Source organism: Atractosteus spatula, chromosome 5 (assembly GCF_055471065.1).
Source record: "Atractosteus spatula isolate fAtrSpa1 chromosome 5, fAtrSpa1.hap1, whole genome shotgun sequence".
NCBI lineage: Eukaryota > Metazoa > Chordata > Actinopteri > Semionotiformes > Lepisosteidae > Atractosteus > Atractosteus spatula.
In genome coordinates this window covers 15,538,667-15,660,759 of record NC_142710.1, presented here as the reverse complement: position 1 = coordinate 15,660,759, position 122,093 = coordinate 15,538,667, and the positions used below count along the sequence as shown (strand labels likewise).

The 122,093-nt window shown below is 43.0% G+C and overlaps 7 protein-coding genes across 13 annotated transcripts; 3 read left to right on the top strand and 4 right to left on the bottom strand.

Moving 5' to 3' along the window:
• The first annotated feature begins 490 nt into the window (after positions 1-490).
• Positions 491-18,428, top strand: chuk (component of inhibitor of nuclear factor kappa B kinase complex). 5 transcript variants are annotated; one of them, XM_088915297.1, is made up of 22 exons: positions 491-858; positions 1,943-2,053; positions 2,784-2,878; positions 4,287-4,404; positions 4,692-4,761; positions 5,305-5,393; positions 5,635-5,724; positions 5,929-6,053; positions 6,288-6,395; positions 6,742-6,877; positions 7,158-7,352; positions 7,470-7,572; positions 8,011-8,134; positions 8,914-9,065; positions 9,386-9,447; positions 11,730-11,839; positions 12,034-12,083; positions 12,335-12,437; positions 12,905-13,052; positions 13,527-13,663; positions 13,824-13,923; positions 16,204-18,428. In XM_088915297.1, the coding sequence occupies exons 2-22, from the start codon at positions 1,949-1,951 to the stop codon at positions 16,261-16,263; spliced, it is 2,280 nt and encodes a 759-aa protein (XP_088771423.1). In that variant the 5' UTR covers positions 491-858; positions 1,943-1,948; the 3' UTR covers positions 16,264-18,428. The 5 variants fall into 5 exon arrangements, with proteins under 5 accessions (XP_088771423.1, XP_088771424.1, XP_088771422.1 ...); XM_088915298.1 differs by having other exon boundaries at positions 495-858; positions 1,946-2,053; XM_088915296.1 differs by having other exon boundaries at positions 495-858; positions 1,946-2,053; positions 12,332-12,437.
• An 831-nt stretch (positions 18,429-19,259) lies between these two features.
• erlin1 (ER lipid raft associated 1) lies at positions 19,260-31,980 on the top strand. The gene is made up of 12 exons (XM_088915300.1): positions 19,260-19,392; positions 22,169-22,299; positions 23,316-23,397; positions 25,089-25,135; positions 25,599-25,660; positions 25,753-25,878; positions 26,141-26,214; positions 26,694-26,752; positions 27,255-27,346; positions 27,734-27,823; positions 28,327-28,406; positions 28,979-31,980. The coding sequence occupies exons 2-12, from the start codon at positions 22,187-22,189 to the stop codon at positions 29,219-29,221; spliced, it is 1,068 nt and encodes a 355-aa protein (XP_088771426.1). The 5' UTR covers positions 19,260-19,392; positions 22,169-22,186; the 3' UTR covers positions 29,222-31,980.
• A 13,960-nt stretch (positions 31,981-45,940) lies between these two features.
• Positions 45,941-55,876, bottom strand: spef1 (sperm flagellar and cilia associated 1). The gene is made up of 7 exons (XM_088916303.1): positions 55,643-55,876; positions 54,105-54,220; positions 53,229-53,390; positions 52,931-52,973; positions 48,093-48,180; positions 47,672-47,768; positions 45,941-46,682 (listed from the first exon to the last, which is right to left on the bottom strand). The coding sequence occupies exons 1-7, from the start codon at positions 55,749-55,751 to the stop codon at positions 46,569-46,571; spliced, it is 729 nt and encodes a 242-aa protein (XP_088772429.1). The 5' UTR covers positions 55,752-55,876; the 3' UTR covers positions 45,941-46,568.
• Positions 55,877-57,162: 1,286 nt separating this feature from the next.
• adam8a (ADAM metallopeptidase domain 8a) lies at positions 57,163-73,608 on the bottom strand. Its single transcript, XM_088917491.1, has 25 exons — positions 73,524-73,608; positions 72,185-72,294; positions 70,849-70,925; positions 70,470-70,548; positions 70,280-70,356; positions 68,171-68,354; positions 67,577-67,642; positions 67,367-67,438; positions 66,976-67,145; positions 66,287-66,368; positions 65,940-66,082; positions 65,432-65,609; positions 64,843-64,932; positions 63,613-63,808; positions 62,734-62,836; positions 61,964-62,144; positions 61,093-61,170; positions 60,906-60,990; positions 60,264-60,384; positions 59,919-60,096; positions 59,662-59,709; positions 59,417-59,473; positions 59,113-59,163; positions 58,563-58,640; positions 57,163-58,096 (listed from the first exon to the last, which is right to left on the bottom strand). Exons 1-25 carry the CDS (start codon positions 73,567-73,569, stop codon positions 58,046-58,048), a joined length of 2,601 nt encoding a protein of 866 aa, XP_088773617.1. The 5' UTR covers positions 73,570-73,608; the 3' UTR covers positions 57,163-58,045.
• A 484-nt stretch (positions 73,609-74,092) lies between these two features.
• Positions 74,093-86,391, bottom strand: tubgcp2 (tubulin gamma complex component 2). Of its 3 annotated transcripts, none has more exons than XM_088917264.1 (18): positions 86,330-86,391; positions 85,559-85,717; positions 84,282-84,410; positions 84,012-84,185; positions 83,437-83,593; positions 82,729-82,936; positions 81,486-81,685; positions 81,156-81,345; positions 80,591-80,736; positions 79,894-80,074; positions 79,038-79,218; positions 78,494-78,666; positions 78,165-78,293; positions 77,958-78,078; positions 77,324-77,467; positions 76,142-76,270; positions 75,603-75,766; positions 74,093-75,498 (listed from the first exon to the last, which is right to left on the bottom strand). In XM_088917264.1, the coding sequence occupies exons 2-18, from the start codon at positions 85,706-85,708 to the stop codon at positions 75,423-75,425; spliced, it is 2,652 nt and encodes an 883-aa protein (XP_088773390.1). In that variant the 5' UTR covers positions 85,709-85,717; positions 86,330-86,391; the 3' UTR covers positions 74,093-75,422. The 3 variants fall into 3 exon arrangements, with proteins under 3 accessions (XP_088773390.1, XP_088773391.1, XP_088773392.1); XM_088917265.1 differs by lacking the exon at positions 86,330-86,391 and adding an exon at positions 86,262-86,325; XM_088917266.1 differs by having other exon boundaries at positions 75,304-75,498; positions 75,634-75,766.
• Positions 86,392-86,875: 484 nt separating this feature from the next.
• On the top strand, positions 86,876-93,207 carry znf511 (zinc finger protein 511). Its single transcript, XM_088916998.1, has 6 exons — positions 86,876-87,119; positions 89,086-89,159; positions 89,866-90,067; positions 90,642-90,766; positions 91,767-91,964; positions 92,699-93,207. The coding sequence occupies exons 1-6, from the start codon at positions 86,910-86,912 to the stop codon at positions 92,766-92,768; spliced, it is 879 nt and encodes a 292-aa protein (XP_088773124.1). The 5' UTR covers positions 86,876-86,909; the 3' UTR covers positions 92,769-93,207.
• A 3,465-nt stretch (positions 93,208-96,672) lies between these two features.
• On the bottom strand, positions 96,673-98,425 carry msx3 (muscle segment homeobox 3). The gene is made up of 2 exons (XM_088916424.1): positions 98,017-98,425; positions 96,673-97,091 (listed from the first exon to the last, which is right to left on the bottom strand). Exons 1-2 carry the CDS (start codon positions 98,423-98,425, stop codon positions 96,673-96,675), a joined length of 828 nt encoding a protein of 275 aa, XP_088772550.1.
• Positions 98,426-122,093: the final 23,668 nt, after the last annotated feature.

The following is a 122,093-nucleotide window of genomic DNA, read 5'->3' as shown; positions in this document are numbered from 1 at the left end:
CTCTGTGGCTAAGGATCTGTCCCTGTGGCTGGAAGGTTGCTGGTTCATATCCTGCGGCCGGCAGAGGAATCCTATTCCGTTGGGCCCCTGAGCAAAGCCCTTAACCCCAACTGCTCCAGGGGTGCTGTACAATGGCTGACCCAGTGCTCTGACCCCAAGCTTCTCTCCCTGTCTGTGTGTTTATGTCTCATGGAGAGCAAGTTGGGGTATGTGAAAAGACGAACTCCTAATGCAAGAAATTGTATATGGCCAATAAAGTGATCTTAACTAAAAAAAAAAGTACGTCAGTGTTTATTATTGTGTAAGGTGCGCCCATTACGTTCAAAATTAAAAATTGCATGAAAACGCGTAACGGATGGCTAATATTCCCATTCGCTGTTTTGTTTTTGGTCGGATACAGAGCCCAAACCCTCACGCAGGTATCGGAACTAACAACCTCGAGACCAGCGCGCGGGCACCCGGAGGTACAGGAGGGCGTGCTGCTCCGAGGCGGCGGTGACGTCACTTCTGGGAAAGTCCAAAGCGCCGCATCTGAAGGGCGGAGGGGAGGTAGAGATTACTGCTGGAAAGCGGCGAGGAAAAGGGGGGCAAAGTTGCAGTAAAGGGGGGTGGGGGGGGTTTAAACCTGTTCAGCGCCTGTCGCGGTATCGAGAAAGCGGTTCCCCCGTGAGCATGGGGCAGACCGAGAGCGGCTGACGGACGGGAAGCGGGCTTGTTTACATGCAGCAGGCCGGCGGCCTCGGGTCTGGCATCCGGCTGCGAGGGGAGACATGAGCGGGCCGCTGTGACTGCGCGCTGTCAAGCTCTTGGCCCGGAGGCTGCTTGCCGACTAAGTCTCATTGTGTGAACATAACAGAGGTGAGTGAGGCGTGTGTGGAGTCAAATCCCCACCGCGGGGCTGTGGACATTGGGCCGGGCCGAGCCGAGCCGAGCCGAGCTGGCCCAGGCGGGTCTGTTTTGAAACTGGTGCTTTTAGTTCAGGACGGCGAGAGGATATGGTAAAGTTTATTTTTTAGCCCCTTTAAAACAAGCGAGACGCGGATATAAGGCTTCACGTATTTTAGTTGACGGTTCTTTTCCGTGTTTATGACACGGGAGAAACAAACACGCCACAACTCCCGAGTAGCCTCCGCTTCAGGCTACTGATTTCATTTCCCTCAGACAAGCGTCGTGTTGCCGGTCTGAAGTCTCGAGAGAGCCGTGCTGGGTTAAAGGTCATGTCGATTCCAGAGGGATTTTCAGTGGCAGGTCGGGGTAACATTTTTGTGAACCTGTGACCCGGCGCTTCGTGACGTCGGCGTCCCACGCTCCCGTGTTCCACTTTATCCACGAGCTGCGCTTCCAGAACGGCACGGGCCCCTTTTCGGGAGCTGGCCCTGGTCTGCAATGTTGACATGACACCCAGGAGAAGGCTACTGTCCCTGCTGCTGTTATCCAATGGCACGTCGCGTCAACCAGCTGTAAAATACCTACCCTTCAAACGTGCATTACGTGCAGAAGTGCAGTCAGAATAAGTGCGTTAATATTGTCAGAACAAAGTGCAGTAAGATTGGAACTATAAGTACAGTCTGCATACTTGAGCAGTGCAATCCAAGGTACAAAAATAACAGGGATAAATGACAAAGAGTCTGTACAAGCTTGTCCTGGTGCTGGCCACAAATGAGCAGCACCATTGTGAAAGTGATGCTATTTTGGGCCCGATTCATGAACACAAGGGCTTTTAATCCATTTCTTAGCATGATGTACAGCACAGACAGATGCTCAATGCTTGAGAAATGTCTGAAATTTAGCTCCGACAGAAAGTGGATGCTTTGAGATGTTCTGGATTGAGCATTGTATGGTTTTCTTTGTGTATTATTGTTGTTCAGTGTTCTCACAGTCTAGTGTATTGGACCTCACTCGCATTAAAAAAAAATCTTAAGAAAATCTTAACTTTTTACAGCAGAGAATGGAGAAACCGCCGTTCAGGCAGAATCAGGTGTGCGGATTGTGGGAGATGAAGGAGAGACTGGGAACGGGAGGTTTCGGCCATGTGTATTTGTACCAGCATCTGGTGAGTGCAGCAGGGATGATGGCTCTAGAAACGCAAACGCTTGGGGTAGAAAGGCCAGTGGCTGGAGAGCTCTTTGGCCTATGATCAAGGACCTGGTGATCGCCAAGGGCTCGCACGCGTCCCTCAAGCTTTGTAGCTTTGCCCTCACAATTCAAGACACTCATCCATATTCCCCACCTCCGGGACGCTGAATGTGGGCTTTTACAAAGGCATTCGCCCCAAAGCGACAGTGTAGCTGTGTGTCAATACAGAGGGACAATAAACAACTTCATTGCAAAAAAAAGAAGTTTTTAAATGCAGGCGCCAGTCCCAGGGGGTGATGGCGATTCCCTCTGTCGGCCTGCGGGCTGTATCCTCTGGGGTGCTGAGCTGTACTCGACCAGTGGAGATAAACTGTCCGTCTGCGTGGTTCTTGCTCTCCACTTGACTAGTGCCTCATAGCCCACCTCTGGGGAAAAACCGAGAAGCTTCTGGTAACCTAGAGCACCAGGTTTCTAATTTGCAGCTGGGTGATGGGTGCAGATCTGTTCCTGAAGCTTGGCGTGTGATCAGCACGCTGGCTCAGCGACTGATTGTCTTCATTATTAACAAAGTAGATATTTAGGGATATTTAGTCCTGTTCTGTCTTTTTTTTTTTGGTTTTACTTGACACAAATTATAACGTTTTCTTGTATTTCTTTTTTTTAATGTGACTTCGCTCGGTCTGCTGCTCTTTTTTCCTTTTCAAAAGGAGACAGCCGAGAAGATTGCTGTCAAGTCGTGCCGCTTGGAGCTGACTCAGAAGAACAAAGAAAGATGGTGCCGTGAAATACAAATCATGAAGAAGTACGTCTGAGATGAAAGCAGTAAATTATCTTATTTTGGATACGTTCAACCTGCAAATCCTTTCATCGTTAAATAAAAAGTAAAAAAGTACCTCTGTGGAAGACGGGAGAGCTCTTCATGGCTGTCCTTCGTTTTCAGCACTTCTTTTCCTCCCTGTGATTATCCTGTCTCAAGCGTGCCTTTCCCGTGACCTCCCTGAAGAATGTTTAGCTCTGATGTTATATATATCTCAGCTTCTTGCAAGAAAGGGGAACGTCCTGTTTAAGTTTGCATTAGGACGTAGATTAATAGTGTCAAACAGAACCTTTTATTTGCACGCACCATTAAAGGATGTGGTTTTGAGGGACAGTATTTAGCGTGCTTTTTTCAGCTTTGTTTCAATATTTGCAGCATCACACGTGTGATCTTTGTGCTGGTGAATGTGTTCATAATTTTGCGGCCTCACAGTTAAATAGCCAGCAGCCATATCACCCTGCAACTCACAACTGGTAGCCCACTAAAGCTAAGCAGGTGTGAGCCTGGTCAGTACCTGGATGGGAGACCTCCTGGGAAAAACTAAGGTTGCTGCTGGAAGAGGTGTTAGTGGGGCCAGCAGGGGGCGCTCACCTCACCCTGTGGTCCATGTGGGTCCTAATGCCCCAGTATAGTAACGGTATACTGTAAACAGGCGCCGTCCTTTCGGATGAGACGTAAAACCGAGGTCCTGACTCTCTGTGGTCATTAAAAATCCCAGGGCGTTTCTCGAAAAGAGTAGAGGTGTAACTTAAACTTAAACATTTCCCATTGCCCCTTACCAATCATGGCCTCCTAATAATCCCCATCTGCTCTCCTACCCACTGATAGCTGATGTGTGGTGAGCGTTCTGGCGCACTATGGTTGCCGTCGCATCATCCAGGTGGATGCTGCACATTGGTGGTGGTGGAGGGGAGTCCCTTTTACCTGTAAAGCACTTTGAGTGGAGTGTCCAGAAAATTCAGGGATTCAGGGATTCCATAGCTGGTGGCGGCACAGTTGGTTAGCGCTGCTGCCTCGCTGAGCTGGGGTCCCGGGTTCAATTTCCAGGTTGCTATCTGCGTGGAGTTTATATTAATGTTCTCCCTGTGTTCACATGGGTTTCCTCCCACAGTCCAAGGATATTTGGTTACTTGGCTTTTGGGGAAAAATGTCCCTGGTGTGATTGTGTCTGTGTCTGCCTGCGATGGATTTGCATCCCCTCAAGGGTGTACTCTGCCTTTCAATTGCCTGCCAATATAGGCTTCAGCTCCTCCGTGACCATTTATTGAATGAAGCGCTTGGAAAATGCAGGGATGAAATCCATAGCCGTGAAAGAGTTTTGTAGAGGCTGCCTGTGTAAGCTCTAGATCACAACTCCTCAATGATTTACAAGCTGGTTCTATTTTTTTTCCAGGCTAAATCATCCCAATGTAGTGACAGCACGGGAAGTGCCAGAGGAAATGACGAACATAGCCTTTAATGACCTCCCACTCTTAGCAATGGAATATTGCTCCAAGGGAGATCTTCGTAAGGTGAGACCCTTAAGAATTCCCTAATTCATTGTGTAGAAAATGCAGCACTGTAAAATATATCCCATGGGAAATGGTCCTTGTAGAAGCACTTTTCAGTTTAGTGTTTAAAAAATCGCTTCTTCAAATGTGTTATTTGCTAATGATATTATATCTGTATGATTGAGAAACGTAGTTCTACATGAATTACAGTGAAAAGGCATAAAGAGGTGATTAGATGCACATTTAAGGTGCAACATGCATGCTCTTCAATGAAGCACGTATAGTTAGTAATGTAACCTTTTTCCTAGATGTTGAACAAGCCAGAGAATTGCTGTGGATTGAAAGAGAGTGAAGTGCTCTCCTTGCTCAGTGACGTTGGTATGTTGTCTATAAATCTTAGTTTTACATATATGAAATACAAAGGATCCTGTATTTACTGCTGGGTCTTTCCCACTGAATCTTTGTCATGCGCTGTGTAACATGGTTTTCAAATGGGACACAAATGGGACACCTGACGGTGAATTATTTAGTTTTTATTGGCAGATGCGCTGGATTAATTAGTACAGCATTTCATACAAGATACTCGTGAAGTTTTCCCTGAGCTGGCGTTCTCATGTTTTTGATTTTGTGATCAGTGGGAATTGAAAGGACTAGTTTGTTTTCTTCTAATCCAAAGTCGGTTTAAGTTTGATTAGATAGTCACAGTTACTGTTAGAACATGTAGCAGACACAAGTGGGGGTGTTGAACAACTTGTTGATGCTTATGACACACGCATGTTGAACTCCTGATTATATATAAGATTGCAAAGACTTTTTCACAGCACTTGTATTGTATTGTGTATATATGTGTATTCTAGCAAAATAAATGTATATACTGTATTTAAAAATAATGGTGATCTTAAATTTTTAATTTTTTTAAAGGGTCCGGCATCCAGTATTTGCATGAAAATAAAATTATACACAGGGATCTTAAACCAGAGAACATAGTTCTTCAGGATGTTGATGGAAAGGTAAGACAGCAGTCTTCACGGTGGTTTATTATTCAGAATCTGTTGATCTTTGCTATCTGGTGATGTCTTCTTCACTTATTGAAAGAGCAAGGGCAGCCAAAGAGCTTTTTGTTGGGTGCTCTTTAGATTTACTGCTAGATCTAGGCTTTTACCCATCGGTTTCTCAAAAAAAGTATAACATGTGATGCTTATTCACTACTAATTTTTTGGTGTTTAAAACATTTTTTTTCTTTGTCTCTAGTTAGTCCACAAAATAATAGATCTGGGGTATGCTAAGGACCTGGATCAAGGGAGTCTTTGCACGTCGTTCGTGGGAACGCTGCAGTACCTGGTGAGTGTCATTAGGGGCGTTACCTTGCGACCTTGGAAGTGAAGAGTTTTACCCATTTTTGTGGGTCGCAAAAAGAGAAGGTTACCGTGATCTGAGATTTTTGTTGTGCGCTGCTATGATGTGCTTGGGAGACAAATATACTTATGGATTAGTGTACTGCACGTGACCGTACGAGACTGTGAAAAGTCTTTGCCCTTTTTCCAGGCCCCCGAGCTGTTTGAGAACAAGCCGTACACCGTGACAGTGGACTACTGGAGCTTCGGCACAATGATCTTTGAATGCAGCTGTGGTTTCCGTCCTTTTCTGCATAATCTCCAGCCCATCCAATGGTAAGTTTTTCAGTTAAAGGTGAGTCATGAATTAATATTTTGCTGAAAAGGTAAAGGGCTGGAGAGGGGTTGCGAGAGGCCAGTGTTAATTTATTTAGGGTTTGGTGAGGTTTCTTCTTAAGCAAATAGTGTAATATCATCTGTTCATTGGGGTGCACTCTCTTAGATGCAACAGGTACTCAGCGTGCCTTTGACTAATCTCTTCTTTTTTTCGCTTTTGAACACCTCTTTCAGGACCACAAAAGTGCGTAACAAAGGCCCAAAGGACATCATGGCTGTTGAAGAAATGAATGGGGAAGTCAAGTTCTCCACCCACTTGCCTTACCCTAATAACCTCAGCAGGTCAGTAATTTTACTTTGAGGTACAATATCTCTGTCACTGAGTTATATGAGACAGAGAATTGCATGACCTGGGGAAAAGGGACCAAAGCTGAAATCTCCAAAACTGTTTGCATGAGGTGAAACATGCTGCTTGTGTCTCCATACCCACTATGTCCGACACAGTGTGACTTTGTTACATAATTACAGTTGCGAGTTTGTAAATGTAATTATTTCTGGGGAAGTTAATATTGACTGTTGTGTGACCTATGTGACTTATTTTTTGCCAAAAACGTCTTGGTTTGGTTACACCACCTCCATCTCGCACATTATTGTAGTAACTCTTTCTGTGATGTGGTTTTCTGTGCAGGACAATGTTGGAGCCTCTTGAAAGTTTGTTACAGCTGTTGCTGCGATGGGACCCTGTGCAGAGAGGAGGGCCTGTACACCCTGACACAAATCAGCCTCAGTGCTTTGTTCTTCTGGATATGATTTTAAACATGAAGGTATTTTTCAGTAGTTTTTCTTTTCCTTTCCCTTTCCCATTCAAGTTAAAATCTCAGTTCTAAAACACAACCAAATGCTTTTTAAGCTTTAGCTCTTCCATTTTCAGAAATGCTTTTGATATTCTTTCTGAACTTTTTGCTTCCAGTCAATAACAATACTAAAAGAACCAAGAATCAAGTTCACATTGGCGTGTTAGTTACTTCTTATTAAAAATGTTGCTTCTTTTTAGAAAATAATAAAAAAACTCCTTTGGTTCTAAATGGCTGTCTTTGTGTCTAGGTTGTGCACATATTAAACATGACCTCTGCCAAAATCCACTCGTTTCAACTGAGCCCAGAAGAGGGACTCCACTGTCTTCAGCAGCGCATTGAATTGGAGACTAGCATTGAGCATCTGAACCAGGAGCTGCTGCTGGAAACTGGGGTCTCCCTGGACCCCAGGAAGCCTGCTGCCCAGTGTGTCCTGGATGGATTTGTAAGGAGACATTTTACAGCATTTTGTGATGACATTTTGTATGGTGCTCAAACTGCCTTATTTTGTAAAAGATGGTGTTTGTAATGCATTTTGTTCTCTTTTGTTTTCATGATCCAGAGAGGCTGGGACAGCTACATAGTTTACCTGTTTGACAAAAGCATGACTGTATATTCGGGACCTTTTGCGGCCAGAAAACTACCCGATAATGTCAATTTTATAGGTATGTTTTGGAAATGTTTTTAATGTAATAAGATTGACTTCTTGGAAGATTTCTACTGGGCCTCTTCTACTCCCAAGAGTACTGAGACTGTTTCCTACTTTTTAAGTTCTGTAACTTTTTTTCACCCCTTTTCATTGTTCTTTGGGATTGTGGTTTAAAGGGGATCTAACCAGGGGACTTTCACATTCAGTAGTGAAACAAGCATGAGGGTTCACAATTGGAAATTGTAATGATTTATCTAAACTAGAGAATAGGAAACATTTATACAGTTATGGGTTTCTAGAACTGGCTTCCTAACCAGGTGGTTGAGGAGCAAACTTTGGGCTCTTTTAAGAAACAGCTGGATCAAATTTTAGTTTTAGCTGCTAAGTGACCAGATGAGGTAAATGGCCTCCTTCATTTGCCACCTTTCTTATGATGTCCTTGTCCTGTTTTTAGTCCGGGAATCCAGAACACAGTTGCCCAACAGCTCACTGAGGAAAGTTTGGGGTGAAGCAGTGAGTTACATCTGTGGACTGAAGGAAGACTACAGCCGCCTTTTCCAGGGGCAGAGAGCAGCAATGTACGTGCTCCTACATCAGTTTGAAATTGTTTCTGAGGTGACAAAAGAAATCAGAGGAAAGAAAGAGTCATTTAATATGGTACTGATGAAAGACAGGTTTTGCTAGAGCTGAATGAGGGAGACGCAGTTCTGCAGATGCTTTGCTTGACATTGACGGTGGCGTGTTTAGCATTACATACAATTCCAGAATTCAGTTTTCAGTTCTTTAGTGGAGTTTGCATGTTCATCCCAAGTTTTTGGTTTCCTCCTTCCTCATAACTCATCGTTGCATGCAAGAAGTTTCATTTTTAAACTTTATTTGCAGGTTGGGCTTCATTTGTTATTCTTACTTGTCCCTTTCTAGAAAGGTAGGGGGTTTCATGGGTATTTCATATGTGTGGCATTTTGTTTCCAGTACATTGAGTACTGGCTTTTGGAACTACAGAGAAATGTTATATTTCAGCTCCTAGAACTGGCATCTTTGGCCTTTCTGATGTTTACTAATAAAAAAAAATTAACAGTACATGTGAGTGTATTGTAACATGTAAATACAAGTGAAAGTACTTTTAATACTGAGAACAGGAAGCACTTCTTTACCCAACAAGCTGCCCAGCCATATTGTTGAACCCAGTACACTGGCTTCTTTCAAGAAACAGCTGAATGAGATCCTGGATCAATAAGCTACAAACTACCAAACAGACCAGATGGGCCAAATGGCTTCCTCTTGTTTGTAACCCTTCTTACTTTCTTATGTGACGGAAAGCGCTGTGTCTAATTTTGTTTTTCTTTGATTCTTTTAGGCTGAGCCTTCTTCGGTACAATACCAACCTCACAAGATACAAAAACCTGATGTTTTCGGTCTCTCAGCAGTTAAAAGCTAAGCTAGATTTCTTCAAGACCAGTATCCAGTATGACTTGGAAAAATACAGCGATCAGATGCAATATGGCATATGTAAGTAGAATTTGCTTTCCGTGGGCTTATAGTACAACCTGTTTTAATAACACGTATTTAGATGAGTCACCATTCGGTGCAGAGGTAGTACTGTTAATGACTGTTGTTGTGCCGATTTGCATGGTAAAACACTAATTCTGAAATTGATGTTTATAACTCAATATAGTTCAACAAGTACAAAGTTAGTGTGAATATTAGGTTTTTTGATACCTCTAGGCTGTATCGTTTTCCTGTGACTGTCTTAAAGGAATGTTTTTCAAATGTGTTAACCCATATCGATATTACAGTCAGTGAGTAAGTTGTTTATTTTTCTCAAACAGCTTCTGAGAAGATGCTGAAAGCTTGGCAAGAGAATGAGGAGAAGGCAGCTAACTTTGGACAGGTATAATGAATGCGCCGTGTGGGACGGATCGCTTTTATTTTCGAGATGTTTGGAGGCAGCCTGCATTGACTGGTTTTGAAATGTAATGCTGTGTTTTCTCTGCTGTATGTGTCAACAGTCTTAAGGTGTCTGCCCTAGCCCCCTTTCCATGCCTGAGCAATTAATTATGTAAATTGTCTGCAATTAGTGAAATATGCAAGAACAATAGTCAAAAACCAACCTGGTTTGGAAAGGAGTGGGAAGTCTTCTATAGTCCCATGTGATACGGATGAGGACTAAAGACGGTGTTTGTGACTTCATTCAGTTAAGATGTTCTAGGAATGACTGCCTGTCTGAAAGACTGCCAGTGAAAGACGATTCCTTCTATTTTTAAGTTCATGCACATTTCCTTCAGGCCAGATAACCAGTTGCATCAGGAAGTAGGGAGTCTTATTTCTTGAATAAGTTAAGTTTGTGAATACTTCCACAAGTTTTTTTAAACATTTTGGATTTGTATTGCAAGAATACAATGAAGAAAGCATGGAGATTTATGAATCTTTTTCCAGTGAGTGGTTCTGTACTTGAGGACTTTATTGATCGAAGAGGTTAACATTTCGTGGTCCATTTTGGAAGAGATGTGCTGTTTGATCTTAAATTATGACTAAAACCGACTGCAACAGGCACATACTCCTTAATGGACAAAGATTAAAACTAAACAGTGACAATAATTCATTAAGGAAAATCTCCTTTAAAAACATACCCATGCCCTTTTGTTATTCATACGAATAATACACTGGTTTCCAAGTAACGTTTACAAAATAAATAAAGAAACAAGCCTGACTGCATGTTTGCATTAAATAGAGTACAGATGAACCTGTCCAAAAAAAGTAGCCATTGCTGTTTAGCCAGGACTGTCTGGCAGGTTACCTTCTGACATGGTAGGTATCAATATGGTACAGTTAACATCCGATGAAATGGGGCTTCTGCATAAACCTAAATGTCAACCTGACTAACATTTGGTTATAAGAACTCAGACTGCCTCCCTCTCGGAAACTGCTGCACAGATTGGCTTGAAACTTGTCAGGTTTCCCCACACCCAGACATGCTTCAGACTTGGCAGCTCACGAACTGCAGTGACACCTTTGACACCACCCACCTTGGGTTATCTTCTGCTCTGTGAAACATGCTCCAAAACGGCCATGCCTTGCTGAAGTAACTCCCTGGATAAACAACTGCAGTCTATGAGTAACATGTGAAAATGGGCTGTCTGAGTAGCAGCTAAAATTAATGTTAATGTCTGTCTCGATGCGATTTTGTTAAACATTGTACTGCCGCTGTGTTGGGAACTGTGTCACACATTGAAATAAATCAGGGCAGATTTTAACACCTGGAAACCTTTTTCTGCTTTTCATTTCATGTGGCACTAACACTTTTTATACCCATTTTACTATATGGTAAAAGTATCCTTTCGTACACCAAGATGGCTAACTGTTACTGATGCCATTTTGTTTCCATTCCTATATGTCTTCTAAATCACAGACTGCTTATGTGCAACTAGTCAATCAACTAGACTTGGTACTTATTTTTATGACTATGCAGCTGCAGTATTACAATATAGATGTTTTGGTGTAAACCAGGACAGCTGCCTGACAGACATTTCGTAAGATTATTCAAATGGCCTCAGTCTAGGAAAACGCACCACGGGTTGCACTGAAACTTTTGCACCTCAATTTCCCGACAACGCCTTTAATGCCCTGTCATCTCCATTGTGAAAATGAGTAGGCTGGGGTTTTATTGATTCTTCAGTGGATGCTGTTTTGTTCTTGGCTTATACAGTGTCAATACTCTTAACTCCAAAATGGGCTTTGTTCCTGGAGCTTGACTGAGACTGTGCTTTATCTTTTGTAGTTCCATGGCACGATTGTCTCATGTAGACTTGTGGTTCATTGTCTGCTGTCCAGCAGCTAGCCAGCCAGCTACTCACCTGGTCTCAGGAGAGTAGCCTTCAGGTTCTGCCTTATAAAAGTGACCAAACAAGGTGGATTTGTTTTATTTTATTTATATGGATATTATATTAGTATTCTTATTTTTGTGCTGTTAGAAACATTTTCTAGAAACATTTTATATGAAAGATACCTGTTTAAAAAAGAATTAAAAAAAACATATGTTTAAATAACCAGGAGTAGGATACATGACCTTAAAATGTTTTTTTGCAAGGTCATGGTTTACTGCCACCTTGAAATATGACAATTTTTAGAGTACAAATAAAAATAAGGCTGCATGTTCATGTGTATCTCTTGAAGGTTGCGGAAATCAGCCATTTAGATGAAGAAATAATGTCTCTGCACTCTGAGATTGTTGAGCTACAGAGGAGCCCATATGCAAGGCGTCAGGGAGATGTCATGGAGCAGCTGTGAGTATTTCTGCCTCAGATTGTCCAAGTTTCTAAAAACATAATTTTCAATGCCTTTTCTGCTCATTTATTGATTTATTTTTGTTGTTGATATAGTTCCTGTCGGAGGGAAATGTTTTTTTTAAATATAAATTTTTATTTAAATTCTAAATTAACATTGGTTCACTAAGAAGGTCTTGATTGTGTCTTTTCAGTGAAGAGAAAGCAATTGACCTCTACAAGCAGCTTAAGTTGAAATGTAAAGGTATGTTTTGATATTTTAAATGCCGAGAGGCTTTCTTAAATCAGTGCTCTGTTTCTGTACAGTTTGTACAGAACTGAATTTAACTATTTCACTTTATTCAATAAAATATGTTTAGATTTTTTTTTGGTACTTAGTATATGAAATTGGGTTTGGAAACAAGGTTTACAGTTCTTATGTTTAACGAAGCTAAAAAGGTCTTAAAAGGCCACGATTGGAAAAGACGTCAGGGTGTTTTATCTGGCTTGCAGCAGAATCCCAACATGGCTACAGTGACAGCTCCGAGATGGTCAAAGTCATTGTCCAAACGGTGCAGAACCAAGACCGAGTCCTGAGAGATCTGTATGCACACTTAAGGTAAAGAGACACCATTGTACCTAGACAGGGCTAAAATAAATCTGTGAATAGATTTGAAACTTCCACCACTGGACTGCTCTGTGTAGAATCAGTTACATATACATTAACTGAATAATAATTTTCAATTAGTGTTACCAGCAGCTGAAAACCATTATTGACTGTAGTAATGAGTCTGAAGCTACAGGTACAACTCTGCTCACACCTTATTAAATGTATTAAATTTAATTTAAATTAGTTTAACTTGCTTTTATTGCTGTAGAAAAAGCATACATTTCTGATTAAGGTGGTTGAGTTGTGTTAAGATACTGCTCTGTAGATTTTTAAACCCCAGATTTACACAAACAACTAAGTGGATGTTTTGATGTTAACATCTCAGAAAGATTGCCTGAAAATTGTCAAATGAGAAGAAGAAGCAGTTTTGTTCTCTCCTTGTTGAACACGTGCTTTGCAAATTTTCTCCTCTGCAGCAAGATCTTATCTAGCAAGCAGAAGATAATCGATTTGTTCCCAAAGATTGAGAAAGCCCTTGAGAACATCAAGGAAGCTGACAACATGGTGATGCAGATGCAGATGAAGAGACAGAGAGAATTCTGGCATTTGCTGAAGATTGCTTGTGTAAGTCACCTCTTTTAACCCTTCTTGAACTCCCACTAGGCAGGAGCAACTTCTGGTAAGGTCTGCAGTGTCTTGGAGGCTGATGTGCTTGTTTTAGCTGATGCTGATGAAAGGAGTAATAAAAATGATAAAAGTTCTGATTCCATTTTGTTTTGAAGGAGGCACCTTGTTCTTCTTGTCTAATTTTTATGTACAGTACTGAGTCGTAAAGATTCGAGTTGCATTTTAAGAATGAATAAAACATTTTGAATGTATTATTATTTAGTGTGAATAAATAATCTGTGATATTTTATTGATACCATATAATGTGTGCATGTAAACTAATAGGAGAAATTGTATCAAACATAGAGTAATTAAAAGGCAGAAAAACAGATGTGGGAGAAATGTTATGAATCTGTAAACTCATGGCTATTTGTCCACATTGTTTAAATATGTAAATGTTGCTCTTTGTCTTTATTGCTGGTATGTTCTCAGGCTCAGAATTCATCGCGAACCCTTATTAATCCAAGTCTGGAGGCGTCCAGCTCGCCACAGGTCTCAGCATGGACACAGCATGGGCAGCCCATCAGTTCGCCAAATCCACTCACATCCTTACATGGACCAAATGACAGGTGCAGAACTTGGAAAAGAGAGAGACATGCTGTAGATTTATAAGTTGAGGAAAGAAAATGCTTATTCCATTTTGTTCGCATATTTTGCAGCGAACCCCAGATCCTCTGTGCCTTGTGAATACACAGTCACAGATAATATCCTGTCTTCTGTCTCCAACAGTGACTCGGTGCTTCGCTTACTAGAAGAGAATCAGAAGTATCTCAGCCAGCTGACGAGCCTGATGCAGGAAACCACTGAGGAGCAAGTGAAAAGTATAATGGTGAGTCCAGGTGGCAGGTGGTAGTAGGACAAGAATTTCCAATACATTGACTTGGTCCACTAGTACGTTCACATGCAAGGAAAAGACAATGTCTGAGCACGTTCAGGCTGGGATTATTTTCAAAACATAAGGTACTATTATTTTCTGAACTTTGCTTTTACTTTCTTCTCATAATAAACTGGGAAGGTGACTAAGAATGAAATAAATTAAGTGTGAAATATGAGTTATGTGATCTTACAGGTTCTACTTCCTTGTTTTGGCAATGTTATCCTTAAAAGGTCCTGTAGCATAATCTTCCAACACCAACAGCAAAAAAAAAGTACAGCAATCCCTCTTTATACAAGCTTTATTTATTCCTCGAAAACGTCTTATAATGGAAGTGTTATAATCTGTGATTGGTTTCAGAACCCCAAAATGTTCACTCAGATGTCCAAATTTCACCCTAGTACCGCACAGGACAGTACCATACTATGAAAACTAATATTTTTGGTTAATTATTCATGTAACATGCTTAAGTCATTAACCAGTGCATAAATGATAGGTAGAAAAATAATAACACTAACATTATTTATGATATAGTACAGTAGTTACATCTTTACAGTTAGTAGCAGATGCATTAGCTGCTATTCAGTACTGTAATATATACTGTTACAATGGGGGGTTAGAAAACTGATGAAAATCTCTACCAAGGTTGGAAGACTTAGCCCCAGTCAGGTTTGATTTGGATGATCAAGAAGTAGGGGCTCTCGCCTGGCGCAAGCTTCAAGTCCCAACTCTTCCGGACTCCTCCCTCTTCTCCCTGCTCTCCTTGTTTCTTCCTTCTTCCCTCTCTGTGCTCTTATTGTGTTCTTATACTGTGTTTTTCTGCCCTGCTCCTTTGCAATCATTAAACCACAACTGGCCTAGGCATACTAAGATCAACTGTACTATTGTTTCTGCTCAAGGGAGCCCCCAGACCTCAGCAAACATCCTCTCTGCTTTGAAGTTAGAAGTGTTTACTCTTCCCAGTGTCATAAACTTTATCTAAAATTTAAGAGACACTTCTCAGTCACCCAAAGCTGTAACAATACTTAAAGCACATAAGCATTTATTATAACAGTTAAATGTAATTAAAAAATCCAAAAAAGTAAGTGAACAGAACAATCTTGGCAATGCTTTACTAGAGCCCAGTTCTTAAGAACGAACATCGGCTTGTTAACTGAAAAAAACAGGTAGGATTTACTACACCTTTTGTAACAAAAACCCATCTAGTGGTTGCTCGTATAGTGAGGGATTACTGTACTTAGTATTTCTTATGTTCCTGTTTTGTTTGTTGTATACATCAACTTTGTTTTTGTTTCAGCAGGAAGCTGTGAATGATTTTAGATGCACAAACAAGCTCTAGAACATGTCTTACAAATAGAGAGAGCTCAGCCTACTGTGCATCACATTCTTTCTCTACATTGGCTCTTTGCAGAGCTGCAGGGCAAAAGTCGTGCATATTGGCAGCATATGCATATACAGCAGCCATATCACCCTGCAACTCACAACTGGCAACCCACTGAAGCTAAGCGGGTGTGAGCCTGGTCAGTACCTGGATGGGAGACCTCCTGGGAAAAACTAAGGTTGCTGCTGGAAGAGGTGTTAGTGGGGCAAGCAGGGGGCCCTCACCCTGCAGTCCATGTGTGGGTCCTAATGCCCCAGTATAGTGACGGGGAAACTATACTGTAAAAAGGTGCCGTCCTTTGGATGAGATGTAAAACTGAGGTCCTGACTCTGTGTGGTCATTAAAAATCCCAGGGTGTTTCTCGAAAAGAGTAGGGGTGTACCCCCAGCGTCCTGGCCAAATTTCCCATTGGTCCTTACCAATCATGGCCTCCTAATAATCCTCCTCTATGAATTGGCTACATTACTCTGCTCTCCTCCCCACCGATAGCTGATGTGTAGTGAGCGTTCTGGCGCATTATGGCTGCCGTCGCATTATCCAGGTGGGGCTGCACATTGGTGGTGGTGGAGGGGAGTACCCATTACCTGTAAAGCGCTTTGAGTGGAGTGTCCAGAAAAGCGCTATATAAGTGTAAGCTATTATTATTATTATTATTATTATTACAAGAAAAACAGGGTATTCAAATGGGAACAGAAACAAGTGTACCTTTTTTGGTGGGTGAAGGCTATAATACAGTACTTTCAGTTGGCCTTTGGAGTGCCAGGGTTGTCTGTAACAATTCTTTAACCTTGATTTAAAACCTAAGGAGTGGAGATTTCTTGTTACTTAAATTATTTTTTTTTAAATTATTTTAGGATCAAGATTGGAGCTGGACAAAATATGAAGCCCTGTCCATGAAAAGGATGAAAATGTAAACTTTTGCAGCAGTGTGGCTTTCAGACAAATGTTCTGACTTCCTCATCTGTTAACACTAATGGTATTTGTTTTGAAATCTGTTTACCAGCACTTCCCCTTGTTATCAGAGCATAGTTTATTTCAGGCATGAGCTTCCAAGTCTCTCGGTTGTTTTGAAGCAAGATGATGTTCCTTTGTGGACGCTTGAAAGTGCATTCTGATGAGGTGCAGCAGAAAAGTGCAGTGCACAGTACATCTTCAGTAATGGGCTTCATCTCCCCAAGCGTTTGCCTGAAGTCTGCTTGCACAAAGAGGTGTCAGAGAAAATTCTTCTCCCAAGCTGAAGATGTGATCTGAAATCGTGTACTCTGTGCATTTTCATTTCTGAACTGAACCACTATGAAGGACGGCATAAATTTACTCTTCTCCTTGCTACCTTATGCATTTTCTCATGGTTCCTTTTTAGAAAATAGTAGGACACTTATCAAAATTTACAGAATGAACAGAATCTGATTTTTGTGGGCCGCTTCAATTGGTGTGGGGGGGAGGAATAATGCTGTAGTATCGTATTAAACAGTGAAATTTTTCATTATCTGAAAATGCACTTTAAAAGTTCACTGTGAACTTAAGTGGAGGATGTGTCTTTACCAGTGGAATAGTCACTTGAGTATTTTATTACCCCACATATAACTATAATTTCCTTACTGTCTGTAGTAGTTTTTTCAGATCTGTTTCTAGGCTTGTTTGTATCTCTGACTGCTTTTATAAGTCAAAAGTGGATTTAGGCTGTACATGACTTTCTCTTCAGGGAATGTTAAAGTAGACGTTTGTAGTCGCATATAATTGTGTGCACATAGAGCTTTTAAAATTGCAATTGAATATTTATTTATTGGTCTGATTTCTAAGCAGTAGTTTGCTTCATATAGTCCTTCTGTGGAATGACTGTCAGAACTGTCTTGAAACAGTCCTTCAGACAGAAGTAAAGGTTTTTCTTTACACCTGTATAGAACTGCACAGCTGACAAATCTTTATATTATCTTATTGCAGTGTTAGTGTTGAGGAATTCGTCTACTACGTAAACAGAATTTGACAGAAAACTGATTTTGTAAGGTTTTCAGTTTGAAACTGGGTAAGGGAAAATGTTAACATGCAGTATTTAGAAGATGAGCATTCATGAGAAGCCGGAGTTTAATGTGCCGTTCTGTAAAATTCAAGGGGAAAGAATTTGTAGATAATTATTTTTTCTTTTTTATTCATCCACTTTTAAAGGCCATTTTTTCTTATAAGACATCATCATTAGTTGTATTAATTTATTTGACATTTTTAAAAAGTGACTTAAATTCATTCCTGTTTACACTGCTGGGCATTTTACTGCAGCAATCTGAGTGAATTGCCTTTCTCAACGATACAGCTAGCAGACATGATAATAAATTGATAATACTGGTAGTTTTCATCAATTATCAAATTTCACTGTGGTATCTGAAACCTTACCTTAATCCTCACAGTTCAAAACAGTCTGCCTGTTAAATGCCCGGGGCATTTCAAGAGTGTTCCAGGTCCTGCCACTGGGAGAGCTCCACCATTGCAGGGTTATGTTACCTCTGACATGTGTCCTGTAATTGTGAGCTTACAGATCTCTCCTGTGCTTGCTGAAATGCCCGTGAACAGTGTTTTCTGTTTGTTCTGTTGTCAAACAGCAGTTGTGAAGCCTTACTATAACCATAAATGAAGCAGTGCCACCCAGAATTGAAAATGATTCAACTCCAGGAGAGCAGCTGTCAAGACCAAGTACATATTTTCACAGACTTCTAGTTTTGGAGTCATAAACTGCAAGATTTACAAAGCAAGTTCAGTTACTTTTAATATTTCTACATATCTGCTACTGAAAAGGACATGGATTTGGAGTTTGCTCTTTGAAAGGAAATTTGCAGTTTTAAAAATAGTTTCTTATTGTAATGCAATGGACGTTTTTTTATTAGTCCATAAGATGCATCTTTTAGATGAATTTATGCTGCTGCTTTGCTTTGAAGAGCTACACAGCTGATAATGTGTAACATTTAATTTTATACTGTTTGGGAATTGTTAAATGACGGAATTGTACAGATCTGAAAGTGTGTACACCAGTTTGATTGTAAATGTGTAAAAATGCATATTATTGTGATTCATTAAATATGTAATACCACAATTGCAACTGTAATGTGTTGATTTGGGTTTTAATGCCCAGAATTACTTTTTACTTTTATGACACAAATTTACTACTGCATGCTGTGATGTTGAACTGCATTTTTTTCGCTTCCGGTCAAGTGAAGTTTTATATCTACTAAAAGCCTTCCGCCAAATTCATATTTCAGTTGACAACAACCCCCAGTTCTACAGTTCCTTGGCACAGACACCTGCTGGTTTGTCGATACCCTTCCACGCACACATTCCCGGGGAACCTGCCTCCAGGCGAACACAAACGCGCAAGGCAGATGGGTTGCCTGCCCGTTCTTGCATCTTCACAAATGTCATTTCTGTTCTGCTGTGACATCTTTTCTGTAACCTTTAGTAAATCATTTTCCGGAAATCCGCACATTCAGGACAAGCCCCTCCTGCACATCTAGTTCGGTGAAATACGTCCCTGTGTGAACTTTTTTTTTAAATCCGTGCCAAGACAAATACCGCTCTGCGCTTATCTCGCTGCTCTTTGCGTTGTACCTTCACCTCTTCTCGATGAACTACTATCTTCCGATTTAAAGGCACGGTCTTCCAGAAACACTCCTGGGGGGAACGTTTTTTTTTCCCCCCAGGGCGCGAACCCGCAGATGTTTTGCCATCGTCCCGTTTCAAAAACGGGTGTTCGGTTCGGGGTGCGATTAGATCACGAAATGCAAACCGTCGAGCAATCAATCACCCGTACCATTTGACAGCTGTTGAGTCACCGAAAATCGGTAAGACCTGGCAAAGCACAATATCTGTCGGCAGACTTGTAAAGGCAGGCAGGCAGGCCTCTCACCTCCCCTTTAACGGGTGGTGCACTCTTCACCCGGAAGAGAAGCGGCGCTGGAGCTGCGAGTCGAGTCCATTGCTGCAGTGAGCCCTGCGGGGGGGATGGACAGGGAGGATTTCGCTCATAACCGACTTGTCAGAAGAGACTGTTTGAAGGCTTGGTGAGCAGAGTGCATTGGGATTTTTGTTTGTATGAATTTAACGTGTGCAATCCATTACTCATGGTAATCCGTCATGGAGTTTTTGTTTTTTCCTGTTTGCATCACGCCGTGCAACTGGCTGAATCCGCACTGGTTCGTGGGCTCGGGAGTTGGAGAGCTCGATTGCATCGAAAAACTTCGCTGAAATAACGTGTTGCGGGTTTAATCGAGGAACGGACACGGGCAGAGGGGCGGTGTTCGTGCTTGTGGCCGCTAGTCCCGAGTGGCGGTCTTGTTACTGCAGACAGTAGCAAGACCCTGGGACGATAAGCCACTGGGGGGAAAAGATTCGGTCATGTTGTAACTCGTTGTTTTTTCTCCGTTTCTGAATGTGTATATTTGTCTCCGTAAAACTGGAATTGTGCAGGAGATATCGATTTGAGTAGCCCTTCACGAAAACGAACATGTACTACACGGCAAGCAAAAAAATAATGTTGGACACGATTTCCAGTTTAACGTCATTCCCTCCGACTAAAGATCACGCTTTACACTGACAGTAAATCGTTAGAGTGCCTGAAGTTGCTTTTGAGCATTGCCTCAAACTGTAAACTGAAAGATAAATATACATCTGAAAGTGCCCTTATATTTATTAAAAAACAAGGAGCAGACAAGAACATTAGGAACACATCTAGGCTAAACCGAGTTATGTGTGCTCCTTGTGGATTTGAGGTGCAAGAGCACGGTGTTTGCTCACGGGAGACGAGGAAGGCAGGGTAATCCACTGGATGGGTTTAAGCAAGGTTGTTATACTTGGAAAGAGGAACCAAAACAAAGGTTTAGTTCAAGGACGGCAAATCTGAAGAGGCCCAGTTTGTGTTTGCTAAAAGAATGTGAGATATTTCCCGGACAGAATGGCGAGTTCCGTCTGTTTCTTGAAAGAAGCCATACTCCCACACCGGCCCTCTGTGTGAAAAAGCGCTTCTGTTCTCAGTTATATTGCACTTCCCCATAGTTTCTACTTGAATCCTGTGGTTCGCTTTTCACTGATAAGTTTTTAAAAAAAAAAAAAACAAGTTCTTATTTAAACACCATAATGAAATAGATACAGAAATAAACACTTCAAAGCCAGAGGAATTCACAATTGTAAAAACTAAAAATTATACTTATACTTATTATACATATTTCCATTGTCTTGCCTTTTGATTCTTTAAATTTCTAATAGAATTTAAATAAAAAAGGAATTCAACTTTAAAAGCATGAATAGGTTTTCACTGATAAATCTGGAGAAGTCCGCTGGGACGACTAGTCAGTGCCGCTGAGGATTTCGAATATTTGTTCTGAGTACCTTTGCAATATTCTCTTTTCACGTTTCATTTAGTGTTGAGTTCCAAAGGTGGTATTTGAGTCTGACTGAAAAGCTGAAGTTCAGCTACCCTATGCCTTTGATGTGCTTTACAGATCTGAAACCTGTCTTGTAAACCTGTATAGACACAGTAACATACTGCTCAACCAGGAGATTCGGTGGGTGTTTGTGATGCACTGTGTGTACTCACTGGGTTGTGCATTCTCGGTCATCATTTGCAGTACACGTGGATCTTGGTTTCGTGGGCTTGTCGGTTATCAGGGGGCGTGACTGCAGCTGAGCCCACAGTACAGGCTAGCCTGCTCTGGGGACACCTGCTTGTTGCTGTGGAATGTGTCACAGCTGTGGGCTGGGTGGAAGGGATCAGCTGCCGCACACTGGAACGGACCGGCCCGCCATGGAACATGATCTGCTCAGCACTGGTTTAAACCTCTTCGGGCCTGTAGCGGTCTGAAGCATTCCTGTAAACCTCTTTGAGTATGCGTCATTCCCAGCGAACTTGTCACCTTCCTGCACCTCAGTGTGAAACCTGTTTTTCCCTTGTTCTGAAATGAAATGTGTCGCAGTACTGTATATACATGTTCTACTTCTGAGCAGTTATTGTACCCAAAGCTTCCGCTATGACATCTTGGTTAAGGTAGGTGGTACCTTCTATGAGCTGTGTAAAAAGAAAGTCACTCTTATGGACTTATAGAGACCTGGCCCAAGTGTAGTATTACTGAATTCCTCTCTCATTTTATCAGTGTTTTAATTAAGCATGCTTAAACCGTCTAGCTTAAGCCTGGTTCATGCAGTCTTCATACATAAAAACTTGGCAAGAGTGTTTTTATCACTCTTTATCACACTGTCAGCTCTTCAGGGTACGTGTTGGTCCTCACCCTTCCCGGTATTTAAAGTGCAATCAGTTTTACTTCTTTAAATGTAGTACATTTAAGCTGGCTTCAGGACATGTATTATTCCATCCATAGAGTTCTGCTTTACTGTAATCTCCTGGCTTAAATGTGTTACTTAAGATGTGAAGACCAGCAGGAATTAATTTCTTACTCAAGCTGTAGGGATAAGGGGGAGTAGTTTGTTAGTTTCAGTTAAGGATATGAAGGAATTCTCTTTGGTGTCTTTGGGAACCCCTTTATGTCACAAAATTATTAAACCTGGAAACAGCCAGGTTTACCCTAACTTAACCCGATACATTAACCTCCCCTATTTCATTTAAAAAAAAATGCACATTTGAGTTGGTGCTTGCCAGCTGATGCTCTCTTTTTCACATTTCCCCACACGGCTTCTTCAGTGTTTCGCACAGGCAGCACTGCCTTCTACGTTTGTCACAGGCAACAGTCGTTTCACGAAGCGGTTCTCTCCCTCGAGAGAGAGAGAGAGAGGGAGACTTGGTAAAGGCTTTGCAGTGCAACGCGTCTGCTCTGTGTCCCTGTCCAGATCGTGGCGGGAGCGGGGATGGCGATGGCACATGTCGGGGCTGTAGTCGCTGCCGTGACGGGCGTGTTGGCTGTCCTGCTGCACTCCTCCATCCACAAGATCGAAGAGGGACACCTGGCTGTGTACTACAGGTACGTCCCGCGTCTCAGCCCGGCATTTCCGCCTCCCCAGTGACGGGAGCTGGAAGGAAAAGTGTGCTGCGCTGTATCGCATGTGTCCGACGGCGGTATGCAAAAAGGAATGAGAGAAGATAAACAGCACACATGCAAATGTTTTTAAGACAAAAAGACGGGTATAAGCGAGCGTTTGTGCGTGAAGCACGTCTCTTTTATAGGGAAGTGTAATCTGGTGTTAGAGTGTGAAGGAGATTCAGCGTTTGTTTCAACATCCTTTCCTTAAGCAGGCTGTTGGCCTCGCAGGGGCCTTGCTCTGAACAGCCTGGTTTGGTTGAGGTGCATTCAAGGTGTGTGCACTTTCCATTTAGTCTTCTAAAGCTTCAGTTGTATTTTCTTATGAAGAAATTGAACCTGTGAAGAAATTAGATGTCGGTCTTGTGACTCGTGTTTACAGTGTTCCTCGTTCACAGTGGAAACAGCCCTGTGGGTGTGTTCTGGGGTGGCTTTGCTGTTTGTGAGCTCCGCCGACATTTACCGATTTTCCTTAACCCATTTGGTCCCGCTTTCTGATTTCGCCCAAAAGCCCCGACTGTGAGGGGTGTCAGATTCAGATTAAGATCACTTTATTAGCCATATAAAATTTTTGCATTAGAAATTCGTCTTTTTGCATACCCCAGCTTGCTCTCCATGAGACGCAGACACAGACAGGGAGAGAAGCTTGGGGTCAGAGCACAGGATCAGCCATTGTACAGCGCCTCTGAAGCAGTTGGGGTTAAGGGCCTTGCCCAGGGGCCCAATGTAGTAGGATTCCTCTGCCGGCTGTGGGATTTGAACCGGCAACCTTCCAGCCACAGGCGCAGATCCTTAGCCACAGTGCCACCGCTCCACCCGCTAAGAAGCTCACGTGAAATAAAGGGCTTTGTGCGTTTTAAAATCACCTCTAACTTAAACCTCTGAGAGCAGAAACCGGAGGAGCTGTTGCTGCATTAAGGCTGGTGACTGAGACATTTTGCTTGCGGTCTCTTTTTCAGAGGGGGGGCCCTGCTGACGGTCCCCAACGGTCCTGGCTATCACATCATGCTGCCGTTCATCACGACGTTCCGGAGCGTGCAGGTCAGTTCCTCGCGGGCCTGTGACTCCCCTGCCGCTACAGCGCCCCCTCCGGCACAGTGGCTCACTGTAGGCCTGAGGGAGGGAGGGAGGAGGAATCTCAGGGAAACGTTTGTCTCGGCGAACGCGTGTGACGCACAGCGACAGCCGGCGACCGAATGCGTAGCGGCCTCGGAGTCGTTTGCCGGAGGATGAAGGGAAACGGCCGGGAGGGTCCTGCCGACAGTGACAGCTGTCCCCTGTGGACCCGCCGCTGCTGCCGATCTGAGTCACGCAGCCCAGCTGTGCTGTCGCTGTGGTCCTAGAGCCACTCCCACGGGCGCACAGAGGTCCCTCTTCGTAATGTTTTACCACATCGTTGTTTTTTAAAGTCACCCGTAAAGTAGCTTGTAAATTTAGTTTAACCGTCTTAAAGGCAGAGCTGCTGCCCTTAAGTCACACTATTAAAGGGGAAATGCAACTCTCTTTTTAAATGTCCGGGTTAGAAAGAATCAGCATTGATGAGTGGATTTCAAACCACAGTGAGAGTAAAATGTACACTAACTTATAAAACCTCCGATTTACATCACAAAGTAGCTGAAATTTCCAGGTATGCACAGCGCCATATTGATGTCATTGTCTGCGATTCAGAAAGAGGCCATCAAACCTCCAGTGAGGTAAAGCGGCCCTGTGAGATTAAACCTGTAAACAAGCAGGCTTGTGAATACGTCTCTTTTAATCCAATAGAAATATTGCTCTCGATTTGTAGAGGGTATTGCCGATAAATGGAACTTACTAGTTAACTCTGCATGCAAATCACGCTGGGCCATGTCTGTGGTGAAATGTCTGCTGCACAACCTGCACTTATTTGCTTGTACGTCACATTAGTCATTCCAGTGACTAGTGAGCAGGAAGGGCTGCTTCACATCGCAGTTCGAGCAAACCCTCGGTCCCACCTGTGGCGAGACCAGGGGTTTGAATCAAAATGTCCACTGTTCAGTACTTTCACAAAGTTCACTATTTTGTGCTTAATGCGAAATTAGTAAAAAATGTTGCAATGCCGTCAGTTAATTTATTGTGTTACAGAGATTTTAATAACCGGTCTGAGTAATTCGGGGTGCAGTTCGCCTTTAAGTAGTGTGGCTGAAGGCCGGGCTGAAAGGCAGCTCTTCTGCATCCAGATGTATATTCAGTTCTGATTTGTATAGTATGTCCACTTGAGGTTGTTTATTCTTTAAGCCCATTTTAGATCGGAAGCTGCCTTTCTTACTAAGTGGCCATGAGCCCTTTTGTTTTTTGTAAATGTGTTGAAACTGGTTTTCTGAGGAGGAGTTTGTTATGACTGAATATTTCTTAATTTGCATCCAGAATATTTTAGCCACTTCCTAGTGATCCTCCTCTTTCAGGGATCTTTGAGCAGAGAGGAAAACAACAGGAAATATGTGAGGAAAGATAATTGTTTCATTAAAAATGCAAAAATAGCAGCACGGCCAAAATTTGAACGGGTTTACCAAAACTTTGTACAAGCTCCATGGAAGTTTAGGAACTGTTTAGAAATTTTGTGCTCTACAGTAATGCATTTTGATGTTAAAAATAGCTTAGGTAACAATTGGAATTGTTCCAAAATATCAGTTCATCATTGTAGGAGGTTAGCTACTCCAGCCAAATGTTTGTTTAATGTAAAAGCTCATGTTAATGTTGGTTTTGTTTTGCAGACCACACTGCAGACTGATGAAATAAAAAATGTGCCTTGTGGGACAAGGTACAGTAGTATTACTTTCAAGTGTTGATATTTCAGATTTGAATTATAGAATATTTGTTTGGTAAATATATTTATTACTGAAAGAGTTCACTTTTGTAACGTTTTATTGCATCATTGTTTTTTTTAAAGTCGCCCAATAGCTTGTAAGACCAGATGAACCAACTTAAATTATTATAATTATTGTGTTATTGGTACCAAGTGCAATTTCGTTCACACCAATACTAAATGCTGCGTTCTCAGACCTCTCTCTCCCAATATCTGGACAGTGTGCTGCTGCCCTTTTAAACCTCTTTATCAAATATGATTTAGACCTATGGTGTGAATTTAAAGTTTTTTTTTAATGTTTTGTAGTGTCAAATGGGTGGTTGATTTTGCTTAATGTTTGAAGATCATTAAGGATTTCTTTATAGATCTAAGTAATGTAAAAAACGAATTCTGTTGGGGTTTTTTTTCATTTCAACAGTGGGGGAGTGATGATCTACTTTGACCGAATTGAAGTTGTCAACATGCTGGTTCCGTCTGCAGGTAAGCACCATTAAACCTGGCTCTGTGAAACACCTCGATCAGAGTGGCTTGTTTGCACTGCTCACCTTTCATCTGTGTTTTCTCTGTTGAAGCGGTTGACATTGTGAGGAACTACACTGCGGATTACGACAAAACACTGATTTTTAACAAGATCCATCATGAGCTGAATCAGTTTTGCAGCGTCCACACTCTCCAGGAAGTGTATATCGAATTATTTGGTAAGTATGAAGGTATACTGCAAATGTGTTGATTGGTTTTATGTCACAGTTTTTGACAGTAATCCTTCTCCTTGATTCTGTGCTCTGATACTGTGGGAGATGTCTTTCAGGCTGTTGATTAAGAGTCTGCTGTATTCCAGTTCTTTAACATGGCGAATCTGGATGAAGCCTTGAAGGAGCAGCTGTACTGTTTCTCTCTGGCAGTGTTGCATTGTCATTAACATTTTTCCATGTGCTGCCATATGTGCATTTTGTTTGATAGATATAATTGATGAAAACCTCAAGCTGTCCCTGCAGAAAGAACTTAATGTCATGGCTCCTGGTCTCACAATTCAGGTAAGGTCAGGATTCAGAGCCCGGTTCTGTAGCGTTAACAAAACATCTACTTTTCTCCGTAGCCACTGTGCAGATACAAAAGAAGGAACGGGACACAGTGTGAAACTGGTGAAAAGGATGCATTGAGCGTACTTTGAAACCACCAACACATGATAAGAGCATAACAAAGTTTACAAGATCTAATACATCTGAGGATCTCACCCTACCATTTCTTAAAAAAAGACAAAGAGTATTTGCTCCAACAAACATGGCTGGGCAGCTTGTTCCACAATCCCACAACCTTCTAGCTTGATAAGTACTCATTGGTCTCCGTTTTAAATACACTTCGCTATAATTTCCACTTGTGCCCTCTGAAACAGATGCAAGGCTGATACAAGACCTTTGTGCATTCAGTATTTGTGTGGGTACACTGAAGGTTCAAAAGTCAGTGAGTGAGAATCTGTTACAGGTTTTTCCTGCCATTTTTTTCCTGTATCCAGGCAGTTCGTGTTACGAAGCCCAAAATCCCAGAAGCCATCAGGAGAAATTTTGAACTAATGTAAGTAGTAAGTCTTTCTTCCATGAGTATGCAGTTTTTTTCCCCCACGTTAAGAATCGGCTCTTGTTGTGCAGACCGTTGTGTGTTTTTCATGGCTTGGCTCTTAGCTGTGAACCCTGAGGCTACACAGAGGGGCACCTTGCAGGCCCCTATTTCTGAAAACCAACACAGCTGAAGGCCACAGGGGGGGCGCTATGTCACTGAGAGCCAAGAGCCCTGGTTGATTAACCCCAATCCACAGTTGTCTAAGGGGCTCAGACAACTGTGCTCTGCTGCTTGGGGAGACTCAGTCACAGTCAGCTAGTGACGTGATCTAGGCTCCCGGGCCATAGGGTCCAGTCAGCGACTGGACACGTGCCTTTACCGACTGAGCGGCTCCGCGGGCTCTGTGACTATGCACTGTCGGTCTGAAGCGGGCGAGCTCTGGCTCACTCGCTCGTGACGTGGGAGCGAGTCGGCCATTTGCCATGTTCATCAGCTCCGATTCTCATTCCCTCCCCAGGGAGGCAGAGAAGACCAGGCTGCTCATCACTGCTCAGACGCAGAAGGTCGTGGAGAAGGAAGCAGAGACTGAAAGGAAAAAAGCCATAATAGGTAAAGAGAAAAACGGCTTTCATATTGTCCCTCTAAAGCGGGGGTGTCCACTGCAGCTGAGCTCTTCAACCAGCGGGTGGCTGGGTTGGAGCTCTAGCAAACCTTATTTCTAGTTTTCTGTTCAGAGGTTTGGCAGTATAAATAGAGTTAAAATGAATATAGTTTTTTTTTTTTTCCAATTTAAGTGAGCGCTCTGGAGGAACAGGTGTGTGGGTCACCAGTTCCATGATTTGGAGCCCTTGTTCAAAACAGCAGTCAGATTTAAACTGCTTTTAAATGCGTGTTGTAACAGTTTTACAACTTCTTTAACTTGGGTTATGTCCGTATTTTTTCCTGGTGCCCATATCCCTGTGGTCCTGACTGCTGTTTTGGTGCTCTTCTGTTCAGAGGCGCAGAAGGTGGCTCAAGTGGCTGAAATCCACTTCAAGCAGAAGGTGATGGAGAAGGAGACGGAGAAAAAGATCTCTGAAATCGAAGGTACCGCCTGGCTGCTTTGCCATACTCGGTTTTTCAGGGCTTTCGGCAAGGAGTGCTGCAGCGGTGCATGTTGTGGAATCCCGCATTTTGCAAGAGAGAAGAGAAAAGTTCATCAGTCAGTGGCAGTCAGTCTGATGAGAAGATGCCTTGTGTTGCCTGTATTAGTGTTTTTAGGAACCTCAGAAAGATTACAAATGAGGGGAAGATGCCAGCCATTCCAGCTTGTCTGGTAGTTAGTAGCTAATTGATCCGAGGGTCTTGGAAGAAGCCAGGGTTCCAGTTTGGACGACATGGCTGGGCAGCTTGTGCCACGCTCCCTATGCTGACAGGCACTTGCTCAGTTTCTTGGGGTATTGTGAATTCTTGGATCAGATCCCCCTCATAGCCTTTTCCCTTCAAGACTTGGAAAAGGGTTCAGTTCCTTTCACCCGTCACGTTTGCACTCTTTGTCAGTGGAACTCCCAGCGCTGGCGGGCGGTGTCATATTTTCTGTTGGGTTCCAGATGCAGCGTTCCTGGCCAGAGAGCGCACCAGAGCGGATGCCGAGTACTACACGGCTGCGAAGTTTGCTGAAGCCAACAGGGTAATCTTCTTTATGGCACGGGCTGAGTTGCAGCCTGTGGTTCTTTCACCTCCTTCGAGAGAGGAGAAGATGGACAGATACTCCCAACAGCTCCGGTCCTGGAGGACTGTAGTCCGTTCCGTTTTTTTACAGTAGCCTGCAAAGCTGCAAAGATTTTTCTAACATTTGTGTAGTGTGACAAAAAGGAATCCAGAATATAGGAAGTGAATAGAAGCTCCTGCAAGTCGGCTTCATTGCCACTGGGTTTTAAACTAGGGGTGATTTGAAGCAGAACACTCCATGCCACCACTATGGGGGGGAGTCAGAAAACCGTCTGGTGAGCTAGGGGGCAGTAAAGTATCGGTTTAAAGGTCTGTGAGCCGTGAAAAAGACAAGAAAACTAGAGTGGAAGTTAAGGTTTGGGGATACTACAGATGATGATAGAGCTCAAAATTCTGAAGTGAACCCTGCAGAGCTGTTAGATCTGAATTTCTTTTTGTGCGTGTGTGTGTCGGGGTAGTGACTGAACCTGGATATGTTGTACTGTGTTTGACTTTTCTCCTGACTTCTATCCACGTCTTCTCTCTGTGCAGATGAAGTTGACACCAGAATACCTGGAGCTTATGAAGTACCAGGCGATTGCGGCAAACAGTAAGATTTACTTTGGCCAAGACATCCCCAACATGTTTATGGAAAACAGTGGCTCTCAGGCCAGGACTCAGGATGAGGAGGAAGAGGGGACACCTGATCTGCTGGACTCTCTAGGAAAGACGAGGAAACACAAGAAAGCACCGCGCTCTTCAACAAAGGATTCTAAATCCGGTTCTCCAGAGTAATTGGCAAACACAAGTACTTCTTTTTTTATATCTTGTGGGGGAGATTACGATTGGCATGCTTTTTTAATATTTTTTTTTGTGTGAAAGTTAAATTGAGGTCTGACGGTCCTGCCGTTGACTGCTGTATTTTCGATTGAGGCTGAAGTGATGTCGGGATTCTTAAACATTTTGGTAAATGGACAATTTTTTTTTCTTGCAACTCTATGTGAAACCATAGTTACATTTTAAGACTATTCAATAATACTTGCAACCCTGCCTCAGATATTGCTTTAAAATAACAATGATGCCTAAAGGTGTCTGGAGCTGGTAAAAAGTAAAAATGATGCTGCACATCAGGAATGCATTTTTTAAAAACACGTGGATGACTGATGCAGAATACTGATACTAAATATGCATTTTATTTTGGCTTAGATCTTGGCAAAGATTTCTACTTTTTTAATTAAAAGTTTAAGGTTGTGAACTTTGCTAACATGTTTACAAAATCTTGAAAATGTCCTGTAAACTAAGCACTTGAGTTTTCTTACTGTGTCTTGCACATAACTGGAGTTAATGAACTACCAATTTGCTCACGTATGATCAAAGTGGAAGCTTTTGGAAGCCTGAAATATTTAAAAAGACGTTCCCTAAACATTTAAACAGGAAGTCGTTGTTGCAATTGATAAATGAATGAATAGTGACAATGTCTGCATAAGAATGCTTTAGATAGTTGCTGAAATTGGAACATGTCACTATACACAGTTGAGGTTTGTCATCTGGTCAACTAAAATACCTACAGTATCCAAATCTGCGGCTTTAAGGTCTAAATAATCATTATTGCACCATTTGGAATTATTTGCATTAAGATCTTACTGATGAGAAGCACTAATTTATTGCCTTTTTATTTATGTAAACTGGTTGATATCAAGGACGTTTGAAGTCCAGAATTGTTGCTGTTGATGCTGCAGAGGTCTGAATCTCATGTTCCACCTGGGGGCTGTATGGACTCAAGCTAGGATTGTCAAACACTAAATGCCAGGACCAGTCTTAAATTTGGTGCTTTTTGATTTTTTTAAATGAGGGTAACTATAGGTTAGGTTAGTTGTTTTGCGTATTGCTGTATAATAAATAGAAAATCACTGGTTTCTAACCTCTCTTTAATAGCCTCCCAAGTTTGGACAGAGCTCTCAACCAGAAAGACCCTGTCAGAAGGTCCACAAAACTCAAGTACTCATTGTTTTGTACTCTGGTTTTCCACAATGTGAAAATTCATTGAACAGAAAAGCTGGTTGTTCACATCTGCGCCAGAAATAATAAACCCTCTGGATGTGTTTAATTTCTAAAAACGTGATAACTAGCCTGCTCTCTAAGCTGAGAATTATTTTGAAGTCTTTCGGACTTGTTGAAATGTAAAATGTGGGCGAAGACGCATCATACCATGAGTTCTTCAATGAGCTGTCAGAAGTTATTGGGTCCCACAAAGTGAATAATGATGGTGTCTTACTGTTCTTTCCAGGGCTTTATATTAAAATGTGGGTTTTGTGAGCCTTTGGTTTGGACTGCTCTAGAGTGGAGTGTGCTGTGCTCTTCAGCAGTTTGTGAAATTTTCCGAATTTCAAAGGGTCAAGGAGGGGGAGACAGTCTGAACTGTTAACATTTTTCCTGCAGCCGCATTCTACCCACTGGAGGACGTACAGTGATCTTTTGCTACACTTGAGTGAAGCTGTTTTTCAAGTCTTTTTTTTTTTTAAACTGGAGACCAGTCCGGCGCTAGATCAAGCACGAGCCTGTATCATCGTGATGAGAGCCCTTCAGAAGTTCTGCTGCTTCAAAGGTTTGATCAGCAGAAATGCGGATGCCAGGGTGGTGCACAGTGAGCAGGGGTTAGGGCTGTGGGCTGATCTTTTCACTAATTATAAGCCATGCAAAATCGCCAGGCTTCGTGCTGTCAGTGCATCTTTTCTTTTCAGTTGGGATCTTTGCGCTGTGAAATGAGGAAGCGCATCACACTTTTAAAACCGTAAATCCAACCCGAAGGTTTCACGTGTGGAGACGAGCTGTCTTTCAAGATGTTTGTTTTGCTGAGACCTTTGTTGGGAGCGTTATGTTACGTGACGGGCTGCAGGTGGCGGGTCTGTGACTGGAGGGAATTTAAACTGTCGGAAACGGACGTTTAATGGGGTGTGCCGCTGTCTGTGGGCGGGTAGCCATTGTTCCAGCACGTGCTGATGGGTTTGACGTGTACAAACGCATGGAAAAGGGAGTTTCCAAATGTGTCCTTTTCGAGTCGGGGTCTTTCAGGTCCGATGTGCTACAGTAACGACTCTGGCAGGGGTCTTCGCTTCTCTGCCTCACAACACCAGTATCCACAGGAGAGTTTCAGGCGACTGAACCTTCTGCCCCAATCTTTTGAGTCAGAATGTCCTTCGCACACCCTTGAGAGCTGTATTTTCGGAATCTTGTAGCATTAATACCCAGACTATGGCAGGCTACAGAGTAAGAGCCGGAGGGGTGGGTGTGGGTGTGTAGTTTCCTGAATGTGACGCGCGTTGGTATCCACGGCGCTTGGCGCTTGGCGGAGCACGGACAAGACTCGCTGGCATGTGGTCGTACACTACGGGTCTGTGCCAGGAAGAAACTGCTCGTCACCGCTTGAGGACGCAGCTTGGCGAATGTGAACTTTTGTATAATTCATGCGATCTCCGTATTGTAATAAATTTATAAGCAAAATTTTCAAATGTTTTTGACAAGGGTTACAAAAAATAAAGCCTATTTTGATACCTTGAGAATGAAACGGGTGATTTATTTTTTTTTCCTCCCTTCCCTGCCTGTTTTCAGCATTATTCCAGCCCGGTCTAGTCCTAAAGTCACACAGTCCCAACGATAGTTAGCCTGGAGTGAGAATAAACCCCAGGTTTATTCTCTTAAAGACACCCTTAATACTCTCCCCTCCTGGCCCGACACCCTGTTCCCAGAGCTGCCAGAATACCAAACACTTTGTAGAATTACTTCAAGACCAGAGTGAAGGACGCTGCAGTTCTCGATGAGCTGCGATTAGGAAACAGGTGTTCTACACATTTGTCTTCATCTTCTACTATATGAAGCGCAAAAAGGTGTGAAAGTGTAGATAGTTTAAAATTGGGATATGATGGGTTAGCAGCGTTGCCTATAATTCCATGGAGAAAGGAGTGATATACTGTATTTTAATGCACTAAAACAGTCTATGAAATGTTCAAATTAAGGTTATCATTTAACTCGAATCTGTATTTTGGATTAATGAATGATATCTTGTTTCCATAAATTCCTGTACCGTATATGCTAATACATGAATGTTCCTGGTTGTTTGAGACTCGCAGTAACGTCCTGGCCCCAGTAGAGGGCAGTAAAATAATTCTCTAACGTCGCTTGCTGTGAAAGATTTACTGCAGGAAGTCTGCCTCTGGGGGCGCGACGGACACATTTTGCCGCATACAGTACCTCACACCAAGCTGCAGCGGTTGGTGATTGAGGATCTATGGCTAATTATAATGACCCATAAATAATTGCATAACCAAAGTCAATAGGGGTTTACTGTCAAGATTGTTCTATAAACTGAAATATACAGTATCTTAAAAAGCCAGAAGTACTATGGATTAAACAATTCCTCACAGTCTTCCAGCCTTGGTAGAGGGTGGGGTGTACAGTACGTGTTGCCAGCTTTCATGTAAGAGATCTGATCCCAGAGAGTTGCACAGTAAGCCCTTTTCAGTGAAGAACGGAGACAAGGGTGTGGTCACAACGGACTTTCAGAGCCCTACAGGATGCAACGATATGATCAAAAATCTGCAAGCTATTCAGGTGTTCTGCTGATTTTTTAATGTTGTCGTGCTATATTTCTTCCTTCCTACCTACCCTGGGTAAGGCAAGTCACAGTCTGCTACTGGGCTCAAACCCGCAATCAAAGGTCCACTCTGCGTTTTTTCTAAAGTGTCGGGTTGTGTGGCTTACACATGCGGAGCTCTATTTAAATTAGGTGGTCCATACAGATGACTCAAACTCTATTTCTATCTTAAAATGATGCAATATATAACTTATTTTGCAGTTATTTTGCAGACGTTTTCTTTGTACACTTATTTATTTTTCTGGTTGTTTTTATTCAGTTTTTCTCATTTTCTAAAGAAATTAAAACGGACAAAAAGAGCTGAACACGGGTTTCTGAGAACAAACGGTGATTCGTTTGCTGAAGCTGATGTACAGGGAGGGGCCAGCTCTGTTATGGCTCTTATGACCTGTGTTTATTCATTTACTTTGAGGCCCAGAATTGTGACTCTCTAACCCGCTGAGCTGTTTTCTTAATGCAGGAAACGGCAAAACCATTTGAACCCACGTTTCTAAAGCTACCAAGGCTGGGCGTTCAGCCCTTCATGAAGAAGTTGTAAGCTTTTCAGAGCGGCGATCTGTGTTCGACTCCCCCAGTCACACTGCCCATAGTCTGTGTGTGTTCCCATGAGACCGTCCTGTTTTTTCACATTGTTCTGTCCGTGAATTCAAATAGTCGTCTGTGCACAGGCTTTCAATAATGTCTCAAGTTGTTTCCACTGCCAACCACGTGTTCTTGTCGTATACTGATAGTACAAGTAGGGGGAAAAATATTCCTGTACTACATAAGACTGAAGCCCATGCTAAAATAGCATGTTACCCTGAACACGAATCTTGATCTTCCACAGATGGGTAGAAACCCCCGTTGAGAGGCCAGTAACAGCTTGCTCGAGGTGCCCAGTGTGAGTAAACACCCCGGCTTTCTGAAAGCGGGTGTTTGACTGCACTCGTGAACGGCGAAGCGCAGGAGGAAAGGCAGCCGAGTTCATCGGGGTGCACAAGCTTCAGGCCTGGCGTTTTCTCTTCATGGGCGGGGGGCCTCTGCGTGACGGATGGGTGCCCATGGTGGATCCCTCACGGCATGGCTTTCCTTTGTGTCGTGGACTGCCGAAACCCTCCAGAATCGCAGACACCTGGGCCGGCCTGGCTGTTTCTCTTATTGTCTGCACCGCGCAGGTCTGCCCCACCTGTGAGCCGGCCTGTCGTTTCCTTCCCAGTCAGCGGTCCTGCGCTGGGTCAGTGTGCCGCTTCCTGGCCCTGCCAGCGCCGCGCTGGGCGTGGGCACATCCTGCTGGCAGGAAGCTGCTGTGACCAAGGGCAACCGGGAGAAGAGGAGACCCCCGCCGTGCCCCTGGGGGACCCCCACAGTGCAGGACGTGGTGACCTGTCAAACAAGCGCTCACCGACAACCACTGGGAAATGAGTACGGTGTAAAAAAATATCCGGATATTTCAGAGGAATCCAGGCCACTTTTCCTGAGTTACCCGAGTATAGATTATTAATAATAAATGGCTCCCACACAAAGAAGGTTAGCTACCAGTATAACCATTTCCCCAGTTCTCAATATGCTTTTCCTCCCTGTCTGTAAGAACAAGAACCACACTCTCAGAGGAATGGTCAGTGGGCTGCTGTGTTTCTGTTTATCCCATCTTTAATTTGTCATAGGCCAGCTGGTCACAGGATACAAAGTTGCAGATTATTACAGTAAATAAAGCAATTCAGCTTTTTTTTTGCTGAATGTATTAAACACTGATATTTCCCTGCTGGAGGGACAACCCCAATTCTGTAATGCACCAGAAGGAAATCTGTCCGTCTGATTGTTTGATTTTGTCTGTTAATTGATGTTTTTAGTCTAGGGAAGAATTAGCCTAGAATTAGCCAGCTACTGATTCAAACAATTGATCACAGTCGATTCAAGGGGGGTCCTCTGATCTCTTCCCTCCTTCACTGTCGTTTCCTTCACCCTGAGCCTGCTGGGCGTCAGTATTGACGTCCGGGGCCTGTCTCACGTGAGAGAGAGATTCCCGCCCTGTGGGTCTGCAGGAAAGATCCGCACTGCAGCGTCTGAGACCCTTACAACTCGGTGAAAACGCTGAGGGTGGTTTCTTTAAAAACAAAACTCCCACACCTCCCTGGAGGGAGAGTGGGAGCTGGGGGCTATCTAGCAGGGGGCAGAAAAATGTCGCAGTATTGTAAACGGAAAGAAAGGGTGGAGATAAGCATGTTTACTGAGAAGACGAGATCACGGTCATTTTTCACCTCAGCAGGAGTAGTTGAAAGCAGTTGAACAGCAGGAGAAGTTGAAAGTCAAGTTGCTTCACTCTTCAGTGGGTCTCTCTGATATACAGGCCGGCCCTAGCTTTTTGGGGGCCCTAGGTAACACCCTGGAAAGGCTGAGCAGATGGGAAAGTTTTATAATAAAAAAACGTTCTATAAATCCATTTGCCTAGATTTTTTACCTCGGGTATGTTTTAAGCAACACGAGCTCTGAGAAGTTCCTCTCTGCTCCTGCTGCTGTCACCGGGAGAGTGACTGCTGTCTGAAGGGCTACAGGTTGGGTTTGCAATACCCCCATTTAATGATATCACCCTGCAACTCACAGCCTTCAGCCCACTGAAGCTCAGCAGGTGTGAGCTTGGTCAGTACCTGGATGGGAGACCTCCTGGGAAACACTAAGGTTGCTGCTGGAAGAGGTGTTAGTGGGGCCAGCAGGGGGTGCTCACCCTGCAGTCCATGTTGGTCCTAATGCCCCAGTATAGTGATGGGGACACTATACTGTAAACAGGCGCCGTCCTTCGGATGAGACGTTAAACCGAGGTCCTGACTCTCTGTGGTCATTAAAAATCCCAGGGTGTTTCTCGAAAAGAGTAGGGGTGTAACCCCAGCGTCCTGGCCAAATTTCCCATTGGCCCTTACCAATCATGGCCTCCTAATAATCCCCGTCTATGAATTGGCTTCATTACTCTGCTCTCCTCCCCACTGACAGCTGGTGTGTGGTGAGTGTACTGGCGCACTATGGCTGCCGTCGCATCATCCAGGTGGGGCTGCACACTGGTGGTGGTGGAGGGGAGTCCCCATTACCTGTAAAGCGCTTTGAGTGGAGTGTCCAGAAAAGCGCTATATAAGTGTAAGCAATTATTATTATTAAATACAGGAGAAATCGCAAGGAAAACAAAGCGCTTCAATGCCGATTACGTATAATCGACGAACAGTGTTTTGTACTGTATATTGCTTTCAAACTTTTATTTGGCCGGGCGGTGCCAATGTTTAGCCAGGCAACCCACACGGCATGTGCGCAATTGCAGGAAATGAAAGAATCGGTTTAGCTTCTAATAAAAACGCCTCAAGCGGTCTACACCTCTAGCTTGAAAACGTGACACGTCCACCGGTCGCTAGTTACGTGGATCTGACAGAATCAGAACCAAATGATGACATTATTCCCCAGGTTGTGCATTATTACAACGGTTTGACGTGGCGCACCTCTGTCTCGTGATCTCTTAGCCCGCTCTTCTTTTCTGCGCTTTAGAAACATTGCGATCGTAATAGGTCGGTTTTCTCTGACTGGGACTTCCAGTAGGAACATCCACAGCAGCAACAGAAAGAGCAGCTATGGGGAATTTATCTCACATTTGAATGTGCCGATTAACAATATATGGCGTTGCACATTGAGGGGGCCCCTGGCAGCTCTGCCGATATGTAATGAGCTTCGGGCTCTTTGGAGACAAATGCAAAGTTGCAATTTATTAATGCCTCGATTGCAATGCATTCCATTTTTAGTTCAGAAGAGTATTTGCATCACATGTTGGTAATCCTGTGAGGCGCTGAATACTCTCTGTGTAATTGCTTCTGACATGTGTGAGTTAGTATTCATCACTGACTGTGAAGTCACTGATTGGCATCTCTGGCAGAGCGCTCAGTCGAAGACAGTGATCTCCTTGCACGTCTTATCTGACACACTGCAGGTTGCCTCGTTATCACCACTCCATATCACTCCTCTGAACGTCAGGAGGCCTTAAGGTCCATCTTGCTGGCTAGGCTCTGATAAGGTCCTGGCTGGAGCCTGAGTCATTGTGAGAATCAAAGACGTCTAGCAGACCTCACTGAGCTTGGGTGACGCAATAATATTTTGTTCCTTTTGTTTAGCTGTTGAAAATAATCTATTCTGAGGGGTTTGGCTGTTTGAAAAACAGGATTTCTTATTGCACGGAATATAAAATGTTCCTATTGCTCAATCTATGAATGACACTGCATTATATATAAAAAAAAACAATCCCTGGCTGTCGTTTCTCGTTTCAGGCTGAGTAACAGCAGAAACTTCTCAGGTCCAGGAGGAGACATGACAGTCTGTGACTGGCTACTGATGGCACATTTCCCAGACCACCACTGGGAGATGAAGGACTTCTCGGTCACAACAGACAGCTTGACCGGACACAGCGTTTTCAGCCTGTGTGTGGGCCAAAGACAGGGAGAGGGGGAGTGACAGCTCTCAGCCAGGACGGTACATGTATGTCAACTGTTCCCTTGCATGTAATTACACCCAGAGGTGGGGAAAGTGATTCTTAAATCGTATAGCACTGTCAGTGTCATTAAGCCTTACATACGTAGAGGATAATATAGAAAAAGCCTCCTTCTTATGGCATAGGAAGAGCTCTGCATCAGGGAACATGTCTGATCTTGGTTTAGAACTGGTCACACAGTGGTGAGGGTTATAGGATACCAAACTTTGTCCCTGAATGTTTTTTTCTAAGGAAGGTGTTTAATCCAACACGTATCAGTTTTTCTGTGCAAATGATAAACTAATGTTGTTTAACACTCTTCAGGTGGTTGAATGCTGCATCACACAGGCCGGTTGGCCTAATGTTTCACTTGGGTGTGCTGTTGTGCACTTGTTTTTCATGAGGACTGAAGCTTGCTAAGATCAAGAACAGGAAAAAAATCTCCATCGAAAGTAACACAAGGTTTCAGATGTGCAGCCTTCTGTGGGCTGCACAGCATGTCTTTTCCTTTCAGCATTAAATGAATTATTGCTTTGCATTTTGCACACCGATGCAGTTCCCTACTCGACTGAAGCCCCGGAAATACTGCTTGATACACAAAACTAATCTTTCTACAGAAATGGTTTGAAATGACTCAATCTTTATTTTGTATAGCACTTTCATAACACTATGTCAAGGCACTTTGCAGTGAAGCAAACTTTAGAAATGCACAAATAACATAATGCAAGATATTAATTAGATTTGAAAGCTATTGTTTACAGTGAGTTTAAGAGGATTTGAAAGCACTGACTGACTGGGTCAAGGCACTAATCCATAGTCTTGGAGTAACAGCACGGAAACAGTCTCCCATGGTCTGGTTTTGAGAACTGAAATGTTCCCATTTTTCTAAACGAGTTTGAACTAAGTCCTGAATGTTATTCATCCAATTGGCTCAAAAAAAGATACACATGCAATTTCCTCAAATCTGGGCTGTTTCTGTGTGGAGTTAGGCCAAGTGTTTTGAGTAAGTGGGTGGAGCAGGCAGTGTCAACTCTATCATTCCTGGAATGCTGCGATATAGACAAGGTGTGAACATAGGAAAATGCTCATTAGTCATTCTAAGCAGGTGAAAATCAGGCAGCAGTAGCTGTTCCACCCTGTACTTTCCCCACTAACATAGGCCAAATCATGCTAATACAGGCTAATACAGCATATTCTTGGAACAGTAAGAAATGGTGGTTTCAGGAAATTTTCTGGCTGTAAAATTATTCACAGAAACTGAAAAATGGAATAAGCTCACAGACTGTTGGGGTGATTAACACTGATGTCACTAATTGATTAATTTCTTTTTGTCAGACCTTTGTCTTTGATCTGCCAATAGACAGTCTTTAGAGATTTGGCCCCCATTCTGTTTTGAACCCATGAGTTTTTACTCAGAGACTCAGTATTTATCTTGCATTACTTCCGGTGCTGAAAAAGCCAAAGATCCATGTTGGTTTTTTTTTATTGTTGACAGCAAAAGGAAAAGAGAAAAAAAAAGTTGTCGAGTTTAACATTTTGTGCCAAGTGTTTGACTAAAACTGGGAACATTTGTTGAAAACAGCTGTTCTTTTTCCTCTGTTTAGTCTGCTCCGCAGACACTAAGATATGGTTTTACTTCAGTCCATGAAGTCACCCAGCACAATGCTGAAATTTCAATGCAAAGGTTTTCGTTGGTTTTTAACCTGAGCTCTGTGCAGAGTGTTGTCCATGGACGTACAGCAGTCTAAGCATTCTGTACTGTGCAGTTCCATGCAGCTGTAGTCACACGTTTTTTCGAGTGGGATTAGAAGATACAGACAAACACCAATGATGCCATCGTGGGTGAAGGCTCTGGTGAAGTTTTGGCCATGTGGATGAGGAAGTTCACGTTTATTTGTCATTCCAGCCATATACAAGTACACAGTGGAACGAAATATCGTTCCTCCTGGTCCACGGTGCAAATACAGACAGGACGCTGACATAGACATTGTAGACAGGATACACATAGTGCAAAGTGCAGACAGTGCAAATTAGAAGGCAAATACATAATACAATCTACACAACACACTGGGGGGATTTAAACTTTAATTGAGCTCTCCCAGATGAAGCAGAGGGTCGCTGTGTTGGCGGCAGGGTTGGGGATGTGAGAAGGATGGCCATCAGGCAGTGGTGTTACCCGAGAGACGGTGATTGTCCTTCTGACAAACTCTCACTTAAACTCCAGTAATTGCACCCTGAGCACTTACCTTTGATCGGTGAACTTGTCTATTCAGGCGTGCGCGGACGGATCTGAAACCTCGCCTGTGAATCTTGCAGTCTATGTGCCGCACATTGAGACAGTGGCGTGGAACAAATATTCCATTGCTCGGATCCAGTGCACTGTGAGGGGTTACAAAACTGAGTGAGATGGCGAAGACCTTATAATAATAATAATAATAATAATAATAATAATAATAATAATAACAACATCACTTTATTAACCCTTTACAATTTCTTGCATTAGGAATTTGTCTTTCTGCATACCCCAGCTTGTTCTCCATGAGACACACAGACAGGGAGAGAAGCTTGGGGTCAGAGCACAGGGTCAGCCATTGTACAGCACCTCTGGAGCAGTTGTGGTTAAGGGCCTTGCTCAGGGGCCCAATGGAGTAGGATTCCTCTGCCAGCTGCGGGATTTAAACCAACAACCTTCCAGCCACAGGCGCAGATCCTTAGCCGCAGAGCCACCGCTCCGTCCCCACTCTGCCTTATATGTTGCTTTCCTTTTTTCCATTCAGCAATCCACAGAAAATGATTATTGAATTGCTCTCTTGTTTGATTGGAACCAAGAAATAAACCTTGAGCAACATGATTATGGGAGGAGAGCCATTTCCATGCTTCTGCCAGGTGAACTGGTTTCTTTGCATTTCTTCCCAGAGTGGTGGTTAATCAGCATGGAGTTTTCCAGCTGTTCGTCAGTTTAAAGTGTGAATCGCCCCACTTAGAGTCGTTCCACCCCCTCCATAGAAAAACAAAGCCCGTCTAATTGTTTGAATAATTGCTCTAGTGCTTGCAAGTAACACGTGGCTGAATGGCGGCTTCCCTGCCTGGTTAGGAAAGCACGTTCTCCTCTCTGAGGGAGGGAAAGGCGGCTCCTGGAGGACTTGGGGTCTCCGAAGTTCTCGTTGGCCTGCGGGGGTCCTGCCCCAGGGAGACAGCAGTAGAGCAGGGGGCCAGTCTCAAACCCCGGTCAAACACAGGCCTGCATGTCCCAGGAGGGCCTGTTATCGCAACCCCACAGTGCTCACTCAGCTTGGTGGGGATTTCCTTGCACGTAAATTACTTAGAAATATACAGCGTGCTTTAGCTACAATAGACTGGTTCTTTCTAAGCATCTGTTATTAGTAGTAATAATGAATGCATTGATTTGGTACTTTACATCCCTTTGGATCACAAAGCACTTTACATCTACAGTAGGGCTCCACTGCCATCCCCCCACTAAAGTGCTGCAACAATCTGGGTAGGCACAGCAGCCCCACTGCACAGCAGATCAGGGGGAGGAGAGACAAACGGAAAGGCGCTAGAGCAGGGAAAGGAGTTGTACAGTTGCACGAGGCGGCACTGTCTGTGTAATATGAGCGAAATGCAGAAATAACTCCATGGTTTGAAAGGTGAAGCCTGGGGAACTTTTGAAAGGGGCAACAGCTACTCCCACTGCCCTGTCCCTTTTGGTGTCTAATCTAGCAACTTTTAGCCCAGATATCTTCAAGAGCAAATGGCAGGCTGTCTAAACAAAGGGGCTCTCATCCAGACCAGATAAGTAACCCACTCTTGGTGCTGAGCTGTTACTTGCCTTTGCACTTTGAAATCTAATCATTCATTGACTTTCATAGCTCATAGCGCATACTTTGTGTGTGAATGGATGAGGTGATAGTGCCAGAGAGGCCTCCGCTGTGTATTACTCACAGTGGGGAACTGTAGATTTTAAGAGCTAGTTAGAGAACATAAAATGTGTTGTTTTTTTTAAGAAAAGGTTGGGAAATGATGCCCAAGTTTCCTCTTTCTGTTCACCAGCAAACGTGAAATGAAGAGCATGCGCTGTCACCCGATGACTTGGGGCTGTGTAATCCTAAAAACGTCATCTTAAATTGTTAAACGGCCACGATCAGGATGGTGTTTTAAATGAGAATAAAGCAGTGCGTAAGGAATACTTGTTTACAGGCCTTTGTGTAGTCATTGCCCTGATTCTCTCTGCTCTGTGAACATGGAGGTGTGACATTTAAATGTTGGGAGCTGAACTGGCTGTGTAAGTCTTGAGGGGTTTTGTTTCATTTCTTTTTTGTTACCACGCTGTCATTATTATTTATTGAGTGAGTCACGAAGAAATCAAGCTCCTGTAATCAAGCTTGGGCAGCACATACCTATTCGTCATCCGCATGAGGATCGAAAATATAGCCCTTTATTGGAAAACGAAAAGAATTTAAGAAGTACTGCGGGGAGCAGTTTACCCCAAAGTGCCAATTTAATGCAGACATTGCTGAAATTCTTTCCTTCTCCTCTGAGGTGCTGTCTTACTAAAGCACCACTGAGCGACCACAGTCACGCTGCACTTTTGCTCTGATTTCAGTTCATTTAGTTCTTCCTCATGATCTTGAATCTTTTAATCTACATTGTGTATCAGATTGTTAATTTTCCTATCTTAAGCTGTTAATGAAATCACTTTCTTGCTACTGCCTCTTTAGATTTCCTTTTTGAACCATTACTTATTTCAGACCCTTGCATTTATGTGTCCATGTTTCATCCCATAGAATTCACATATCATTCACCTGGGGGAGAGTGGGGGGCGATGTGATAATGGCTGTGAAATGCAGAGAACAGACAGTTCATATTTTTTTTTCCTTCTGTAATGAAATCTTGCTTCACAGGTCTCTGGGGGAGAAAGAACAGTTCTTAATTACAGGCATTGAGTGTCCACCTTCCTCATTATTCGTTCAGAAATGAATGAAAACAGATGAAATTCAGCTGGATAAACAAATTAGAAAACTCAGTAAACATGACTGAACTTAGTTAAGACTTTCAGATGTTTTTACATAATTCCTCATGGCTTGTAAGTTGTTAAACAATTTATTATAATTACATGCAATTGAAAGTAAGTAATTTTTAAATCTGGTTAATTAAGGTTGTGTTTTTTCAGTGTTGCAACTGAAATCCATGAACAGAGGGATAAATGGAAACGACCCTGACCCTTTGACCGCCTGACCTCGGATCTCTGACCCCCGTGCAGTCAGGCTGGCAGGAAGGGCACCGGTCCCCCAGCACTGATCCTTTCCAGACCAGAGCTCCAGAGGTTGTAGAATACGAAACGTTTTAACTCTTAACAGTCAGCTTCCCCTGCATTTCGGAGCATTTCCCGAAGTGCCAAATTCCCTGTTACCACCCCAGCAAGTAAAACAAACACCAGAGGAAACTCCTTTTCACAACCTGATTGCATAGCTACAGTACATTCATCAGAATGAGACCCTGACCATTTAAATATGTTCAAACTTTCTTCTTCACAAAAACTGCAGTTTATGCTGAGCAGACCAGTTGCACATGGTCCCTTCCATAGGGTACACAGGACTTGACGGATCCTGCCGTTGATCAAGCATTGTGGGTAAATATCCAGTGCTCGAAGCACTTAACATTAAATGCACAAGGAGTTTTATGGATCCAGTCACAGGCCTTTAAAAGTGAAAATGAATTTCATGCTTAAGCAGGGGGAATAGTGAGCTCATGTGAAACTGCTCTACTGCATGAGAGCCTGGGGCTTTTTCAGTCAGTATTATGCCCTGAATCAGGGTGAATCAGAGGGAGCAGCTATGCAGGAGTCCAGCACTCTGATAAAGACATTCCTCAGAGGTCTGTAGCGCTCAAGGAAGAGAGCTCTGAGGAGGCCGATGAGTCACAGACACTCTGCCTTGTGGTCAGCGGGAATGCAGTTCATGGAGCTGAGGTACAAAACTAAATTACAGCAACTGTTGAAAAAAATCCCCTCCCCCCCTCCTTGTTACACTCTGCGGTCTGAGAAGGGAATGGGTAAGATATTAAAAATGCACTGTTGGTAACTTTGAAAAACAGAACTCCATTCTTTGCAAGCAAAGGTCCTTTAAAAAAAAAATGAGACGCAAACATAAGAGATCCAACTGGAGCCCTTCAAAGTAAACACGGGTCTAACAAAGATGAGGCAAGGACAGACGTCCACACTTGTTTTCAATTTGAATGTCTGAACTGGTGTCTCAACAGAATACATGCGAGAAAGAAGAAGCAGAAAGGGATTGTTAAGCTCCAGGGGTATTTGAGGTCATATATTTCATACATCTCAAAGGATTTTCTAGACAATACTATTACAAAACACAGCCACAAGCTTCAAGCTGCATGAAGCACTAATAGCTCACGGAACTCTAGACATAAATAAAGATTACAGTATTTGAAAATATGTATGTGTATAAATCTGACAGATCCACTAGCTGTTTTTAATCACAATATAATCATAATACTGCATAAAATCAGATACTCTGTCCAACATTGCTTCTGACAGCTAAATTTGTTGTACTTTTCAAAAACCCCCATCAACCTTAAAGTACTGTAAGTAGGTAAGAAAGCTGGGGTTTGAGCTAGAGCAGTTTAGGGTTCCTCTAATAATGAAAGCTTGGATCATCGTGGAATTATCCAGCCGAGCATTAAACTTTCCTGAAACTGGCTTCTGCAACTATTGAGGAAGTGTAAAGTTAGTAGCACAAATGTGGGCTACCCAGTCTGGCAGAGGGAAAAAAAGGATCTCAAAACCTTTAACTCAACACAGTCCCCTGGGCGCAGCAGAACTCATGAAATAAGCTTAATAATAACAGGCTGGAGGGCTAGCTAGCCACAGCCCTGTCTGCTGAGAGGCGGCTGGAGCAGACAGTATAAATTAAGAGTGAATGAAGAACAAAAAATAAGTTGGCGCAAGATATTGGAATTCCTCCATTTGGAAGCTTGCACTAGACCAGTAGAAATGAATGGACTGGACTGTAGTGGTCAGGGTGATGAGACTGCAGGTGCTGACAGTAAAGTGTCCTCTGCGTGCAGAAAGGACTGTGGTCACAGGTTTCACCAGGACTTGAGGAACATGTTGGGTGCTGGTCAGCTCACAGGGCACCCAGGACCCGGAGGGAGAGTTTCTTTTAGCTAGTTGTCTTTCCTCAGTTACTGTACAACACAAAGAGCAAGAGAAGTCAGAATGTCATTCAGATGAGGAAGGCAGAAAGGAATCAAGTCCTGCTTCTGTGGCAGGGTAACGATACACTGTCCAGATTGTGGCCTTGACAAAATCAGGTGACACAACCTGTCTGGAAGTGGACCCCTCCAAGAATTCTAAGGGTATTTAAGACATCATATACAGCTCTTTCACAGTCAAAGTTTCCTTTATCTTCAGATATATAACCTGTTGCTATCTCAAGGGTTTTTGAAAAAGCCGGTTTGTTTTTCTTCTGTAATGGTGTCATGCCTCTGTGCTGCTGTTTGTTAAGACACCTTGTGATATCTGTGTTGCAATGGAGAGTGAAAACAACCATACTGAGCACAACTTCCTGTCCTAACAGCAGTGTGGCAACACCAATCCATCACTGCCGCCTCAGAAGCCATAAGGTAATACATCACATCAAAAACTGGACTTCATCATTAAGATATTTAAGATTCTTTCAAGTCAACCTCCAATTTCAGCCACGGTTCATTACATTTTATTATCCAATGCAAGATACTGATACTAAATAGATTTTAAAATCTTTAGGTTACTGTTCTGCACTAGTTCAAAAAGCATTTACAAAAATTTAGATTGCACAATGAGTTCACAGGTAAGGTTTTGGCCATTAGTCATATAAAATAAAAGGACTGACATAATTACTGAGATCTGGCAGCTATTATTTTTTCCTGGATCAGGTTGAAACAAGCCTCAAATTCTCTATACCCGTGTGATGCAGAATTGGTGAAAAGCAAATCTACTGTTTTAAAGTGTATTACAATTTTGAAACAAAATATTTTTGCTTTACTTCTTTTTTCATGATAATTCTTAATAACAAGGAATTCATAAAATACAGTGCCGATGAGAATGTCTAAAGAATGTGATGTGGACGCCACACTGTAAAAAGGCACTGTCCTTTGGATGAGATATAAAATCAAGGTCTTAACTCTTGATGGTAATTAAAAATCCCAGGGCGTTTCTCGAAAGGAGTAGGGATGTTAACCGTGGTGTTCTGGCCAAATTGATTCGCAGTATTTGAAATAAGGTATAACTCATTGATGTTGAAGAAGTCAAAGAACAAGGCATTTTCTGTGGAACTACATTCATACATTTAAGAAACTATATAGTCGTAAACAGACAAGCCTTGCAGGGTTCACCAATTTATTGCTGGGTTTTAGAAACCACCATACTGTGTTCATTCTCAGGGATTGGGTTTTACAGCTTTTCTTCTCCACACAGAGCTTAACCTGTCTCCAAATCAGTTGACACAATAATTAATAATACATTTATAGAATAGTTCAAATATATTTCATAGTGTTTTCTTGGACTAATTAAAAAACAGGCAATACAGACAATGGTGCTTCTAACTGATGTTTCACAATTTCTCAAAAATAACAAAAATAAATAGAAATCCATCAGTGACAATTAACTTCAGCAATGTGATACAACACAACACTCTATGTATTTAGTGTCTGGATTCTATTTATAACTTTTGTGACATGACATACTGTACCACATAAAAGAAGGACATTCATTTCCTACAGTTTGCTTTGCTTCTTCATCCCTCATCCGTTTCCGATCTCTGTTTTGTTCTTGTCTTCACCACTGAACAAACTGAATTAAAGTATTTTGACCTCCAGCTCTATTACCTAAGGAAATTGATATTTTGGGAAGGGTACAGGGGTCCTTGATTCTCAACTATCCTTCTACCTTGGATGTACGAAGAATCACAGATTTTTTTTGTCTTCCTCTGCTTCTCCTGCTAGTAAGGGAAGTAACTTCATTTCATGTGAGCTCTTGACTTGTATCTCTCCAGCTGCCTTGTTAAATCATCAATTCGCAGGTCTTTCAGGTGCACAAGGTGTTCCAGTCTGTTTACTTTCATCTGCAAGATCTGCAAAGAAAAACGAGCCATTACAACATCAGCCAGTCCCAAAATTCACTTAACGGCATATATTTCGAGTTGAGGGTTATTTGCCTGACGGTGTGTATGAAAGTAGAAAACTTCCACTAGCTTCCAAGTGCTGTGACAATAGCTCATCGTCTGCTCAGGCAGCTCCTTTGTCCTCTCTCTCTGCTGTGGGAACGGCACTGCCAACACATGTGTGGATTTTCATCCTCTCACTTCCTGCCGCAGCTGTGCGAAAGGAAAATCTCTTTCCTCAGGCCACTTTCACTGGGACACGTCACCGCCACCTGCAGATGAGCAGGCAGAGGTCCCTGGTGCTTGACAGCGACAAGTGAGCACTGCCTGGTTTACATCAGTGGGCAGCAGGCGGGCTTGATGCACACTTTCATTAAAGTGCATGTTGAGGACAGCACTCTTTTTGCTCTCACTTGTATCCGACATCCAAACTAATAATACTGAGTTACTAACAATACACTTGAATCAACTCTTGTTTATTTCATGGGGATGATTCAGCAAGAGGGATTGCTATGTTCTCAGTGTAATATCCTGGTGCACCTGCCTTCATAAAATGGTTTTGTGTTCTAACTCTTCTGCACACCCAGTGTCGATCTGGGCACAGTAAAATACCAAATGGGCATGCACGTTTTGTTTTTTTTTAAACCAGGGTGGGATGTCATCGTGTTCTCCTTCCCTCTTGATATTTGACGACATTAGATAATTGCAGTGCGTCAGCAGTGTCGTAATTATTTTGAAAATCGTACAATGATCACTGTGATGAATAACATGTTGCATACACCATCCTCTTGTAAAAAAAAAAAGTACAGGCTCTGTTTCTGCGCAGGATTTCAAAATCCCTTTTCCTGTGTGACACTTATTAAACAAGGATGTAACTTAAAGGATAAGTAGACATTGTAGTATATGTGTAATATAACAGCAAGACACTTTGGGTGCTTTTTCCAATCATTATCACCCACCTCCAAGGTCTCCTGCAGAGCAAGCAGGGCTTGTTCCTTCTCTTCCATCAGGAGCAGGAATGCAGGGTCCACATGAGAACTCGGTTTCTGTTTAGGCCTAGGAGAGATTTCAGTTGGACACAGCCTTTCAATCCATGGGTACTTACACGGTATATGCTAAAAATGGCTCCTTGTACTCAAAGAACACACCATCACAATGGTTTTGTAATTTGAATACCTCTTTGAAACGGTGCCATATCTGATCATCACACAAAACACCAAATAAATAATCATGTACAGCACTGGATTTGTTTTTATTCATATAAAGGACATTCTAATCTGTTGAAACAATATGATATCGACGTATGAATGTCACTTTCACTGTATGATCGTTTAACCTTTGGCGTGTTTTCTGGGCTCAGGCTTGACGTCTGAGTCTTACCTGTCTGTCTGGGAACATGTCCAGTCCAGTCTTCTCTGTTCTGAAGCTTCGTTTGTGTAAGAATATACTTTTGGCACCTGTACATATCCTATAGCCCAGACAGAAAGCAGAGTTAGTGTTCTGCAATTTTTTTATGAAGAGATAGTGTTACATGATGACATAGACAAGCTTCTGGTTAAAGAAACAGCTCTGGAGAGGACAAGGATATATCTTTCTCATGTGCACGGTAAAATTCCAGAAACTTCTTTTTTAATAGAACCAATAATTTGGTGTGAAAATATCGTTTTCTTACATGGCAATCAACATAAAAGCAATGATGGATGGAGTAGTGGAATCTGAGCTGAAATGCTTGCTGGGAGCTCTCTGTGAAAGCTGCAAGAGGACTCTTACTTGAATATCGGCCTCTGCCTTCTTGGGGAAAGACAGCCTTTTCCCTGGCAGCATAAGGGATTACAGGGTAGAACTTTATTTGACCTGACCTACATGTCAAGAGCGAAAATAAAACACACATGGAAACAGAAAAACTGCAGTGAAGTGGGCCCTGATTGCACAATACTTTAAAAACAACTTTATAACTAGTGGGGGGACACTGACGCTTTAAATTGGTGAATCTGCAACTGTTCCACCACGTTACAAAATATTTTTGACAAAATAAAAAGAAAGTCAAGGAAGCACAAAAATAAATGTTACGTTTAGAACGTCAGTTTCATCAGCGAGGTTGTTACAGATGCTGATAGGTAGATGTACAAATCATACTTGATTAAATGGGACTGATTTCAGATGTGTGCTAAATGCACTTAAAATACCTTAAAATTAAGATATCTTTCTGAGGGTTTCAGTCCCTGTGATTTTCTGAATCCTCTAAATCGCAAACCTACATATTTAAGCCCAGAGTGACTCATGAGAATTCCTCTGGAGAGCAAGACCTAAGTGATTAGGCTCTGTGTTGGTGAGCTAAACACAAGGGTCAAAAAGGCAAGAGGAAAAGGATGCTGAGCTGAAGTGACAGAGTCAGCAGAGGTTCTCTGGTGGTCACTGAAGGGAGGCTGTGTTATTGCCCAGGTCATTACTGACCTCAGTTTAAACCACCAAAATCCGCTGGCACAGAGGGTGCTACACGATTCAACATTTGCGTAAAGATTTTGAAGCAAAACTGCTTCTTTATCCGAATTTTTGCCTTACACAACCCAAGGTGGCAGAAAATATTGTGTGTGAGAGAGAAAGAGAGGAGAGGAGTGTGACGAGAGTCAGTGCAGGGGTCTGGGAAAAACTGGAGCCCTGTTTTCTGCAGAACTGACCAGCGTCGTTAATGCTTAGTGAAAATTTCACAGCAGTTTACGAGTGAGGCTTTACAGAGCATGCAGCTCTGGTGTGCTGGTACATTCTGGTGTACAGAGTGGCTTGAGATAAAAAGCTTCTTGCCAGATAACAGTAGATAAGGGTTTTCTGCGTGCAGAGCAGAGGAATGCTTCTGTTTCTTACTTCACAGCCCAGACCCAACCAATATGGATTTAGGCCCAGCAATGAGAGTGTCTAGTTCAGGACTATGTAAATGGTTAAGAACAGAGAAACAAGAATCTCCCGCACAGTGGAAATAAATCCTATAATATGTGTCAGACTGTGTGGTTACTAGAGTAGATTTTCTGTCTGAAATACTCTTTCCACTGGGTCTGTGATTTTACAAGCCCTTGGCTTCATTCACTCTGCAGTGGTCTTAAGCTTATCACAATATTAATATTATTGCTCTTTTCATTTGTTCCTTATCTGCATTACCGGGCACACAAACACACAGACACAGACATTCACATCAGAGCCAATGTTCCCAGAAGCCAGTTAAACTGCCAGTGGACAGAGGGAGGAAACTGGAGCACCTGGTAAAGACAAGATACAAACTCCACACAGATAGCACCCCAGAAATTAAACCCAGAGCCAAAACCACTACAAGGAAGCACTGCTACTCACTGCACCACCACACCACCCCATAACACTAACACGAATTTAAAACCACTTTAAAAGGCTCAATTAATCTGAAATGCTGTCATACTGGTGCTCCACACAGTCTTCAACTATGACGAATTTAATACTCTGAAATCTCCTCTAACATAAAACACATGTTCTCATTTGTTGAGAAATATGCTATTGCACAAGTCACTGCAGGCGGAAAAAAAAACCTTTGTCTGGTATCACAATAATCCGGTGTTCCTGGAAGAAAAAGGCTGGGATAGCCTTTTGGTCTCGGACACCTGGACGCCACTATCCATCATCATTACTCCAAGTTTTAAGTCTGACCAGAAATAAATATCTCAATGCAAAAGAAAGCCGCACACTCACAACAGACTCACACCTAGATTCTCTGCAATGTCTTTTTATATTAACCCCTTTAATGAGTGCATGAAAACTGCTCTTGTTCTTGTAGGTTTATAGTACACTGCTATCACACTTGAGTGAAAAAACTGGCCTGGTTATTACTACTACAACTAATAGATACTGTCCTGTTTCCAATTGGCCTTTGTTGAGCTAAATTTCTGAAAAGGTCAGTGACAGTTAAATTAGTCTCATCTAACATCTAATGGCTTCTTTGAACCTCAGCTTAGACACTTAAACAGCTCTTGTTAAGGCGGTTAATGACATGCTGATGACTTCTGCGCAAAGAGGTTTCTGACTCTGGTTCCCTTAATATTCTTACATATAAGACTTAAGTGCAGCTTTCAGTATTGTTAATCACTGCATCCATCTGGATCTTACAGAAAATTACCTAGGGATCACTGCTTCATGCATTAATGTTTTGACTCCTATTTGGCTACCAAAAGTCAATTTGTAGAACTGATATGGTCTCATTTATGCAGGGAGTCCCAGAAGACTCTGTTCTGGGATATTTATTTTATATTTACATGTTGCAAACATTACATTATTTGCAAATATTAGATTATTTGCCATCACGAACGTGGACTTCCCTGCTATGCTGATAATACTCAAGATTTACTTTCAGAATAAATCATATAGAATTGTCACTGCTTCTGCACTTTACAGGTCTCTGTCTTGTTTAACCTTATGGACACAACAGAACTTTCTTAAGATAAACTGTAACAAGACTGAGGTTATTTTCACAGGTGTCCAACTTCAGCTTGTTGCAAAGTTGGTGACTTCAGTGCTGTTATAGACTGGTGCTGAATTCAGACCCTTGATGGAAGTGGAAATCTTCGGTATTATTTTTGACCCTGTGTTGTCATTAGAAATATTTGTCAGGAACATCACAAGAACATCTTTATAAAATCTGTGTAAGATTGTTTATTTAAGATCCTTGCTCTGCCTGTCATATGCTGAAATATTATTATTTCATATATTAGTATTAGCACTGTCCAGCTCTTAACCTGCAATCTGAATTTTCAGGCCATCTTGCTCAACTCCCAATGAGCACAAGAGCCTCCTGTTTGCAGCACAACATCTGTGTAGCTCCCTGGGCCAGTTCATTGAAGAGACATTGCTACATCTCACTAACACACCTGGGTTTTCACATACTGTGTTTACACCGGAGGAAATTAAACTTTTTTCTTCTGAGGAAACTGTTCTCTTTGTACTCTATATGATCTGTAGCTAAAAATGAACTCAAAAATATTATACTGCAGAGCTATAAATTAAGCACAGATTCTCAACAATGCATTCAAGGGCATTTTGCCATTTTATTAGACTCACAGTACCATAATCATGTTTTCCATGGTCTAGCGTTGCGTGCAAACATCAGTAAATGTATTACTCATTAGGAGAGGGTGTGCCTATCTCACATTTTCTATTGAAAAATTATAATACAATAATTGGAGACAGCGGCTATATACCATCATGAAGCTTGTGAAGAAAATGGAAGTCAGAACATTCTTAATGTTGCCTGCTGTGACACTGGGAAGCCTCCTCTTTAACCTTTGCTAGCTGTTTGTACACCTTTTGCCAAGACATTACCCCAAGGATCAAAGGGGTTCTTGCCAGTTTAAAGACTAGAATGTATATTTAAAATATCTAAATAAACTTCCTTTGAACGTCAAAAAATAAAAAGAACCACTAACTGTTGAGCACAGGTTTTTTTTCCCCCAAATCATGCATTTTTTGACTGCAGTCCAGACCAGTATGACTTCACCCGGAACACAGTGTCAGTCAGCACTTAGAAAACTGCAGCGCACTATCAAGGGAACCGCGGAGGAACATGCCCAGATCACTGAGATCCCTGGACAGTCATACAGGAAGAAGGTGACCTGTGGTACACACAGTTATGATGAGAGCAGGAAACGAGATGCCTCTTGTACTGGTATCGCAGCACACATCACTGAGGTGAATGCTAGAAAAAGACATTATTACATGTAACAAATTCCATTCTACTAATGATTACCTAAAGGCAGAAGCAGGAAAGCCCTAACTATATTAATTAAATTATTTAACTGATGATGTGCTTTATTTTTCCTATTGTTTTTTTTTTTGTGGTGAGTAATTGGTACATGACTAGTAGGTTTTTCCACAATGTGGAATTATAGGCTATTGTGCCTCCAGGATGTAACGTGGACTAAAACCGCTTTGATGATACCACATCACACTTTCTGAAATAATTAATGCTTCCATCTGTCTGGTGTTACACTGAAAATATTATCATTCCATAATCCTAACAGGATAACTGTCCTTAAGGCAATTACAGCATTTTTTTCCTACATCTCATTATATGTGAGGACAGAAAATCTTCAAAAGCAAAATATTACAACTACCCTACAGGTATCATCTCACTTATAGCTTCTAATAATAAGTACAGAAATTAGCACGGAATGTTTATCGATTACAAGTTGAAAAATATATTTTACCTGTTTGTGATTGCTCATTGCTGATGCTGTAGTATTCCAAGTCCTAATAATTTTAGCAAAGGAGATCCATAATTAAAACATTTTTAATTGTATGCATTTTCCACATTTACACTAAGACACTATGAGCCTGATGGCAGAAAGCAGGGGGGTGATATAATAACATTCAGGAGAATGGTAAGAAGGGGAATTTTCCTTCAGGACACCATGATAGCTAATTCCCACCTCATAAGCAAGATACTGAGTTCTACACTGAAATAAAATGAAAGTAATAAAACAGCATGTCTGGTGTCAGACTGACCTGTGGCAGCGTCCTTGATTTCTCGTTCATAGACTTTCCTAAGCGTTTCTCATTAATCTTGTTTCTCAGTGTGCAGAGGACAGGCTCAATAACTCCTGCTGTACTCAAAACTATTTTTTTGACTGTTTCTTCTGGCACGTGGAAGTTTAACTTGGAGAACACCTTCCTGAAAATACAACAGCGAAGACAATCAATACCTTTTAAACAGTAGTGCCTCAGTAGGGCAGGCTACACTATACAAGCTATAAAAACAAATGGAGAGAGATAGTTGATCTCTTAACCCCAAACCTTTATTTTACTACTCATATTAACCCAGCTCATAAAAGTTACAGGAAGGCTTAGACTACAATATTCCTGAAAAAAACTCATTAATTCAAAAAGTTAAGAGTTCTTATACTGGGTAACATAGGTAACTAGAGCTGTCTGACTTTGTGTTTTCAACAGTTATCAGGATGTGTTTTAATACCAAGGCCAAGTTTCTTAGTTTTCAAATTAGTTTACAAAAGAGGGAAAGGTAATCCTTTGTTTGTATTTTTGAACATTTTAAGAAATTTTAAAATTAGATTATCATGTTTTATAATACACTACTGAACAAACTTAGTGGAGTAGAAGGGTAAACAAAACTGACCAATACATATATATGAACTGGCAGCTCCTAAAGCCAGACTAGACAGAGTTGTAATATAAGCATGCTTTTCTAATCTCACATTACACTGTGCTTAGACCACCATGCTTGTGGATGAGAGTGTCTGGTCTAATGCTGGATTCCCAGCTCTCCCTCAGGATTTTCCACAAACAATAGCAGCCAGGGGGGAAATTTGAGAATTGGCTGTGAGGTGTTTTTATTTATGTTCAATCAGAAGCAAATAAATACACTCGCCTGTTCAGGGTCCCCCAGTTGCTGAGTTTCTGCTGGGTAGAGTTTGCTGAAACGTAGTTATGTAGTTCCACAAGTCTAGGGAAAAAATGCTTCACAACCTCTGCGGCCATCACTAGGAAGATAGAGAAACGTAAAATGTTAATAATATATATTATATATATATTATGCCTAATACTAAAATGCTTGTCCATGGTCCCTTATGTAAAAAAATCTTGGAGTTCACTTCTGTTCACTTTACTGAAACATTTTTCTGATTACCACTGTTCTCCACCATTCGGTTATAAATATGCAATACTGTTGACACTTACCTTCTGAAACTACTTTCACCTGAGCCAAGACCTCTCCTCAGCAATTCAGAAGAAACATGAAAAAGACACTTTTGGTGTGTTTCCAGTAATCCCAGCACATTTCTTTTACTTAAAGAGTATAAATGTTCCGCTCATCTGTATCTATGTATAAAGTGTGTGTTTGAAGGTTAGCTACACATTGCAGAAGTACATTCTAAACCAAATAAATTCATCCATCCATCCATTTTCTAACTGCATTATTCAAGTAGGGCTTCGGGGAAGACAGAGCCTATCCTGGAAAGCAACAGATGCAAGGCAGTCTATTGCAGACCAAATTAGTTTTATTTACTTATATCTTTTACTATATAATCAGAGAGTTCAAACCCTCTCATGTTGTAAACAGCTCTGCATAGAAACATTTGTAGACTATAGTCTGTTAATTTGGGTATATAAAAACTCCAAATATTCCGCATAAAAACCAGAGGAGAATCTCCAGTCTGCCAAAACCCCCGCAATGCCCCTTTATACAGATAGAGACAGTGCCACCAGCAGAGGAAAGGTGCTGGACCACTACAGCATGGGTCCCAGTGAGCCCCAGTCCAGGCAATCTTACAGGCCATCCCAAACCAGAGTGCCTCCAAACCTGCTCCTGCAAAGCCTCAGACCAGCTAGTCTTACAGGTCACCCTTAATGAGGTGTCTCCAGTCCCAGTCAAGGAGAGCCCCAACCCACTCAGGCTTACAGGTCACCAAATCAGAGAACTGAGAGCTTCCAACCCTGCTCCCTGAGAGCCCATCAGGTCAGTCTTAAAAGTCACCCTAAATCACAGAATCTGTAACTCTGATCCTAGAGAGCCCTAGTCCAGTAAATCTTACAAGTCTCCCTAAATTACAGAATCTGTAACTCTAATCCTAGAGAGCCCTAGTCCGGTCAGTCTTACAAGTCTCCCTAAATCACCCTAAAGCCTTACAGGTCACCAACCCTGATCCCGGAGAGCCCCAGCCCCACTCTAGTTAGTTTTATAGGTCACCCTTTGATTACCGGTTTTTAGTAAAGATTGGGAACATTTGAAAGGTTTTGGTCAGTTAAACAAGTAGTTTATTCAACTCTGTGCCTACTTTAACCAGTCACCCTTTTGACTGGTCGAAGATGTTTAGAGTTTAGAGATTATAACCAAAACACGCTCGCCCGTGGCTCTCCGGGACCAGGCTTGTCGACCAGGCGCCGTATCACGTCCCAGCCTGCACCTCCATCGCTGAAGTCCCGGGCGACACTCCTCTTGGGTCTGGAGAGGGGGATCTGGTCAATCCAGGCGTACAGATCCTGCAGCACCTCCTCTCCTGGCTCAGCATCCATCCCAAGTCAAAACCAGCCTCGCCACTGATGCTTAAACACACAAATGTACTTTTTTCTTCTTCGGTGTAGAAGCGAGCAGCATTAAACCTCTCTAAAGAATTGTTGGTGGTAGTTGCTAAGAGACGAAGCCTTGGTACGGTGGCTGGGAAGGGACAAACTGCATCTCTTAAAAGGTTACAAATATTGTAGTGGATTGGCGGCACGTCAAAGTTTCAGTTTAGTATAGTGCGTTTGATTTTTTTGTGGGGGGAAGGGTAGGGGATTGAAGGGCACAATACATAGATTAAAAAATTGTTTTCTAATGTGTTGTGCTTTTTTGTGTTCTGTATTCTAAAACGAAATAGCGAAAAAACTGAGTTTTGGTGTTACAAGCAGTTGAACCGAACGCACCGAACCTCTTCGTCTATTCTTTTTAGTCTCGGCAATTCTCTTGTATAGCTTTTCCCTGCTAGCTCATGATAGTATATCATAAGTATATATAAGTCAGCAACAGAGTCCGGTAGTTGAATTTTTAACCCCGTTTTGCTTCTCTTCTACTGTTAAATCCGTCACCTCGCCAAATTAAAAACTGGAGGTACTGTTGTGATCAAGGCCAGCAGAGTGATTTCTGCGGAAGAAACTTCCTACATCCCGAAGTTAGGGGTTAAGGCATTTTCGCTAAAAAAATCTTAATATTCCACGAGTCCACCTATTGGTATTTCATTACAACATCCAATAATTGAGTGCTTGTGAAGGCTTGGAATACATAGTGAGAAAAGGTTGACTTAACCCAAATGGTTAATGGGTAGCCTCCCAGTTATAAGGCGAGGAGACTCCAACCCCATTCAGAGTGAATAAACAAAGTCGGAGCTGCAAGGAAGAGATGGGGTGGAGAAGGGATGCTTCACACCAATGCGAAGGGAGGGGTTTGCGTTTAGGATATGTACCTAGTTTGGTGATGTTGGTGACTAGATGCAGGTGTGTGAATTTGACTTCTCATTGTTATCTCTTCTGAACTTCAGTCAATAACTTCCATATACTATATTTTTACCCCCTAGAATGCTCCCCCCACCCAAAACTCACCTGTTCAGGCTACAACTGTAGATCTGCTCCTGACTTGACTGTCAATATTAAAGCAGACGTCGGTCTTGTTTTCACTTGAGCGTGCAGTGTTGTATTCATAACTGTCTCTTTCACTGTGTAAATGCCTTGTGCTATATTCAACAGAGTGCTTTCATGCATTACATCAAATAGAATAAAATAGAATCTGTGTTTCTGCTTTACCTTACTTGTGTAAATTCCCTTTAATGTTTCAGTCAGGTTACTAGAGGGAGGGATGGGTAGACACAAAACATTCTCCATCACGTTCACCAGTTGAGCATTGACAAATCCAGACTTGTGTGCAGGTCGGGGAAAAAGAACACTTAAGATATTTGTTTTTAACCGTTTATTACTTGTAGCACATAAATAACAATAAATACAAGGGTCACAGCAAACTGTTCGTCAAGTTCATTTCCATCACATTGAGTTACTTGTAAGGCACCGTGTGAAATACTCATAAAATCAGAATAAAAAATAATTTAACAAGGCAATGTTCAACTTTCTAGTCTGAATAAAGACATCGATTCAGTCCAGCTGAATACAAGGTTTTCAATTTTCTTGACATCCAGACACGGGAAATAAAAAAAATTTAGAAAGCTAACATTTCTGTTTTGCTCACGACCCAGAGTGAATCTGATCTCGCGCCAAAGTTCCCCTGTGTGAGAGATGGTGCTGCTGTGTCATGGGTTCCTCGGAATCTGTACTCCATTTGGGCTACTTGTCTTCAAGCTATGCTAACGTAAGGTAGACCACATTCAAATGCAAAATAAACATAGTTATTTAAACTCACAAGTTCGCTTATGTCCCTTCGATTCACATGGCTTGCAGCTGCAGGCTGAGTCAACAATGGGTTTTAATCTGAAGCACTCAGAAGGAACTGCCAAGCAAAGCAAGACTCTTGTACAAAAGGAAGGACTGTGACCTCATGCCAGTCACATAACTGAAACGAGAGGCAGGAGTAACTTCCAATTTTACCCGCTAGAAAAACCAAATAATCTGGGAAAATTCCCTTCATGCTGTGCACAAACTAGCACACGTATATATTCATAGTCTTTCCAAGATATCCTGTCATTTTTTTCCCCAGAGCACGTACAAACACAAAAAAGCATCGCCGTCTTCTTCAAAATCACTGTCTCCAGTTACAGTAGCGCCAAGCTCCCCTTCCCAGCAGCGCAGGTTCAGATGCAGGTCCCCGTTGGTCTTCTGTTTGCTCATCATCTCGGCTTGACGGGGGGCATCAGTGCAGTCTTTGGTTTCCCTGCCACCTGTAAAGCAGCAGGTCATGATTCAATCAGGCAGCGGTCGTCTACAGCTTGACCTCTCAGAGCTGTGCTTACTTGTCTACAGATAACAAGCAGGCCGAAGACGAGGCTACACCCTTCAAAACGAGTGCGAGTGCCTTTTTGGTGGGGGAGGGAGCGATCAGTGTCAGGAAGATGGCCTTGGTTAACACAAGCCTGTTGTGGTGATGTTATGCCCCTGGGTCTGTCTGGGGAAATCAGAGTCCTGTGCCACAGGAGGCATTTATTTAGTAAATTAGGGCTCCATCCTTGTTTTGATCTAAAATGAGTCTCATGCTGTTGGTCAATCCTGGGTGTGACAGTACAGACTGATACCTGCCCTTAAGCAGTGAGGTGTGTGAAACTGGGAGTCACAACCTCAGCAGCTCTGACCCCTCTGTCATGTTTCAGTGATTACAGGAATATATATATATATGCAAGAAGACCCCACCTGAGGCTGTTTCCGGTGAGGGGCAGAGCCAGGAGGTTTCACAGGAGGCACTGGTGGAGCCGAGTTTGGCTTCGCCACCTGCAAACGGAAGAACACGATTTTAGCGGCATTGTCAGTTTTAAAACACTCCAAGCCAGACATGGACTTTGAGCGTTTTTTTTTAAAAAAAGCTATTCTGAATTCACATCATTTTGCTTGTCCATTTCTTCACCACTTCATCCAGTTCAGGGTCTGGGGAGCCGGAGCCTATCCCAGCAAGCAACGAGCACAAGGCAGGGTACACCCTGGATGGGACGCAGGGCACACACAGACACAAACGCAGACGTACACACACTCACACCGGGGCCAATTTTCCAGTATGCCTTTGGACTGTGGGAGGAAACCAGAGCACCCAGCAAAAACCCAAGACAGCACCGCATTGGAAATGCCATTGGAAACGGGCAGCTGAAAAAAATTATACTGCATAAATCATGTTTAACTCCAATACCCTGTTGAAAAGCGTGGTGGATCTGCATGTCTCGCTCAGTCCTCATGGTGAAAAATGACTCACCTGTTTGACACTTAGATCAGGCAAAGGCTTCTTGGGTGCAGGAGGTTTGGCCTGAAACAAATACAGAACATATATTTTTAGAACTCCAGTCTCTTTGATCATTAGGTATTTGTGTGTTCCAGAGCACGCTCTTGTATTTCAAGTGGAAAACACCAAGAACACTAGCAAAGCGATCTTGAAAGGTTCTGATCTGAAAGGCACAAAGCTGTATTTTTTATGCGCCGTTTTTGCTTTTTTTAAAAAAAAAACTGCACAAAAAGGAAACACCCTAAACATTTGGATAGATAAAATAATTTCTCTTTACCTGAAAACACACTGTTTCAGGAGGTGGAAGAGGAGGTGGCTGGCTGGGTTTTACGATCTGAAAGAAGGAAACAGGAAATATTTACAACAGATAAAACTTTTCAGATTTTACATGTGACAAAAAGAAGTAATTAAGAAAGACAGCGATTACAAAGCCGGTTGATTCTACCATTACTGCTACAGCTACAAATTAAATAAATATTTATATTATCTAATCGTGAATAAGGGATAGTGGATAGTACTTACTGGGGATGATTTTGCCGCAGACTGAGTCGCTGCTATTTTTGGGGGAGGCTGTTAAAATACAGGAAATAGAAATACACCATCAATGCACAAAAACCCCATTGGAACTGAACTCCTGTCCTTGCAGCAGCACGGAAGCGGGCAGAACCACACAGCACTTTCGGAGCACCCACTGCACAACGCCATCGGGCCGCTGCGGGGCGCGGACGGCCTGGCTTCACGCTTCCCAGCAGGCAGATGAGGGGAGTGGCGGGGCTCACCTGAGGTGGCGCGCGGCTGGGGGTGACTGTGGAACGCAGCGGGGCGCAGGGCACGGGAGAGGCCGATGACTCCAGGAAGGTGGGGGTGCTGATCCTGGGGGGGGCGCACCGAGGGCTGCTCTTGGTGCTGACCCCTTGGAACAGGGGGTTCGACAGGCCGGAGGCACTGTGGGCCCTCCTGCAGGGGTTGGAGAGAATACAGCATCTGAACAATGCCGACAGTCACATTTCTGTCAGCTTTCCTATGAACATACTGCTTTAAATTTACAGACGAGCATCTTGTCTTTTGATGCATCTGATCTGATTCCCCCACCCTCCCCCCCAAAAAAACAGATTGAAACTAACTTTTTACTGGAGTAGACTTCCTTCCTGCCCCGTCTGCAGCACATCAGGCCTCCAATGAGGAGGGGCAGCAGCACCAGGATGGTGGCCACCACAGAGACTGCTATCACCACCGCACTGCCACCTGAGGAGAGAACACGTTTACCTCTCAGCTCCCTACCCAGAATACACCTCTGTCGCTCTTTCACACCACAGAGCGCACAATTAACTATCAGTGACCTGGTGACTCCTCTGAACGGCTTACTGCAACACCACACTCTCGGGGATTTCCAGTATTAATGACCCTGTCGCAACAGGAAGGGTTAGTATAAAACCCTTTCCGATGCCGCAATCTGCAGGTCATGAACAAATCGCATTTTTATGAAACATTATTTTCAAACTTTCATAAAAATGGAAATGAAGGTGCTCACACGCCTTCACAGAAAAACCAAACACACACACGGCCACTACACTCTGCTTGTGTTACCACACAAACAGAAAATTGAAATGATGAACGAAGAAAATGTATTTTTATTATAGACTGGCACTTATAAATAATAAATCATGCTCCTGGGTTTTGCAACCCAAGAGGCTGGAAAGCGTCAGATGGGGCGTTTGCACGTGGACAAGTGATCAGCGCACAGCAACAAGAGCACAAAGACCTGCCTTGGGGGAGTTCAGACAGCTTCACGTCGCAGTAGGGCGGTGCCCAGCCGGGGTCGCAGTGGCATTTCCTCTCATGGTTGCACACCTGGACAGGTGAACCAGAACACAGACAGGGGCTCAGGGTCTGACTGCGGGCACACATGGTCTGGGAAGGGAAGGAAGCGCTGACTAACGCCGCGCTACTCACCCCATGGTTATTGCACTTCTCCGAACAGCCCTTCGTGCCGTAAACTGCAATGTCCTTACAGGCGTTACCATAGCAAACCTAGGACGAGGATGTGGAGGACAGGAGAAGTGTAAACAGGGTGGAAACAAATGAAGTCCATGAAACATCACCTCCTACAGTATCTCCACCGAGAGTAATCTTCCTCTACTGGGGTCGTGGCTCATGTTGAGAGGGTCTCTGTGAACTCTGTATACACTTTTCATGCAGAGGATGCAATATTTTATAAGATGGACATATAGAACTGGTTTGAACTGGAATGGAAGAATGCTGGACACAAGGGCTGCTATGTAATTCTATACTGTGTTACATAGGAATGCGTGCTACACAACTAAGTAACCAATTGTATTAAAAGAAGTTATCTTTAGTGAATAGGGAGGTAGGAAGATGTGCGTGTTTTTGGGACACTGCCAATCTTGTCAGCACAGGGAAGTGTGATGGATAATGGAAACATATTTAAGGACTGTCCTAGTTGAATTACTTTGAGAAAAATACACCGAGCATCTCTGTGTGTTTCGCTCCCATGCGCATGACATAAAAACTTCTTTTAACTTCTGAGACGGCCTCCTGACTGTCTTTTAAGGGGAAGAGGGAGAAAAATTTCGCCAACACTCAGCAGTGCCCCCTCACCAAACCCCCTCCATTCCACCACCCGGGGTGACCATTCTGGGGCGCGCACATCACCCCTTAGGCAGGCGGAAGCCACTTAGCTTTCTAATCCCACCTAACACACACTACTGAAAAAGTCCAGACCTAAAACGCTTCTAAGGAAATTAGAGGAAGATGGATGAAGCTCATTTAAGTGAATAAAAAGGATGGGGATTTACGCTCTCACCTTGTTGTCGCCGCACTTAGTTCCAGTTGGAACAAGACCAATATCCTCCGCTTCTGTGTCGGTTACCTCAGCGACATTGCACTTCAGCAGGTGGGGCCAGGACATGGTGAGGACGTATTTACTTTGTGTGACAGGGAGTTCACTGCCCCCAGTGCAATGGATCTTTCCGCACTTAACATCCCTGAAAAAGAAATTGGCCTCAATTGTATTATAGCAGCACAAGGTTTCCAGGTACAGCAGCTGAGCTGCTCGTTCTCTGTCAGTTTTCATCAGTAAGCTATGGCAGTTCTGTAATTTGCACATTCTGTCTCTTCAAAACTTGCACTTTATAATAGAAGCCCCAGGCTCTATGCCCTAGTCCCCAATAGAGTCGGGTGATAGAGGCAGGTCAGACAATCTGAGGCAGGCAGGAGATGTCATCTGGACGATTTTGTTTTGTAATCACCTTTTCTTTCACGCAGCCTCGCAAAATAGAAGTAATATAGCAGTATTGGAACAAGTAATAGGTTTATTCCATGCTGAAAAGAGAAGAAAGGAAACACAACGTTTCGGCTGTGGAGCCTTCTTCGGGTGTGAGGAAGGGTGTGAGGAAGCCACCCGAAGAAGACTCCACAGCCGAAACGTTGTGTTTCCTTTCTTCTCTTTTCAGCACGGAATAAACCTTTACACATGCCTTTGCAGCCTACGCATGCTGACACAGCTACCTACTTGAACGATATAGCAGCATTGCAGTGTTAGTAATAATAGCAGCCATATCGATGAACACTTACTCCTGTGCACAGGGCTGAGGACCATATCTGGTCTTTTTGCAGAACAAATGTAGATTTCCCTGTTGGTTATTCTTAAAGCAAAGATCTGGAGCAACTTGGGCACCTTAAAGACATAAAAAACAGATCACGGCTAAAAAATGTGCAGGCACAGAAGCTGTAAAGCACAGAAACATACAGTAAACTATAAGGTAAAAATGTCTGATTTGCTTTGGCATTGCATTGTTAAGTCTACACATTTCCTTTGCTGTACATGACAATCACATTAGAAAGTGTAATGTTTCCCTGAATAGGCAAAGTAGGCCGGCATAAGAAATTCAGAATTTCTGGAAGATTTAATCTTACGCACGTTTTCTGCTGCGTACAGGCTGCTCACGTTTGCTGTACTTGATAACTCAGCAGTGTTTTATAAATCACGATTTCTATTGATGTCTTCAAGTTTATACCACTTTCGATGTTTCAGTATATACACTGGCTGAGCTTAATCAGTATATTGAGGAGTGTGACAAAATACTGCTTTTAAGGGACGGTGCAGTGGCTCTGTGGCTAAGGATCTGCACCTATAGCTGGAAGGTTGCTGATTTGTATCCTGTGGCCGGCAGAGGAATCCTACTCTGTTGGGCCCCTGACCAAGGCCCTTAACCCCCAACTGCTCCAGGAGTGCCGTATAAATGGCTGACCCTGCGCTCTGACCCCAAGCTTCTCTCCCTGTCTGTGTGTCTCATGGAGAGGAAGTGGGGGTGTGCGAAAAGACAAGGTCCTAATAGAAGAAATTGTATATGGCCAATAAAGTGTTCTTATCTTATCTCTTCTAAAGGCTAGATGGCTAGATGCTAATAATCGGGTAGTTAAAAGAAAGGCTCCAGTGTGCTCCAGAAGTACCTGGCCCCCAGAGAATCTGGCAGTGCTGCAGGTGGGTGGGGCACTGTCCATTGAAGCAGTAGCCCTGGTTATTTTTGCAGGGGAGCCCATTCATCTTGAAGTCGTCCTTGGGACACTCCGCAGAGAGACCGCTGCAGAAGTCGTCCAGGTCACAGTCCCCCACGCTCTTCCTGCACACAACTCCCGCTGGTTTCAGCTAGCGCAGACGGGAAAAAAAAAAACAGGAGTCAAGGAATAACCACTTCCAAGTACCAGATTGTGAATCCAAGAAGTCACGTTGTGAATGTTTCCTGACTATTTGAAGTACAACAGGTTTTGTCCTGACTGGCCTGGTGAAGGGGGCAGCCTCCTGGTCAGAGGACGAGCAGGCTCAGAGAGAGGGGTGTTAACAAGGGGCAGCTGTACCGGAGGAGATGGGGTGGAGAAGGAATGCATGAGTCAAAGATGCAAAAGTAGTTTTTTTGTGTGAGATATCTAAAGCGAAAAATCAGCAATAATTGTGATTTAAAACTGCTGGGTGAAATTGGCTTTGTTTGACATTACCCTACCGAACGCCAGTAAAGGAGCTCCATTTAGTTTACGCAAAATATGAATCTACATTTGTGCTCAACGCCTACCTCTGTACTACACTATATATGAGCAGATATCTGGTGGGAGTTCATGTCTTCCTGCCTGCCGTTCACTATCTTAAAGGAAGTGCTGCAGTGTGTATCCTGTGGTTTCCAGAGGCCCTATCTCCTCTGTACAGCTCGTCCCCGGCTGGGAGACCAGACGCAGACTGGCAGCCTGGTGCCCACGTCCGGGCTCCCTTGCCCCTAACGCAAAGACTCTGAAGGCTCGGTACAAACATTGTCCTGAAAGCTACAGCAAATTTTCAAAGCTGTGAAAGGGAACTTTTTTAAAGTTAAGGGGAGCATTCTTTTTAGTAATACGAAAAAAAGGAACTAGATGGGTTGATTCTGAATGAGGCACACAGCCGGCACTGAAAACAGTCAAGGGGTAGAGAACTGAGGATGATGAGTCCTGGCCAGAAACTCTCTGAAAGGTTAAGGATGCAATAATAAAACTTCAGCCCTGAAAGAAGAAGTAGACATTAGTGGTTACAGGCTATTGGTTTCAGGAGATGAAACTGCTCTAGTGCTTTGAGAAGGCTATGGAAGGATGACGTTTCTTCCCAGGGCGATTAGCTCAGTCTTGGCTGAACGTGATGGAGGGAGGGGACGCTGGTACCTTGCAGGCCTGGCAGCACTCCCCGTGGGCACACTGCGCTCCTTCTGTCAGGCGGCACGTGGTGGCATTGCAGCACGGGTTCCTGCACTCCTGCAACAAGACACACTGCCTTCAGGGAACTCACTCAGAATGACTGGCGGCACACGGGGTTGGCGGTGGCGGCGGTGGCACAGTGGTGAAGGCACCGGAAGGTTGCGGGTTCAAATCCCAGTTGGGCACCTGCTGTTGTAGCCTTGAGTGTTGTGTCACATTGTTTCAATAGAGTGCTGTGTTGCACAAAAGCATGCACATCTAAGTCTAAATAAGATATTTAGATAAAACCTTAAGGTCTCTTCAATAGTTGATAATAACCTACGGTCTTGTAATGGTGTTCTGAATAAAATTTTAAAAAACTCAGAATAATAATAGGAATTCACTTACAAAGTTATGATGACCAAAGCGGAAAATCATATCACTATCCCAATTGAAATGAAAACTGGATTGAAATGAAGTGGATTGTACAATTCAATGTTATTGACTGCATTCGCTTAGACATGTAGGTTTTGTGCAATACAGAGCCAAAGACAGGCCACGCTCCAGGGTTTCTTACTTCAACCGTCCCGCAGTCACACTCTTCCCCTGGCTCCAAAAACATGTTTCCACACTCAGGGCCCCCAAACAGGTCACCCGCACTGGGGACGTTGTTCAGACAGGCGGAGCTGATCTGGTTCAGGAACGACTCCAGCTCCTGCTGGCTGCAGCTGCTGAAGCTCTGGGGGAAGACGTCCCTGAGCAAGGAGGAAAAGAGAGCACACGGTCACCCCTGTCCGGAGACCAGGGCCCCCACACGTGCGTCCCCTGACGACGCTTCTCTCCAGGTCTCACACATCTCACATAGTAAATTCACCTTTATGAATTTATCCCTGCTTTTCTTCCTCCTCACTGCTGCAGTAAACAATGCTTCCGATTATTTTGTTTCACAAAGAAACACAAATCGTGGCAGCCCCCCCCCCCCATTAAAATTGCAATCGAAACACACCCACTTCTTCCCCACTTGCTGAGACTGGTCCCCGTCTCCAGCCTTGTTGCCTTTTCCTGGGAAGAGGGCATGGCCTTACCCCACGCTTGGCGCCATAACGCATCCTTTGGGGGACAGAGACTTCTCACAGAAGCAGCTCTCTGTGTCGTGTGACATGCCCAGGTTGTGCCCCATCTCGTGAGCAATGGTTGACGCCAGGCCTATGGAATTGCGATTGTGGTCCTGCGGACAAAGGGAAACCTGTGAGCTCGGGTTCGATCGGTTCACCACTACTTCTTGGTTAGTCTTCACCACCAACAGGTTTTTAGATATATATTCACGGGGCCTTGCGACAGCCACTTGCGGTTCGTGTTACACCTTCCTTGTTGCTGGACACATTGACCGCTGACGATAACCGCGTGATTACCACCATTACGAGTGACCTACCTCGTTAACACCGGCAGAATTGATGGTGCACATCGCAAACTTATTTGCTAGGCCGACTGTGGAGCCAACAAAGCTGATACCCCTGGAAAGAAGAGATGAGCCTGAAATTAAAAACCAGGGTTGCAGAGAAACGAAAGTGAAATTATTCAGAAATGATCTACGCCGACAGCCTGTAATGTAGTGTCTGTGCACTGTGTGCGTCCTCTCTGAAGCCTAGTCTGCCTGATTTGACTCAGTGGGACAGCACTGCCGACAGAAACCTGGCTAGGTCACAGTGCAGAAGGCTGGGGTACATCTCCTCTACGGCCTGTCTTCATGGACTTGCACCATCCTCGCAGGACACCCAGAGAACAGGCACAGCACTGGGGTGACCAGCTCAAAGATTTTTTTTTTGCTGTTCTGTACGCATCATGCAGGAGGTGCTACGTATTGATGGTGGTGGAGGGGAGTTCCCATTACCTGTAAAGCGCTTTGAGAGGAGTGTCCAGAAAAGCACTACAGAAGTGTATGAATTATTATTACTGTAGCTGCAGTTTCGTAATTCACGTGTCCTACAGTTGTACAGTTTTATTTCCCTGACATTGCCACTAGTCCGTACTCTGTGCATTCACAGCCTCAATGCACATAGAGTTCACAATGTGAAAATATGAACTTGCGAACACGCAAAGGACAAGAAGTCCAGCACTTACGTGACAAAGTGGGCATTGTCGTGCCTCTTCTTCTTCAGCAGCACGTCCTTGCGCCATTCAAGGAACCTGGTCAGGGTTTTATCTGGATCGGTACTGACTTCGATCTTGTCCCAGTCAGTCCAGACCTCCAGCCCCACCAGCATGACACGGATGTTAACGGTGCGATACAGCTGGAAAGAGAACAAAATCAGATTCTTCCCTCAGGACAAAAGAGGCCGTATGTTTAATGAGTTCATTGATGCTAAAAGCACAGAGCTCTCCTCCCACTCTGGTCTAACAACAGTTAGGTTTCCACTTGAGACCATCAGATTATGTTAAGACTAAATGCATATGGAATTCAAAGGCTGAGCTCTCCACTGCATTAACTGGAAGAAAATGGTGAGTAAATTACCTTATCTATATGATTAGTGACATCCATCATTCGACGACGAATCTGACTCATATCTTCATTATGTCGTTTGTACTGCAATATTAAGAAATTAACATGATCATCAGGACTGCAGAGTCCATTCTGTTACTATATGCATCTTCATTTCTGTAATGGATATAATAATAATAATAATAATAATAATAATAATAATAATTTGATTTGAATGGTTACCTCTGTGTTATCCACAACCAAGAACAACTCCACATATTTTGGGCCTTTTACAACTGGGGCACTTCTCTGGAAAGAAAGGAGAAACGGGCTCATATATTTTCTGACCAGGGAAAGAGAGGAAGAACACTCAGCCCAGAGACTGAGACCTTTCTGCTCCTCGAACTTTTAATTTAAAAACAAAAGTCCCTGAAGAAAATGACTTACACTGCAATCTTGAATAACCTTAGTCTGGGGACAGGCAGCATCTCACTTTCACCCCTTGAGAAATGTCTTAATGCCATCGGTGTCATCTTCATGAGGCACTGGGCTTCTGTGGCTTTGGGTCCTACATCCTCCCCGAAAACTAGGAGCTGTGCCTCCGCCCAGGAGCACAGCACAGGTCTGACTGACTGACTGACAGGCGGCTGCGTTTACGCACCTGTTGTCTTACACAACACAGTACTTACCACAAAGGCACAAACCCTATCAACCTACGCCTGTCACACTACAGCCTGAAACTCCGACACAGCAAGAAAATCAAGGTGGCAGATAACAAAAAATCCAGGATGAGTCTGACACTGCGCCCAGGACCCGAGGATGGAAAACTCCCCTTACCCAGCTCTGAATCCTGATGTAACCCGCGGGCTTGGGGTCGTGGTCAAAGACGGTTCTATTGGCCTCTCGGCAGGCGGATCTCTTCCTGCGCAGGTGCTCCTGCCTGTAGAGGGCGTGCTCTCCGTCCGCAGAGGCACCCAGGGGCTCGATCAGGAAGAGCTTCTGGCCGGCCCTCACCAGCCCCCTGCCGCACGGGAAGACAGAGCACCAGTCACTGCGAGTGGGAAAGACCTTCGCGCAACAGTATTTCCCCAAAAATCAATAACTCCGTAATAATCAACACAGTTCCATCAAATACATAAAAATGATAACGGAACGTTTTAAGGAAATAGATCCTCCTGGCATGACATGGCCTACAGAAACATGGCATAGCCACAGAAACGACGGTCTAACCACAGGCAGGGGAGTCACCCTCACTGCAAGCCAGCTGTTTCCCGTGGAGAGCAAGCAAGCCAGAAAAGTTAGATTCGCAGCTGTCCTGTTCACAGAACTGGGGTCTGAAAGTTGAATCAAACCACATCCTTCAACATCATCTGCAGGAGGTCAGAACTCTGACTTTTGGAGCAACTGCTTTTAGTTAAACAACATGATGCTGTGTCCTCAGAGGAGCTCTGTGCCGCTCGTGAGATGAAACTCTCCCCCCCCCCCCCCCCCCTTACGCAGAGCTGGAGAAACATCCCCTCTGGGGGCCAGAGCGTTTATCAGTTCTTCACTTTCAAAACCTCTTTGATTCTTCCTTGTTCAAACTACCCCACAACATGTTTATTTATCATCACTGTGCTTTCTGTCTCTCCTTTAAACTGTCTCCTGCCGGTAATTACTACAGCTAGCAGGGTAGGAGTCAGATGAGGGCCTTTCAGAGAAGCACTCTTGTTAGGCTTTTCTCAGCGATGAGATTCTCGCTTTCTGGGAGACCTGTGGAGTTGTTTACTCCTGATGGGAAAGTTCTGCAAATACATGTCCAGTAATAAAGGTTTTAGGTGACTCATCCTGGAATATTACACAGGTCATTATTAAATATGGTAGAAACAAAGTACCCCCTGTGACATAGTGCTGTACTGGTTTGTGTAGTACAGGCAGAATGAGTGCACCATGCCCTTTAATGGTATATTAATCCTAGTAATTACCAATTAACTAATTAGGGAGCCAGCTGCAGGAGAATTCTGACATGCACCCTCCACTACATAACTAAGAGAGGAAATATTCATCAGCCCTGGAAACCACCCAATATCAGCTATTTAACAGGCATACGAGTGGAAGCTACATACAGTCTTGCTTATTTACAATTAATAATGATTAAGAAGATTAATAATAGTTCTGCTCTTTCTACTGTTAAAGTGATGACAGAAATGACTTCATGAAGGCTTTGAGTAATAAATATTGCTAAATGGGGAGAGACACCACCCCCCGAGTGGTAAACAGGATATGACAAATTTTCTTAGTTCTCTGAACTGAGAAGAGGAAGCGGAAAAGCACACTGGGTTTTTAGGGCTGCAAACCAGGGGACACAAGGGGACAAACTAAGGAGAAAGCGCATTTAAAATTAAGAACTGGAGGCACTTCTTTACCCAAAGAGTTGTAGGAGAAGAGAACACCCTGGCCTCTTTCAAGCAACAACTGGAGGAGACACTCAAATCAATGAACTCAAAATTAGGCCGTTCTCTTATTTAAAATTCTTTTGATGTTCTTCTATATGATCAGAAACTACCTGTCCCCCTGGACTGGTAAAATATTAAGTCTGTACAGAAAATAATTACTTTCATTGCAAAAGAATATTACTGGACTATACTTCCTTGTCTAGCACTATATAATAGACAGCATTTGCTCTGGCCAGATTTCCCTTGTCGATACCGTAGATACAGTAGATAGTTTGACTGTGTTTAAGTCAAATATGGGTTAAGTTTTTGGAAAGGCTATACATTTGATGACATCTTATAACACAGAGAATGTTATTGTCTCATCTGTCCACCATTCCTTCCAATCTGAGGAGCAGGTTTCAGATTCCCATTTATGCTGCTCAGGGTCTAAAGAGAGATATACAGTAGACAGGTGGCTTGTGTGGATAAGAGCATCATGATACAAAAGTGGGCAAATCAAACCTATAAGTACCTGATTCCAGAACACACTTCAACACTGGCTGACGAATCATTCATCCCCTGGATGTGTCCCTGATAATAGCAGTGATCCTGCATAAAAGTCATAAAATGCATCAATTAATATTTGGAGTAATCCGAATTCTAGGACTGCAGACATCATAAGCATGGTTGGACATGCTTGTTAAGGTAATGTCTTTTCTTACCTTTAGGTTTGGTGTGTTAGTCACCTCTGTACCATTTTTTAAATAATGCGTTTCCATATAGTCTTTACCCAATAGATTTCTAAGTAAAGAGAGAGCAGAAACTTTGGTTAATACAATAAACACATAACATTTAAATGGAGCAACATAAATCATTTCTGACTTGCGTCCGAGTACCCCAAATTTCTAGAAAATAATGTGATTCTGAGGCACAACAGCAGAGTTTAAAAGGGCAATTCTAGCCCATTACTTTCCCACACTATATTCTCAAAGCAAATTGCCCCCCAGTCACAAGAAAATAATAAGCTGTTTCATGCAGATGGAACTCCAGCGTTACTCAGAATGCAATTTCGCCGACGTTTCTAGGAAAAATGTATCTTGCCTGTTTTTTTCAAGATGAAGAGTGTAGTTCCTGCCTTCTATGGTCAAAGCATACCGCAGCTCTTCAGAATACAGCTTCTGCAATTACAAGCGCAATCCTGACGATCTGGACAAGGCAGGGTCACGTTTGTGAAGAACTAGATGTATACTGGCAAACAGCTAAAGCATCCACTAAGAAAAATGGATTAGGGGAGGTTATACGGGACTGTTTGAAAGACAGTCCAGTCACTGGATGGTTGCGATGTTGCGTGTGTTTGGGGGGGAAAAAGGACAAGGGGATGCAAAGTCAAGAAACTCTTCTACAGAGAAAGCACAGACCATTCTCTGTCTAATGCATTCGAGATCTATCAGTTAATCAGTTAATGAAGCAAAGGCTCCCATCGGCTCCGAGGCTGAGACCACTCCATGCCAGAGGAAGCCATTACACTAATTTCCCCCTCCCCTCGCTGCCCCTGAGCAATGCTGCTGACCGGAGTTCTGATTCTGTCATGATACTGGGACCCCCAGCTGCTGGCAGCTTGGACTGTACTCGTACAGAGGAGTTTCGGGGCAAGATCTGCAGTCTGCGGCGCGTAGCTGTCGCCCACATTCACATGGCTCTGGGCCGTGGGGGAGGAGTAATGACTCCTGAAATAACGAGGCATTAGTGGTCCCTCGGGGCTCCTGCTGTAATGCAATGCATGAGGAGAACAGGAAAAAGGAAGCATTGATCACAGAGCAGGCAGCATGGCGGTGCAGTGGTTAGCATGGCTGCCTCACAGTGCTGGGGCCCGGGGTTTGATTCCGGGGGTGCAACTGTATCTGGATGGAGCTTGTATGCCCCTCCCGTGTTCATGTGGGTTTCCTCCCACAGTCCAAAGACTTTGGGAAAATTGGCCCTGGCGCGAGTGTGTCTGTGTGTGCCCTGTGATGGACTGGCGTCCCATCCAGGGTGTATCCTGTGTGTTGCTTTTTGGGGTAGGCTCTGGCTGCCCTGCAACTCCGTGTACTGGAAAAAGTGGTTAGAAAATGGATAGACGGATGATCACAGAGCGGGCAGAGGCACAAGGCCTCCCTGGTCTAGCACTTACTCCCAAAACCCTAATTACTCACGCAAACCCTGGGAAGACAGAATCGTAGACGAAATGCTAAGGCCGAGAAACTAGAGGCCACCCCTTGTGTGCACACCTTGTGATCAGCACGACAGCACACACTTTCAGGACAAATCGTTCATTTTCAGAGGCTTTGCGTTTTCAGCCGTTTGACCTTGATAACATGCGTCACACAGCGATACCCTTTCTCCTCTATGCGGGAAAAGACTCGTATGGGAAAAAAAAACCTGCCTCTTGGATACACACCTTGTCTGTAGAAAGACTCCTTTTTTCTCGGGCATTATTCAGCCTGCGAGGCGATATAACCTCGTACTTCTCCACGTCAGGAAGCGAGGAAAATGCATTGACAAGCAACGCTGAAAATAGAACCCCCCAAAAAACAAATTAAAAATTCCTTTTCGCATCTATCTAAATTAAAAATGTTTCTGTCTTTGAAATAAAAACAGTAGACTACTACGTTTCCTGGAATGCACAATCCTTTATGTGGTGTAGTGTAGCGCAACTCGCCGCAGTCTTACCACAGAGCGCTCGGCGGATTTGTACTGCAGCTAAACCGCAAAACTAAATAGTAACGATTCTACTATTTCGGCTGCATTTGGTTCATTTTCTTGGTATTTAGACCACCGCTTATTTTACATGTTTTTGACATATAAAGAAGTGAATATATTGTAACGCAACGTCTTACACAGTGCCTGTCGGCCGTAAGCGTTACAATATATATATAGATGCATCTGAATAATGTTTTGGGATGCATGAAGTAAAATACCAAGTAACCTTTGGTTTCACTGGGTCAGTTCAATGTTTTTTCTTTAACGTTTCGTATTTACTTGGGTGCTGCTGCTCAGCGCTCCGGTTTTCTGGAAATACAAATGTATATTCTGAAGAGCGAAAACAAAGCACAGACGAGAGCTAAAAGTACCAACAGGCTCCCGTCATTGGAAAAAAAACAACACTTTTTGCTTAATTTAACTTTACAATAACGGAACTTAAGTGTTAAAAACTGTGATGTAAAACGAAATTTCCCCGAAAGGGGAAGTGAAGTGAAGTGAAATACAACAATTTAGGTATCCGCTGAGAGAGAGAAAAAAAGAAAGAAACAAGTAACAATCTGATTTCGGGATCATTTCACAGACAATTGCTGAATGATCAGAATGGGAACTGGGTCAGTGCTTCTTGTGAAAATGCAAGGTTTAAAAAGTTATGCATCTTTTTCAAGATCAAACATGCAGATTGTCTGCGCAAAAATTAAAGCAAACGTTGGTGTTAAAAATGTGAGAATAAAGGTATTCCATTTTATTGGTATCAATTTTAAAGTTCAAGTTGTATTCATAATACATGTTTAATGTATTGTGGTTTATGTCATCTTTTCGAGTCGACTTTTGTCAAGGCGTCAGACAATTAACAACTCAATATAGTATTAAAACGATACCATTCAAAGTAGTAAAGGCACATCACGCAATCCCGCAAGTACCGCTACACGTCTTGTTAAATATAAAAACAGAGGTTAGAGTGTCTGGCACGACTGAGATCCAAACGCCTGGACGTTTTTAATTCATGCAGTCAACCCACTGAGCACCGAGCTTACCCCACGAGGAAATGCAGATGAATGAAGACAGGACAATCCCGCACATGTCCCCGCCGGTCCGCTCTCTTGCTTCCAGATGTGAAAAAACCTCTGAAATTAGCTTCGCAAGAAAACTTCGCCCGTTTTAGCGCCGCCCCTTCCCGGAGCCGTGGAGCGCAGCGCGGTCCTGCCCAGCGCCAGCGTGCGCTCCAGTCACCCGCTGACTCACACAGGTCACTTCTCTCAGAGGAAACGGCACTTAATTGCCGCAACGGTAGAAACGCTTGAGTCAGCTCACCTTTCAGAATTAAACTTTTTTTTTCCCCCTCGCTCTTTTCCTGTGCGGATGTCTTATCTGTTGTTTTCCGTTGTTCCTGTCACTCTCCTGGAGGCACGCAGGGCCCGTACGTCCCGTTTGAGGAAAAGGGGTCGCCTTGGTGGGAACAGTACTGATCCGCCCTGGGGGGGTGTTCCTTATGGCAGTGAAATCTTGTACCGGCGTGAAGGATTCGTGTCCGAGCTGGTACCACTCGGGTAGCGGCAGTTCTCTGTGCTTTTTGACAAGTTTAATCCGAGCCAACTACTGTGGGGACTGAAATCTTTCGGTGTTTTATTAACAAAAAAACAAACACAAAGCTACACGCATTATACAGCATACAAATTTTAACCAAAAGTGGAACCATTCATAATCTCAGGGTGTTCACCTAGCGAGCCCTGAAGTGATGGATTATACCCAGGGCTCAAGCCCAGCTGTAGTGCTTGAAAAGAGGATGGGCTTTTCTGAGTCAGGGCGTGCCAGGAAGCACAACCATTCTTCACTGTCAGGAGCCGCCGAAGACAACCTCCAGCAAAGCATGTTTACTGTAAATTAAGGAGCCAGGTAATTTGTAAAAGATAAGGACTTGTATCAACTCCTCCCCGATACTTAAATTGATGAGGAGCACCTAAAAACTACGGGACGTACAGACCTTTTGTACTTATATACACGTTTGTACTTTATACACAAGATATACACTCATTTAGAAAAAAATGTGCCAGGGTAAAAATAATTCCGTGTAATAAGAGAAACCTTGCGACTTTGTATAACTCACATCATGTTGGTTCTGTGAAAAATCTAATACAGGATTAAGACACTGTTGATCTTATCATTATAATTTTTAACCACAAAAGGTTGTCAAGACTGTATGATATACATGTCATGCTCCAGACCATAAACATACATATGTATTGCATCAAATATAAAAAAGATTTTAAGTACATGTGGAAAAGTGAGTTTCCTGGTTTTAGCAAATCAAAGATACACAGCCGCAGAAGAAGTATTGTCTTATTAACTCAATGAGTTTCAGACATGCTTATTAAATTATGTTTGTCAATGCAGTATTTTTTTTAACACAAATATACCTTACTGAGTATTATGAGTCCAGTAAATTATTTTACCTGAGGCTGTCAATCTTGCGCCAATACTTCCATCTACACCCGCACACCCAGTTTGCACACTTTGAATAACTCCAGCTATAAAAATATTCAGAGCAGAGCTGAGTGGTGATTCTGTAAATATTAGGAACAGTTCTAAAAAGTGCTAAAACGACTATCTACAAATACACTTCTGTTATTCATCTAAAGACAGCGTTAAAACAACTGTAATACAAGAAAAATGTAACTCAGTTTTAGAGGAAGGCCTTTTTAACTGAAATGGTCAGGTTCATCTTTAACTGGCTTGGGCATCTGTATCCTAGGTGTGGAAACCTACGAAGTATTACACATATATTTAAATGGCACGGTCTTACACGAACCACTTAAGTCTCTTCTGTATTGTACGTGAAAGAGCTGTTTTTCCACTGTGAAACTCCCCGTTCGAAATGGAAGACGTCGTTTCCATCGGCACTGCTGCTTCCCCAGGTTCACACGGGCGGAGCACATCTAGGCAGCGGCCTTCTGACTCCTCTCTATGGACATGCGCTCCAGCCGCTCTGTATAGAACCCGTTGAAATCCAGCCTGCAAGACGAAACAGGCAAACGGCGTTCAGCTACACCCGCACCGCTCCCGGCCTCCGCACCTCGCTGCGTGTCTGCGCCCTCCTTTCCTCAACGGACACGCACCGGTAGATGATGTTGATCATGCTGTGCTCACAGTCGTTGGTGCTGTAAATGCTGAGCTTGTCCAGCAGGTCCAGGAGGTGGGTACTGAAGTTGTTGTCGAACTGGCTGATAGTCGCCTCAAATCCGGAAGACGACTGAAGGGCATCTGCATGTTCTGCCAAATACTGGGCAAACACAAATCCAATCAGAAAAAAAAAACACCGTCACAGCCCAAAGGGTTTTTTTTACGACACTTTTTTAAAACTTCGTTCTGCATTTTTACTCCGTTATATAGCACTTTTTTTATTGTGACGTAATATTGTCAAATTCTGACGTACAGCAATATTGGACAATTGTAATTCTGCAATGTCACGCCATTCACTATGATGAAAGTGTCCATTAACTGTAACAGATTTGAATTCTAACCCTTTTACAACTTGAATTCTATCCTTCAGTTACTCCCGGCTCAACTGTACTCTTAATCGGCTCAGATTAAAGCGTCTGACAGAATACCGCGATCCCTACAGTCACTCATTGCTCAGACGGGTCGGCTCGCCCACCTTGGAGGTCAGTCTTTTCTTCTCCGCCTCCTCCGACCGCTCGCTCTGGGATGGGGGACCGCTCATCGTCCCGTGCTCGAGCGAGAGGCGACTCATCTCGCTGTCCACCCTCATGCTCTGGGTGAACCTCTGTGAGGAAGGAGCGACAGCACAATCACCACACCGCCAAGCCTGAACTAAGTGGCCATTTGCAAAACATTAGAAGCAGACAGGGGGGGGGGGGGAGACTGAGGACATGGTGGAGGGCAAGGGGGGGATTCCATTAAAACATGTGGCATTGATAGTTATAACAAACACCTCACAAGTCTCAAAATAAAATGTAACTAATTAGGAGCAGTGTATTAGTAAGGTAGCGTCAAAGTCCTATGGTTTCCACAGCTATTCACCACCAACTAAACTCCAGCAATTCTTTACCTGTTCACTCATTAAACACTCCCAGCAATTAACAATGGACAGGGATATACAGAACTCCACCCACTTGTTCAGGTCCAGCCCACTAAAGCCCCTTCCATCTGTTCTTGGTCAGGTTCAGCCAAAAACTGCACATTTAACCACAGAGCCCCTCCCACTTCTTCAGGTCCAGCCTATTACAGAGTCACTGGCTGATATTTAGGAGGAGGCCTGTAATGCCAACAATCCAAGGAACTCACACTCATTTTTTAATCGGGACATCATAATTAAGAGAAAACCTGACCATTACAAAATTATTTATTATCCATTTACAATGGATAGGGATTTATGTCAATGGAATACGCATGTGTTGGTTTATGTCTATGGAATATGTATGTGTTAGGTTTCACTATCTCTGTTCCTAATTGTGTCCCTGGTCCTTCATCCAAACACTCTCATCTAGTGGCGTAGAAACATGAGACATTTCTGTGTCTAGTCTGTAAGGTCTCTGTGACTCCATCAATGCTTCTTGCAGCTGAAGATAAGTATCTTATTAAAATCAGCCTTTGTATTTTGTATTAATAAGCTTTATGTAGAGAGCATAAAAACAATGTGATAGTGCACTTAAAACCAAGAACTAGCATACAGAACAAACCACCCAGCATTGTTGTTGAAAGTGATACACTGGGTTCTTCCAAGAAACAGCTGGATGAGATCCTTGGATCAATTAACAACTAATTACCAAATGGCCTCCTCTAGCCCGTGACCGAGAGTTACTATGTTCCTACAGACCTGCATGCAGTTGGTGAACATGACGCACACAGACATCAGCTTGGAGAAGATCTTGAGCAGCTCAGGGTTGGTCAGCATGCAGTCCTTCAGGCAGTTATCCAGAAAGCTTGTGTGGTGGCACAGTACATCGTCAATGTTTGATGCCTGCGAGATCAATAACGTACACACCAATCAATATCAAGATCAATGATGTCTAATACACCCTTCTCTCCACAGACAGCCTGCTGTTTGTAATCTAATGATATTATCAGTTTCAGACCCACTTTCACTCCAACCCCTCCTCCCTGCCCAGTACAGAAACCTCTTTCAGCGGTATCTTTACATCAGACCTGACTTTGAGTAATGAAATGGAAACAATAGCACCCTGCAACAATCACCACGGGGCGTAAAGTGTGATCAATTTGAGAAAAAGCAGGAGTGAAAGGAGAAAGTGTGTCTTTCAGACAGAGACGTGCTTGTCACGGCTTCCAAATCACCAACATCCCGATAAAGAGGACAGAACGCTACGTATCACGAGTGTTTCCTGAAAGCTCTGGAAAAACTGTCTTCAGTATGACCTCTCCTCTAGCTCAGGCAAATTCAAGTTTTTTTTTTTCCCCCCATGACCGAACAATGCCAGGTTTGCCGTGCTTACTGATTTCAGGTTATTCTCCATGATGTGCCACGTCGGCTCCATAACTTCGAACATCATGTAATACTGGATATTCTGCACGAAATTCAGCATGCGCTGTCTCAGGGTAAAAGCTGCGGCAAACCTAGAAAGAGGAGGCCGCGTTTAAAATGAAATCCGATCTTTGAATTCCTTCTCATGCAGCAAGCTTATATTTTTGTGTAACATTACCACTTGGCAGAATGCAGTGAATACTGCTTGGCGGTCTTGTTGCTGATCCACACGTTGCACAGCAGCCTCTCCACGTGTTTGCAGTAAAACATGTGTCGGAACAGCATCTGGTATCTCGTCAAAGCCTTCCTGTGACAGGACAAAGCACACCACAGCTTAAAAGGCATCTCGGGTAGTTTGTGCTTTCTCTTCCAGTCTTTAACGCCATTAAATCTGATTACAAAATTGAATCTACAGGGTGGAACCATCACCGATTTATACAACTATGTTCTTCAGTCTAGTCAATCAACCAGGTAAAGCATGATGCCCATTAATCTCTGGGTCTTTACCTGTTAATAATGAGTGATAGTGGCCACTTGACAATATAGTCAAAAGAAAAGGCCTCCAGCCCACTCAGGGAGATTTCAGTGGGGTCTGCGTTGATGATCGCTTTCTCCTGCTTCGTCTCTATGGCTAGAACCCGCAGCAACTGAGTGATGACATCGTGTGGCATCAGGTCGATCTGCCAAGTCAAAAAAATGCGTTAAGCCTGTTAACATATTATGGACTTGAACACCGAAGCTACGCCAGAACTCTATCCAGCACAAAGAGAAAGCCGAAGAGATATGCCATGAGACACGCCCAGCGGTAGCTTCCTCCAGGCCAAACTGATCTGCCACCAGAATGCCACGCCTCTTACAGGAAGAGTAAACAGAACCATGTCACTGGCAGACAGGTAGGGAAATCTGAACTTCTGCCTCTACCACACAAGCTAAGTGGTGCCACCTTGTGGACAACTGGAGATACTGGCTGTAAAAACCCTTGCTATGCATTTGCTATGCTATACAACTGAGAAACAAATGCAAAAGAGTCTGAACTTAAACGGTTCTGCACCTTTAAGTCATCTTTGAACGGGTCTGTATTCGCAGTGCTCATCCTCAAAGCAAGCTCCAATAGAGCCTCTAGCCTGGGAGGTATGATGTCGTCAACAGGCTTCTTCAGTTCCTCCTCTGTCAGGTCCATAAAATGGACAAAGAAATCACCCTTGTCCATCAGGAAGTAGTGCTTTATTGATCTATACAAAACAAAATTAAACCAAAGGTTGTCAAAGCATGCATGCAGCATTACATCATAAATTACATTTTGATTGATAAAAATATCAAGTGGAAACCATCTTGATAGCACAACTCACTGGGCCCAGTCTTCCCTGTGGGCAAATCATAAGCCAGCTATTCACCCGATTAATTTAGTATGGAGCCTGCAGTTCTGCCCACATGGCAAGCAACCATTACTGCACCACAATGCTGAAAGGTCACAATTTGGAGATCACATATGGCATTTGCCAAAAATGAATCACAAAAGTCCAACTGTCAAATCAATGTACAATATTAACAGTGAAAGTTGATTTCGTAAAATGAATCCAGGTGATGGAACATTTCTAGACTCACAGATTAAAAATAAACTGAATGATATTTTTATGACATGCCCAAGAAAAAGGCACTACGCATTTCTCAGTCACTGAAGAGACCACTCTAATATGTCCATCCATCCATTTTTTTAAAACTGCTTCATCCAGTACCAGGTTGCTGGGGAAGCCGGAGCCTCACTTAAGTATGTGTATAAAAAATCTTTGATGACATATTCACATCTGCAATGCCTGACTTTGAAGTTACCAAGCGCGTAAGGCAGCTGTCACACAGCCGGAGAGCAGCCGTCCCTAGCGCGATGACCCTGACCCCAGCGAGAGTACCTGAGTCGCGTCACCAGCTCCTTCTCTTGCATCAGGAAGTCCAGCAGGACTTTGCTGGCGTAGTTGTAGGCCTTCTCGATCTGCTCTACGTAGGCCCGCTCCTTCAGCGTGTAGAGGACCTCCCTGGCATCGGGGCAGGTGACATCCCGGCCGCACTCCCTGACGACGTTCAGGTACTTGCCTGCGCGAGCAGCGCCACCGGGCACAGAGCGTGAGCCAAGCCAACACACGCAGCCCCGCACGTCTCTTTACGGTGTCGGGGATCACAGATCACAGCGCGGAAATGACACCGAACCGCCCACCCACCCATTTCCACTTTATCCAACACGGGGCTGCAGGGGGGCCAGAGCCTGTCCCGGCAGGCAACAGACGCCAGGCAGGATAGACCCTGGACTGGATGCCAGTCCATAGGCAGGCACACAGTCACACCAGGCCCAGTTTTCCCAGTAGCCAATTAACCTGCCAACAACACGTCAGCGGACTGTGGGAGGAAACCAGAGCCCCTGGAGGAAACCCACGCAAACACGGGGAGAACGTACAAACTCCACGCCAACAACTCCAAAGGTTGGGAATTGAACTCGGGTCCCCAGGGCTGCGAGGCAGCAATGTTACCAGCTGTGCCACCGTGCCACCTGACTCCGAACCAAGAAGTGCAAATCAGACACACTGACAATAAAACGCAAAGACCCAGACCTACCTGTACTCAGTATCTTGTCCGCCATCTTCTGGAGGAAGGATGGGATCCGGAGCTGCACTATTGTATATCGCTGATCCCAGTACTTGTCATTATAATCCTCCTGGATCTTCTCCTTCTGTAGCTCATGCTCCTCCACCATGAATTCACTAAGCACAGGAGAACCTAGTCATTACAACTTCAGTTGTTCTTCACTTTCATGAGAATGTTGTGTTCTGTCTCATAGAAGGAGAGCATCTTAAGAATTGTTTCCAGAAGATCAATCAACAATAAGGCACAAGTTACCAGATAGTCAAGTATCAGATACATTATATTTTTAGGATTTTATTTTACTCAGAATACTCATTTCAACTTGAATTAACTTCAATTAGTGGAATTAACTTTTGAAATTAGTGTAAGTGTTTTTCTTTGTAACTTTGGCAAAAAAAACAGGAGACAATACCGTAGCAAAACATAGAATTGGCTGTCAAAAAAAAAGCATCAGGCTCTGAGAAGGAGCACAGAGACACACCTATCAACATCCTTTCTTTACTGAATTCGGAACACAACAAGTCCTGCAGTCACTGACCTGTAAGGGTCCTTGATGATCCCCCTGTAGATCCACTTTTCCAGAATTTCAAAATAAGGAACACTTGCAGCCTTAGTGAGATAGAGACACAGCTCCTGGGCTTGACTGTCTCCTGTGTAGTTGAAGGTTCGGTCGTGCAGAAGGCTCAGTGTTGACCCACCCATGCAGTCTCCCTTGTCAATCGAGGTCGCTAGATAAAGAAGAGGAAGACGAAGGGAATCAAAATGGAAAACATCACAGAAACATCTTCCACACCTCCCCACACAACGGATGAAGCACCACAATACAGCTGCTGTGCTCTAAAAACGCAATTCTTTACGGGGAACGTACCAATCGAAGCCAGGATTTCCATCGTGCGCATTGTAGGTTGGATATAAAACCACAGTTTCTGCAAGGAGAGCATCCCCTGCCTCTGCAGGTGTTCCAGCTGCGTCACCAGGATCATGTACTCCTTCATCAACGTTCTCATTGCAGCCGTTAATGCGTGATTCACCTGGCCGTACTCAAAAGAAGACTTCTCCTCAATAAACCTGTGGGCCAAACCACAACACGAGCCAAGGAAGAACAATTTCAGAGAGAGCTTTGTTTTTTTTTTTCTTAAAAGACATAGACATGGCACAAAAAAGGGCCTGAACTGCTTCATGGACAACTTGTTGAATGCTCTTCTCCGCCAGGCACTTCTTTATGACTGATAAGTAACATGTCATGTCATGAATTGACCAAACTGCTTTATACCATAAGGTGTTGCGGGAAGCCGGAGCCTATCTGGCAAACAACAAGCGCAAGGCAGGGTACACCCTGGACACTGCGCCGGTCCATCGCAGGGCAAGTGTAAGCCAACCATACATGGGGACAATATAGAGGCCACGGTAAAGGCTGAGAGGGTAAATTTGGCCCGGACACCAGGATAACGCCTTACTCTTATCGAGAAATGCCCGGGGATCTTTAACGAGCACTAAGAGTCAGGACCTCGGTTTAACGTCTCATCTGAAAGATGGCGCCCACTACAGTATAGTGTCCCCGCCACTATACTGGGGCATTAGGACCCACACAGACCGCAAGGTCGGCACCCCCCGCTGGACCCACTAACACCACTTCCAGCAGCAACAATAGCTTCCCAGGAGGTCTCCCATCCAGGTACTGACCGGGCTCACACCTGCAGAGCTTCAGTGGGTAGCCAGTTGAAAGCTGCAGGGTGATATAGCTGCTGGCAATAAGTAATATGCTCACTTGAAATCAAATGAGCTGATACAGCAGTTTTTGTTATTTGCTACTATCTCTCCACTGCTGAGTGCATGTTCCTTCAAGACGTGTGCCTTTTCTCATTTTCACAGCTATTAACACATAAGACAAGGTGGCAGATGACTAGAGGAGTCTACCGGTTTATGATAAACAGGGCAACAACAGTCACAATTACTTTTATAATCCATCATTTTTAACAGATTCAAGGAAGCTGAAACAACAAACAAAGTTTGTACTCTGGTAAAACAAAATGAAAAGAATGAGACACGAGCGGTTCTTTCTATAACTTTGATGCTAGCATGAATAAAGTGACACTTTTCAACATTCTTACCGCGTAACTGTGGAATAACTGGCTGCTACTGGAAGGATCCTGTTCACCAGCTCTTTAATGGACACGTCCAGAGTAGCATCAATGCTGAAGGCGCGACTCTGCCTGCCTATGACAGGCTGGGCTGTGATGTCCCTGCCGTCCACTCCAATCAACAGATACAGCAAGTCTTCTACCAACGCTTGCTCTTGAGCAGCTAATGGCAGGGTACCTAGAGATGGGCAGTAATAATGCATTTCATCTTTCTAAAATGCACAAAAAAGGAAAAACAAACTTTTTTTTACAAATTGTAGATGTGTTTGATAAACCATTCTGTTTATCCACTCCACTTAAAATGATGTAAAAGTAAACGTTGAGCAATGCACCGTGGATAAAATTAAAACTGGGTCTCAGTATCTGGGGCGGTGCGGTGGCTCTGTGGCTAAGGATCTGCGCCTGTGGCTGGAAGATTGCGGGTTCGTATCTTGCAGCCGGCAGAGTAATCCTACTCCGTTGGGCCCCTGAGCAAGGTCCTTAACCCCAACTGCTCCAGGGGCGCCGTATAGATGGCTGACCCTGTGCTCTAACCCCAAGCCTCTCTCCCTGTCATGGAGAGTAAGCTGGGGTATGCGAAAAGACAAATTCCTAATACAAGAAATTGTATATGGCCAATAAAGTGATCTCTTTTTCTTTTGTGTAGAGAATTCCACATCGCAGCTTAGAAAGACTTACCAATAGGCACTGCTGAATCAGTCCCACTGGAGCCGGTGATAAAATCCCCAAGAAGAGCAGGCCTGTCATACACCCAGTTGGGAAACACTGGAATTGGCTGCAGGGGACTCTTCTTATTGTGTCTGTCCCTCAGCATCTTCCTCGTCACCTCGGAGGGCTACAGGAAGTCAGGACACACAAGGGTGGAGTCCCGCCTTTCTAAACGTGTTTACTTTGCTCCAGTAAACTTAAAACAGTCAAAATATAAAAATGCAAAAGGAAATCCTAACACTAAAGCTTGTGCCTTGCAAAGTTAGAGCGTTGGACACAACATTATTCTACAAAGGTTATTCCCGACTGTACAAAATGTCTCTAACCATACTCCTGGAAAGCTTAAGTGGCTCCTGCTTCTAATTCGAGGCAACATTTCAGCCAACTATTGGTTTAATAAGCCCATGTGAACACTTTCTTTCAATCACAGACTGGGGCTCTCTGTTGCCAGGGCTCTTCAATACACACAGCACTGTAACGTCTCTGACTTATTAATTACAGGAAGACAGAAGAGACTGAGGAGCCTAAAGAGGATATGAGCTTACCTGCTGTACACTGGAGCTGGCTGCCACATTCCCAAGTTTCTTCCTTAGCTCCTCCAGCTCTTGCATGGACATCTTTGTGCTGGTGGCAGGGATGCTGAAGTTTGTGTTGCTGGAGGAAGCACTGGCTGACTGCTCAGATCTCTCCTTGGCATTCTGCTGTAGACACTGCAGGGTCTAAAAAACAATTAAATACCCGCATTTACTGTAAGACTGCTACAGCCACGTCCTTCACATTAAAGTGTTTTTATTATCTGCAAGTACTTCAATTACCTCCTTATCTTCAGTCAGCTTGGACAGCAGGTAGACAAGAGGATCCACGTTCCGCACATTCCTGGATTTGAGCTCATCGTATTTCTTCAGGAAGTCTTCTGGTGTTTTAGAAAATTCTGCTATTTTTACCTGCAATGAAACATTTTCTCAGTCAACTGATAATTGGTTGGTTAAATATTTCTTTTAGAAAAAACAAGACTGATGCAAAACAATGGTATTTTGAAGAGATAGCCAGAATGGATTTAGAAAGGGAAGATAACTTACTGGAACTTGCTGAACAAGCAGTAAAGACAAAAGTTAACACAAAATTACATGACATATTTAGATTTCCAAAGTGTTCGAAAAGGTCCCTCATAAAGACTTAACTGTCAAATCAAACTAACATAATGTATGGACATGGATAGAGGTCTGATTACCAAACAGAGAACAGCACGTCATCTGAAGGGGAATGTTCTCTCAATGGGCTGATGTAAGCAGGGGTGTACCGCATGAACCTGCAATTTCCCTCACGGGATCAATAAAGTATCTATCTATCTTTAGGCCAGTTCCTATATAGGCTAATTTAGATTCTGCTATAGTTTGGAAACTAATTAGATTTCCAGAAAACGTAAAAACAGGAGAGGCGCCCCACACAGAACTTCAGCTACTGAACTACAAAGACACACGGATGAAATCAAGGACCAGGAATCACTTTGCACATGAAGTTTATGTCAATGGTGCAATCTGAGGACCACAGAGGAAGCAGGAACACACAGTACACATATCATATTACTGTGGGTGACTGTGACCTGCAAGAACATATAGATATGAAAGAGACGCACGTGTTTAAATAGAATTTTCTTTATTGGCTGTGGGGAAGTAATGAAAAAGCACATAAAATACTTGCTACAGCAAACACTGTTCAGCTTTAATTAAGGGACAAGGACCAAAAGGGAATCTGTTTAGCATTAAAACATGCTTTAAATGAAGAGTGGTGGTTGAGGATCAAACTGCTCTCCTTCAAGAAATGGCTGGATGAAATGTTAGGTTCAGCTGATAAACTACAAGCACGAAGCTTGACAATGAGAAAACGAGTAAGAAAAACATCTTGCTTTGCACCTGGTCTCCCTTTCATTCGAAGGAACGTGGGTTAGAAAACATAAAAAGTCTTTGTATGTGAAGAGAACGGTGGCAGTCTTAAATCCAGAACTTTAGGCGTCGGTAGGACAGAGTGAAGACACCGAAACATGTGACAGGAGTCTCCTCCACAGTGGCCGATATTACCCCCGGACCCCCACCTTGGCGCTGTGTGCGGACACGGTTGTTGTGACGTAGGGAGTTCTGTTCTTCTGCAGCAGGTCGATGTACACCTCGGCTCCATCTCCTCCGCGGACATGCAGCAAGCTGAGCAGCTCGTTCACATCGTGGTGAATCCGGAACTCGCTCATGGCTACCCTCTAGAAGGAGAGAGGGAGACTTCCGAATAGCCATGCTTTACAATAATAAGGAAATGAAAACGTATAAAAGGTCTAGTGGCTTTTTAATAGATGGAAAGGGCGTATAAAGGGATTTTTTTGACAGTACAGTTTTGATGCACACTAGACGTGGTTGTCACTTTGATCACTCTGAAATGTACCAAGAGCATAATTTACACTACTTTGAGGAGAATCATACGAAGTTACTAGAGCTGAACGGGTACGGATACGGCAGTACTGTACAAGCATCCTGCTTGCGAATTAATTCTCCAACAGTGGGCAAATACACAGATGATGCATGTACACTAGTAACAGAATTTGTCAGTAACCCACCTCTAGGACACTGTAGATCGTTAAAAGAAATTTGTACTTATTTGTTGTCTCGGTCCATCGATGTTTATACTGTATTCGACCACAAACTAGACCGATAGCATCTAGAGTGACTTACACACAAAAAGCAAAGATGCTGAGAACACCAGCACATCGGATACACAAATAAACCAGTAATTAAAAAAATCGTCTTTACCTTCGGTTAATGACCAGCATACTATAATACAAATACGAGTAATAAATGTGTCGGCCAAATGGACTTACCGCCCCTTAGCAGCGCGAAACACAAACACAGCACTTCGCTCCGCCCTGAAGAAGCTTCCGCCACTGCAGGGAAACAGTGTCTCACCAAAGAGGTTCCTCCCCGAGACCCTCCAGTCCACAGCCTCGAGGCTGTAAGGAGCAAACCGTAAGAACACTTGACTTTCACAGTCAATGGCTGCTCCTCTTTTCATGTAAAAATGGTTTTGGATACACATTAAATGTGTATTTCTGCATGTGTTCCCAACGTAATCATTTAATGTTTTTTTTTGTTATGCAATAACTGAAACTGCTGAAACGTTATATACTCTTCCAAGGTTGCTGTAAAAGTGCAATTGCCTTCCAGATGTCGCAGATAAATTGAGATTTCAGTCAAAATTAGACCTTTGGAGTAAATGCAATAAAATTGCTCAAATGTTTTTTTTTCGGTTACATAGGAAGTGTCCGCCTCCATCGCCTCTAACCCCAGGAGCAGCAGGACCACGGAGACACCCTGAGCTGGGCCGCGCCTGCGTCATGAGGTGTAGCCGAGGAAGCGCAACAAATGACGTAACAGCAGCGTGCTTGCGATATTGTAACTGACATGTTACCGCTCGAATTAATCCGGTTTTTAACAGCAGCAGGCACCAGCAGCACCGACATTCAGGCGATACCAGTCCTGCCAATCCAGCGGACAGCAGAAGAGCCCAGTGCGGTACAGCAAGTCAGCGGCGATGGTGAAAACGTCTGCAGCTCGCCTTTTAATTTCACTCCGCAACGAATACGGTTAAACAAGGAACACGAATTATTTGAAGTACGTTTTTTTTTTTCGAACTGAGTAAGAACTGTAAATTAAGCGACTTAATGAGACTTGGTGCTGCTCAGTTCCCATGACTGCTTGCTGTATGTGTGTGTAGGGTGGGCTGTGCTCCAGGGTTTCTACGCCTCAGCAATCTCTGCAGTCTCCGAAGCTGCTCCAGTGCTGCTGTAGCTCCGACTGCTTTCACCGAAAGCCTTTGCATAACTCATGCTTTCGCTACCTATTTCCGTGTCACTATATTTTATGTGCTCTGGAGACAAAACATGCAAAATATGGTGGTGTAGTTTTTTTATTATACTTTTTTCATCTTTAGAATCAACATTTTATTCTTTTAATTCATAGTAAACAAAACACTAGGAAGGAAATAAAATCGGTCTACCAAGAAAACAATAGGAATTTTCCATGCAAAAACTGAGAACCAGCCTTCTCATTATTTTTGTATTTCAGTCTCCGTGAGTCTTTGTGATGATGCCGTTGTAATAGGAGTTATTCAGCACACAGACCAGAATACTCCCACAGGTGTGCGGAGCCTGAAAGTGCTCCAGTCCTGCTGGCACAGGCCTGTGGGCCCAGGAGGTCTGATGCCTGTTGTGGGGGTGCAGTTCATGAGCAGGGAGACGCGCTGCAGAAAGACGGAGATTGAATCCCAGTGTGGAATGAATCACACGTGTCGGCTCTTCTTGAGCGGGTCCTGTGTCCGTAACCTTGCCGGTGTTTTTATATTCGACTGGACGGTATTTTTAATTTCCCACACCTCAAGAGTTTCAGAATTAGTTAAAGAAGCATCTTGGAATGTTTTAAGAATCTGTTGGATTCTTGAAGCCTAAAATGATATAGGACGTAAGGGGGACGTGACTGCTATCATTTTCGACAGACATGGTGTCTTTCCTCATATGGCTTAGTGGTTAGCACCCTTAAGCCTTAAAGGATGAAAATACGTGATGCATCTTCCAAAGGGTGTTTGCCTTCTCATCTGTATAAAACCTGAAAATCATTAACAGCCCACCATTACAGAAATTGTTAGAGATTGAGAACTCATCTGAAAGGCATGCAGAAGACACTTTGATGCTCTTGGACAGCAGCGGGCATTCCTGCTCCTTTCTTTAAATATCCAGCTGCTTACAGCTCAGACAATGGTCGGTGTGTTTTCTGGCACATAAGAGGCGTGACCGTGCAGGAACGGGGTTAAACAGTGGTGCTCTGTGGGGCTGATTAAAGCTGTGATCCTCGTGACCCCGCACCTGCTGGGTGTGTCCAGCGGCCCGGCCCTCCAGGCGCTCAGCCGAGCCCTTAATTCAATTAACTACTTGATTATTTCAAAGGGTTGAGTGTGTGAAGCTGTTACACAGCTAGAGGGTTTATGACAACTGAAGCAGCTGAAAATGCTAAAGGAAGATCATCGAATTAAGCAAATTATTGGGTTCAGTTAGGGATCAATGAAGCAGCTCTAAGTCCAGCTGGAAGGAAATCTGGAGACAGGAGCCCAGGAGGGGGAGGTGATTCTCGTTACTGAGTGTCAGATCTAGGGCTTGTGGTAATTCAGAGGAAATGGTTCCCGTGTGAAGGGTATTTTGCATTCTTAGAGAAATTCCAGAGGTTATTTTATTTAGATTTGTACATCCTAATACAGCCCATTGCCCAGTTAGCTTCTGTGCCTTGGAAAGACAGGTGTGTGTGGAAATTGGTGTATGCATGTATTTCTGTCCATAACAGCATCAACGATCCATTGTGTCTCTGGAAATTACTCCACAGATATCATTCTTTGAGATTTCAGTATATGTGCAATACCTGTACTGTATGTTTCCTAAAAGGTCTTCATTTTTAGTCCTATCTTTTTAAACACTCTGTATTGGTGATAGGAGAGATTGTTGGGAAGAGTTTATTCTGTGCAGAACATTGACTATACCAACATGACATTTCTTTCTAAAACTAACCAGAGTGGCTGTGCCTCTCTTAACAGGATGGGGATATACAGAGACATCTGTACCTGCAGGATGCTGCCACCAGTGTAGCGGAGGCAACTGATAGGCCAAAGTAAGTATCGACAGTCATCGTTTCCCATTCATGTTTCTTTCTGAAGGAGCATGGCTAGTCTGCTTGTCCGACCTCCAATTTGCAAACAGCCATACTGGCTCCCTGGACGGTACATTAGTTAGTTTGCTAGAACTGCACAATTACCTCTTGCTAGGATGTATGGTGTTCACTAAAGTTCGAAGAGGGATTAGTGTTGGCTGTGTACAGTGTAATAGCCATTGTTCCAGTTAATATAATAGTGAACAACCTTGTATTAGTTACAAGGTCAGTGTTAATGCAGCTGTGTGTAAGGCTGGCAAATGGTTAAACAGCCATAAGAACACACCTTAGGAAATGCAACCTGTTCCCTCTAAAACCAAGCAGCTCCCTTGAAGATTCGGGGTGGTTTATGTTGTGTAAAGCCGTCTCTCCGAAAGGAATGGCGATGATGACACTGGGTGTTGCACTTTTCGAACCTCTCATTGGGCACATGCCTGGCAAGTGATTTCATATGGGAAAACTCATCTCGAATGGCTTTGAAACTTTGGACGGAGAGACCTGAAACACATGGGTACAAACCGGAGTGTACGCTACGGCCCGGCATTAGAGCACAAGGCCGAAGTGCCCCAGCTGTGACCGGAGCCAGTCCTCTCGCGTTCCTTTAAAATTCAAAAGCCTGTGTGCCCCCGCACCCACACAGACACCCCCACCGTCTCCCCCCCCCCAGGGTTTCAGAGTTCCAGTGCCACATCGCTGGCTGCAGGGAGCTGTTCGACACGCTGGAGGGCTACGAGCACCACTACAACGCACTGCACCGGAACGTCTGCGGCCACTGCAGGCGCTCCTTTCCCTCGGGCCGCCTCCTGGACATCCACATCCCGGAGTGGCACGACGCGCTGTTCCAGGTCCTGGCGGAGAGGCAGAACATGGTTCGTCCCCAGCGGTCTTGGCAGTGGGGGAAGGGGGAACCGATATGCTAAAATATCATCTTTTCCGAAGAAAACGCGTGTTCCGCGACAGATGGGATAAAATATCGGTACTCTAAATAGCGTGAGCATTGCACAAACCCTCAAAGGACTCCAATGGACTTTATGTAGTGTAGGAACAAGTAAAGGTTTATTCCACGCTGGAAAAAGAAGAAAAGAAACACAACGTTTCGGCTGTGGAGCTTCGGGTGTCACACGTGTTTTTCTTCTGTTTTCAGCACGGAATAAACCTTTAGTTGTTCCTTTGCAGCCAACGCATGCTGACGCGGCTACCTACTTTATTTTGTGTAGACATATATCAAGTTAATTCTAAAGATATTTTTAAATGACGATAAGACTTCAACTAATAAGGGGCTCTAATTTCAAAAGATGGGTCAGGTGGAAATAATGATGATGCACAGGGTTATCGTCTTTTCCGTATTGCTGATTTTGAAATGCTGCCATCTAGTGGTGGCGGCAAGCTGTTGGTGCTGCTGATGTAGGGGGGCTGAACGTGACCTATTCTCTTGTTTTTCAGTACCAGTGTTTGGTGGAGGGTTGTGATGTAAAACTGAAGACAAGCGGCGAAAGGAAAGATCATCTGATAAAAAAGCACAGCTATCCTCCAGATTTTAGATTTGACAAGCCAAAAAAGAGCAAAAGGTAAAGCTTGGAACCTCTTAAAATGTAATCGCTAAAATGCATGAAAAGTGAAAACACATCGGTCTTTTTAAAAATAAACACATGTATTTCTGAGTGTTTGATTTAATGTTTTCTTTTGTACATTCAATTCAAATACACTTCACCAATGTGTATTATTCTTTCGCACGAGTAACAGTCAGACAATATTGTTGTTTTATTTAATTTGAAGTGTACCTTTCATTTATTAAAGGACAACAGAGATATATATTAAGAGATAAAACATAACCAAACAAAAGTGATATAAAAGGAGTCATATGAGTAGCACAAATCTGACGCACCATGAAAATGATGTTTTAGAGTTCTTAAGAAACCGTGCATCGTTAGAGCTCTGGAGGAACCTCTGTCTAGACTTGACGTAGACATGAGTCTGTGATTTGCTTGTTGTGTTTCCCTGTTTCACCTTGTATATAAAATATCAAGTAGCCACCTACACATTACAGATATTACTGTAGTTTTAATCAGGCAGGTTTACAGCTGTATGTGAAAGCAGTCTCTAAACAGATGGTTTGTTTTGTAATTGTCCTTGTAACATTTTGAAATACTGCTGTCCATACTTTACTCATTCCAACTTAATGTGAATGCTAAAGCATTCTGTGATGACTTGTGATGTTAGACTTAACAAGTTCAAAGTCCTGGAATTTTACCTTAAAACCACAGCACTCTGTCCCCCTACTGAATAGAATTATAGAATTGGAAACACATGTCTGAATCACAGCAGGATTCACAAAGGAATAGTGAGTCTGTCTTAGAACTGAGGTTGCTCTTCAGAACTCTCATGAAGATGTGATCTTTACTAAAAGACGTCCTTTTCTCTAACTGCACAGTATTGTGGGCATTTAACATCCAGGATCCTCAGCCAAGTACCTGGACAGTGGTTAGTGTACCTTAACGTACGGGGCATGATGGTTATCGCCTCTGCTTCATGCAGCTGCATGTCTAATCCATTTTTTCCCCTCCACAGCAAGGCTCAGGAGAAGCCGCGCTGGCAGAAAGACGCGAGCATGGATGTGTGTGAAGCTGCCGCTGTCCAGCTCAGGGAACCGGAGCGCGCGGAGCCCATGGAGTTCTCTCCTTCTGGAAACACAGCTCCGGCGGGCCAGGCCTCTGGGACTGCAGATGACTCTCGCGCTGAGCAGACCAAGCCACGCTATTCCTACAAGTATGTACAGTGCAGAGGCGGATTGAATTCTTTATGGCCCACATTATATGGGACATGCGCCTGAATCATCTGTGTCTGAGTTAACCTCCTGAGAAGCAGTTTATCTGTGTAGCATCTGCTATCAGAAACAGTTTATTCTGGGCATCTGAAAGGTCTAAGAAATTCTTTTTTTAAATGCAACTTAGACATTATAGAATGACCAATATGTTGTTTGATTAAAATCCTTTAATAATCCACGCAAATATTAACAGGGATTTGATTGGATGTTTTTTGACATTGTGGTAGATTTGTTTTTTCCATGTGGACTGGGGAACATGCAGTCTTGTGATCGCTTATATGAGTCCACACACATTTCTAGTTAAAGAGCCAAGCAAGAGGGTGGGAGATAGATTCTGATTCTGTTGACCAAAATTGCCATTGCAGCTCCAGGAATGGCCTCATGGTCTTATCTTCCTTTAGAGCTTTTCAGACATGTCGGCTTCATAGGTTAACAGCGCAGGGCAGCAGGGTGCACTAGTGGTTAGGATTCGGGTCTGAATCCTGCAGGGGAACCATGAATAATGTTCACCGCTCCAGAAGAATGCTCTGTTAAAAAAAAACAATGAGGGTGCCAGTTCAAGAGAAAGGCTTTTAAACAGCCCATTTTGTGATTTCTGTTGACATTTCACACTGATGGCCACATCATGAGTGAAGTCTGTGTGCCAAAGCGTGATCTCTGTCTGCTCTGTCCGCAGGGTACCACCGTCAGTGTGCTTTGGGCAGGGCTCAGTGCGAGGATTCAGGGGCACCAGAAGAAAGAAATGAAGTTTCGTGGGGTGATGAGTTTTTTTCTGAAAGGTGTGTAAAATAGACGCAGGACCCTGTGGTATCTGTACCAAAGTCCTGTATTTCATTATTTGCCAATGAAATGTATGGATTTAACTAAAGACACAGGACTCTGTAAGCATTATTTGTGCTGAAAATATTTCATACTGGCAGAGCAATTGTTGTATTGTATGTTTTTAATTATATTTACCAGTCGTATAACAATAAAATAGATGCTTAAAAAGATGTTTCTTTTTAAAATGTTATGAATAAAATATTTTTATTACGCATTTTAATTCGATATTAGTGACTGGTTCGTATGTTTTAGTTTTTGTGTAAACTGCGCCTGATGTGGATGTGTACTTTATAGTGAATTTGTTTTCTTATAAGTATTAAAGAAATGAATTATTTTAGTCTTTAATAAAATGCATGTACTATACGTACAAATGTCCTTTAACGAGACTGGTATTCGTATTACAACCGAACGGTGGCGCCCTTGTATTATTGGCAAAGCTGCCGCCAGCGGGCTCAGCTACTGCACGGGTATTAAGTACTTCAAGTTAGCTTACCGTACAAGTAACAATACACGACCTCCTTCGGTAAAAACTAACCTCGACACAAGCAGTAGTAAAGATGGTCTCTTATAGACAACATGAATAATCTTATTTTAATTAACTGTAACAATATTTCCTGATTATTTAAACACGGGTTGTTATTATCATAGTTTATATAATAACAATAATCAGCAACTTTGTCAGTTGTGCTGTATTTACTGATTCGACCCTACTGCCTGTCTTAAATGGATTGAACATGCTCCTCTCTAAAGCAAGCTTCAGAAGCAATTTAAAAAGTAACTTTCCGTTTACATTTTGTGTGTATTCTGTAGATTTGATTTTTAGAATAAATAAAAATGGCGTAGGACGGACGTTGCTCGTCGGAGGTGTAGAAGTCCACACTCAAAAGGCTCTTCAGGCCGGGGCTCATGGCGGGTTGAATGACGTTGAGGTGAGGTGGGCTCGAAGTACTTGGGTCCCCCTGGAATGGGACTCCGGCCTATCGGAGCGCTGCTACTCTAATCCATGCGGGAACCTGGACCGGGACCTTTGGGGTAAAAGACAGGCCCAGCTCAATTGTGCGACAGCAGTGTCCGCTTAACGGTCGGGTCCTGATCCTGCGGCCTTCCATTGTAGTGGTAAATACTCTTGGTGGAGTCAGAAGTACTGGTTAGAGTAGACGGAGTAACTACAGTACAGTACTGTGGTTATCCTTCCAGGGGTGTGTACAGCGACTTCAATGCGGTTTCACTACTTTCAATCTACATATACAAAACCTTTCCGTGCGTACATGTGAGAACAGTGCGAGACCCTTTTCTACCGGTCTCAGGTGGCGTGGGAGCGCACGCCCTGCGCAAGCTCCTTGTTTCATTGCTGCGTCAACACCGAAGCTAAAAAATCAATTTAAGATCAGGTTAAAAATATGGGGTTATTATATTATATATATTCCGCCCGTTACCGGGTAGAACTGCATCGGTTCTGCCAGAACCGGGCCGTTGAGTTACCAAACTGGAATCGGCGCTGTAAGGATCTGGATGTACGCTGGGCTGTGTCCGATATTTATGGCAGCCTTAATGAAGTCGGATGACCCCCTGCACTGACTGCAAACCCACGCTGCCTGAAATTAAACTGAAAGGCTTCTTTCTGTTGCCTAACGGGACCGCTTTCTGTCTAATCTATCCTATTTTTTATTTAACGTTTAAAGGGGAAAATTGTCCTTTTTTAAAAAAAAAACCGAGCACTTATATTCTAATTACATTAGAGTTCAAAACTTAAAAAACACTTGTTGGCAGGGGGGTCCGATAATGGACATTATGAGAAAATGAAGACAACGTTTCTAAAAAATAATGTAAATTAAAAGACTTTATTGAATACTTTGTACAAAAGGCAATTGTTCGTTTCTAATAATATGTACAAATATGTACAATGCGGACATGTACATTGTATGGATGTAAACACATTTAGCAGTTTATATATAATATATAACATTTAAATAGCGATAATCCTGCTTATTCTTTGTGAAATCGTGGTTGCAGAAAACCAAACGTTATAGTCTACAATTTTTATTTACAGTCATAGTTCATATAGGTCTTATTTTTTATATACGAATACAGCATTAAAAACACGTTTACCCTTTGACTGGGTAACGCCTACTTTTTCAATAGTGCTTTTTAATAAGAGCTCATTTTAAAACAGAAAAGTCATTTAATAGTCACTCGTCGCCTTTTTGCAGACATCCAACAGAGAAACCACCACACTTATAAAGTTTACTGGTTTGTTGCAAATATAAATTTTCAACGTGATGCAAATGTACAAACACACGAACACTCCAAAAAATAGAAAAATAAACTCCTCGGAATTTCCTTTTGAAACGTGTACTGCGACGCAATATTGGAACGGACAGTTTCATAACTCGACAAGAGTTTCTCCGCCTTTATCGCGGAACATGAGGGGAAAAAACCCCCCGCAGGTTTTCGAAACTCAGCACGATGTGGCCTTTCACGATTTCAAACAACTGTCTCCCAGTTCCACATATTTTAATAATTGTTTTGGAACATTTCTATCAGTACTGTATGTCTGTAAATCATTCCAAGATCTTTGTTCTGAGCTGATAAATATTTGGTCCATGAACACCAATACAACCGTTAATTAATTCATGTTATAAGGCTGGGTCGTTATTTAATTCTAAAAAAAAAAACGCACATTAGAAAAAAAACCTAACATTCACACAAGTTGTCGACGAGAAGCAGCACCAGTAAGACGATGTACTGCGACTCAAATGCTACTCTTTAAGAAATCCAGCGGTCAGAGCTCACTACGCTCTCTTCTTTGATCCCTCGTCTCACTGAATCTCGCCACGGGAGACCAATTTGACCTGTGAAAGCAGTTCGGAGTTTTGTATTTCCATTGCACCGAAAGGAAAAGGCACTCTGGAGTTTAAATAAAACAGAGTAAAATTTCAAACTTATGTCGCGGTTATTACTTTCTTGAATACGATACAAACTTTTTAACGTTTATAACGTTGCAGAGAGCCAACTAAGTCTGGTTATACAGAGAACATTACCGGAATCCGTTTTTATTCTTAATATATATGACAGTCTTAATTGACTATTTGTAGATCTGAAGATACAAGACTGTTTCTTAACGTAGTACCTTGATAGATTATTAGAACGAAAGTATTCCCTTAATTAAAAAAAACAACGATTTTCTATGTTCGTCAATTCGCCAACATGAAATGAATGATCATTCATTTATACGACTTTTTCCCTGGAGTTCAAAAACCGAGTCGTCTTATTTTTTTTCATGGTGGCATGGTGTCTTTTGTAATTTACTGTGTTTTACATGGTCAATATTCACTTTCGGACTCATTCCCAAAGTCCGTTTCACACCCCCACAAATTAACTATCAACAAGATCATTTTATCAGCGGCAGACGATCGCAGGAAAAAAAAAAGTCAAATATCTGAACTCTTAATTAAAAATAATATTAAACTGATTAAAATATTTTTGAATATAAATCGTAATATAGCGTAACCTTAGTAAACTAAAGTCCAGCCTTAAGAGCTGATATAAAATACATTTAGGCTAAGTATATATTTTTTTTTTGCTAGGGCTTACAGAAACTGAAACGACGTTAGAAGATATTTTTAGCGCTTCAAAAGTTCACATTAATTTTCGCCACAGTTTGTGATGGGGAAGTATATGAGGCACAACGCCCGTGGACAGGGGTAAGAGATGGAGAATCTTTGTTTGAAGGCCTATACAACCAATATATTACTTGTGCCAAACGGGCCAAAACAGTACTTCAACATGGCTTTTACAGCTAGGCTGCTTAACGTCAGCCTAGTTCCGTTATGATAAATAATACATCCCGTAGGTGACTGGTCCACTGAAGAGTCCCGGGACCGGCAAGGCTGGTCTATGGAAAGCGTTCGACGGTCCGTACAGTGAAGGAGAGCCCACGTGCGCTCCAAGGGGGAACGGGAAGGCGAACGCAGGGAGGAGAGGTTTCGTGGCTAGTTTGAGTTTCTCCAGCTCGGCCTCCTGCAGTCTCTTGGCTTTAGCCCTCCTGTTCTGGAACCAGATCTTGACCTGCGTCTCCGTGAGGTTGAGCGAGTTGGAGAACTCGGCTCGCTCCGCGATGGACAGGTACTGCTTCTGGCGGAACTTCCTCTCCAGCGCCAGCAGCTGGGAGGTGGTGAACGGCGTCCGGGGCTTCCTGTTGTTCTTGTGCTTCCTAAGGGTGCACGGCGGCGGACTGGAGTGCCCTGCTGAAACGCGTAATGCGCACTGGTGAGAAACATTTCACATGGAATAAATATGATCAACTCCAACCTGTCAAAGAGCTATTCTGCATCATACGAGGTGTTATAAGTAAATCCCTTATATATATATATAACTATAAAACAGGTGATACTGTAGCAACGGATAAAGAGACATATATATATATTATAGTATCGACGCTAGGCAGACACAGCTTGCTTAAATTAAGTTGGACCCGACAGCGGGGAAGTAGGCGCAGGTGGTGCGCCAGTATAAACGTTACTTCTGCCGCCTACCGTCAACTGAAGCCTCACTTTGACCAAGATGGTCATTGCCCTACCACATTGACGTTGGAATTAAAATAAACCCAAATACTTTTAACATAAAGACTAGGTCCTAACAAGTATGCAAACCACCACCCAACTCTTAAACACAACGTCCCACTCTATTACTGAATATGCACGTTTTTCCAGCTTCCCACGTTTAAATCTCACCAGTATACCAAGCTGACTGAACTTTTCTGACCTTTACAACTTCAGCAATCAGTATTATACCCAAATAAACATCACCCTCACGTGTAACATTTTTATGTTGCATTTCTGCATCTAGAAAAAGGAAAACACGTTACTCTTAAGCGAAATCTAACGATTGCTAATTAAAGGAATTCATGAACACACTTCAAATATGGGTTTTCGTTTGATGAACTGTGACTGAATATTCTCGGTTTCCAAAACAAACATTGCTCGAAAGCAAAGATACAGTTTTTAAAAAAAAAAAACAGCGGCCGCACTGACCCGTGCGTAAATACTTAGTCAGTGGCCTGTACACAGTGATTCACGTCTGCGATTTTGCAGTTTTAACCACGATGAAGCAACAAAACAACAGACTCACGGACATTTACAACCAGAGGTCGGTGGAGAGTAAAAGACTTACTGGGTGGAGTTGAAAAAGACGAAGTCTGAAACCAAGTGCTCTGGTCGCTGTCATGAAGATCCTCTGTCTCACTTTTCGGACAGCCTGTTGAGTTAGGGAAGCTGTCCACGGAACGAGTTTTCTCTGCATAAACCCTCCTGGGAGAGTGCGGTCCCTCCTGCTCGCCAACAGGTTTAGGCGGAACCAGAACCGGCTCAGTGGAGGCATAATCAGTCCGGCAAGCCGTTCTGTCCGAGATCAGCGACTCTACGCTGAAAGGAAGGCTGGGGGTCTTGCTTTTACATCCTTTCGTAACCGTCTTCTCTTTTGATTGTAAGTCTTCCTTCTCGGAATCCTCTCTTTCGTGTGGTTTAATCTCTTGAGAGAGAGGCCCCTGAACAGGATTCATGATACGAGAGAAAGGGGCCATACACCTCAGAATAAATCTCTTGTCAGTCCTCAATCGCTTCCTGGCGTGCAACAACGGGGCTGCGGCGTCACCCTCTCTGTCAAAACGCCAGCCACTTTTCTGGATAGCTGCTGCGTTTCGGCTATAAGTTCTGCAACTTTTCTCTTATCTCGCCGCTCTCCAATCGGCTGGCTAAATGGGCCCCATGACGTTGCCAGCCTTCGTTGTGATTGGCCAGCAGGCTTCTAAAAGACATCAAGAATGATTTTGAAAGGAATGAGTAGTTAATCATAGATGTCTTGCTGTGGAAGTTTATTGATAGCTCAAGGGCTCAAGTCTCCTAGGAGCGCAGAGCGAGTAGAGCAATTTTACTGCAATTAAGCAGTAGGGCAGCCTTTAGAAAGAACCTCTTTACTCATTAGCTGGGCACTTATTGAAACCATACAGTGGGACAGCTATCCCCTTTGACATTTAATTACTTATACATTTCGGCCAAAAAGAGACACCGGACATTATCCACATTTTGAACATTATCATTCAGATTAAAGGGCTGCGCATGCAGTTTTCATCGCTTTGTTTCAGAACGTCTAAGAATACATCACCTCAGTAAAACATACTCTATATTTGGTTCGTGAAAGGAATTTTAATAGCTATTGGCTCCGGGTTTTATTTAGCATGGAAAGAAAATACGTCAGAACATCTATCCATCTAAGGCAGAGATCAATTTAAATTAAAAATGCCGTTTCACGTTTAGATTTTTAGAGTAAACACGATATGCCGCGTATAATGTTTATTATATTAAGCTACTAGTTAACAAACAAGATGTAAAAGACCCACATGGCAGTATTACAAGTGTTCATGACTTGCCTTGCCCCTTTAAGGTTGCTGGAGTTTCTACTGAAAAGCGTCAGGCAATCCTTCACCATAAGTCAAAGCATTTAATAAGGCAGACAAGTTATGTTTTGGAAGGCGCCGGGCTCGGCAGGATCAAAAGAGGACGCTACCTCAGGGAGAAAAGGCAACAGTTAACTCCACTTAACCAATTGTCCTCGAAAAGTTTAATGTCTAGTGCACATAGCTGGAAGGGAACATTTCTCACAGAGTGCTTATAACCATCACTGTTAACCTTTTCCTTCCTGGATTTTTAATAAACGAATGGAGTGTTCTTGTATTAAATGAAACACCTAGAAGACGTAGACCGTGAGTATGTTCTGTATCTTTGACGTTAAAACTGATACCAGTCGAGCTGTTTATGCGCTGGCAAATTCAGAAACAAGTGCTTGTCCACAAGTAGTGGGTATCTTCTTTAAAGCTCCTCTCTGGAAGTTTTGCTCTCCATCAATGAATATTAATTTTTAATATCAGAGTGGTCTAATATTTCTGACACGCATACAAACAGCAGATATGATTGCAACTGTATCATGCATTTAATCTGGCTTTGTTTCAAATGTACCATTTGATCTATTTTTTTTATCTCGTTTATCCTTTTGAAAGATTTCCAACATTCCGCTCATTTGTGTCAAAAGGCTCCTGTCTAATTCGACAACGAAGGGGTTAAGGCTCTCAGAACAAGGTGAAAACACTCAAGTTCTGCAGTTTCTAAATTAAACAGCACACAGGTAAAAAGGGTACGGTACTGAAATATGAATTAGCATGTGGGCTATTTACGGTAGGCGTGTCTTCATGTAGATGTGCAGTTTTGACAAAATGGTAACGTTATTATTATCATCATATCTTAATTGTATGTTTAGCAGTACTAACGTAAAAAAGAGCACAGGCTGATTAAGAAACAAGTATACCAAACTAGATCTTACTAACCTTCGAACACTGTCATCCTTCCTTAGAGTATAATACACTCTTTCTTTTAGTGTCTTAAATTTCAGATTTATCTAAACTTTGAATTCGATTATTTTTATAAAATACTAACGAATTTATATCAGACCAGTTTTATTATAAGTGGAAATCAAAAAACACATTGTTATTAGTCTTTGTTTTGTGATGAATATGCACACCTTAAAAAAGACCATAAACGAAAATGGTTTTGTCAAAAAAAATAGTTCTGCAACCATTTAAGTACCGAAGATAGCAAACGTAGGTTACGTGACAAAAGTCTGATCTAGAAGGTTTCTTATCATCATTAATGTTGCTTTAGCTGTTTTTGATGTGTATGTGAGTAGTGTTCATGTGTGATTACAGCCTGTATAACCCTCAAAAGCACTGAAACATGGAAGCAACCATTGCAAAAAACAATATCTGTAAAGTAAAAAAAACAAAAGAATTTGACAGTTATAATAACTCTGAAAATACAGAACATTGAAACTGGTGAATTCTGCGAAAATGTTGACTTCTTGAGAATTAATGTGTTCCACTATCTTTTGTGACCTAGCTTATACATTAGAGTTGATTCATTGATTCGAGTTTCGTTTACTTTTCATAGAATACATTTATTAATTATTGATTAATTAATCTTGACGCATAGATATACACCCCCTGCGCGATATTCAGTGAAGAAACTCAGTCCATGGGTGTTTAAAAAAGACAATATTAAATCAGGTGAACAGCGAGTTCATTACCTCTGGCAAAGCCATGCTATAATAGGCTTAATTACATAGGTGCGTCTTTAATAGGTGTAACAGTTCTCCTCCGGGAATAGTGGGAAAATCGTACATGTTGCTAGATAATTTTAATGTCAACATCTACAGCCAAACCGGCTATGATAAACCATGGACAGTAGACATTCATGATAATATATATAAAACGAAAATAAAAACGCATATTATTTCTTAAATTATTTTTTCCAGTTAGAGTACTGCGTCCCCTGATATATTCGTTAAGATATTTTTCTCCCTGTAGCCTAAGTTTACCTGTAGCATCATATTTATTGCTGAAGGATCAAGAGGGAAACCATGATTTTCCTGCTAGATAATATCCGGGTCTCTCAAACTGAAGAACCATAATTATTTATTCGTATTAATTGTTGATATCCAAAACGGGAACAGAACCATTTACGTTACAAAAAAAAAAACTATTTTCGAAAACAAATGGGTTGAAATATTACCGTTACACAGCAACCTCACAGCTCCAGAAGACCGTGCCGGGAAGGCGCCGTGTTTTTGACCATGGCCTGCTTAAACAGAAGTAACCTTAAAAGTCAGACAGAAGCCTCTTTCAGCACTCTTTCAGAGTGCAGACGAAAAATTATTCTGGTTATCTGATTTTTATTTTTTGTAGCTAATAAATTATAAAGAATGCCTTCAAATAAACATTCGTTCTTTATACATAGATTGTTTATAGTGTTTTTTAGGTTTATTCACATTACCTAAACATTTGTAGATACATGTATCTATGTATATTATTTACATTTTTATATAATATACATATATTTACTATAAAACGGAAAATATTTTCAAAATAAAAAGTAGTTATTTAAAAAATAGAAAGTCGTTTTATCCCTATATAATTAATTTATATATAGTCTTCGGAAAAATGTCAATCAAACATCTCAATACTTTGCACAGTGGATTAATGTTATTTTGAGTAAGATAATTACAGTAATGAATTCACAATAATATTTAAAAATGACAACGGGTGAAGGAGTGGATCACTAGGGTGTATTTAATAACCCTGTCTGCATCTGTCTTAGTAAAAATACTGTCAAGTCAGCACTCCAAATCTAGTCTAGCTCTAGTCTGAGAGCTGACAAGTATCTGGGAAGACACAAGATGATATGTTCCGGAAACAGCGATGTCGCACAACAGACATTCAGAAAGCAACAACACTGGTATCTGTTAGGAGTTAAATTTGAAAATCACAAACTAGAGTTTGTCTTTCCACGCCATACTGGCGGTTATATTAATCTGAATTACTACGTACTATTACGGGAGGGAAGCTGTAAATTTTCAGATCCTATACATCGAATCGACTCCTACGGTAATTGGCGACTTGTTAAACCTAAGCCGGCAGCGAGGTGTGTTCATGAAGAGGGCGTCTCGCAGGACATGGGGTTTCAGTGCGAGTGAAACTGTACGGTCACAGCCTAGTGATACTGAAGAACTGCAGGACTCGACCCCCGAGGAAACTCGGCGCTTTGCTTTTCGCACATGCTGTTTGAGAAATAACACTGAAAGTGAAAATCTTGACTTTCAGAAATCAATCGCAGCCTCTCTACTTTTTTTGCATTTCACAACTAAGACCGCCAAAAAAGAGAAAGCGAGTATTTGCCGGGATGTTAATTAGTGCACAGAGAGAGATTTGCAGAATAAGGAGTAAGAATGTTTTTTATCATATGCATTTAACATGACTTACAAGCACAAGGCATGAGAGAAGCAGCTGCCAAAAGGAGGCCTGTGTGGTTCATCGCTTATTGTTTTTTCTCTTAATGATCCCAGAGCCCCAATCACCCCCTTGTATGTGTCTCCCCAGCACCACTGGGCAGGATGTTTCATGCTCCTGCCCTGCTTTGTGTAAAGAAGGGCCTGCTGCTCAGGTTAACTGCTTTAAATCCCTGCGATTTTTCCTGATCCTCTGCGTTGAGCTGGAAGTAATGGTCTGATTTTGTGAACTCTCTTTTTTATGTAAGAGTTCCGACATTCCGAAAATTCACCCCAGAACAAAGAGATTCTGTTCCTTTCATGTGTCTGCATGTGACATGACTTTCACACCAGTGCTCTCTCTGCTGGACTCTCTCCGGGACATTTAGTGATGAGCTGGCCACAAGCTGCTGCACAGCAACGGTGTGCTCGTGGGTAACCGAGGTTGAACCGGACCCCCATCCCTGCAGTTTACCACGGCTGACAGGCAAGATTGCCCGATTGTAATAACTTCTCCTGGAAAATCCGTTTAACTATTGCGATAGCCCAAGTGGATTAAACACACAGTCCACCCATAGCAGAATTTCCAAGGTCTTCAATTCAAGTGCAAAACGTGCTTCCATTAGCCGACGTAAAAAAAAGTGAATCTACAGGTGAACTAACTGAAGAAAGCAGGCATTTCATTTCTCTCTCGCCCCGCATAGATGTGCCCTGCGAGACGTTTGCCCATAAGAGGCTCAGGAGAGTTTGGGGATGAAAAAATTAAATCCCCCTGTGTTTGTCTAGGTTTTATGTGAGTAAACATTGCATGGTTAGGCTATGGGAGAACAGCTAGCTCGTGTGCGGTTCTTAAGCTGCGTCGGGGTGATGAGGAGAGGTTACCCTTTCTCAAGCAATCGCTCACTGATACAAACGTCCTGTATCAGATGAAAATGCCGCAGTGCCACACGGCAAGCCTCAGTCTTCTTCTTGACCTATTTGGTGTTGTTTTTTCAGGCCCAAAAATAGGCATTGGGGAGTAGGTACAAACTGCCACAGCATTCTGCAAAGGCAGCTATAATAAAACCAGAGTGCTTGCCAGCCCAGCTCACAACACTGTCTCACTCCTTCTGGTGTCTAAGTCTCTGAAGGCATCTCCAGAGATCAGTACCAGAAGCCCAGCACTGCAGCCCTAGAATCACAAGTCGCGCAGGAACAATTTAGAATCATTAGGCTGATAAAACCAGACACTGGATTTGAGAAATCAAGTTCTTTTTCCATGAGAAAACCTGCGCCTCCCTGAGTCATATAAAGACTCTGACTTGAGTGAGGATGTCAAGCAAATGCTGGCAAATCCTCCCAGATTCTCAGGTACTTAAAGGTTCTTTCACCTACTGCGCATTTCCGTATTCCAGGGATCCAGAGAGGAAAATCCCGCTCCAGAGCAGGAATGCAATCAGAGATTCCGATCTGCAAGACCTCTGTCAGGAAATTCCTAGCTTCATGTGGAGACCACATCTCAGCCGGAATATGGAAAGCGCAGCACGCTGGAGTAAATGCCAGAAGTGTTTGGGAGCAAACGCGCAGAGGCGAATGCTCAGGTGCCGTCTTCCTCCTTCATTCCCAGTTTTGGAATGTATATCCTGGAGGAGCAGGGTGGATATCATGAAAATTGGCCTCTTAAGCCTGGCCTTTCCATTTTCAACCCAAAGAGGCTTGAGAACTACAGGACTAAAAGTCTCAAGGAAGACATGGCCTCTGGCCCCTTTCCAGTTATTTTCCTTCTGTTCTGTCTTATGCCACTAACTATTTCCCTTAAGGCTTTTTTAAATGCTAACTGCTGATTTCCTTTATTACCGTTTTCTTAACCTTTTTATTGAATAACCTATTTCCCCCCTCTCATTGCTCTGAGAGAGGTAATAAAGAATAGAATAATCTGCTGCAGGAATCCTTTCTGCCTTGATATTGCTCCGCGAGGAAGAGGATAACACTGTCGCTGTTTTTGTGAGCTGGCCTCTCTTAGATTTCACAGTTTTACACGAAGCCGATGGTATTTGGAATGTCTACCGCTTCCTACCATTTGTAAATCCTCCTTGTTTCGTCTATATTTAAAGAACAAATAAATCTGTCTACGCTGTTTGATTAGCACTGGAAGCAATTAAGGTTTGAAAATCTGTTAATTCTCCACACATTTACTGTGATGTTGTCTTTAGGTTTCCTAAAAGTCCTTGGTGTCAACTGCGAAGCCGACCATTTTCCGATGGATGGGAGTCTCAGAGGGAGCAAATGAATCAGAGTGGGATGTAAAGTGAAGGTATCTCCATTTCCCTGGGAGTCATATGCTGGGAGACTCCTTAACAGCCACACGAGAGCACAAGACTTCTTTGATGCCTTCATTTAACCTCTGGCTCTACTGCAGTATCAAAACTATCTGTTAGCTTTTGAGAGACCCAACCCAGAGGTTTGAGCATCTTGGCCGTCATTGGACGGGGTCAGAGCGGTGGCACTGTGGCTAAGGATCTGTGCTTGTGGCTGGAAGGTTGCAGGTTCAAATCCTGTGGCCGGCAGAAGAATCCTACTCTGTTGGGGCCTCTGAACAAGCCCCTTAACCCCAGCTGCTCCAGGGGTGCCATATAAATGGCTAACCCTGAGCTCTGACCTCAAGCTTCTCTCTCTCTCTGCCTGTGTGTCTCATGGAGAGCAAGCTGGGGTGTGCAAAAAGACAAATTCCTAATGCAAGAAATTGTATATGGCCAATAAAGTGATCTTATCTTAACTTCCAACCCAACAGTTGCTCCGGTGGCAGGTTCCCACGAGACAGAACACTGCCTTCCCGTCCGGAGCATTTTCTTGTTTTCCTGAGTGCAACCGATGGCACTCCCTCTTTATCTGGAAAATCCTGGATTAATGCTAATGGACGCCCATTGCCAAGACACTCAGGTCCTCAAAGACACAGCAGAAGAACAGGCTGCTCTGTCATGTGAGGCCACACTGCCTGCAAGTGGTTAGGGAATGGTAGGTGGTCATGGGCAATAGTACTGTACATCACATTCTCCAAACTGGTGACTCGGGGAAGCGGTTAGGCCTTCAGTTTAAACCAGCAATTGGTTATGCTGGTTCCAAGAAGCAACAAACGTTATGTGTAATTTTATGCATCTGACAGCCAGTCTTTGCGGTTTTTAAGTTTTTGGGTCCCATGCTAGCATATGACTGTCATGGTAATATGGAAGAGGATTCATTTGTTCTTCCCTTTCCTTCCTTTAAATTCAATTGGTCACCTATGATATGCTTCTGAGACATTTCCAGTCGGTTGTGAAGCCTCCTCAGAACACCTTGTGAAACCCTCTACAGTTTACCCCAGCTGAGAGTCTCTGGAGATAGGGTAGTTGTGCACCTTTACAAGAAACCAAAATAACTTGTATGCTAAAATCTCTATAAAATAAAATAGAGTAATATGTACAATATATAAAAGTCACGAACCTGAAGTTTTGCATTAGAACTGTTTGTATAAAAGACATTGTAGCATATAATTTTAATAATCAAAGTAGCACATTTTTGTACCATATAGAAAACAATGGTAATTATTGACATAATTCTAGCATATTTGCAAGTACTCCAAATAAATATCCAATCTTCTGTCACCCTATATATTTATCTGTAAATACATTAGTGATTTGTGAAACCTTTCCGTTCTTGATTATGTGTGCTTAAATTAGTCATTTCGATACTCTGTTGCTAGCTTATATCTTTGGAATGTCTTTGTTTACAAAATGACTGTTTTTTTTAAATTACTGAAACAAATAAAGGATTGATTGACTTCAGAATGAGCACGGACACTGGAGAAGAATGTCGACATGAAGATCTACCGGGATCTAAGACGATTCACTGGGATATTCTGGATTTTCTGCACAGCAGGAGCCCACCTTTAAAAAAAATACACAAGACTTGTTTTCATATTTCCTATTTTTAAAATGTACAATACTCTACAGGCACACATGTGCTTTACTCAGCACCAAAAGTGCCTTCGCGTATAAAAGCTAAAGAAAATCTCCTGTTCCAGAAGCAGCCTTGCGACCTTTCCTCGGGATATTCCTCTAAGGTTTCCAGTTTCAAATAGCTCTCATTGGTTTCAAAGGACATTTCTGCAGCAGCATGCAAGTGAGTAAACTGTGTCAGATGCTGTTAGGGAGTTTGAAAGCAGACGTGTCCGTCAAGGTCATTCCCCGATCTCCCAGCAGCACGGCGGCAGTCCGCACAGGAGTGTTTCTAGCCTTTATGAGTCCGGATAAAATCACTCAGCCGGTGCGTAAAAACAAGGAGCCGAAGCCGGAGCGACAATGAAATTAAAACACTGAGTTGAATGATCCGTACTCAGTTTGCAAATCCGATACAAGGCTATTACACTAATCTGACAGCAGTCACTCTAATGCCTTTTACTGTCATATGTAATAAAAAGCTAGCGCGCAGTTTTGTTTTTGTTGCTGTAAAGAGTAACTCAATCCCTCTTGTGACGTGACCCAGTTGGTCTAAGGTTAGTTGGCCAGTAAAATACGCTTCCCAGGAAAATACAAGGCCAAAGTTAATAGTCGTAATACAACATAAGGAAAATGGTGGTGTAAGCTCAACGTACTGAACTTTCTGCCGAATGAAAACTGGCTTCCCAATTTGGGTACAGTGGTGCAGGAATATTAATCCAATTCAAGGACTGGGTAATTTGTGCAGAACGAACGGAAGCTGTAAACAGGACAGGCAAGATCATTTAACGCAACATGGACAATGAAACAACCAAATGACGAAATAAAAACAGAATCAGAAATTCTAGAAATGCAACCGCTTAGGCAATGCAACAAGATGATTGGGCCACAAATATATATGAAGGTGACCTTGAAAATTCTTTATGGTTGTGATATCTAAGGAAAACAACAAGATGGCGAGAGAACACAATGTCCAGAGTACAGCCTGTTATTTGCAGGAGCGAAGAAAATTAATTAATACCCTGCTATCCTTTACAGAATAAAAACCCAAACAATTACATACAATACGATATTATATTTGCTAAAACATGACCCATATCTGTCGTTAATGTGCTGATGTGGTAAAATCAACCTAATCGGGCCAGAAATGGTTCATTTCCACAGCAGTACTTGCTACAGTATAACATATACATCGTGTCCGAGACCGCAGTTCCGTTTAATGAGGCAGAAGCAGTGTGTTCAACACATCGTGGAATACAGATTATCAAAGGAATTTATCTGTAGCTCAGTCGGGCGTCAGCTACAGTGAGCGCTGCTACCAGGACTACACTGCGCTCTCACCGGAGAAGGAAGCGCACCTACCCTAGAACCCTAAACTCTCCGGGGTCGGAGAGACACTGGGGAGCAAGTAGCGCTCTCTGCGAGGCGGAGTGCTGACATACAGGAGCGGGGACAGCACGCCCGGAACGGAAACCTGAACCCGGCCGTGAAACGTCGTCAACTCGCTCCACTATCGCTTTGATGACCCGTCAAATAAATGTGAAAGGCAGGCCGTAGTCTTTTTGTAATGAAAGAAATACAAGTGCCTCCGCACGGAGTGCCCAATTAAACTGAGTGATAGCGCAGGTAATTCATTCTGCTGAGCAGTTACAATCAAAAGATTAGATTGCAGACTTGTTGTGGCTGTCATTTAAGTAAATGGATTAGAAGCGCTGATGCTTTAATGTTATTAAAGTTATGTTATCCCTTTCTTTCTGGTACACAGATTTCAAATACTCTGGTTTCTAAATCTTTGACCCTTGCTTGTATCTGAAAATATGCTCGTTTTTTTTAAAATACTGGAATTCGCACAACCAAGGCAGAATCAACACTGAACTCCGGCAAAGGGGAGCTGTTTGAGTGGGAAGACATCAGGTTTCTCTCTACAGAAACTACAGAGCAGTAAATAAAGATTTTTTTTCAAAAGCGTACTTAACTCTCTGCCCTTGGGTGACAGACACAAGTAGAAAGTAACTTGACCTTTTATTTGACTTAACAAGAGCTTGACCTGACCTAATCAGTTTAAGGCTAACTTCATGCACCTTATCTCAGTACCGTACTGACATTCCTGCCAAAAAAACCAATCCTGGTGGGACTCCGATCCACAGACTTCTTAAAGAAAAACATAAAAACAAATACTGATGCAACATGGCCTGAACCAGCATACAGTACTTCCAAAAACAACACTGCTGAAGAAGATTAGGAGAGATGATGCCATAAAATGGCAAATATTGTGATGTAAAAAAGGTGATTGAAAGTAAGAAAAAAACTAACATTTAGTTGTTACTATTCACAGGTTATTCTCAGGAAACTGTACCTGGAACACCCAGTGTGTGTATACTCAGGAAAAAATATGTGATACTGAAGTAGTAAATGAAATATAACAACTCTCACAGGTGAAACTTTCACAGAGGGCTGTCAAGAGCCAGTGAGAGGCAAAAGCCTTGTGAGACTACAAAGAAAAAATGCTGTTTCTCTCACACTGCACTGGAGATGAATTTCAGATGTCCCCAGCAAGCAGGCTGCATGCAAAAATCAGAGAAATGTATGTTCCCACTAGAAAAAGAGGACTCGGTAAACTGAAACAGAAACGGCACTTAAGGTCCACCACAGAGACTTTCAATGGACAATTAAACTCATAATCTCTCTGCTGTGGTGGAAACAAACCAACATTCTTGAGGAAGAGCTCAGGACAATGAGAATGGTCACACAGGGTTGAAAATAGGGACGACAAACTAATTTTGGCCACTTTGTGGTCCAGTAAACAACCAAGGAATGTACTATTAGTTTCCGACACTCCATCCAATGGCCCAACAAGCACTAAATTATTTTGCACAAAAGCCTCTATCACAACAGCATTTAAAAAGGCCCTTCGACTGGCAGCAATTGTCTGGGTCTGTCTGATCATGGGGTCAGACCTCAAACAGCCCCCGTAAAACACGAGAGCTGGCATGCTCCCCACAGGGCCGAAGACCTGCTGTCGCTCACTTGAGGATTTAAACACATTCTTACTAATCGGTCGTTTTCCTATAAAAGCACACTGTTTCAGTCTGCGTACGTTGAAATGGTTCTGGTAAAATTCACCACATACTAGTCAAAGTATCAGTATCGAGACTTCCCATTGAAGGTCAAATGACTTGCTTCTCCTTCCTGGTTGTTGGTCATACAGTACTTTTTCTCTCAGGGCTGCTTCTCAGGATTTTCTATCCTTAGAGAGGTGCAGTCTCAGTGCCTTTATTTATTCAGTCATAGTTCCCAGACAAATTTTTAAAATAAGTCAAGTATTTACAACCAGTGCGTGATGTTTGAAATTTCCACTCACCATCAATGCTGTCATACAGTGACAAGATAACCGATCTAGAAATTTCTGACCATCTTGTTTTATAACACTAAACGGGCGTGAACACCTATTCGAAAAGCATATAAAACATTTATGTGGAAATCGATTACAGCTGCTGCTCAGTGCATGGTTCCCCAGCCTGGTGCCGGAGACCCACACACCTGCTGGTCTTTGGTCTAACCCAGCTCTCAGTCCCACAATTGAACCCTTAATTGACTTAATAACAGAATTAATCCAAACTGTTTTGATGTTTTCAACATGTTGGAGGTCACCTTTTAACTGCTGAATTTCCTAAGTAAAATAAAATCCCAAACGTTTTAGTAGAAAAAAAAAGACTTGCCATTATTTCAATCAAGCAACTTTTGTTTAGGTTAATTAAGGCTTCAATTAGGTAATTAAGCTCAGCTGCAATGAAAAGCAGCAGGTATGTGGGCCCCCCAGCAGCAGAATGGGGAACCCCTGGTTTAGGGTACAGTATTCAGTCACACAAAGCTAATTCCATTGACAGATTTTTGGGAAAGAGTTAGTGAACACCCTTCCATAGTTTGTTGTGGGCCATCATAAGAAATATTTCCTAAAAGCGTGCGATGAAAGGACTTTTTTGATCAGTGCAACTTCTGATCCAGAACGGAGAAATGTTGTGCGTCAGAGGCAGCCTGAAGTGGCATTATTAGAGATAATGCAGAAGTGGCATTTGGTAATCTGCTGCATATTTTCAATTAACATAGATGCTACTTGTGATTCCCCAATGCTTTCAACTTAATGTGCAATCCTATAGAACTGCAGGTACTGTGCAGAAACAGCCGGCAGGTTACATTGCTAACCTTGAAACGTTTAGGAGCAGGGGTCTGCAGCCCTGGACAAGTCTAAGCTATTGTCTTACATGTTTCCCAGGCAACTTTAAATGGCCAATGAGCGTATCTGGAAAGGAGGTTAACTCCTCCTAATTAAGTAATTGATTCCTCCAATCGAGTCATTCAGCTCAGCTCAGCTAGAATGAAAAACAGAAGACACTGTAGTTCCCCCCTCAGGGCTGCTGAAGCAGCACAGGACTACAATTCATTTGTTAATTTCATTGTAATGTCAGTACAAAATCATGTCTTTCATTTTTCTTCTTTTTTTTGCTGCGTTTGCCAAATATTTTGCTACAGTCACCGTTTACCTGCACAACACATTTCCCTTTTCTAAAATAATCGTGTCACACGTCTCAGTTTACTGAAGGTTTTTGACTAATTCGTTGGAAGTCAGAGGATACCTAAGAATGTAAGAACAGTTGTAAATGAGAGGAGGCCATTCTGCCTGTCTATCCAGATTGGTAATTAGTAGTTATAAATCTAACAGATGGGATAGATAGGCCAGATAAGATATAAAATCATATAACATAAGCTTACATAAAATGAAAACAATTCCTATGTACTTTGTCTCACATGAATGACAATATGTAAATTTACTGGAAAATCACGGTAAAGCTGTAAAGCTGCTGTTACCATTTCCTCTCTCTGCCCAAGCAACATTGACTTTATTCCAACCATAAAACAGGTGACTAAAAAACATCAACTATATCTTTCCACTGATTCAGTATTTAAGAAGTAAGGCAAGCTAATTTTTAGGCTCATTAGAATCAGATTAGGGCACCATAATGTCAAGAGATGAGAAACAGCACGCACAAAAATCATTTTCTTTTCAATCTGTGCAAAGTAACAGATTTGATTTGGTTAAAGGATATAATGTAGGACACAATATGTTTCTTTACTATAGAGAGAAAACATGAAACTTGCTCTCTATATATCAAGTTTCTTTGCTTTCTTTTTTATATAATTACTACTTGCGCCTACAACTAAAATTTAGTTGTGCAGGAAAATAGCGAGACTCACTAGTACAGTATTAGAAAGAACCACAGTGCCAAGCCATTATAAGAGCAACTCTTATTGGAACCAACCATAACTGGAAGGTCTACACATTAATGTGTTTAACAGAGCAGACTATCAGGCTGTTACGAAGCATTGATCAGGACCCTATGCAGACGGCAGAATCCGGAAGGGAGTGAAACAGACACAGGGAAGAGACGACTTGGAACTGGGCTGGTAGACGAACAGGGGGGCGTGACGACAGCGCACTGGTGCTTGGGGTGGGGCGTGGTCCAGGCGAACAAGTCTGAGGGAGTCTGGGGGGGGGGGGAATCCGGGGCGAAGTCCAAAGAGTCCAAAACCGGGAAAGAGACGAAAACAAGACACAGTTAAAAACTGGAACGGGGATAAAAATGGGGATAACGGGACCAGGCGCTCTGAGTCCCTGACTTCTCTGGGCCATGGGAGAGTAAAACCCTTCACACGAGTGTTATCAGCTGCGTCAGGTGGTGGGTCAGGCATGGACGTATCAGGAACAGCAGGATTCAACCTGAAGCACTACGTGATCCCAAACTCCGACTTCCGAAGGGTCAAAAAGCCACGTCGCTATTGGCCGCCACAAGCCCGTTCTCCCCGCGGTGACTCTTCTGACACCTCCTGCCCGAAACCCGGAAAAGTAAATTAAAATAAAGGTTGTCAGTTACCATCACAGGTACTCGTGTCATTAAGGTAGTTTCAGTTCTGCCTTCGGTGGCAGAATGAGAAGGGGTCATTCACCAGTCTGTTTTCCCAGGGGCCTGGGAAGGAGATTGCAGCAACTATAAGGAAGATTAGGAAAAGCTATAAGGAAGATTAGGAAAAAGCACTACTTGACTACAGCTGTAAATGCTTGTACGTAAAGATCTAGAAAACTAGACCCCTTCAAATAAAGATAAAGCGATTATGTGTGTATCGAAAAGTATCGACATTGACAAAGCACAGATAGTGTCAGCCTCGGGTATTTCTTCAGAATTTCTTCAGAATGAACAGTGAAACATGATCCAGAGGTTATCAGAGGTAACAACGAACAGGAGGCACATCTTTACCCAAAGAGTTGAGGGAGTGTGGAACACACAGCCCATCTGTGTTGTTGAAGCCAATACCGTGGCTTCTTTCAAGAAAAGGTTGGATGAGATCCTCAGATCGATCAACGTCTAAACAGGCTCGATGGGCGGAAAGGCTTCCTCTCGTTTGTGACCTTTCTTATGTTCTTATGTATATTTCTCTTCAATAATAGCTAATGTAGATGGAGTTTATTTGGAGTTGGTTTGGCAAAAAAAGTGAAAATTGTGCACTGGAATAATAATATTCTTTTTACAAGTCATTCTTTCACTGTCAGAATAAATCCTGTTTTTCAGTCTTCCTACAGAACAACTTTTGAAAGTCGTCTTGCTGGTGTGAACCAGTACAAGACAAACGAGGGTGATGAGACTCTTACAACGTGACTGGTTGCTTTTACAGTGTAAGGGTGTTTTTTTTTTCTTTAGACTTAAGGATAAGGAAGTACTGATGAATTTGCCAAGACACGAAACAACTACAGTGATTCAACGGTTTTAGCCTATCAGCCCTTATTTTCCCTGTGGACTAACTGGGCAAATTGCCCTACTCCAGAGTAAATCAGTTCGATGGGAAAATTGCCCACAGTGAAAATCAGAGCCATGATGTTTCTCGAAAAACAGTGCAGAATTGCCAGAAGTGGCCAAGTGATGAAGACACACAGGGAGCGTGGTACATGAGCACTTGGGTATTAGATTCTATTTCCAGGTGACCATAAACTGATTAACTAATTGACCAGAAGAGAATAAAGAGCTCCCAGAGATCCCTAGCATTGAAGAATGAGGAGCCTTTTGCTTACAGCGCAGCAGTTATGGTAACAGGCATGCTTCTTTGACTTGGCTGGACTCTTGACTTTAGATGAAGGAACAGGAATCGGAATGGCAAGAGGTGCAGTTGAATTTATTTTTTCACTCAGCTTAACCCAACAAATCTAAACCTCAAACAGTGACGACATGCTGTTTGAAAGCTCAGTTTAACCAGCGAATAAATATTATTTATTGGATCATTTTAAAACCGATTATTACTGTATACTTACGTGCATCAGACAAGGGCAATGCATGCACTGAAATATAAGATTACATGTGGTGCCGTATACAGAGAAATAAGCCATCTACATAAATTTAATAACTTACAGACTCTTCTAATGCATTTCTGGTTTGGATTGCATTAGGGCTGTCAGAAGACCTATACTATATAGAGTGCCCCAGTGTTAAAGCAATGTGCAACACTATTTCAAAAGGAATATCCATGATTAATGATGACCACTGTATGATTTTTATGTGTACGTTTGTTAAGCAATTGTGGCCGGCAGGATTGTCTGAATGGGAGCTATCCAACACAAAGCAAGTAAAGACATACAGTAACTGATCCCCTAGAGAAAACCTATAGTCTTTTATATTAAACTGGAAATGAATTATTGGTTAGCATTTACAGCCAAACTCTGCTCACCATGTGTTGAATAGGTTGAGCAGCCTAAAAAAGTCACTTTCTTCTTTCACCATCAAGACCCTGAAGCAACCTTTCTCCCTGCATAGAAGTCTCACCAGCCAGCAGTGGTCAAGTGACAGTGCCAACTAGTGTATGACCATCAGCAGAGCAACCCACTACTAATACTGTACTGCTGCTGATACTGTACGTCAGAGCTCCCCTGCAACAAATTCCTAAACTCACCTGGCGAATTAGGGGGTCTCTGCTGCTGTGTAGTGGACTAATGACTCAACCTGGGCTCTAGCTGACAATGTCTGGGCAAAGACACACAGTATCAGCTCTGAACAAGCATGCGTATGGCTTGAGCCACTGGGAAGCTCATTAGCTGCAATATTTTTAAAATAAATATCACAATGAAGAATTGCACATCAACATAGTACTGTTGAAGCACAAATAATCTTAAAATGTGTTTACATAGATTTCTGACCTTTCGTGGCTTTCTTCGGTGTTTTGTTTCAAATACGTACATGCATTTATGTTGTCTTTGGGATCTGTGTCATCTTGCACACTGCGGGACACACCTTGGCTATTTCTTGTTTGTCTTTGGGGTGAGGCACGTGCTGCTTGTTCTAAATGTCTCTCCTGTAAATCTTGCAAGTTTCCACAACAGAACCCCACAAGAATATACCCAGATCCGGGATGATGCTCGTTTCTGGGCCACCCAGGGTCTTTTTATGACAATCTGTGTTTGAAACACAAATATAGATGATAACAAAAAAATCAGCTGTATCAGCCTGCAACTCACAACTGACAACCCACTGAAGCTCAGCAGGTGTGTATCATGATCGTAAATCCCTCCCCTTAAGGACGCTCTGGCTCTTTCTTATTTTGCTAACTACTTGCACCTGCCCCCAGTCCTGCCCCTCCTTATGTAAGCCGGGCGCTCTCGCTACCCTGGGCTCTGCATTGGAAGATGGACGCTCGGAGGCCCGCCTACCACCAAGTCGTCCTACGTCCGCGGCTTGAGGGCACAGGCGTCCTATCGGCGTCCTGACCCAGCTGAGTCCGGGGCTCAGAGCGCCTGGCCTCGTCATCCCATTTTTATTCCCTGTCCCTGTACCGGATCCCCTTTTAACCTCGTCTTGTTTTGTCTCGTTTGGGTCACCCGGATTTGGACTTTTGGACTTTGCCCCGGATTTCCCCCCTGGACTCCTTGGACTAGTTCGCCTTGGTCACGCCCCCCCCCCCCGAGCACCAGATCACCATCGTCACGCCCCCCTTTCTGTCAACCCCCCCGATCCTCATCGTCTCCCCCCCATCGTCCTTTTCCACTTACTTCTGGATTATACCGTCTGCATAGGGTCCAGAACTACGCTTCGTTACAGTGTGAGCCTGGCCAGTACCTGGACAGGAGACCTCCTGGGAAAGCTAAAGCTGCTGCTGGAAGTTAGTGGGGCCCGTAGGGGGTGCTCACCCTGTGGTCTGTGTGGGTCCTGATGCCCCAGAATAGTGCTGTCACATGTGGCTGAGATGCTCTGGACTGGCTCTCAAGGGACTGAGCAGAACAGCCCTCTGATGCCATAGAGGAAATACTATTGTACTGTATATTGCAATTAATGCTTGGAACACTATTGCAATGCATACAATAGAACACTATATGAGCTACAATGCTGGCGCTCAGCATGTGCTCCTTCACTGGGAATGAACAGTCTTGATAAAAGCAACAAGTTACTACTGCTTCTGAGACACTCCTGTTTTGTGTAATTGGGCTGATTTTTTAAAATGAGTCGTACAAATGCAGCCCTGGGTAGTTTGCAAGGTGGAGAAAAATTTGATTAGCCATTCAAAATAAAACAATGATGATAGATATCAATAAAGAAAAATCAGTATCACAGATGCTTCTTCCTCAAGCAACTGCTACTGTTACTACTGTCGTGCTACTTCTACTCCTGCTACTACTGTTACACCTACTCCTGCTGTTACCTCTGCTCCTGCAGCTATTGCTCCTGCTGCTACTGTTTCTATTACTACGCCTACTACTACTAGCATTACTACTACTCCTGCTGCTACTGCTACTACTGCTGCTACTGTTACTACTATTACTACTGCTGCTGTTACTTCTACTTCTGTTACTACTACTACTACTGCTACCTCTGCTCCTGCTACTATTACTCCTGCTGCTACTGTTTCTATTACTTTTACTACTGCTGCTGTTACTTCTACTCCTACTGCTACTAATCCTGCTGCTACTGCTACTACTACTCCTGCTGTTACTTCTACTGCTACAGCTGTTACTTCTACTCCTGCTGCTCCTGCTACTACCACTGCTACTGTGACTACTACTAGTGGTGCTGTTACTAATACTAATATTTCTGCTACTTCTGCTGCTGCTTCCGTTGTTACTGCTACTTCTAATTAAAGTTAAGATAAGATCACTTTATTAGCCCTATACAATTTCTTGCATTAGGAATTTGTCTTTTCACATACCTCAGCTTGCTCTCCATGAGACACACAGACAGAGAGAATCTTGGGGTCAGAGTGCAGGGTCAGCCATTGTACAGCACCCCTGGAGCTGTTGGAGTTAAGGGCCTTGCTCAGGGGACCCAACAGAGTAGGATTCTTCTGCCAGCTGCAGGATTTGAACCAGCAACTTTCCAGCCACAGGCACAGATTCTTAGCTATAGAGCCACTGCTCCACCCTGATATTATATTATATTCTGTTAATATAATAATAATAATAGTATAATACATTTTTTCCTCTACCCAAATATATAACATTTCAGAAAATTCCAAACCAGGTTTGTTTTGCAGAGGTGACATCAGCCAGCACAACAGAGATGTGTAGCCATGTCATGAAAGGACTGCTCTCGTCCTTTCCTTCCCTCTGTTGACAGAGTCTATTTCTTTATTTAATCTTATAATTACATTCTGGGAGCCTGAAAGAAAGGGTTATAAAATCCTCTCCACACTGGATCTGTGACAGATGTTTATGTGATTATAGGTTCACTGCGATTACCGAAGAGAAAGCCCTGAACAAATAAGTGGGCTCGATTGTCCTGAGATTACAATTTAGAATTCCTCCCATGAAACCTTTAACAATGGGATGGAGGAATGTTAAAAGGGCCACTGAATAAACAAGCATTAAATTTTCTTTCAGAATGAGCGGCTTGGCTTTTAAAAAGATGGGGGATTTGCAGCACACTCATGGTTGGTACGTAGGCAGTTTTCCGTGAGAGGAAAAAGATCCCACTTATAGCCGCGTAACTTTTATTTAATTCTTAGCGAAAGCTGACTTTTCTTTTTCCCTTCTGGTCGAGAGGGGGGGAGTAGAAAGGGGAAAGGGAGGGATCAAGCTTTGTTGTGCTGTTGCTTAATGAGCTGGAAAATACAATTGCACTTTTCTGACTGTGAAAATTGCTTTGAGGGCATCGTAAATTAGCTGCAGGGAGACAGTAAAGATGATGAGCCTTTGTGCTCTGTGTGTCTTGCCCTGTGTTGGGCCCATCCTTCTCCGTCTCCTGTGGAGGGAACAATGCAGGGTAAAGAATTGTGGTATCTGGAAGTCCACTTTTTGGGGATGTTCATACACTTAATTGGTTGAGCTGGATCTCACAACGTGTTTCCACGGTCGGTAACATCTAAAACTGAACGTCAAGATCTTTTTACGCATTGCATTCTGCCCAGAGCTCACCAATTGAAGACATTTGCATTTGTCTTTCCTGTAACACAATTCCTTAGTGGTGTGCCTCAGAGTGCTTCGTTCCCCACTAATCTGCAGTCACGTTAACCACTATCAGTATAATACTGCTGCACACTTTTTCACTTCTGTGCGGTCTGCGCATTTCCTTCAAGGTCTAAGCCGAATCATCTCTGAGACCTGCTTCTTGGTCTGCTGTCCTGTTTTTGCTCTGCTGGAAAGTGTTGAGTGAGGGACTCCATCAAACTCTTTTCAATGGCATTAGTCACATGTGCCATTTTTCTCGTCAAGATGAGAATGCGTGGATCATTCCCATATTCCCCAACGACGTATTAGGCAGAAGTAGGGATATGTTTCTCAAGCACCATCTCAATTTCAACAGGTTATTGCTTGTCTAAACTGAGTTCGTGCAAGCTGTCTCTTCCTTGCTGTGGATGTGCTGACTCACGTTGTTCTAGTAACACAAAAAAGATATTTCAAGGTCAGAAATAGGTTGCTTAAGTGTCTGTGATCTTAAAACCTGTTACATGTTCTGTGTCTTTAATGCCTAAGCCAGAACTACAGGAGATTGGCAGATACCCCTCTTTTTTAAAGCTTGGATCACATACAGAAGGAAATAGAGAGGCATATACTAAAAAGGGTTTAGAGGGTAAAATATAATGAGGAATGTGTCATTTTAACAAACATTTTAACTAAATAAGGAAATAAAGAAAAATACCAGTCTAAATTAAATTGGGAAAAAGGAAGTTTTCTTCTGTGTAACCCAGCACACGCGGTCCATGCAATCAAGCTGTGTCTTCTGTTTACTCAGAACTGGGAACAGAGAAAGTGAAAATAATCCCGCAACATTTACAATTGGAATTCTGCATGTACAGAAAACAAAATACCGCGCCATCGGTCTCCAAACCACAACACAAGGCATCTGCTGCCTTCAGCCTGCATATCTCTGCATTATAATGTGCACGTCCTGCTGGGTTTTTAACTTTTGCTCTGTGTAATTGATGACTTCCACACTTCAGCTAAGTTCTTCACCCTTTAGATGGCGATTGTTTGTGTACTTCAGCAGTGTGGACGCTTTGTATCTGGCATTGTTCTTTACAGAAGTGTTAGAATGGGCCGAGAAAAAAAAAACGTCCCCCTGATATTTAGTAAGCTCCGAAGGGCACTTTTCATTCTCATTTTGCAAGCTTGGCACATGCCTTCTGTTACTAAGTGGCGTTGCATTCAAAAGCTCCACATCTCCTATTCTTCGGCCCACTAGGTACCCAGACTTACAGCCCTGGCAGCTGTTGAGCCTTCTAAAAGGCTATAGACTCCTCTCTGCAGGTGAGCTCTCCTGCCAAAACAGTTTCCAATCAAAGGCTCTTTCAGAATTTCAATAGGAAGCTGACTTCGTATGTGCCACTGCTCAGAGTGCCTTCACAATGACTGCCTTCTCTAAATATGCAGCTCATACAGAGTGGAGCCATTCTGGCGTTTTTTTTTTGTCTATGATGGGAGCCAATGGCTGGCGCAAGTCTCCCTGGTTCAGAGGCAGGACATTTCCCTCACAATTATCATACGAGCTGTTGCACATTACTCATAAGGTGTGGTGCTTCCCTCAAAGGCCTCTTCTGTTTTCTCAAAGCTGCTGGCAAGCTGGGATATCTATTCATTTGGTTACTTAAGTATAATTGCTCTCTTTGAAGCCTCAGAGAGGCAAATAATTTTCTGTGCCCTCAGGCAGTAATGGCGACACAGCCAGCGACCCCCCTAGCCTGTAACTGCCAGAGCGCCTCCAAAAGGGCAGCTCCCATACAGAGAAGAAATAATACAGCCAGGGCTGCTCAATTTCACCTCCTTTTCATCCCCTTCTTTTTAACTTTTATTAACAACAGCTTTCACAGCCATATCGGACTTTGGAAACAGCAGTGGGACCGGGGGCTGCTCCTGATGTCACAGCAGCGCTCGCTCTGCCTTGCCAGCAGCAGCAGCAGCAGCGGCCGCGCCAGGGCCGGACAGCCCCGGGGAAGCCGCGGCGGGGTCCCTCCACTCCAGCGGGCAACGCGGGGGAGGCGTGGCAGGCGGCGTGGCCAGGTTCTGCCGGAACACCCGGACGAGGACCGACCGCACTTGACGCCTGACAGCAGACAAGCACACGGCACGGGGAGAACGCATCCGGATCGCGCAGGGGCGCTACAGTTGTGCTACCACAAAGTCGCGGTGATTTTGAATTGCATAGCGTTAAAGCCGATTCTTAGTCGGCTTTAGTCAGCTCCCTGTTTGTCTGTTCGAATGTACTATTTATTCCGTGTAGCACTGCGTGTTTTTGCTACAGCCCCACCCACTCCACGTTAATTTCAGTTAATTGTAACCGAGTAGGCTTCGTGGATAAAAAGCAGGGGTGATGACCACCGCAGTGCGAGTCGCAGGTCTGATCAGAGTTAGCAGTGACGCAGCTCTTGTTTAGTTTTCAGTCTGAGGTTTTCTGATACCAGCTACAACAATTCTTATAATTTGCTGAGGGCTTTCTACAGTCCTTCTGGATTACATAATTGTTTGACAATGACTGAAGTAAACCAGTGGTTATATTTGTAAGTCGCGTAGGACTTCACAATGGATTAAATATACCCCTTTAAAAAACAACCTCCTGACAACATAATCACATTTACAAATAACCCACTATCTCATTCTGTAGGTCACATTATTTTTTGTCTCTGGAATAAATTGGTACATCTTGATTTTCAAGACCATACTGACAGAAGGCCCCATTGTTCATCTTCTATTTTAGAACTGGTCACTTCAAGAATGTGAAATGTATTAGCAGGTCTGTGGAAAATATCCTATAGAAATATTAGTTCCTCACCTTTTTGCATAAATGCAGACTTTTTGTTACTCAAATCAAATTTTCTGTGACTTGGAAAATAAACAGAAAATCAGTCTTTGTTTATAATCTTCAAATCCAAGTTTGAAATTGAAAATGAATTGCATGTGTAAATACGTGATAATGATGAAAACGATTGAAGCTGGTTTTCTGCATTTAGTGACATACAGTATCTGACTTCCTGGGGGTGAAACTGGTGTACTTTCAGTCATACCTATTCTATCATTACAGCTATATAAGGGAAATTGCTGTATACATAGTCAGCAATAAAAACAGGGCTATGAATATTGCATGTTACTTGTATTATTTGCTTTGAGGTTTTAAAGGGAGAAGTATTTCCTGTAGTCATGCCAGCTGGTAACAATTTTGAGACACATTAAAAGCCAGTTTCTGCCAAATAACTTCCCTTTGGGATATTTTCAGGAGACTATATAAACCAGTAATGTAATTATAAACCAGTTTGCACAGAAAACACTTAATTTTTCCTTATTTATATTAAAAAGTCATTTACAAAACAACAGGCCCTTTTCAGAGTTTAATTTTCTGGTACTATTCTTTATAACCTATACCCCAATAAACTGCATTATGATGCATTGACACAAACCTGCTCCTTAAAATGTCATACAAGGTAATAATGTTTACTATAATCTTTAGTGAAGAGCTAACACATATGAGTTCACACTTTTGGATTTCCAAATTCTGAATTTGTTGTGTTTTTCAAAAACCTCAAGAGGCAAGACTCCAAAAACTTTAAAAAAAAACTAATTGACCACTAGACTGAAGGGTCGACATGTTTTAGTTAAGAGTTCTGCTCTATTGCTGAGCCATGAAAATGGACCAGAATTGTTCATGATGAGGTTAATGAGATGCCTGAAAGCTGACCCTGAGCCAGCAGGTTAATATGAAGGCTCCCTGCAGAATTGCATGTCGTCAGTCTGAAACTCACAGGGCAGTTCTCTCCCGAGACTCTGAAGGCTTATCAGATCATACTGTATTATTTGATGTCTGTCTGCTCTGTGTTATGTTGACTTCAGTAGGGAAGACATTTATGCGCCGTTATTTCAACCGCCTGCAGTATGTCTCTGTCTTGAATGAGCCAGAAAAGGAGGTGAAACAA

Coding starts and splice junctions, on each gene's coding strand:
- chuk (XM_088915296.1), top strand. CDS start 1,949: ATGGAGAAACCGCCGTTCAGGCAGAATCAGGTGTGCGGATTGTGGGAG. Junction 7,353..7,469: donor AGTGTGTCCTGGATGGATTT/GTAAGGAGACAT, acceptor TTCATGATCCAG/AGAGGCTGGGACAGCTACAT. Junction 13,053..13,526: donor ATTTGCTGAAGATTGCTTGT/GTAAGTCACCTC, acceptor GTATGTTCTCAG/GCTCAGAATTCATCGCGAAC.
- znf511 (XM_088916998.1), top strand. CDS start 86,910: ATGTTACCGCTCGAATTAATCCGGTTTTTAACAGCAGCAGGCACCAGC. Junction 89,160..89,865: donor GAGGCAACTGATAGGCCAAA/GTAAGTATCGAC, acceptor CCCCCCCCCCAG/GGTTTCAGAGTTCCAGTGCC. Junction 91,965..92,698: donor AAGCCACGCTATTCCTACAA/GTATGTACAGTG, acceptor CTCTGTCCGCAG/GGTACCACCGTCAGTGTGCT.
- spef1 (XM_088916303.1), bottom strand. CDS start 55,751: ATGGATGCTGAGCCAGGAGAGGAGGTGCTGCAGGATCTGTACGCCTGG. Junction 52,974..53,228: donor AATCAAGGACGCTGCCACAG/GTCAGTCTGACA, acceptor TAAAATTATTAG/GACTTGGAATACTACAGCAT. Junction 47,769..48,092: donor ACATGTTCCCAGACAGACAG/GTAAGACTCAGA, acceptor AATCTCTCCTAG/GCCTAAACAGAAACCGAGTT.
- tubgcp2 (XM_088917264.1), bottom strand. CDS start 85,708: ATGAGCGAGTTCCGGATTCACCACGATGTGAACGAGCTGCTCAGCTTG. Junction 83,594..84,011: donor CCAGCTCCAGTGTACAGCAG/GTAAGCTCATAT, acceptor GACTTCCTGTAG/CCCTCCGAGGTGACGAGGAA. Junction 80,075..80,590: donor GGACAAGATACTGAGTACAG/GTAGGTCTGGGT, acceptor CTGCTCGCGCAG/GCAAGTACCTGAACGTCGTC.
- msx3 (XM_088916424.1), bottom strand. CDS start 98,425: ATGGCCCCTTTCTCTCGTATCATGAATCCTGTTCAGGGGCCTCTCTCT. Junction 97,092..98,016: donor GTCTTTTTCAACTCCACCCA/GTAAGTCTTTTA, acceptor TACGCGTTTCAG/CAGGGCACTCCAGTCCGCCG.
- adam8a (XM_088917491.1), bottom strand. CDS start 73,569: ATGTGCGGGATTGTCCTGTCTTCATTCATCTGCATTTCCTCGTGGG. Junction 67,439..67,576: donor TGGTTGTGGATAACACAGAG/GTAACCATTCAA, acceptor TTAATATTGCAG/TACAAACGACATAATGAAGA. Junction 59,710..59,918: donor CCAGCCGCGCGCCACCTCAG/GTGAGCCCCGCC, acceptor GTATTTTAACAG/CCTCCCCCAAAAATAGCAGC.
- erlin1 (XM_088915300.1), top strand. CDS start 22,187: ATGGCGATGGCACATGTCGGGGCTGTAGTCGCTGCCGTGACGGGCGTG. Junction 25,661..25,752: donor CATGCTGGTTCCGTCTGCAG/GTAAGCACCATT, acceptor TCTCTGTTGAAG/CGGTTGACATTGTGAGGAAC. Junction 28,407..28,978: donor AGTTTGCTGAAGCCAACAGG/GTAATCTTCTTT, acceptor CTCTCTGTGCAG/ATGAAGTTGACACCAGAATA.